The 144,179-nt window shown below is 45.2% G+C and overlaps 1 protein-coding gene and 1 long non-coding RNA gene across 5 annotated transcripts; one reads left to right on the top strand and one right to left on the bottom strand.

Moving 5' to 3' along the window:
* The first annotated feature begins 57,124 nt into the window (after positions 1–57,124).
* On the top strand, positions 57,125–132,958 carry ankrd29 (ankyrin repeat domain 29). 4 transcript variants are annotated; one of them, XM_068031087.1, is made up of 10 exons: positions 57,125–57,278; positions 85,162–85,272; positions 85,493–85,591; positions 86,507–86,605; positions 90,791–90,889; positions 116,499–116,597; positions 121,475–121,573; positions 128,213–128,308; positions 129,467–129,565; positions 132,734–132,958. In XM_068031087.1, the coding sequence occupies exons 1-10, from the start codon at positions 57,267–57,269 to the stop codon at positions 132,815–132,817; spliced, it is 897 nt and encodes a 298-aa protein (XP_067887188.1). In that variant the 5' UTR covers positions 57,125–57,266; the 3' UTR covers positions 132,818–132,958. The 4 variants fall into 4 exon arrangements, with proteins under 4 accessions (XP_067887188.1, XP_067887191.1, XP_067887190.1 ...); XM_068031090.1 differs by lacking the exon at positions 85,162–85,272; XM_068031089.1 differs by lacking the exon at positions 116,499–116,597.
* LOC137369724 (uncharacterized) lies at positions 121,018–133,711 on the bottom strand. The gene is made up of 3 exons (XR_010975000.1): positions 133,364–133,711; positions 129,581–129,775; positions 121,018–121,975 (listed from the first exon to the last, which is right to left on the bottom strand). It is a non-coding gene; the product is annotated as an uncharacterized lncRNA (long non-coding RNA).
* Positions 133,712–144,179: the final 10,468 nt, after the last annotated feature.

The following is a 144,179-nucleotide window of genomic DNA, read 5'->3' as shown; positions in this document are numbered from 1 at the left end:
GACGTATGAGGAGAGATTGAATCGGTTAGGATCATATTCGCTGGAGTTCAGAAGAGTGAGGGGGGATCTCATAGAAACCTATAAAATTCTAACAGGACTTGATAGGGTAGATGCAGGAAGGATGTTCCCGATGGTGGGGGAGTCCAGAACCAGGGGTCATAGTCTAAGGATACAGGGTAAACCTTTCAGGACTGAGATGAGGAGAAATTTCTTCAGCCGGAGAGTCGTGAGTCTGTGGAATTCACTACCACAGAAAGCAGTTGATGCCAAAACATTGTATGTTTTCAAGAAGGAGTTAGATATAGCTCTTGGGTCTAAAGGGATCAAAGGAGATGGGGGGAAAGTGGGAACAGGTTACTGAGTTGGATGATCAGCCATGATCATAATGAATGGCGGAGCAGGCTCGAAGGGCCGAATGGCCTACTCCTGCTCCGATTTTCTATATTTCTATGTTTTTAAAACCTCAGCTGCAGCTCAGTGGGTAGCACCCATACTGCTAAATGTAAATGGGGCGGCACAGTGGTGCAGTGGTTAGCACCGCAGCCTCACAGCTCCAGTGACCTGGGTTCAATTCTGGGTACTGCCTGTGTGGAGTTTGCAAGTTCTCCCTGTGTCTGCGTGGGTTTCCTCCAGGTGCTCCTGTTTCCTCCCATATCCAAAAGACTTGCAGGTTGATAGGTAAATTGGCCATTATAAATTGCCCCTAGTATAGGTAGGTGGTCGGGGAATATAGGGACAGGTGAGGATGTGGTAGGAATATGGGATTAGTGTAGGATTAGTATTAATTAGTGTAGGTGGTTAATGGTTGGCACAGACTCGGTGGGCTGAAGGGCCTGTCTCAGTGCTGTATCTCTAAATCTAAAATCTAAATCTGAAGGACATAAGTTCAAGTCCCTATTCCCGAAACCTGAGCATCTAATATAGACTAGCACTCCAGTGCAGTACTGAGCGAGCGCTGCACTGTAGAAGGTGCTGTCTTTAAGATGAGACATAAAACCAAGGCTCTGTCTGTCCTATCAGGAAGTTGTAAAGGTGAGAGTGACTGCCCTTGATATCAAGGCGGCATTTGACCAAGAATGGCATCAAGGAGACCTAGCAAAACTGGAGTCAATGGGAATCAGGGGGAAAACTCTCCGCTGGTTGGAGTCATACTCAGCACAAAGGAAGATGGTTGTGGTTGTTGGAGGTCAATCATCTCAGTCCCAGAACATCAATGCAGGAGTTCCTCAGAGTAGTGTCCTAGGCCCAACCATCTTCAGCTGCTTCATCAATGACCTTCCTTCAATCATAAGGTCAGAATTGGGGCTGTTTGCTGATGATTGCACAATGTTCCACACCATTCGTGACTCCTCAGATACTGAAGCAGACCGTGTAGAAATGCAGCAAGACCTGGACAACATCGAGACTTGGGCTGATAAGTGGCAAGTAACATTCGCGCCACACAAGTGCCAGGCAATGACCATCTCAAACAAGAGAGAATCTAACCATCTTCCCTTGACATTCAATGGCATCCAGACTTGGGCTGATAAGTGGCAACTAACATTCGCATCACACAAGTGCCAGGCAATGGCCATCTCACAAACAAGAGAGAATCTAACCATGTTCAGCATTATCATCGCTAAATCCTCCACTATCAACATCCTGGGGTTACCATTACCAGAAACTAAACTGGACCAGCCACATGAATACGAGAGCTGCCAAAGTAGGTCAGAGGCTGAGAATTCTGCAGCGAGTAACTGTCTCCCCAGTGCTTGTCCACCATCTACAAGGCACAAGTCAGGAGTGTGATGGACTACTCTCCACTTGCCTGGATGGGTGCATTTGCAACAACACGCAAGAAGCTCGACACCAACAGGACAAAGCAGCCCGCTTGATTGGCACCCCATCCACGACCTTCAGTATTCATTCCTTTCACCACCGACGCACAATGGCAGCACTGTGTACCATCTACAAGATGCACTGCTGCAACTCTCCAAACCTCCTTTGACAGCACCTTCCAAACTCACGACCTCTACCATCTAGAAGGACAAGGGTAGTAGATGCATAGGAGCACCACCACCTGCAAGCTGCCCTTCAAACCACACACCATCCTGACTTGGAACTATATCGCCGTTCCTTCACTGTCACTGGGCCAAAATCCTGGAACTCCCTTCCTAACAGCACTGTTGGTGTACCTGCACCCTCAGGACTGCAGCGGTTCAAGAAGGCAGCTCACCACCACCTTCTCAAGGGCAATTAGGGATGGGCAATAAATGCTGGCCTTGCCAGCAAAGGCCACATCCCATGAACAAATAAAAGAAAAAGATTTCATGATACTATTTAGAAGAAGAGCAGAGGAGTGCTCCCTGGTGTCCTGGCCAATGTTTATCCCTCAACCAACATCACAGATATATTAGCTGTTTTTTATCATATTGTTGTGTGTGGAAGTTTGCTGTGTGCAGATTAGTTGCTGTGTTTCCGACATGACAACAGTAAGTACAGTTCAAAAGCATGTCATTTGTTCCACAACACTTTGGGATGTTGTGAATGGTGCTATATAACTGCAAGTCTTTTTTTCTTTCATTAAGGTTGCTATATAAATGCAAGTTGTTGTTGCTAATAGTAGGATTGAAAGTGTGCTGGAGGAGAAGTTGGAGCAATTAGATAGCCTGCGAAATAGTATTGGAAAAATTGGTGGATCTCTAAGTGGAAAAGGCTCTGGGCCCTAGTGGCATGCAACTTAAAATGCTGAGAGGAATCAAGGATGAAATGGCAGAGACTCTAACCACAGTCTTTCAAATAAATGCATTTGGAGATGAGAGTTATCCCAGAGAATTGGAGGATTTCTATTGCAACATTTCTGTTCTAAAAGTGAGAGATGGAGGAACCAGGTTATGGTAGCTCAGTGAGCCAAACATTGGAAGCTTTTAGAGGCTAGAATATTGCTATAATAGGTGGACTAATTAAGGACTGTCATCATGGATTTGTAAAATGTAGATCATCTCTGCCAGATTTATTAGAGTTTCTACAGAAAATATTAGGGTATATTTCAGCTTGGAAAGGAGTTGGCTGAGAGATGATCTTGCAGAAGTATATAGAATTCTCGGGGGTTAAATTGCATACGCCCCAAAATAGGCGTGGAAATTGTGATGTGTGATTAACCCGTGCCCATTAAGAAGAATGGAGGTAGCATGCCAACTTTGTGCTGCCGGTTCATTATAATGATTGCTATGTGCAGTCAGCACTAACAATGCTGTTCATTGATTGCATGTATCAGCGGGGGCCCAATATCATGAATGGCTAAAGCCTACACTTCTGAAAGCTGACCTGCACCTCTTAAAGGAGAAGTGCAGTGTGGCAGAAATAGGTGCTGGGAGTTGTTCTACAAGTAAGCCTGACCATGGGAGTGAGTGGGAACCAAGTTTCATGGGCGCTGCACCGGAGGACTTGGTTGAAGTAGTGGAAAGAAGGAGAGACATCTTGTATCTACAGTGGGGGCGGCGGGCAGCAAGAGGCCCTCCAGACATTTGCTCAGAAGGCAGTGGCAAGAGACAGCTGAGGAGGTCAATGCCAGGAGTACAACTCCAAGAAGATGGATGCAGTGCAGGAAGAAGTTTAATCTTCGCACGTCGGTGCTCAGTGAATGCATCTCAAATGTCATATCCTATTAACTGCAGTAGCCTCAGTCACTGCTAAATTCACCACACATTCATAGAACATAGAACATAGAAGATTACAGTGCAGTACAGGCCCTTCGGCCCTCGATGTTGCGCCGACCTGTGAAACCATCTGACCTACACTATTCCATTTTCATCCATATGTCTATCCAATGACCACTTAAATGCCCTTAAAGTTGGCGAGTCTACTACTGTTGCAGGCAGGGCGTTCCACGCCCCTACTACTCTCTGAGTAAAGAAACTACCTCTGACATCTGTCCTATATCTATCACCCCTCAACTTAAAGCTATGTCCCCTCGTGTTTGCCATCACCATCCGAGGAAAAAGACTCTCACTATCCACCCTATCTAACCCTCTGATTATCTTATATGTCTCTATCAAGTCACCTCTCCTCCTCCTCCTCTCTAATGAAAACAACCTCAAGTCCCTCAGCCTTTCCTCGTAAGACCTTCCCTCCATACCAGGCAACATCCTAGTAAATCTCCTCTGCACCCTTTCCAAAGCTTCCACATCCTTCCTATAATGCGGTGACCAGAACTGCACGCAATACTCCAGGTGCGGCCGCACCAGAGTTTTGTACAGCTGCAGCATGACCTCGTGGCTCCGAAACTCGATCCCCCTACTAATAAAAGCTAACACACCATATGCCTTCTTAACAGCCCTATTAACCTGGGTGGCAACTTTCAGGGATTTATGTACCTGGACACCAAGATCTCTCTGCTCATCTACACTACCAAGAATCTTCCCATTAGCCCAGTACTCTGCATTCCTGTTACTCCTTCCAAAGTGAATCACCTCACACTTTTCCGCATTAAACTCCATTTGCCATCTCTCAGCCCAGCTCTGCAGCCTATCTATGTCCCTCTGTCACACAGAACATCCTTCGGCACTATCCACAACTCCACCGACCTTCGTGTCATCCGCAAATTTACTAACCCACCCTTCTACACCCTCATCCAGGTCATTTATAAAAATGACAAACAGCAGTGGCCCCAAAACAGATCCTTGCGGTACACCACTAGTAACTAAACTCCAGGATGAACATTTGCCATCAACCACCACCCTCTGTCTTCTTTCAGCTCGCCAATTTCTGATCCAAAGCACTAAATCACCTTCAATCCCATACTTCCGTATTTTCTGCAATAGCCTGCCGCATCTACCAACAATCTCCATAAATTAGAACTCAACCGCACTATTCAGATGCTTCACCTCACCCTCACACAGTTAGCACTGTTCCAAGCCTCAAACCCACATCTCACAGCTTGTACACACTGCCAGCTATTCACTACCATGACAACCACATCACCCAAACAGATTGCATGACACTCACAGACGCACTTCCATCTCTATTAAGAGATAGGGGCAGGAATCAGCCATACGGCCCCTCGAGCCTGCTCCACTATTTAACAATTTCATGGATGATCTGACCTTGGCCTCAACTCCACTTTCCTGTCCATTCCTCATAACAATTGACTCCCCTTTAGTTCAAGAATCTGTCCATCTCAACCTTAAATATATTCAATTACTGAGCCTCCACAGCTCTCAGGTAGAGAATTCCAAAGGTGCACAACCCTCTGAGAGAAGAAATTCCTCTTCATCTCTGTCTTAAATGGGCGACCCCTTACTCTGAAACTATGCTTCCGAGTTCTAGATTTCCCCCATGAGGGGAGACATCTTCAGCATCTACCTTGTCAAGCACCCTCAGAATCTTATGTGTTTCAACACGATCACCTCTCTTTCTTCTAAACTCCATGCACTAGTGGATATAGAGTCATAGTCATAGAGTCATGGAATCGTAAAGCATAGAAACAGGTCCTTCGGCCCACTGCATCCATGCCGGCCATAATGCCTATCTATACATACCCCACCTGCATTAATTCCATATCTCTCTATGCCTTTCTCATTCAAGTACCTGTCCAGATGCCTATTAAATGTCGCTACTGTTCCTGCCTCCACCACCTCCTCAGGCAGCACATTCCTGATACCCACTATTCTTTGTGTGAAAAATTTACCACTTTGATCCCCTTTAAACCTCCTCCCTTTCACCTTAAATCTATGCTCTCTAGTTTTAGTCACCCCTACCATGGGAAACAGACTCTGGCTATCTACCCTATCTATGCCTCTCATAATTTTATATACCTCTATCATGTCCCCGCTCAGCCTCCTTCGCTCCAGAGAAAACAGACCCAGCCGATCCAATCTCTCTTTATAACTCAAGCCCTCCAAACCAGGCAACATTCTTGTGAATCTTTTCTGCACCCTCCCTAGCTTAATCACATCTTTCCTGTCGTGTGGTGACCAGAACTGCACACAGTACTCCAAGCCTGGCCTAACCAATGTTATGTACAACTGTAACATGACGTCCCAACACTTGTACTCAATGCCTCGGCTGATGAAGGCAAGCATGCCATACGCCTTCTTCACCACCCTGTCTGCCTGTGTTGCCATTTTCAGGGAACTATGTACTTGCACCCCAAGGTCTCTCTGCTCAACAACACTCCCCATGGCCCTGCCGTTCACTGTATATGTCCTGCCCTGGTTTAACTTCTCAAAATGCATCATTTTACACTTGTCAGCGTTAAATTCCATTTGCCAATCCCTTGCCCACTTTCCCAGTTTATCTATATCCTGTTGTAACCTTAGACAACCTTCTTCACTGTCCACTATACCACCAATTTTGGTGTCATCTGCAAACTTACTAATCATGTCCCCTACATTCACATCCAAGTCATTGATATATATGACAAACAACAGAGGGCCCAGCACCGATCCCTGCAGCACACCACTGGTCACTGGACTCCAATCTGAAAAACAACCCTCCACTACCACCCTCTGCCTCCTATCACCAAGCCAATTTTGTATCCAATTGGCTAGCTCACCCTGGATCCCATGTGTTCGAACCTTCTGGACCGGCCTACCATGCGGGACCTTGTCAAAGGCCTTGCTAAAGTCCATGTAGACAACGTCCATCGCCCTGCCCTCGTCAATCCTCTTGGTCACCTCCTCGAAAAACTCAATCAAATTCGTGAGACATGATTTCCCATGCAAAAAGCCATGCTGACTATTCCTAATCAGACCATGCCTTTCCAAATGCATATAAATCCTGTCTCTCAGAATCCCTTCCAATAACTTTCCCACCACTGATGTAAGGCTCACCAGCCTGTAGTTCCCTGGCTTATCCCTACTGCCCTTCTTAAATAAAGGCACAACATTAGCTATCCTCCAGTCTTCCGGTACCTCACCCGTGGCTAACGATGATACAAAAATCTCTGCCAGGGCCCCAGCAATCTCCTCCCTTACTTCCCAAAGCATCCTAGGATACACCTGCTCAGGCCCTGGGGATTTATCCACCTTAATGCGCTTCAAAACCTCCAACACCTCCTCCTTTGTAATGTTGATATGCTCCAGGATATTGCAGTTCCGAAGAAGGGTCACTGACCCGAAACGTTAACTCTGCTTCTCTTTCCACAGATGCTGCCAGACCTGCTGAGTAATTCCAGCATTTCTTGTTTTTGCTCCAGGATATTGCTGTTCCCTCCCTTGAACTCAGTAGCTTCCATGACCTTCTCCAAGGTAAATACAGACGAGAAGTATTCATTTAAGACGTCGACCATTTCTCGTGGCTCCACACATAGATTACCACACTGATCCTTAAGGGGACCTACTCTCTCCCTCGCTACCCTTTTACTCTTAATATAGGGCGGCACAGTGGCGCAGTGGTTAGCACCGCAGCCTCACAGCTCCAGCGACCCGGGTTCAATTCTGGGTACTGTCTGTGTGGAGTTTGCAAGTTCTCCCTGTGTCTGCGTGGGTTTCCTCCGGCTGCTCCGGTTTCCTCCCACATGCCAAAGACTTGCAGGTTGATAGGTAAATTGGCCATTATAAATTACCCCTAGTATAGGTAGGTGGTAGGGAAATATATAGGGACAGGTGGGGATGTGGTAGGAATATGGAATTAGTGTAGGATTAGTATAAATGGGTGGTTGATGGTCGGCACAGACTCGTTGGGCCGAAGGGCCTGTTTCAGTGCTGTATCTCTAAACTAAAAAAACTAAACTAAAACATACTTATAAAATCTTTTAGGATTCTCCTTTATCTCATCTGCCAGGGAAATCTCATGGCCTCTTTTCACCCTCCTAATTTCCTTCTTAAGTGTAGACCTACATCCCCTACACTCCTCGAGGGATTCGCTTGATCCCAGCTGCCTATACCTGACATATGCCTCTTTCTTTGTCCTGACCAGACTCTCAATATCCCTCGTCAACCAAGGTTCCCTAAACTTGCCGGCCTTGCCCTTGCATCTAACAGAAACATGCCGGCCCTGAACTCTTCCTGTCTCACTTTTAAAAGCCTCCCACATGCCAGACGTCCCTTTACCTGTAAATAGCCTCTCCCATTCAACTTTTGAGAGTTCATGTCTGATACCATCGAAATTAGCCTTCCCCCAATTTAGGATCTCAATCTGAGGACCAGTCGTATCCTTTTCCACCACTATCTTGAAGCTAATAGAGTTATGGTCACTGGTCCCAAAGTGCTCCCCACTGACACATCAACCACCTACCCATCCTCATTTCCTAAGAGGAGGTCGAGTGTAGCCCCTTCTTTAGTCGGGCCATCCACATACTGCTTCAGAAAACTATCCTGGACACACTTAACAAATTCTTCCCCATCTGATCCCTTAGTACTAAGGCAGTCTCAGTCAATATTAGGGAAGTTAAAATCACTTACTATTACAACCCTATAATTCCTACACCTATCTGTGATTTCCCTACATATATCCTCCTCCAATTCCCTATGACTATTGGGGGGCCTATAGTATAATCCCATCAAAGTGATCACCCCTTTTTTATTTCTAAGTTCTGCCCATATGGCCTCGCTGGACGTTTCCCCCCAGGATATCCTCTCTAAGTACTGCCGCGATGTCCTCCCTAATCAATAATGCAACTCCCCCTCCACTTCTGTCACGCCAGAAGCATCGGTACCCCGGATCATTGAGCTGCCAGTCCTGCCCATCCCTCAACCACGTTTCCGTAATAGCTATAATATCACAATCCCATGTACCAATCCATGCTCTGAGTTCATCTGCCTTCCCTGTAAGGCTTCTTGCATTAAAGTAAATGCAGTTTAGCCTACCAGACCTTCCACGCTCCTTGTCCTGCCCCTGCCCGGCCTGCCTACTGGACTTGCTTGCTTTAACCTCCACATTTGCCTCAACTTCAATGATTCAAAGATAGTCATTTTCAATGACTTATGCACATATACACCCATGTCCTCTGTTCCTGCATCACCTTTAGAATTGTGCCCTTTATTCTATATTGTCTCTCCATGTTCTTCCGACCAAAATGAATCATTTCACATTTCTCTGCATTGACCTTCATTTGCCACTTGTCCACCCATTCAACCAGTTTGTCTATGTGCTTTTGATGTTCTGCACTATCTTCCTCACAGTTCACAATGCTTCCAAGTTTCGTATCATCTGCAAATTTGCCCTATACACCAAGACCTAGGTCATTAATATATATCAGAAAAAGCAAGGGTCCCAACACTGACCCCCTTAACTGGGCAATTGACCCCCAATTAAGAGTCTCTCCCTACCGGTGGATGGCCCTGTCGGTGCATAGGAAGCACAGTACAAAAAACCGTGCAGGCTGCTTCCCAGCTCCGGAGGTGGGGTGGGGTGGGGGGGGATCCCTCGTTACAAGGCACTTAATGGGCCACCGCCTGCCCTTGCTGCCAACCTCCCTCCCTCATGACCCCCACCCCGTGAGACCCCTCCCACCCAGCCCTACCTGAGGCCTGCTTCCAATGGTGCTCCTTGGCCTCCAGTATGTGCACCTGCAGTAGCAGCTACTGTCTCCATGGTGGCACTGCAGCTGCCGGTCTCCGGTGAGACAAACATCCCACTCAGTGTTGCACGAATTGGCCGCACTCCACTCCCGCCTTCCAGATTGCACCAAACCTGCCTTCGACTGCCCACCTGGAAGGGCAGTTGTGCTCATTATTTCACAGATGCCTGAAAAGTGTCTACGAATCGCCAGGGGTCTTTGGACACCAGTTTGAGAACCACTGTGGGCGGCACAGTGGTGCAGAGGTTAGCACTACAGCCTCACAGCTCCAGTGATTCGGTTCTGGGTACTGCTTGTACGGAGTTTGCAAGTTCTCCCTGTGACCGCATCAGTTTCCTCCCACATGCCAAAGACTGGCGGGTTGATAGGTAAATTGGCCATTGTAAAAAAAAAAATTTGCCCCTAGTGTAGGTAGGTGGTAGGAGAATTGAGGGAAGGTGGGGATGTGAGAGGGAAAATGGGATTAATGTAGGATTAGTATAAATGGGTGGTTGATGGTCGGCGCGGACTTGTTGGGCCGAAGGGCCTGTTTCAGTGCTGTATCTCTCTATGACACTGCCAAACAGTGTATCAAACAACCGATTAAATAGGTCAAAGGTCATTTGTTACCACAATAGCATTTTTCATTTAAAAAGTCATAATAAATCTTTATTAGACTGTTAAAAACATCAACTAACTATATCGAGCACATAGCTGTAAACTGGAGAAAACCAATATTCAGTATAAATACAGTATGTATCATGTATATATTGTACTTATATTTATCTCCAGGGGATTAGACACACAACATTCACAGGATATGCGTAGTCAAAATATTTCTAAATAATCAAGGTATTGCCAACACCAGGAAAAAGCAAGGGAGCTGATGCAAACAACTTTGTACAACACTTCCGCTGGCATTATCCCACTGAAAACATAGTTTCCACACTATCCATGTTTACTGTGCTCACACTCCCGCTGTTTACAGAAAACACAAAGGGGAATCTGTCAACAGGATTCCCATACAGCCATACCAAAGCAAAAATAGACATTTTCTCAATGTAAAAAAAACTGGGTGACACCTGACAATGACATAAGGAGTTCAATCAAACTCTAAATTTGCCACCGAAGAGAGCACTGAGTTGATAGCCAGTATTATAACAATGATCTTAAAGCAACAATTTGGTAAGATTGGGCTCGTCAACCTTGAACAGAGTTGCCTCAGAAGCTACCTTGCTGTATTTACGATACTGAAGATAGAGAATGTAAACCTTATTGTATTATTATTGGCTATCCCCGCAGGCGAAGATGATTGTCTTCCATGAGTCTGAAGACAGCTAATGAGGGCGATTCTGGATGTACAGACTTTATGGCACGTAGGGCATTAGTTATCATGTGGGATGTCTAGTCATGTGTTATTAGTTCAGCTCATGGCTTGTTCTTTTGCTGCTCTCGCTTTTTCTCTTCACTTTGTCATCGTTGGGTCTCAAATTGCTGGGATCCTACCCATAGACTCTGCCTCCATGTGGTTGGTCCAGGGCGATGGTCTTCTAGGAGTTGATGTCAATGTTGCATTTCTTCATCTTGGCTTTCAGCACATCCTTGAAGTGTTTATTCTGTCGTTCTCTGCCCTGACTGAGTTGGGAGAAGAAGACCAGCTTTCGTAGCCTGGTATTTGACATCCGAACTATAATACCAATCCAATGAAGCTGATGGCAGATAATCATAATCTCGATGCTTGAAGTGCCTGCTTGTGAGAGGACACTGATGTTAGTGCGCCTGTCCTACCACTTGATACATGGGATCTTACACAGGCAGCATTGATGAAATGACTCCAGTGCTTTGAGTGCTTCAAAGCAAAAGAAATATAAACCTACAGTAATACTCATGCCAGGGCAGTGCAAAAGAAGGATGTAGGTTCAGCACAGAATCATAAAATCATACATTACTGAAGGAGAAGTTTGGGCCCATCAGGCTTGTGAAACAGCTATCCAATTAGTGCCATTCCCCCTGCTCTTTCATCGTAGCCCTGTAAATTATTTTTTTAAGTATATAACAGCTCAGTTTGGGTTCTGCCAGGGCCACTCAGCTCCTGACCTCATTACAGCCTTGGTTCAAACATTGACAAAAGAACTGAACTCAAGAGGTGAGGTAAGAGTCACTGCCCTTGACATCAAGGCAGCATTTGACCGAGTATGGCATCAAGGAGACCCAGCAAAACTGGAGTCAATGGGAATCGGGAAAAACTCTCCGCTGGTTGGAATCATACTTAGTGCAAAGGAAGAGGTTGTGGTTGTTGGAGGTCAATCATCTCAGTCCCAGGACATTGCTGCAGGAGTTCGTCAGAGTAGTGTCCTCGGCCCAACCATCTTCAGCTGCTTCATCAATGGCCTTCCTTCAATCATAAGGTCAGAAGTGGGGATGTTCGCTGATGATTGCACAATGTTCAGCACCATTTGCGACTCCTCAGATACTGAAGCAGTCCGTGTCCATATGCAGCAAGACCTGGACAACATCCAGGCTTGGGCTGATAAGTGGCAAGTAACATTCAAGCCACACAAGTGCCAGGCAATGACCATCTCCAACAAGAGAGAATCTAACCATCTCCCCTTGACATTCAATGGCATTACGATTGCTGGATCCCCCACTATCAACATCCTGGGGGTTTCCATTAACCAGAAACTGAATTGTAGTAGCAATTGTTATGACCGAGGCAAGAGGAGTGCACTGTTAATTCAGTCCCATGTCTCCACAGGTCACAACATATCAATAAATTTTCCCACATACCAAAACAGCCAATTAGATACTCTATTGGTCCCCAGAATAAAGCACACCAATCAGGTTTCTTAAACAAAGAACAAAGACAGAACAAAGAAAATTACAGCACAGGAACAGGCCCTTCGGCCCTCCAAGCCTGCGCCGATCCAGATCCTAAATCTAAACATGTCACCTATTTTCTAAGGGTCTGTATCTCTTTACTTCATGCCCATTCATGTATCTGTCTAGATACATCTTAAAAGACGTTATCGTGCCCGCGTCTACCACCTCCGCTGGCAATGCGTTCCAGGCACCCACCACCCTCTGCGTAAAGAACTTTCCACGCATATCCCCCCTAAATTTTTCCCCTCTCACTTTGAACTCGTGACCCCTAGTAATTGAATGCCCCACTCTGGGAAAAAGCTTCTTGCTATCCACCCTGTCTATACCTCTCATGATTTTATACACCTCAATCAGGTCCGCCCTCAACCTCCGTCTTTCTAATGAAGATAATCCTAATCTACTCAACCTCTCTTCATAGCTAGCGCCCTCCATACCAGGCAACATCCAAACAACAGAATAAACAGAATTATCTGTTTATTATAAAACCAAGTCTTAACCAATAATGAAGTAAATATATATACGCGAATTGTAATATTAAAACCCCATATTATTATCCTAGCCCTCACACTCACTCACAAACATCCAAAAACTGGTTAACTGGGAAGAAAAGGGATTTTTGTTTACAGTTGTTTCAAAGGAATACAAAAAAAATTACTTTTAGTCAAAAGATATGGAAGTCCTTTTCTTTGGCGAGGTGTCCCAAAGTTGAATAGTTGGATGCCATTCGGCGTCTTTCCAGGTGAGGTTGATGAACAGTCTGTTTTGGGTAGGTGTTCCAGGAAATACAAATGCAGAAGCTTCACATAGGTCTTTGATAAGTGGTGCATCAACAGGTGTCAGTTTTCTGTTACACATTTGATGCAAAAGTCCTTTTAAAGATACAAGATTTCTGCAAACATTCAGGGTTTCTTCAAATAAATGCAGGAGGCAACAGCACAACTTCATACAAGCTTTTGCTTTTCAAGAGAAAGGATTCTTCAAAGAGAGGTAATAGTTATCTGGTTTTTCTTCTAATCTCCAGGAAAGTCCATATCAAATTCCAATTGCCTGCTTTAGTCCAAACCCACTGGCCTTTTAGCAGTTTAAAATGAAGCCAGCTTTTCCAAGCAAGTCTCATGCTAAGTCATGATTTCTCTCTTGTCACACAAAGTGTAGCTCTTCGGTCAAAATCCGCTGTGGTTTCCTTGAAATCACCTGGTTTCCAGTATTTGTTCACTGGTCAAAACCAGGAATCTCTTGTTGACCCTGCTTTTCTTTTAAAAGCATCCATAAAGTTCAGCTATCTCCAGATGTTTCAATGTCCTTGAAATCTTTTGTTTAATTAAAAAAAATATAGATTTCATATTTTAACAAAAAAAAAAGGACTCTTGTAACACCATATAAATACCATGGCTACAAGAGCAGGTCAGAGGCTAGGAATCTTACAGTAAGTAACTCACCTCTTGACTCCCCAAAGCCTGTCCACCATCTACAAGGCACAAGTCAGGAATGTTATGGAATACTCTCCACTTGCCTGGATGGGTGCAGCTCCAACAACACTCAAGAAGCTCGACACCATCCAGGATAAAGCAGCCTGCTTGATTGGCACCCCATCTACAAACATTCACTTCCTCCACCACCGACGCACAGTGGCAGCAGTGTGTACCATCTACAAGGTGCACTGCAACAACGCTCCAAGGCTCCTTCGACAGCACCTTCCAAACCTGCGACCTCTACCACCTAGAAGGACAAGGGCAGCAGATGCATGGGAACACCACCTGCAAATTCCCCTCCAAGCCACACACCATCTTGACTTGGAGCTATATCACCGTTCCTTCACTGTCGCTGGGTCAAAATCCTGGAACTCCCTTCCTATCAGCACTGTGGGTGTACCTACACCATATGGACTGCAGCGGTTCAAGAAGGCAGCTCACCACCACCTTCTCAAGGACACCCTCACAACATTTAAGAAGTATTTAGATGAGCACTTGAAACACCATAGCATACAAGGCTATGAGCCAAGGGCTGGAAAATGGGATTAAAATAGCTAGGTGCTTGATGGCCAGCACAAATACGATGGGCAGATGGGCCTGTTTCTGTGCTGTATAGCTCTATGACTCTAATTAGGGATGGGCAATAAATGCTGCGACATCCACATCCCATGAACAAATAAAAAAAAAATCCCTTTTGAAAGTTATTATTGAATCTGATTCCACCACAAAATTTTGGCCCTTGCCTCTGAAAGTTTCCCCAATGCCGACGGTAGGCTCTCCAACAGGATTTCTGTTTGTTTCTTTTACCTTGTTCACCTTCAGTGCTTTCTATTTTCCTTCTCATGTTTGATCTTTTTCCCACCCCCACCCCATTTCATCTGCTTAAAGCCTATTACATTTCTAACATTTCCCAGTTCTGATGAAAGGTCATCGACCTGATTCATTAACTCTGTTTCTCTCTCCATAGATGCTGCCAGGTCTGCTGAGTATTTCCAGCGTTTTCTGTCTTTATTTCAGATTTTCAGCATCTGCAGTATTTTGCGCTGTGTTAGTCTGATTAACATGTACTTTCAGGCAGTGCATTCCGAATCATAACTACTCGCTCAGTAAAAACATTTATCTTCATTCCCCATCACCCACCCACCTCCCCCCCCCCCCCCACCCCACCCCGGTTTATTGCCAATTATCTAAAATCTGTGCCCTTTGGTTATCGACCCTCCTGTCAGTGGAAGGTTTCTCCATCAAAATTCTTCATTTTGGGTGATTTTAAAGCATAAGGAAACATTTTTTCACACAGTGTTAAAAACAGCTGGAATAGGCACCCAGTAACAGAGGCAAGTTAATAGGAAAATAATAGCTTGCATTGTGGAAGAATGAGATCAAATCAATCTTCTTTATCCAAATCTATCTAGTAATTCCTGAGCGCCAAGATTTAATCAGGATTAAAGTCTCCTCTGTCTGGTTGAATGAATCAAATTTTGGCTGTTCAAACCCACTAGAAGTGAATCCACAACACAAAATTGTTCATAGTCTGGTAGAACTTTAGCACTGTGCTAAATTAGTAATCTTGCTTAGAGAGATTGTAAGCAGATGGAATGGTACTAGAGGACTTAAGCTTCTGTTTAAAAAAAAGGGAAGCAGGAGAAACACAGAAATTATGGGATGGATTTTGTAGAGGAGGCGGGGTTACCACCACTGGGCCGAAACACAACAAGGGTGGGGGGTGGGGGGGGGGCGGAAGTGGGAAGAAATCCTTGCCTTGGCTTTTTCTTGCCCACCCGGAGCAATCTTCCAGTGGTTTGAGGATTAACTGTCCTGCGCCGGGATTCCTGTTCCTTTAAAGATGGGGATCCCACCTCCAAGAGCTGCTGGCTAATCACAGGGTCGGCAGCTCAGCAGTATTGGCAGAATTGCAGAGGTCTTGGACCCAGGACCCAGCACTGGAACCCCAGACCTCAGGTAAATGAGGCAGGATCACTGGGATCAATCCGGAAGGCTCTGGTGAGAGGGAGGTAGGGCGGGGTGGTTGTAAAGCCTAAGGGGAGGGGCGGGGTCCTGGGAGTGCATTGTTTTCCAGCTCGGGCCCTCCATGGGCCACAGATTTCCCATGGAAGAGGGACCTCCCCCCCCACGTCCCCATCAAATCCACAAGGAGGTGCCTCGTTTTACAATGCGCCCTCCCTGCCTGGCAGAGGCACCCCTTGCCACTGGTTAGATCCCATTTAAGGGCCTCAATTGGCCTTTGGGTGGGAAGGCCGTCGTCGGCCTATCCTGCCCTCATCAAGATCACTTGGCGATGGGGCGGTGAGGGGCTTTCTGCCCCCTGCCACCCATTGCGAATCTATGGGCCTCCCCATCTCCAACATCACCTCAGGGGGGAGGCCCATAAAATCCAGCTCTACACGTCAGACAGCCTTACGTTAGTGGGGAAACCTTTAGAGACATTGGCCCAAATTTTGCAGTCAGCGTTGAATGATGAGCACTCACCGTTCATTATGCTTTTAGCTGCCCACAAACTCTTTGTGGGCTTTTGCACGGCAAATTACAGTAATTAGAAATCCATTTCAGCATGGTATCCTCTAGAGGGTATCTGGGACCTGTGTTAATAAGCCAGGCAACAGCGTGTCTCCTCAGACTGAAGAATCCTTACTGAGGCATGCAGGACTGAATTTTCCCCACAGAGGTGGAAGAGAGGAATTGGGAAGATTTTCAGGTCCCAAACCCATCTCCAGTGGGAAACTGATTAAATTCAAGATTTTGACATGGGTGAGCCCTTAATTGGCACAGAGACATAGGCTGGAGGGCCAATCAGAGGCATTCCAGCTTCAGAGGTGCACCCAGCTGCAACAAAAGGTAAGTAACTGGGAAGTCTCTTAAACATTAAAGTGCCCTCTCAACCACTTTTTAAAAACTTGGATAAAAGAAATACAAAAAACAGCCAGGCCACCACTGTTCTGATGAAAGGTCACAAACATTAACTCTGTTTTTCTCTCCACAGATACTGCCACCTGCTGAGTATTTCCAGCATTTTCCATCTTTGTTTCAGATTTCCAGCATTCACAGTATTTACTTTTGTGTTGCACTGTAGTTGGGGAATTGCTCTATAGGATGGCCTTTGGCTGTATCCCTGCCCAGGCAGGCAGGGAGGGCCTGTAGGCCTACCAGGAGTGCTAGCACCCCAGCCTGCTGTTGGGTGTCTGTCTCCAAGCAATTGATCTGCCCTACCGTCGCACTGGGAAACTGCAAGCCAACTGGAAAATTCCACTCGGCCTCCATGACCTACCTTTAACAAGGGTCTTAATGAGTCTAATTGCCTGCCCGCCTTGTGGGGATGGGCAGTCTTTCCAGGCCCCGAACCTGGTTTGGCCAAAATAGCTGACGTCAGGAACGGAGTTGGGAAGCAGGCACGCTGGTTGGCCTTGTTATTTTTATTTCAGGTTTACAGCATCTGCAGTATTTGGCTTTTATTTTAGAAAATGGCCGAAGAGGCTTGAAGAGCTGAATGGCCTACTCCCATTCCTATAACTTAAAAAAGGCTGCGTTTGCTGACAACGCAACCACTAAGTGGCGCAGTACTAAAACATGCACAAATGCAGCCTCTTCCATTGAAGTGTCACTGCCTGCAATGTCTCAGGCAGCTGCCAGGATTAAAGATGGTGCTGCTCAATTTATCACAAAATTATTTTCAGATCCTAACGGTCTCCGTTCCTTGGCAGGGTCCAAAAATTCAGCCCGCAGAGTCTAAACCAGGCAATGTAAATTAGAATATTTAATTCAATGTAAAACCATGTACTGAAAGCGAAATAAAAAGAGAAAGAAAGGTGAGATTAAGACAGATAGAAAAAGCACAATAAAACTTTTTTAAAATTTTAATTCTCTTAAATCTCCAACAATATTTAAAATCTCCAACAGTATTTAAAATATGACAGAATGAGACTCCACGCTTCTTAAAGTAAATTTTCAGTGACAGCTTTTTTGACAGTAATTAAGACTTAGCACACCGTTAAAAATTCACTTACACTTGAACAGACAAGCCCTATCTTTTCCTGGCATGTTTAATGGGTATCTAGTGGGAAAATACCACAATTTCATTGCCCTTCATGTATTTTAATGTGGAATTTCTCAGCGAGGGACTGGTGTAATGAAGCTTGTGGAGGAGCAGGGAAACCCGGACAGCAAATTCCTGATTTCTGTGTTTAACTGCACACATTCAGACTCCAGAGATTGCTGTTCGATTTACTCCTTAATAAGAGTGAGTGCTGGTAGCCTCACAATTATTCCTACCACAACTTGAATGATGAAGTAACCGAGAAGATGAGGGTAGTATGGTTGATGTTGTGCATATGAACTTTCAAAAAACATTTGACAAAGTGCCACATAATAGACTTGTAAACAAAATTAAACTCCAGGGATTAAAGAGACATTGATTGCATTGTCACAGACTTACATTACTTTTTCTCCTCGGATTAAAAAACAGTGCGGAAGAGAAGATTCTAGAAATCTGGAGACACAATGTACCACAGCTGCATTTTGGTTACCCTGAGCAACAGCAGGCCACATGATATGATGTGTCCATTTTGACTGTGTGTGGAAGTGGCAGAGACCGGTTTGAAGCAGTTGGTTCTGACAGACTTTTCCAGTGAGGAACTGAGGAAAGAAGCTGTTTTATTCTCTCTCAAGAAAAATTCCACAAAGCTACAAGCCAAGATAATTCCCTGACTACGGAAGAAAATCGTTTCTTTTTCAACAAATTATTTGTATCGCTGTGCTCATCGTTGAAGGAACTGTTTAATGCTATTGCAGCCAAACTGTTTGCCTATTAAGATGAGTTTTTCCATCAAATCCAGATAAAGACTTCAAGTGAACTTTGATTATCTTCACCTTAGAAGACTTCATTCACAAGGAACATAAAACGCGAAGACTTTCTCATTTTTATTTATTCTTAACAGACAATCTTAAAAACTACCTTTTGAAAAAACAATTAATTGTTATTTTCAAATGTATGTCATGAATGCGGGAGTTAGATTAAATTGAGAAGTCTTTAGACATAGGTTTATCTGAATAGTGTTTAAGATTTAGTTTTTTAATAAATAGTTAATTCGTTGTTGTCTAAAGATACCTGATTCAGTCTGTTTCATTCTGGGGATACTAGAATGTTTAATTTGGCTGTTTTTCTGATTTTGGTAAACATTTATAAATATGCTGCGCCCTGTGGAGTGACGGGACTGAATTAACAGTGTGTTGCTCCCGCCGTGGTTGTAACTGCATGGATATGATTACTGGTATGGCTGTAGCTATTAAAAACATCGTTGGGTGACGGATAGCGGGAACAACCTGTAGATGGAGGATTGCTGCGAAATAAGGAGGACCTTGCAGGATACTGTATGCTTTATTAACCACTCTCTCAACCTGTCCTGCCACTTTCAATGACTTATGCACATATACACCCAGGTCCCTCTGCTCCTGCACTCCCTTTGGAATTGTACCCTTTATTTTATATTGTCTCTCCATGTTCTTCTTACCAAAATGAATCACTTCACATTTCTCTGCAAAGAACTTTATCTGCCACCTGTCTGCCCATTCCACCAACTTGTCTATGTCCTTTTGAAGTTCTACACTATCCTCCTCACAGTTTACATACTTCCAGGTTTCATATCATCTGCAAACTGTGAAATTATGCTCTGTATACCAAGGTCTAGGTCATTAATATATATCAGGAAAAGCAAGGGTCCCAACACTGACCCCTGGGGAACTCCACTACAAACCTTCCTCCAGCCAATTTCATATCCATGTTGCTACCATCCCTTTTGAAAAACAACCAAGCTTCTGGTTCTGCGGAAGTGCTGAAACACGGAGGAGACAGACTGATCTCTCGGATATATTGCCTATTTTTGAAGCTCTGGTAGAATAAAGAAATTCCAACTGACCTTAGAGACACCAGTTGAACTGTAGCAAATACACAGTCATAGCATTGCTCTCAACTGTTGGAAAAATCCTTGCAGAATACTTCTTATTCGCCAATTGCAGAGCAGGTTCTTACAGTGCGGCTTCGGACCTGCGAGAGGAACAACCGACATGATCTTCACAGCATGCCAACTTCAGGAGAAGTGCAGAGAGCAGAACGTCTCTTTGTACGTGGCTTTCTTTGATCTCAACAAGCCTTCGACTCGGTGAATTGAACTACACTTTGGAAAGTGCTACAGCGATATGGATGCCCAGTTAAGTCCACAAACATCATCCATCTCCTACATGACAATATGCAAATAACAGTACTATGCAACAGCTCCACTACAGACACTTTCCTTGCCAAACCGGGGTGTGTCATTGCACTAACACTATTTCAATCTGTCTTGCAGCAACACTGCAGCTTACTACTCACAGGCTCCCCCTGCCCAGGTGTGGTAATAACTTATCGCACTGATGATAAACTCTTCAACCTCAAACGGCTGAAGGCCAAAACCATGACAACAACCACTTCTGTAACAGAACTACAGGAATCTGATGACGCACAAGTTAGTGACCACCCTAAAGAAGAATTACAACAGACAGTTGACGTATTCTCATCCTCTACCCGTGCTTCTCTACGGTGCTGAATCTTGGGCAACTAATAGATGCCATATCAAGGCCCGAGAACAACATGATCAAAGCTGTCTTAGAAGGATATTGTGAATCAAGTGGGAGAACAAAAGAACAAACATGGGCATCCTCCAAGACACAGATATGACAAGTTTAGAGGTCATGATAATCTCACATCAGCTGAAATGGATGGGACATACCATCAGAATGCCCAACTCAAGAGTGCCCAAACAGGTGCTTTACCCAGAGATACACCAGGGAGCCTGTTCACACGGGAAACAAAGGAAATGTTTCAAAGACAATCTCAAAGCCTCCTTGAAGGTCTGTTCTAACATCAAGACATGGGAAACAGATGCTCAAGCATGACCAAAATGGTGATCCATCATCAAAAATGGTGTCAAGACCTTTGACTCAACAAGAGCAGCCACTGAGAGAGAACAGCCACAGAGACGGAAAGAGAGGGCAGCTGCTCAAGCCAACAATCTGCCACTACCTCCACTTGCCGACAACTGATGTCCTCATTGTGGGACAACCTGCAAGGCTAAGATAGGGTTCATGAGCCATCTGCAAACCCACAGCCAACAGTGACAACTCACTACTACTCAGCCATCCGCAAGGAAGAATTATCCTCAACGTGAAGGATTGCCGAAATGTAGTAATCAATAAGGAGGACAGTAACAGGCTTCAGGAGGGCATAGACTGATGAAATGGGCAGACACATGGCGGATGAAATTTAACACAAGAAGTGTGAAGTAATATATTTGGTAGGAAGAATGAGAAGAGGCAACGTAAAGTGTACAATTTTAAAGTAGTTGGAGGAACAAAGAGGCCTGGGGGTGTATATACACAAATCTTTGAAGATGGCAAGACAAGTTGAGAAGGATGTTTAAAAAAAAATGAGATCTTCACATTATTAATAGCGGCATTGAGTACAAAAGCCAGGAAGTTATGCTAAACTGTTGTAAATCACTGATACGGCCTCCACTGAAGTATTGTGTCCAATTCCGGGCACCACACTTTAGGAAGGATGTTAAGGCCTTGGAGGCGGGGCAAAGGAGATTTACTAAAATAGTACCAGTGATGAGGGACTTCAATTATTTGCAGAGACTGGAGAAGCTGGGGTTATTCTCCTTTCAGCAGAGAAGGTTAAGAGGAGATTTAATAGAGGTGTTCAAAATCATAAAGGGTTTTGATAGAGTAAATAAGGAGAAACTGTTTCCACTGGCAGGAGGATTGGCAACCAGAGGACACAGATTAGAGCTGGTTGGAAAAAAAACAGAGGTGGCATGAGGATTTTTTTTTTACACAGAGAGTTGTGATCTGGAATGCATTGCCTGAAAGGGCAGTGGAAGCAAATTCAATAGTAATTTTCAAAAGGAAATTGGATAAATACTTGAAGGGAAAAAATTTACAGGGCAATAGATCAGCCATGGTCTAATTGAATGGCCAAAGAGGCTTGAGGAGCTGAATGACTATTCCCATTCTTATAACTTTAAAAAAATTGCAGGGTAATGGCGAAAATGTTGGGGAGTGGGACTGAATTGGATCTTTCAAAGAGCTGGTACAGGCACCATTGGCTAAATGGCCTCATTCTGTGCTGCCTCCTTCTCTAGTTCGAAAGCTCGAAATGATATTACCATCTCTGCCTCGGCCTCAGCCCATTTGCTGCTGAAACCTTCAGCCATGCCGTTGTTACCACTATACTCCTTCTTGAAGGCAATGAGAGATGGGCAACAAATGTCAGCCTAGCCAGTGACACGTACATCCCAGGAATGAATAAAAACAATTTTTAAAACTTGACTATTGGCTGGCCTTCTACGTTGCACCCTCTGTAAACTTCAGATCACCCAAATCTCTGCTGCCCGTATCCTAACTTGTACCATGTCATGTTCACCCATCAGCCACTGTGCACACGGACCTCCATCAGCCTCAGTTTTAAAATTCTCATCCTCTTGATCAAATCCCTCCATGGCCTCATCCCTCCCTATCTCTGTAATGTCCTCCAGCTCCATGACCTCCAATTCCTCTAATCGAAGCCTTTTGTGCATCCCCGATTTTAGTTGCTCCAACATTGGTGGCCGTGCCTTCAGCTGCCTATACCTGCCTCTCTACCTCTCTACCCTACTTTAAGACTCTCTTTAAAGCCTTCCTCTTTGACAATATTTTAATGTGTGGTTCAGTGGTAAACTTTGATAACGTTCCTGTTAAGCACCTTGAAATGTTAACTACATTAAAGATACTATATAAATGCAAGTTGTTGTTGTAAATAGTGAGGGGATAACACTAAAGCATAAAGGTGGCTGGAATTACTTCTTTTTCAGAGAGTCCACAACCTCTGTACTGCATTTTCAGTACAAGTGGTGAGGCCTTCTAAAGTGAGTAGAGGACATCTCAAATTATACAAGCTAAGTAGATCTGAGCAGTTTTCCAGAGATTCATCCTAACTTGGCCCACAGTTAATTTTGCCTCTCCCTGGTGTTTGTATCATTGGGGTGTGGTGGAGAGGGGAGGTGGGGTTTATGATTGGGGTGGGATAGATTGATGGTCCAGTCCTGACCACTTTTGTAAATTCATAATCCTTCAAACCCAAACTTCCAGCCTTCATTTTTTTAAAGTATAACATACGTTTACTGTAACTGTTGTTTCACTGACCTGCCATAAGCCAATCCAAATACGCGATAGATTTCTGTTGACTAAGGGTATCAGGGTGATGGAACAAAGACAGGTGAATGGGGTTTAGGAATAGATCAGCCATGATCTAATTGAATGACCAAAGAAATAATAACAGAAAGTGATGGAAATACACAGCAGGTCTGGCAGCATCTGTGGAGAGAGAAACAGAATTTAATGTTTCAGGTTGTGACCTTTTATCAGAACTGGCAAAGGTTAGAAATGTTGAGCAAGTGAAAGTGGGGGGAAGAAGAACAAAAGGGAAGGTCTGTGATAGGGAGGAGGGCAGAAGAGATTAAGTGACAGCATTCCAAAGTGATTGTTCCCTCCGCGACACCTTGGTCCACTCCTCCATTACCCCCGACACCTCATCCCCTTCCCACAGCAACTTCCCATGCAATCGCAGGAGGTGTAATATCTGCCCTTTTACCTCCTCTCTCCTCACTATCCAAGGCCCCAAGCACTCCTTCCAGGTAAAGCAGCGATTTACTTGTACTTCTTTCAATTAAGTATACTGTATTCGCTGCTCACAATGCGGTCTCCTCTACATTGAGGAGACCAAACGCAGATTGGGTGACTGCTTTGTGGAACACCTCCGCTCAGTCCGCAAGTAGGACCCTGAGCTTCTGGTTCTTTGCTATTTCAATTCACCACTCTGCTTTCATGCCAACTTTTCTATCATCGGCCTGCTGCAGTGTTCCAGTGAAGCTCAACACCGCATCTGATCTCTAGATTAGGCACTCTACAGACCTCTGGACTCAACATTGAGTTCAACAACATCAGACCATGATGGCCATTTTGATCTTTTTTTAAACATGTACCAGTCTCAAAATGGTTTTTCATGTGGTTTGCTTTCTGATAGAGCTGTTCATTATTTTGACATTAACATGCTCTCTGGACAAATGCTTTGTCTTTTACTACGGTTATTACCACTCCATTTGCCTTTTGTTCCATGACATCTTTGTCATTTAATCTCTCCTGCCCTCTGCCTTATCATACACTTTCCCTTTCATTCTTCTTCCCCCTCCCTTTACTTGTTTAAAGCCTTTCACTTTCTCAAAGCTGATTAAATTTCTGGCCTTTGCTAGTTCTGATGGAAGGTCACTGACCTGAAACATTAACTCTGTTTCTCTCTCCACAGATACTGCCAGACCTGCTGTGTATTTCCAGCACTTTCTGTTTTTATTTCAGATTTACAGCATCTGCAGTATTTGGCTTTTATTTTATTGAATGGCTGAAGAGGTTTGAGGAGCTGAATGACCAACTCCCATTCCTATAATTTAAAAAAAAGGCTGCGTTTGCTGACAACACAACCACTAGGTAGCACAATACTAACACATGCACAAATGCAGCCTCTTCCACTGAAACGTCACTGTCTGTGACGTCTCAGGCAGCTGCCAGTAATAAAGATGGTACTGCTCAATTTATCACAAAGAACAATTTCAACCCGAAAATTCCCTCAATGGCTGCAATTGCCGTCTCCATCCCACCCCCAACAGTCCCCTGCTCCCTCCTGCCATTGCGCTTCTCTTTGCCGCTCCCTCCTGCGCTCTTCTTCTCGCCACTCGCTCCCCGCTGCCTTCCCTTAGCCATTCGCTCTGCCACTCACTCCGGCCTCGCTGCTCCCCCCTGCCTCCAGCTTCACCCACCGCTCCCCCCCACAACCGCTCTCCGGCCGCTCGCTCCACACTTCCCCCCCGCACCCTGTGATCGCTTGCTCCCCGCTGCCTTCCCTTAGCCACTCACTCTAGCCTCGCCGCTATCCTCCTCTTGGCCACTCGCTCCCATGTCGCCCCGTCACCCCTCACAGCCCACCTTGCTTCTTCGCGTGGCGCGGCAGGGAACAATCGAACATGGGGAAGGCGGAGGAGAACAGTGGCGAGATCTCAAGCAAGCGGCTGAGTTGGGGGGATGCAGCGGCCGAGGGGGAAGCGGCCAGTGAGGTGTGAGGTGGGCGGAGAGAAAGCGTTGAGGGTGGGAGCGGGTGGCTGGGGGAAGGTGGCGGCGTGGTGGGGAGCGAGCAGTCGAGTGGGGGGAAGCAGCAATTGAAGTAGGGATGGTGGGAGGCAGCGAGGTACTGGTGAATGGAGACGGCTATTGAGAGGTGAGGACATCATTGCGTGGTGACGTCATGTGTGTGCAAATGTTCGCACACACTGATGACATCGCCATCGCTCTGTGCATGCTCCGTGTTGTCGGGAGTCACTGTAAAATAAATTGCAGGGCTATGGGAAAAGAGTCAGAGAGTGGGACGGATTGGATAGCTCCTTCAAAGATCCAGTATAATGAGCAGAACGGCCTCCTTCTGTGCTGTAAGATTCGTTACGATTCTCCGAGTCAATGTCAAGACCAAGGGATCTCTAGGTCGAGCAGAGTTCGAGGGTCATTGAATAATTGGATAATGGCAGAGAAAGAGAATGGGGTGAGGGAGGGAGATGGAGCCAAGGGGAGAAAGGGAAAGAGAGAGTAGAGAAAGGGAAGAAGAGAGGGAGGTGAGAATAAATTAGCTCGGTTAAAATAGGTACTGATTTATTAAAAACTAACAATCGTGAATTTTATTATCTTAAGAGATGCAAATTTTAAAGTAGTTAGTCGGCCATGTTAATCAAGGGTCCTGATATTTTATGGATTTATGTGGCCCTGATTTTTCCACATCCAGAGAGAGACATTCTCACCCAGACTTGTCAATTGCTTCCTTGGCAGACCTCAGTAGAGGAACTGGACTGTCATGGAACATTAGCTCATACTGCCCCCTACAGGGGAAATATTGTCTCAGATTAACAAACCTGACTGAGATATAGAGCCCAATAATAACCACGAGTTGGGAAAGGAACGCAGCCACAGTGGTATACAGTAGGAAGGGAGTTGCCCTGGGAGTCCTCAACATCGATTCTGGACCCCATGAAGTCTCATGGCAGCAGATCAAACATGGACAAGGAAACCTCCTGCTGATTACCACCTACCGGCCTCCCTCAGCTGATGAGTCAGTACTCCTCCATGTTGAACATCACTTGGAGGAAGCACTGAGGGTGGTGAGGGCACAAAATGTACTCTGGGTGGGGGACTTCAATGTCCATCACCAAGACTGGCTTGGTAGCACCAATACTGACCGAGCTGGCCGGGTCCTAAAGGACATAACTGCTAGACAGGGTCTGTGGCAGGTGGTGAGGGAACCAACAAGAGGGGAAAACATACTTGACCTCGTCCTCACCAAACTACCTGCCGCAGATGCATCTGTCCATGACAGGATTGGTAGGAGTGACCACTGCACAGTCCTTGTGGAGTCGAAGTCCCGCCATCACATTGAGGATACTGTCCATCGTGTTGTGTGGCACTACCAACGTGCTAAATGGGATAGATTTCGAACAGATCTAGCAATGCAAAACTGGGCATCCATGAGGCGCTGTGGGCCATCAGCAGCAGCAGAATAGTACTCAACCACAATCTGTAACCTCATGGCCCGGCATATCCCCCACTCTACCATTACCATCAAGCCAGGAGACCAACCCTGGTTCAATGAAGAGTGCAGGAGGGCATGCCAGGAGCAGCACCAGGCATACCTTAAAATGAGGTGTCAACCTGGTGAAGCTACAACACAGGACTATCTGCGTGCCAAACTGCGTAAGCAGCATGCGATAGACAAAGCGAAGCGATCCATAACCAACGGATCAGATCTAAGCTCTGCAGTCCTGCCACATCCAGCCGTGAATGGTGGTGGACAATTAAACAACTAACTGGAGGAGGTGGCTCCACAAATATCCCCATCCTCAATGATGGGGGAGCCCAGCACATTAGTGCGAAAGATAAGGCTGAAGCATTTGCAACAATCTTCAGCCAGAAGTGCCGAGTTGATGATCCATCTCGGCCTCCTCCTGAAGTCCCCAGCATCACAGATGCCAGACTGCAGCCAATTCGATTCACTCCACGTGATAACAAGAAACGACTGAAGGCACTGGATACTGCAAAAGCAATGGGCCCTGAAAATATTCCGGCAATAGTACTGAAGACCTGTGCTCCAGAACGTGCCGCGCCCCTAGCCAAGCTGTTCCAGTACAGCTACAACACTGGCATCTACCTGGCAATGTGGAAAATTGCCCAGGTATGTCCTGTACACAAAAAGCAGGACAAGTCCAACCCAGCCAATTACCGCCCCATCAGCCTACTCTCAATCATCAGTAAAGTTTAGTTTAGAGATACAGCACTGAAACAGGCCCTTCGGCCCACCGAGTCTGTGCCGACCATCAACCACCCGTTTACACTAATCCTACACTAATCCCATATTCCTATCACATCCCCACCTATCCCTATATATTTCCCTACCACCTACCTATACTCGGGGCAATTTATAATGGCCAATTTACCTATCAACCTGCAAGTCTTTGGCGTGTGGGAGGAAACCGGAGCACCCGGAGGAAACCCACGCAGACACAGGGAGAACTTGCAAACTCCACACAGGCAGTACCCGGAATTGAACCCGGGTCGCTGGAGCTGTGAGGCTGCGGTGCTAACCACTGCGCCACCCTGTGATGGAAGGTGTCATCAACAATGTCATCAAGCGGTACTTGCTTAGCAATAACCTGCTCTGTGACGCTCAGTTTGGGTTCCGCCAGGGCCACTCAGCTCCTGACCTCATTACAGCCTTGGTTCAAACATGGACAAAAGAGCTGAACTCAAGAGGTGAGGTGAGAGTGACTGCCCTTGACATCAAGGCAGCATTTGACTGAGTATGGCATCAAGGAGCCCCAGCAAACCTGAGGTCAATGGGAATCAGGGGGAAAACCCTCTGCTGGCTGGAGTCATACCTAGCGCAAAGGAAGATGGTTGTGGTTGTTGGAGGTCAATCATCTGAGCTCCAAGACATCACTGCAGGAGTTCCTCAGTGTAGTGTCCTAGGCCCAACCATTTTCAGCTGCTTCATCAATGACCTTCCCTCAATCATAAGGTCAGAAGTGGGGATGTTCGCTGATGATTGCACAATGTTCAGCACCATTCGTGACTCCTCAGATACTGAAGGATTCCGTGTAGAAATGCAGCAAGACTTGGACAATATCCAGGCTTGGGCTGATAAGTGGCAAGTAACATTCACGCCACACAAGTGCCAGGCAATGACCATCTCCAACAAGAGAGAATCTAACCATCTCCCCTTGACATTCAATGGCATTACCATCGCTGAATCCCCCACTATCAACATCCTAGGGGCTAAGATTGACCAGAAACTGAACTGGAGTAGCCATATAAATACCGTGGCTACAAGAGCAGGTCAGAGGCTAGGAATCCTGCGGCGAGTAACTCATCTCCTGACTCCCCAAAGTCTGTCCACCATCTACAAGGCACTAGTCAGGAGTGTGATGGGGTACTGTCCACTTGCCTCGATGGGTGCAGCTCCAACAACACTCAAGAAGCTCGACACCATCCAGGACAAAGCAGCCCGCTTGGTTGGCACCCCATCTACAAATATTCACTCCCTTCACCACCAACGCACAGAGGCAGCAGTGTGTACCATCTACAAGATGCACTGCAGCAATGCACCAAGACTCCTTAGACAGCACCTTCCAAACCCGCGACCTCTACCAACTAGAAGGACAAGGGCAGCAAATGCATGGGAACACCACCACCTGCAAGTTCCCCTCCAAGTCACACACCATCCAGACTTGGAAATATATCGCCATTCCTTCACTGTTGCTGGGTCAAAATTCTGGAACTCCCTTCCTAACAGCACTGTGAGTACACATACCCCAAATGGACTGCAGCAGTTCAAGAAGGCAGCTCACCACCACCTTCTCAAGGGCAATTAGGGATGGGCAATAAATGCTGGCCTGGCCAGCAATGCCCACATCCCATGAATGAATTTTAAAAAAACTGAGGGTGTTGAGGTGGACTTAATAGCCGGGAAACCTGAAACCATGGGTTTCCCAAAAGTACTGCCAAATTTAATGGCAGGCCACGATTTAAATTTTTTGAATCAGATCCTTGCCGCAGCAAGACTGATTGAGCCTGGTAGGCTGGTAGGCAGTAGGGGAGCGGACCTGAGTCAGACATGGGAGGAGGGAGCGGTTGGTGGAGAGGTGGAGTTGAACATGAGGGGACCAATCATGGGGGGTTGGGGAGGTGCGTTGGCCAATCAAGAAGGTTGGATTGTGGTTTATGAGGTTGCTTGAGGAAGCTGGGGAAAGCTACTGGTCCACATGAAGTCCTGAAAAAGGATATATCTGTTCCATCCAACCGTTCTCACCTCCCTTCAGCTGCTGGGTTTCCCTTGCCCAGGAATTTATCAAGTATTTATCCAATTCTCTTTTGAAAGTTATTATTGAATCTGCTTCTTTTTCAGGCAGTGCATTCCAGACCATAGCAACGCACAGCATAAAATAATTTCTGCTCATCTCCCCTCTGCTTTTTTTACAAGCCTCAACGAAAATCCTTAAAGGGACCATTAGAAGATGCTCAAAAAATGTTTTGTTGGGCTATGGGATTTTCCCATCCCCGTTTCAGTGAGCTGGCCACCAGCGCCCGGCAAGTGAATTCTAATGAGGCCTAAACCATTTTGAGACTCCAGCTGCACTGAGTCCATGCAGCAGGTTGCCCTGTCAATTTCTATGCCTGTTTTAGGCAAAAGTTCAAAACCATTCCTCTCCCCATCCCAGTCTCTGTTCTTCATCACACTGCGTTCAAAGTCAGAAGGGGCCAACACAATGAAAATGAGGCTATTATATATTGCTGAGACAGGCTAATTAATTAATTGCTGACTATTGGGAAACAATGTCAAAGTTTTAACATTTTAATCACCCATGGCTCAGTGCCTTTTGTTAAAATTGGGTGAATATACTTACTTTAACAACTTTAAAAAGCTTTCTTTCAGATCCTCATGTGCAAACTCTATTGCTCATTTGCGATGACCATTGCATTCTTCACTAAATGAGAAAGAAAGATTTGCATTTATATCACGCCTTTCACAACCTCAAAACATCCCAGAGTGCTTTACAGCCAATGAAGTACTATTGAAGTGCAGTTGCTGTTGCAATGCAGAGAAATGCAGCTGCCAATTTGCAGACAGCAAGCAACAATGAGATAATTAACCAGATAATAATTTCTTCAGTGATATTGGTTGAGGGATAAATATTGTCTGCGACACTACATCTACCTTCAGATTTCCAGCATTCACAGTATCTTGCTTCTGTATTAGACTTGTTATGGGCATAAGGGGAAAGATAGGGGTGGTTTCCCCTTTTAACTTCCCAACTGACCGCAGACAGTGTCTTTATTAGGATTATGTTTTAACCCCTTGAGTGTTTTAATAGTCATTAAACACAAATGACAGGTTTTCTTGCAGGTTTAAAGAAAGATAAATGTTTATTAAATAAAAAAACCGAAAAATTGCAACTTCACCTTCACACACACACACACACACACACAAGAAAAGATAGAGATTAAAAGATAGCATGCTTTTAGGTCTGGTGCTTTTTAAAAGAGTTCATTGTAAAACCTTGTTTGTTTTCCCGAGAGGATAATTTAAGCAGTTCAGGCCTGTTCTTCCTTTTCTCCTGGTTCACTGGAGTCAAGCTTTGGAGAGTTTCAGGGGGACAGTCACTTTGCTGCAGACCTCTTCTTCGCTTAAATCTCAGTTACAGGCCAATGACGAAGATCCTGGGCTGAATTTTTAAATCTCGGCACCGAGATCGGCGCCGAGCTTCCAAAACGGTACGCGCACGTGTGAGATGTGCACCGCAGAGACGCTGCAATATTTGGCACAGCGGCTGATTTACATGGAGGGGGTGGTCCGCCTGCCCCCCACATGACGTAGAGGCGGGGGTGATCCGTCTCCGGCCACAGCGTCCGGTGCCACCGCACAGGCGCTGGTGCCATTTTGAAAGGGCTTCAAGCCTTCAAAGGTCATTTAAAATTTTTTAATGACCTGCAAGTTGCACTTAAATTTAAACATTCAATAAAAGATCGAAGCCCCTCTCCCACCCACCCAATGACCAAACAATTTATTTATTTCGCTCTTCCCTCGGAAAAAACATTTTTGCCGATCCCGAACTTTTCCACCTACAGTTTAATATCTTTGACCTTCAACCTCTTCCCACCATCCCTCAACCAATAGTAACAGTATTTCCCACTCACTTCCCCCGTCACCCTGAAAACTTCACTCCTCCCCCTTACACAGTAACATAGAAAATAGGAGCAGGAGTAGGCCATTCGGCCCTTCGAGCCTGCTCCGCCATTCATTATGATCATGGCTGATCATCCAACTCAGTAACCTGTTCCCGCTTTCCCCCCATATCCTTTGATCCCTTTAAACCCAGGAGCTAAATGTAACTCCTTCTTGAAAGCATACAATTTTTTGGCCTCAACTGGTTTCTGTAGTAATGAATTCCACAGGTTCACCATTCTCTGGGTGAAGAAATTTCTCCTCATCTCAGTCCTGAAAGGTTTACCCCGTATCGTTAGACATGACCCCTCGTTCTGGACTCTCCACCATCGGGAACATCCTACCTGCATCTACCCTGTCAAGTCCGGTTAGAATTTTATAGGTTTCTATGAGATCCCCCCCTCACTCTTCTGAACTCCAGCGAATATAATCCTAACCGACTCAATCTCTCCTCATACATCAGTCCCGCCATCCCAGGAATCAGTCTGGTAAACCTTTGCTGCACTTCCTCTATAGCAAGAACATCCTTCCTCAGATAAGGAGACCAAAACTGCACACAATATTCCAGGTGTGGCCTCACCAAGGCCCTGTATAATTGCAGCAAGACATCCCTGCTCCTGTACTCGAATCCTCTCGCTATGAAGGCCAACATACTATTTGCCTTTTTTACCGCCTGTTGCACTTGCATGCTTACCTTCAGCGACTGGTGTACGAGAACACCCGGGTCTCGATGCATATTCCCCTCTCTCAGTTCATAGCCGTTCAGATAATAATCTGCCTTCCTGTTTTTGCTACCAAAGTGGATAACCTCACATTTATCCACATTATGCTGCATCTGCCATGCATTTGCCCACTCACTCAACTTGTCCAAATCATCCTGAAGCCTCTCTGCATCCTCCTCACAACTCACCCTCCCACCCAGTTTTGTGTCATCGGCAAATTTGGAGATATTATATTTCGTTCCCTCATCTAAATCATTAATATATATTGTGAATAGCTGAGATCCTCGCACCGATCCCTGCGATCCCCACGAGTCACTGCCTGCCATTCAGAAAAGACTCATTTATCCATATCCTTTGTTTCCTGTCTGCCAACCAATTTTCTATCCATCGCAATACACTACCACCAATTCCATGCGCTTTACTTTTACACGCTAATCTCTTATGTGGGACTTTGTCGAAAGCCTTCTGAAAGTCCAAATAAACCACAACCACTGGTTCCCCCTCATCAACTCTACTAGTTACATCCTCGAAGAATTCTAGTAGATTTGTCAAGCATGATTTCCCTTTTGTAAATTCATACTGACTCTGCCCGATTCTACCACTGTTCTCCAAGTACTCTGCTATAAAATCTTTGATAATGGACTCTAGAATTTCCCCCACTACTGACGTCAGGCTGACTGATCTATAATTCCCTGCTTTCTCACTATCTCCCTTTTTTAAATAGTGGGGTTACATTAGCTACCCTCCAATCTGTAGGAACTGTTCCAGGGTCTATAGAATCTTGGAAGATGACCACCAATGCATCCACTATTTCTAGGGCCACTTTCTTAAGTACTCTGGGATGCAGACCATCAGGTCCTGGGGATTTATCAGCTTTCAATCCCATCAATTTCCCCAACACCATTTCTCTACTAATACTGATTTCCTTCAGTTCCTCTCTCTCACTAAACCCTGTGTTCCCCAACATTTCTGGTATGATATTTGTGTCCTCCTTTGTGAAGACAGAACCAAAGTATGCGTTTAGTTGGTCAGCCATTTCTTTGTTCCCCATAATAAATTCCCCTGTTTCTGACTGTAAGGGACCTACATTTGTCTTCACTAATTTTTCTCTTGACATACCTATAGAAAATTTTACAGTCAGTTTTCACGTTCCCCGCAAGCTTACTCCCGTACTCTATTTCCCGCTTCTTAATCAATCCATTGGTCCTCCTTTGCTGAATTCTAAACTGCTCCCAATCCTTAGGTGTGTTTTTTTTTTCTGCCGAATTTATATCCTTGGATCTAATGCTATCTCTAATTTCCCTTGTCAGCCATGGTTTGGCTCCCTTTCCCGTTTTACTATTGCACCTTACAAGAATAAACAATTGTTGCAGTTCATCCATGCGCTCTTTAAATGTTTGACATTGCCTTTCCACCATCATCCCTTTAAGTAGCGTTTCCCAATCCATCATAGCCAACTCGCGCCTCATACCTTCGTAGTTTCCTTTACTAAGATTCAGGACCCTAGTCTCAAAATCAACTACGTCACTCTCCATCTTGATGAAGAATTCTGTCATATTATGGTCGCTCATTCCCAAGGGGTCTCGCACAACTAGATTGTCAATTATTCCTCTCTCATTACACAATACCCAGTCTAGGATGGCCTGTTCTCCAGTTAGTTCCTCAACGTATTGGTCCAGAAAACCATCCTGTATACATTCCAAGAATTCCTCCTCTATGGTATTGTGACTAATTTGATTTGCCCAATCTATATGCAGATTAAACTCATCCATAATTACAAATGTTCCGTTATCGCATGCGTCTCTAATTTCCTGTTTAATGCCATTCCCAACATCACCCCTACAGTTTTGGGTTCTATTTACAACCCCCACTAACATTTTTTGCCCCTTAGTGTTTAGCAAGCTCTACCCATACAGATTCCACATCGTCAGAGCCAATATCTTTCCTCACTATTGCGTTAATTTCCTCTTTAACCAACAATGCAACTCCACCGCCTTTTGCTTTTTGTCCGTCCTTCCTAAACACTGAATACCCCTGGATGTTCATTTTCCATCCCTGCTCACCTTGCAGCCATGTCTCCGGAATCCCGACGATATCATACCCATTTACATCTATTGGCGCGATTAATTCATCCACTTTATTGCGAATGCTCCGCGCATTAAGGCACAAAGACTTAAGGCTTGTCTTTTTAACATTACTTGGCCCCTTCCCACTACTTTTACACTGTGGTCCTGTTTGATTCTGGCCCTTGATTTCTCTGCCTATCACTTTTCTTATTTCCCTTACTGTCTTTTGTTCTTGTCTTTGATTCCCCTCTCCTCTGAGTCCTTGCAAAGGTTCCCATCCCCCTGCCATTTTAGTTTAAACTGTCCGCAATCACTCTCGCAAATACTCCCCCTAGGACATCAGTCCCTGTCCTGCCCAGGTGTAACCCATCCAGTTTGTACTGGTCCCAGCTCCCCAAGAACCAGTCCCAATGTTCCAGGAATCTAAAATCCTCCCCCTCATACCATCTCTTCAGCCACTTATTCATCCGATATATCCTGCTATTTCTACTCTGACTAGCACGTGGCACTGGTAGTAATCCTGAGATCACTACCCTTGAGATCCTACTTTTCAACTTACTTCCTAACTCCCTATATTCTGCTTTTAGGAACTCATCCCTTTTTTTACCTGCCTCGTTTGTACCAATGTGTACCATGACCACTGGCTGTTCGCCCTCCCCCTTCAGAATATCCTGTAACCTCTGAAACATTCTTGACCCTAACACCAGGGAGGCAACATACCATCCTGGAGTCTCTTTTGCAGCTACAGAAACACCTATCTATTCCCCTTACAATTGAATCCCCTATAACTATTACATTCCCACACTTTTTAATCCTCCCCTGTGCAGCAGATGCAATGAATTGGGCTGTTGCTGCTTTCCCCTGAGAGGCCATTCCCCCCAACAGTATCCAAAACAGAATATCTGTTTTGCGGGGGAATAGCCACAGGAGATTCCTGCACTGCCTGCCTAGTCCTCTTGGTCTGTCTGGTGGTCACCCATTCCCTTCCTGCCTGTGGGGTCTGAGCCTGCGGTGTGACCACCTCTCTATACACGCTATTCATGATAATATCCACCTCGTGGATGCTCCACAGTGTCCCCAGCTGCTGCTTCCGCTCCGAAACCCGGGCTTCCAGGAGCTACAGCTGGAGACAATTCCTGTACACATGCTGGTCCCGGGCACTGGAATTGTTCCCGGCTTCCCGCATAGAGCACAAGGAGCACACCACGGCTTTGAGCTCTCCTGCCATGACTTAACCCTTTAAATGAAACCTTTTGGAAGATCTTAATATCAAATAATATCAATTACTCGAGGGCCCTTCTTCCCTGGTCCTCGTTACTACAGAACTCCCTAAAAAACACTACTTACTATTTATGAAAATAAACTGTAAACTTTTCTTACCTGAGATACTTACCCAGCTATTTAGAGCTATTTATTAACAGCAGTGACTCACTTACCAATCACCAAATTTTTTTTCAAAACACCGGCGTGCTTGAAGAGGTCCAACTGCTCTCCGCTCCCGAAGGTAAATGAAGGCCCAGACCTCGCGCTGGATTTATCTGCTCCCGGTTCTGGTTGTTTCCACACAGGTCCGACTGCTCTCCGCTCCTGAAGGTAAGTGAAGGCCCCGAGCCTCGCACTGGATTTATCCGCTCCCGGTTCTGGTTGTTTCCACACAGGTCTGACTGCTCTCCACCAGTGTTCCGCCTCGAGATCCGAAGGTGTGGGAGTTCCTGCAGCCTGCTGGAATAGCGACGTGGGACGGCCGTTATGAACAGGTAAGTGTTTATTCATCTTAGAGTCATAGAGAGATACAGCACCGAAACAGGCCCTTCGGCCCACCGAGTCCGCGCCGACCATCACCATTTATACCAATCCTACATTAATCCCATTTTCCCTCTCACATTCCCTCAATTCTCCCACCACCTAACTACACGAGGGGCAATTTATTTTACAATGGCCAATTTACCTATCAACCCGCAAGTCTTTGGCATGTGGGAGGAAACCGGCATGTGGGAGGAAACCGGAGCACCTGGAGGAAACCCACGCAGTCACAGGGAGAACTTGCAAACTCCTCACAGGCAGTACCTAGAACCCAACCTGGGTTATTTGCATTCATTCAAATATTTCAATTAGGCCCCCGTCGCCGAGCGGCGGGGGGCTGCCATGAGGCCTCACCGCCACCGGTAATACGTAGCAGGGCCTTCCCCGCGTCGAAGCCCGTGGCAGGCCTCTCCCGGAGATATTTTCCAGGCCCCCTGCCACGACCCCCGACGTTGGGGGTCTGGTAAAACCCAGCCCCTGTTTTAATCTCTCAGATGAGGAGCTTTCAAAGGTCATCTTTTTGTCTCTGCCTCTTGGTAGTTTTTAAGATGGTATTCAGCAGGGTCTCCTTCTTGACTGGAATAAAATCTCTCTCAGCCTCCTAGCCAGCAGTGTTTCTGTCTTCTGCTCTGCTCTTGCTGCCTGCACAGAAAAGTCTCTTTTTTTAAGAAATACCTTATCAGGTTTGGTTCCTGTCAGGTGAGGAAACTTGCTCTCACCTGGTCTTTTCATACAATGGCCAGAATTTTACATTCCGGCCAAAAAGTCAGGGCAAGCCCGCCTCCAATGGGCCTGGGGAGCCACACAAGGATTTTACACTCCCTAGACCCTTAATTGGCCCTGGGCGGGACTTCCGCCCTTCTGAGACAGGAGGTCCCGCCTCCAAGAGCTGCCGGCCAATCAGCGGGCCCACAGGAGCTGGGTCTGGACCCAGCCACAGCAGGATAATGGACACCGGACCGGTAAAGAACTAAGTCTCTGGGGGCTTCGCCAGGGACAGTCTGCCGAGCCCTGGCGAGGCAAGGGGGGTGAGGAGGGGAGGGGTCAGTTGTGGTGGGGGCAGAATGCTGTGCAGTTGGGACAGTTGGGCCGTGGGGGGGGCCCATTGTGGGGCACAGCAGGCCTGATCAGGAGAACACCCCCCAGCCCGTAAGGAGACCACCAGGTTTTTAAAATACCAGTAGCGGCGGGAGGAGGCCCTCAAGTGGCAGTTAATTGGCCACTGAAGGGCCTTGATTTGCTTGGGGAGGGCGGGCCGTTTCTCGCTGCTGCCGCCCCTCATAAAATTGCAGCGGGGGCAGGAAGGCATCGGGAACAGACCCCCCCCCACCACATCCACTCAATTTTACGACCCCTTCCTGCCACCAGCCCGCTCCTGCAGGGAGGTGTAAAATTCCGGCCAATGTCTCTGAACGTGCGGCCATTATTAGACAATGGTGTTTGAATATTGCTCATTTTGTTTGGTCACACCTATCATCCAGAGTTTGGGATTTTGTTCCCAGCCCGACGCTGGGTTCCACGGAGGGTGTGGTGGGGGGGGGGGGGAGGGGGGGGGGGGTAGCGGTGTGCAGCAGCTGGGATTGCCGGGTCCGATCTTCCCGCAGGAGGGGAAGCTCCATGGCGGCCCATCTCCCGCTCTGTGACGGGACCCTGCTTTCCATATGCTAATTAGAAATGTGCATTAATTTGAACGTAACCTGCAGCAATCTTACCTTCAGTTCCCAATCTTTAGTGCGACTCACATGCCTTCACTTTCCTGTCTGGGAAAGCTGGCGCCACCAAGGTGGGGAAGGGGTCAACTCTGCATTTTGTTGAACTGGCTGCAGGGCTGGCAGCCTTTTAAAAATGACGCCAGCATCTGGTCCCGCATCAGGTGATGCCATGAACAGCGTGACCAATGCCGCTCCCGCCAGGTGATGTGGTGGGGGGGGGGGGGCGCCGCCATCGTGAATATGCTAAGTGGCCGCCTGCTCCACAATTGCGGTGGCACGACAGCAGGGGTTCCATGCGGGGCAGCCGCTCCCAACAACAAAATCCAGCCCGCTATGTCTGCAAAGGTCATTGTTAGTCCATCTGGTTGACAAGGTAGCCATTAACATGGAATGGGGCCATTAGCATTGCTAATGCTTTCTTCAAGGCTGGTCCAGACAAAATGATGGTTTAAATCTCCAGCAGTCACTATGTATATTCGCAGTACAGGAGAAGTCACCTGACCTCTTACGCCATTTTGTCTGGTAGCAAAAGTGTGTCCATTTTTTGGAAGGTTAATTCATCAGTTCATTTGTTAAATAGTTCATAATTGATACTTGCATGAGTGTGACACACTTTAAAAATATCTGTCTCTGTAAGAATGCCAAACAGTACCCAATCCCAGGGAGATTGGCTAAGATTTCATACCAAAAAGTGGTGTCTATCAACCTGTTCTATATTTCTATATTTATTGCTTGCTGGTGCCAAGCCCACATACAAACTTACAATTCTAACCTTGCATCTTATTAGTTGAAAAGGAATAAAACTGGACGGAACACCTGGCATCAACCTAGGCACTGGAAACAACAACAGCAAGCCCAGCCCTGTCAACCCTGCAAAGTCCTCCTTACTAACATTTGGGGGCTTGTTCCAAAATTGGGAGAGCTGTCCCACAGACTAGTCAAGCAACAGCCTGACATAGTCATACTCACGGAATCACACATTCAATGTCTCAGACACCACTAGCACCATCCCCGTGTATGTCCACTGGCAGGACAGACCCAGCGGAGGTGGTGGCACAGTGGTATACAGTCGGGAGGGAGTTGCCCTGGGAGTCCTCAACATTGACTCTGGACCCCAAAAAGTCTCATGGCATCAGGTCAAACATGGGCCCTCCCTCAGCAGATGAATCAGCACTCCTCCATGTTGCTCACCACTTGGATTAAGCACTGAACAAGGAGCACAAAATGTATTCTGGGTGGGGGACTTCAATGTCCACCACCAAGGGTGACTCAGTAGCACCACTACTGACCGAGTGGGCCGAGTCCTGAAGAACATAGCTGCTAGACTAGGCCAGGTGGTGAGGGAATCAACAAGAGGGAAAAAACTTTGTCCTCAGCAATCTACCTGATGCAGCTGCATCTATCCATGACAGTATTGGCAGGAGTGAGCACTGCACAATCCTTGTGAAAACGGAATCCCATCTTCACACTGAGGATACCCACCATCGTGTTGTGTTGGAGGGTAACTTGCAGGTGATGGTGTTCCCAAGCATCTGCTGCCTTTGTCCTTCCAGGTGGCAGAGGTCGCGGGTTTGGAAGGTACTGTCGAAGGAGCCTTGGTGAGTTGCTGCAGTGCATCTTGTTTATGGTACACACTGAACAAAGAACAAAGAACAAAGAACAGTACAGCACAGGAACAGGCCATTCGGCCCTCCAAGCCTGCGCTGATCTTGATGCCTGCCTAAAGTAAAACCTTCTGCACTTTCAAGGTCCGTATCCCTCTATTCCCATCCTATCATGTATTTGTCAAGATGCCTCTTAAACGTCTCTATGATACCTGCTTCCACCACCTCCCCCATCAGCAAGTTCCAGGCACTCACCACCCTCTGTGTAAAGAACTTGCCTCGCACATCCCTTCTAAACTTTTCCCCTCTCACCTTAAACCTATGTCCCCTAGTAACTGACTCTTCCACCCTGGGAAAAAGCTTCTGACTATCCACTCTGTCCATGCCACTTATAACTTTGTAAACCTCTATCATGTCACCCCTCCACCTCCGTCGTTCCAGTGAAAACAATCCGAGTTTATCCAACCTCTCCTCATAGCTAATGCCCTCCAGACCAGGCAACATCCTGGTAAACCTCTTCTGTACCCTCTCCAAAGCCTCCACGTCCTTCTGGTAGTGTGGCGACCAGAATTGCACGCAATATTCTAAGTGTGGCCTAACTAAAGTTCTGTACAGCTGCAGCATGACTTGCCAATTTTTATACTCTATGCCCCGACCGATGAAGGCAAGCATGCCGTATGCCTTCTTGACTGCCTTATCCACCTGCGTTGCCACTTTGTGACCTGTGGACCTGTACGCCCAGATCTCTCTGCCTGTCAATACTCCTAAGGGTTCTGCCATTTACTGTATACCTCCCACCTGAATTAGACCTTCCAAAATGCATTACCTCACATTAGTCCAGATTAAACTCCATCTGCCATTTCTCCGCCCAAGTCTCCAACCGATCTATATCCTGCTGTATCCTCTGGCAATCCTCATCATTATCCGCAACTCCACCAACCTTTGTGTCGTCCGCAAACTTACTAATCAGACCAGCTACATTTTCCTCCAAATCATTTATATATACTACAAACAGCAAAGGTCCCAGCGCTGATCCCTGCTGAACACCACTAGTCACATCCCTCCATTCAGAAAAGCACCCTTCCACTGCTACCCTCTGTCTTCTATGACTGAACCAGTTCTGTATCCATCTTGCCAGCTCACCTCTGATCCCGTGTGACTTCACCTTTTGTACCAGTCTGCCATGAGGGACCTTGTCAAAGGCTTTACTGAAGTCCATATAGATAACATCCACTGCCCTTCCTTCATCAATCATCTTTGTCACTTCCTCAAAAAACTCAATCAAATTAGTGAGACATGACCTCCCCTTCACAAAACCATGCTGCCTCTCGCTAATAAGTCCATTTGTTTCCAAATGGGAGTAAATCCTGTCCCGAAGAATCCTCCACTGCTGCCACTGTGTGTCGGTGGTGGAGGGAGTGAATGTTTGTAGATGGGATGCCAATCAAGCGGGCTGCTTTGTCCTTAGATGGTGTTGATCTTCTTGAGTGTTGTTAGAGCTGCACCCATCCAGGCAAGTGGAAAGTATTCCATCACACTCCTGACTTGTGCCTTATCGATGGTGGACAGGCTTTGGGGGGTCACGAGGTGAGTTACTCGCCTCAGATTCCCAACCTCTGACCTGCTCTTGCAGCCACTGTACGTATGTGGCTGGTCCAATTAAGCTTCTGGTCAATGGTAACCCTAGATTTTGGATCCCTGACTTGAAAATATATTGCCATTCCTTCACTGTCGCTGGATCAAAATTCTGGACCTCCCTTCCTAACAGTGTGGTGAGGGAACCAACAAAAGGGAAAAATATACTTGACTAAATTAAAAACAAAATACTGTAGATGCTGGAAATCTGAAATGAAAACAAAGTGCTGGAAATACTCAGCAGGTCTGGCAGCATCTGTGGAAAGAGAAGCAGAGTTAACGTTTCAGGTCAGTGACCCTTCATCAGAACTGGCAAAGGTTAGAAATATAATAGGTTTTAAGAAAATAAGGTCGGGCAAAAGAGAACAAATGGGAAGTTGTTGATAGGACAGAGGGTCACAGAGAATAACTGATCCCTTTTCTAAGTCAATGGATAATGTGGGTTATGCGCAACGGTTTTTCTCCCCAGAAAAGAACGCTAACCAATTTTGGTTTAACACTTTAGATGAGTAAATGCAATCATTTGAGTCCAATAGTTGAAGAAAAATGAACCTTACTCCCCACTATAGTAAATGATAATTTACTATACAATTTCCCAAACAATTTCCACGAAGGAACGGGTAATTTTGTAATAAAAACAAGAAATGCTGGAATCACTCAGCAGGTCTGGCAGCATCTGTGGAAAGAGAAGCTGAGTTAACGTTTCGGGTCGGTGACCCTTCTTCGGAACTGACAAATATTAGAAATGTCACAGGTTATAAGCAAGTGAGGTGGGGGTGGGGCAAGAGATAACAAAGGAGAAGGTGTAGATTGGTCAAGGCCACATAGCTGACCAAAAGCTCATGGAGCAAAGGCAAACAATATGTTAATGGTGTGTTGAAAGACAAAGCATTAGTACAGATAAGGTGGGGCCTGGGATAGTGAGGAGAGAGGACGTAAATGGGCAGGTATTACAGTGCTTCTGATATGACCTCCTTTTTCCTCAACCGAGGATTCCCCCCCACTGTTGTTGACAGGGCCCTCAACCGTGTCCGTCCCATTTCCCGCACCTCTGCCCTCAACCCTTCCCCTCCCTCCCAGAACTGTGACAGGGTTCCCCTTGTCCTCACTTTCCACCCCATCAGCCTCCATATCCAAAGGATCATCCTCCGCCATTTCCGCCACCTCCAGCATGATGCCACTACCAAACGCATCTTCCCTTCCCTTCCCCTGTCAGCATTCCGAAGGGATCGTTCCCTCCACGACACCCTGGTCCACTCCTTCATTACCCCCACCACCTCGTCCCCGCCCCATGGCACCTTCCCCTGCAATCGCAGGAGGTGTAATACCTGCCCATTTACCTCCTCCCTCCTCACTATCCCAGGCCCAAAACACTCCTTTCAGATGAAGCAGCGATTTACTTGTACTTTTTTCAATGTAGTATACTGTATTCGCTGCTCACAATGTGGTCTCCTCTACACTGGGGAGACCAAGCGTAGACTGGGTGACCGCTTTGCGGAACACCTCCGCTCAGTCCGCAAGCAGGACCCTGAGCTTCCGGTTGCTTGCCATTTCAACACTCCCCCTGCTCTCATGCTCACATCTCTGTCCTGGGATTGCTGAAGTGTTCCAGTGAACATCAACGCAAGCTCGAGGAACAGCGTCTCATCTACCGATTAGGCACACTACAGCCTGCTGGACTGAACATTCAGAGCATGACAGCCTCCCATTTTACTTTCATTTTTAGTTATTTTTTCTTTTTTTCTTTTTTACATTTTTTACAATCTTTTTTTTTGGCATTTATTTCATTTCATCTTAGTTTCTTCAGTTTGCTTACCCACTGTTTTTTTTCATGTTTGCACTTGCTGCTGTTCAATCTTCAGTCCATTAACACCTTATCTGTACTAATGCTTTGTCTTTCAACCCACCATTAACATATTGTTTGCCTTTGCTCCATGAGCTTTTGGTCAGCTATGTGGCCTTGACCAATTTACACCTTCTCCTTTGTGATCTCTTGCCCCACCCCCACCTCACTTCCTTATAACCTGTGACATTTCTAATATTTGTCAGTTCCGAAGAAGGGTCACTGACCCGAAACGTTAACTCAGCTTCTCTTTCCACAGATGCTGCCAGACCTGCTGAGTGGTTCCAGCATTTCTTGTTTTTATTACAAAATTACCCGTTCCTTCGTGGAAATTGTTTGGGACCGTCCATAAATTATCATTTACTATAGTGAGGAGCAAGGTTCATTTTTATTCACCTATTGGACTCAAATGATTGCATTTACTCATCTAAAGTGTTAAAACAAAATTGGTTAGCGTTCTTTTCTGGGGAGAAAAACCGTTGTGCATAACCCACATTATCCATTGACTTAGAAAAGGGATCAGTTATTCTCTGTGACCCTCTGTCCTATCAACAACTTCCCATTTGTTCTCTTTTGCCCTACCTTATTCTCTTAAAACCTATTATATTTATAACCTTTGCCAGTTCTGATGAAGGGTCACTGACCTGAAACATTAACTCTGCTTCTCTTTCCACAGATGCTGCCACACCTGCTGAGTGGTTCCAGCATTTCTTGTTTTTATATAAAATATACTTGACCTCGCCCTCACTACAGCTGCATCTGTCTATGACAGTATTGGTAGGAGTGACCACCGCACAGTTCCGTCTTCATACTGAGGGTACCCACCATTGTGTTGTGTGGCACTACCGCCATGCTAAATGGGATAGATTTCAAAAGATCTAGCAACTCAAAACTGGGTGTCCATGAGGCACTGTGGGCAGCAGTAGAATTGTACTCAACCACAATCTGTAACCTCATGGCCCAGCATATTCCCCACTCTACCAATACCATCAAGCTGGGGGACCAGCCCTAGTTCAATGAAGAGTGCAGGAGGGCATACCAGGAGCAGCACCAGGCATACCTCAAAATAAGGTGTCATCCTGGTGAAGCTACAACCCAGCACAACTTGCATGCCAAATGATGGGGGAGCCCAGCACATCGGTGCGAAAGATAAGGCTGAAGCATTTGCAACAATCTTCAGTCAGAAGTGCCGAATTGATGATCCATCTCGGCCTCCTCCTGAACTCCCCAGCATCACAGATGCCAGACTTCAGCCAATTCGATTCACTCCACGTGATATCAAGAAACGACTGAAGGCACTGAATACTGCAAAAGCAATGGGCCCTGAAAATATTCCGGCAATAGTACTGAAGACATGTGCTCCAGAACTTGCCGCGCCCCTCGCCAAGCTGTTCCAGTACAGTTACAACACTGGCATCTACCTGGCAATGTGGAAAATTGCCCAGGTAAGTCCTGTACACAAAAAGAAGGACAAGTCCAACCCGGCCAATTACCGCCCCATCAGCCTACTCTCAATCATCAGTAAAGTGATGGAAGGTGTCGTCAACATTGCTATCAAGCGGCACTTGCTTAGCAATAGCCTGGTCAGTGACGCTTAATTTGGGATCCGCCAAGGCCACTCAGCTCCTGACCTCATTACAGCCTTGTTTCAAACATGGATAAAAGAGCTGAACTCAAGAGGTGAGGTGAGAGTGACTGGCCTTGACATTAATGCAGCATTTGACCAAGTGTGGCATCAAGAAGCACGAGCAAAACTGGAGTCAATGGGAATCGGGGAAAAACTCTCTGCTGGTTGGAGTCATACCGAGCGCAAAGGAAGATGGTTGTGGTTGTTGGAGGTCAATCATCTCAGCCCCAGAACATCACTACAGGAGTTCCTCAGGGTATTGTCCTAGGCCCAACCATCTTCAGCTGCTTCATCAATGACCTTCCGTCAATCATAAGGTCAGAAGTGGGGATGTTCGCTGATGATTGCACAATATTCATTTGTGACTTCTCAGATACTAAAGCAGTCCGTGTAGCAATGCAGCAAGACCTGGACAATATCCAGGCTTAGGCTGATAAGTGGCAAGTAACATTCGTGCCACACAAATGCCAGGCAATGACCATCTCCAACAAGAGAGAATCTAACCATCTCTCCTGGGCGTTCAATGGCATTACCATCGCTGAATCCCTCACTATCAACATGCTGGGGGTTACTATTGACCAGAAACTGAACTGGAGTAGCCATATAAATCCTGTAGCTACAAAAGCAGGTCAGAGGCTAGGAATCCTGCGGTGAGTAACTCACCTCCTGACTCCTCAAAGCCTGTCAGGAGTGTCATGGAATACTCTCCACTTGACTGGATGGGTGCAGCTCCAACAACACTCAAGAGGCTCGACACCATCCAGGACAAAGCAGCCCACTTGATTGGAATCCCATCCACAAACAGTCATTTCTTCGACCACCAATGCACAATGGCAGCAGTGTGTACCATCTACAAGATGCACTGCAGCAACACACCAAGGCTCCTTCGACAGTACCTTCCAAACCCGCGACCTCTACCACCTCGAAGGACAAGGACAGCAGATGCATGGGAACACCACCACCTGCAAGTTCCCCTCCATGTCACACACCATCCTGACTTGGAACTATATTGCTGTTCCTTCACTGTCGCTGGGTCAAAATCCTGGAACTCCATTCCGAACAGCACTGTGTAGCTACCCCACATGGACTGCATCGTTTCAAGAAGGCAGCTCACCACCACCTTCTCAAGGGCAATTAGGAATGGGCAATAAATGCTGGCATAGTCAGTGACGTCCACATCCCATCCCATGAATGAATAATTAAAAGGAACTGTGTGTGTACCTACACCCCAGGGACTGCAGCAGTTCAGGAAGGCAGCTCATCACCACCTTCTCAAAGGTAATTCGGGATGGGCAACAAATGCTGGCCTTGCGATCGATACCCATTTCCCAAAAAACAATAAAAAAAAACATACTTCAGCTGGGTAGATATTTAAGATGCCACCTACAATTGAAAGCCTAGCTACACTCACATCTTCCCAGGATTTCACACTTCAAATCAGTTGCCTGATTTAGCTGCATAATTGCTTACTCACAGAGGTTGATTCTCTCAATGTACACAATCTCAAGATTATTCTGCTTCAATAAGATGGCAGAAGATTCAAGGAAATTGTCCCAAGGACTCAAAATTACAAAAGATGCAAGGACCACATGTTTTTTTTGTTGAAAACTTTAAACATTTTATCAGCTTTACATTGAAAGAATCGACCCTGGAAATCCTACATATCAAAGCATGGAAGCTGTAGAGAAAGGTGAAGGGGCAGGACTGTCCCAAATGTTGGCTATTATGCATTCTCATTCACTCTCACACCGACAACAACATGAAGTTGTATTTATATAACACCTGCGCAACATGCCCCCAAAAGGTGAGGTGAGGTGAGGTGAGAGTGACTGCCCTTGACATCAAGGCAGCATTTGACCGAGTATGGCATCAAGGAGCCTAACAAAACTGAGGTCAATGGGAATCAGGGGGAAAACCCTCCACTGGTTGGAGTCATACCTAGCACAAAGGAAGATGGCTGTGGTTGTTGGAGGTCAATCATCTGAGCTCCAGGACATCACTGCAGGAGTTCCTCAGTGTAGTGTCCTAGGCCCAACCATCTTCAGCTGCTTCATCAATGACCTTCCTTCAATCATAAGGTCAGAAGTGGGGATGTTCGCTGATGATTGCACAATGTTCAGCACCATTCGTGACTCCTCAGATACTGAAGCAGTCCGTGTAGAAATGCAGCAAGACTTGGACAATATCCAGGCTTGGGCTGATAAGTGGCAAGTAACATTCGCGCCACACAAGTGCCAAGCAATGACCATCTCCAACAAGAGAGAATCTAACCATCTCTCCTTGACATTCAATGGCATTACCATTGCTGAATCCCCCAATATCAACATCCTAGGGGCTACCATTGACCATCTCCCCACTCTTGTACCCTTATTTCTGGAGTCCCCCAAGGATTTATCTTTGGCCCCCTTCTATTTCTCTCCTAATTGCCCCTTGGCAATATCATCTGAAAACAAGATAGGTTCCAAAAAAATGCTGATGACATCCAGCTCTACCTCAACAGCACCACTCTTGAACCTCCATTGTTTCTAATTTGTCGCACTGCTTGTCCGACATCCAGTTCTGGGCGAGCAGAATTTTCTCCAATCAAATATTGGGAAGACTGAAGCCATTGGGTTCGGTCCCCACCACAAACTCCTTTCACTAGCCACCAATTTTAACCCTCTCCTTGACAACTGTCTGAGGCTGAACCAGACTGTTCACAACCTTGGTGTCGTTTATGAGGAACTACCGACCACATAACTGCGCTGTCACTAAGACCGCCTATTTCCACCTTCATAACATCATCCAGCTCCACCCCTGCCTCAGCTCTTCTGCTGCTGAAACCCTCATCCAGGCCTTTGTTACCTCCAGACTTGAGTATTCCAACTCTCTCCAGGTTGGCCTCCAGTGGTCCACCCTATATAAACTTGAGTTCCTCCAGAACTCTGCTGCCTGTTGTTATGAAAGTGCTTCTATTTTTAAAATATTTTTTGAGGATTTCTGTGTTAGAATTGTGGAGATGGATTTAAGACTGGGGAGATTCCGTAGATGTTGGACTTTGTGTTTGTTTGAAGGGTCACTGAGAGGTCTTGTTTGAAAACAAAACATTACTGGATGTAACATATCTTAAGCTCATTAAACAACAGAAACCTTGAGGGAGATGTTTACCGAGAAGTGACACATCAATAACAACAACTTGCACTTCTACAGTACCATTAATGTAACAGAACATCCCAAGTGCTTCACTAGAACATTATCAAATAATATTTGACACTGAGCCACATAAAGAGCTATGGTTGTGGTGTTGGAGGCCAATCTTCTCAGTCCGAAGACATCACTGCATGAGTTCCTAAGGGCAGTGTCCCAGGCCAAACCCTCTTCAGATGCTTCATCAATGACCTTCCCTCCATCATAAGAGGGAGAAAGAGGGTAATATATGCTTAGAGGCACAGGACAAGGCTAGAATACTTAATGAGTACTTTCTTTTGATGTTTACTAAGGAAGAGGAATCTGACAATAATATTGATAGATGAAAAGAGAGTACAGGCAATGGATCGGGTAAAATTGAGAGTGAGGAGGTACTGGAAAGGCTGGTTATGTTTAGGGCAGATAAGTCACCTGGTCCAGAGGGTTTGCACCTCATGTTGCTAAAGGAAGTGGGGGTGGAGACAGTGGAAGGGCTTTCCATAATCTTCCAATCTTCCCTGGATACGGGAGAGGTGCCAGAGAATTAGAGATTGGCAAGTGTGACACCCTTACTCAAGTAAGAGTGTAAGGACAGTCCAAGCAACCACAGGACAGTTAGTTTAACATCAGTGGTGGTTCAGGTTTTAGAAACAATAATCAGGGGAAAAAAATCAACAGGAGAGGTTTGATTTAATTAAAGATAGCCAGCGTGGATTTATGAAAGGTAGATCATGCTTGACTAATCTAACTGAATTTTTTGATGAAGTAACAGAAAAGGTTGATGAAGGGAATGCGGTGGATGTTGTCTATCTGGATTTTAAGAAAGCATTTGATAAAGTACACATAAAAGGCTGGTTAACAAAACTGAGGCTCATAAAATAGGGGGGTCAGTGTCCAATTGGATGAAAAGTTGGCTTAAGGACAGAAAATGGTTGTTTTCAGAGTGGAGAATGGTAGACAGTGGTGTTCCCCAAGGGTCAGTGCTGTTTTTTGCTGTTTTACAAAAGTAGAGAGGATATGCTTCTGTTATATAAGGCATTGGTGAGACCACATCTGGCGTACTATGTACAGTTTTGGCCTCCTTAGTTAAGGAAGGATGTAAATGCATTGGAAACAATTCAGAGAAGGTTTACCAGACTAATACCTGGAATGGGCAGGCTGTCTTACGAGGAAAGATTGGACAGGCTAGGCTTGTATCCACTGGAATTTAGAAGAGTAAGCACCAAATTGATTGAAACATATAAGATCCTGAGAGGTTTTGATAGGGTGGATGTGGAAATGATGTTTCCCCTTGTGGGAGAATCTAGAACTAGGGGTCACTATTTAAAAATAAGGGGTTGCTCATTTAAGACAGAGATGAGGGGAATTTTTTTTTATCTCAGAGGGTCGTGAGTCTTTGGAACTCTCTTCCTGGGAAAAGGTGATCAGTTTCCTGGAACAACACATTGTGGAACCAACTAGGGATAAAGCTATTTTCGGTCTAGTATTGTGCAATGAGGCAGGGTTAATTAGTAATATCATAGTAAAAGATCCACTGGGAAAAAGTGATCAGAATACAAATGAATTCTGTATTAAGTTTTAAAGTGACATACTGTAGTCCCAAACATGAATTTTAAACTTAACCAAAGCCAAATATTTAGGTATGAGGGGAGAACTGGCTAAAAGGCATAGCAGTAAACAAACAGTGGGAAATATTTTAAGAAACAATTCAAAATATTCAACGAAAGTAGATTCCATTAAAAAAAAACAAAAGCTCAGCAAGAAAGATCCATCCATAGCTTACTAAGGAAATTAAGGACGGTATTAGATTAAAATAAGAGGCTTATAATGTTGCAAAGAATGGTAGCAAGCCTGAGGATTGGGAGTGTTTTAGAAACCAGCAAAGGGCCACCAAAAAGTTGCTAAAAAGGGAAGAATTAGAATCTCAGAGTAAACTAGCCAGGAATATAAAAAACAGATTGTAAGAGCTTTTACAAGTATATAGAAAGGAGAGTAGCTAAAGTAAACATTGGTTCCTGACAGGCAGAGACATGAGAAATTCCGGGTACTGCCTGTGTGGAGTTTGCAAGTTCTCCCTGTGTCTGCGTGGGTTTCCTCCGGGTGCTCCGGTTTCCTCCCACATGCCAAAGACTTGCAGGTTGATAGGTAAATTGGCCATTAGAAATTGCCCCTAGTATAGGTAGGTGGTAGGGAAAATATAGGGACAGGTGGGGATGTGGTAGTAATATGGGATTAGTGTAGGATTAGTATAAATGGGTGGTTGATGGTCGGCACACACTCGGTGGGCCGAAGGGCCTGTTTCAGTGCTGTATCTCTAAACTAAACTAAATTATCATGGGAAATCAGGAATTGGCAGAGACATTGAACAAATATTTTGTGTCTGTCTTCACAGTAGAAGACACGAGTTATGTACCAGAAATAGAGGGTAACCTAGGGGCTAATAAGAGTGAGGAAATTAAGGTAATTGATATCAGCAGAGTAATGGTCCAGGAGAAACCTAAGAGACTAAAATCCGATAAATGCCTCTGAAGGTGGTGGAGGTGGAGTCATTGAATATTTTTAAGGCAGATAGATAGATTCTTGTTAGGCAAGGGAATCAAAGGTTATCGAGGTAAACATAGAAACATAGAAAATAGGAGCAGGAGTAGGCCATTCGGCCCTTCGAGTCTGCTCCGCCATTCATTATGATCATGGCTGATCATCCAACTCAGTAGCCTGTTCCGGCTTTTGCCCCTTACCCTCTAATTCCTTTAGACCCAAGAGCTAAATCTAACTCCTTCTTGAAAACATACAATGTTTTGGCCTCAACTGATTTCTGTGGTAGCGAATTCCACAGGAATTCCACCACTCTCTGGGTGAAGAAATGTCTCCTCATCTCAGTCCTGGCAGGTTTACCCCGTATCCTTAGACTATGACCCCTGGTTCTGGACTCCCCCACCATCGGGAACATCCTTCCTGCATCTACCCTGTCAAGTCCTGTTAGAATTTTATAGGTTTCTATGAGATCCCCCCTCACTCTTCTGAACTCCTGCGAATATAATCGTAACCGACTCAGTCTCTCCTCATACGTCAGTCCCGCCATCCCAGGAATCAGTCTGGTAAACCTTTGCTGCACTCCCTCTATAGCAAGAACATCCTTCCTCAGATAAGGAGACCAAAACTGGACACAATATTCCAGGTGTGGCCTCACCAAGACCCTATATAATTGCGGCAAGGCATCCCTGCTTCTGTACTCGAATCCTCGCGCTATGAAGGCCAACATACCATTTGCCTTTTTTACTGCCTGTTTTACCTGCATGCTTACGTTCAGCAATTGGTGTACGAGAACACCCAGGTCTCGTTGCATATTCCCTTCTCTCAGTTTATAACCGTTCAGATAATAACCTGCCTTACTGTTTTTGCTACCAAAGTGGATAACCTCACATTTATCCACATTATACTGCATCTGCCATGCATTAGCCCACTCACTCAATTTGTCCATATCACCCTGAAGTCTCTCTGCATCCTCCTCACAACTCACCCTCCCACCCAGTTTTGTGTCATCTGCAAATTTGGAGATATTACATTTATTTCCCTCATCTAAATCATTATGTATATTGTGAACAGCTGGGGTCCTAGCACCAATCCCTGCGGTAGCCCACTAGTCACTGCCTGCCACTCAGAAAAAGACCCATTAATCCCTACTCTTTGTTTCCTGTCCGCCAACCAATTTTCTATCCATCGAAATACACAACTCCCAATCCCATGCGCTTTACTTTTACACGCTAATCTCTTATGTGGGACTTTGTCGAAAGCCTTCTGAAAGTCCAAATAAACCAAATCCACTGGTTCCCCCTCATCAACTCTACTAGTTACATCCTCGAAGAATTCTAGTAGATCTGTCAAGCATGATTTCCCTTTTGTAAATCCATGCTGACTCTGCCCGATTCTACCACTGTTCTCCAAGTGCTCTGCTATAAAATCTTTGATAATGGACTGTAGAATTTCCCCCACTACTGACATCAGGCTGACTGGTCTATAATTCCCTGCTTTCTCTCTACCTCCCTTTTTCAATAGTGGGGTTACATTAGCTACCCTCCAATCTGTAGGAACTGTTCCAGAGTCTATAGAATCTTGGCAGATGACCACCAATGCATCCACTATTTCTAGGGCCATTTCCTTAAGTACTCTGGGATGCAGACCATCAGGCCCTGGGGATTTATCGGCCTTCAATCCCATCAATTTCCCCAACACCATTTCTCTACTAATACTGATTTCCTTCAGTTCGTCTCTCTCACTAAGCCTTGTGTTCCCCAACATTTCTGGTATGATATTTGTGTCCTCCTTTGTGAAGACAGAACCAAAGTATGCATTTAGTTGGTCAGCCATTTCTTTATTCCCCATAATATATTCCCCTGTTTCTGACTGTAAGGGACCTACATTTGTCTTCACCAATCTTTTTCTCTTCACATACCTATAGAAACTTTTAGCCAGTTTTTATTCTTCCTGCAAGCTTTCTCTCATACTCTATTTTCCTCTTCTTAATCAATTCCTTGGCCCTCTTTTGCTGAATTCTAAACTGCTCCCAATCCTCAGGTCTGTTGTTTTTCCTGGAAAATTTATATGCCTCTTCCTTGGATCTAATGCTATCTCTAATTTCCCTTGTAAGCCATGGTTTGGCTACCTTTCCCGTTTTACTTTTGTGCCAGACAGGGATAAACAATTGTTGCAGTTCATCCATGCGCTCGTTAAATGTTTGTCATTGCCTTTCCACCGTTGTCCCTTTAAGCAATGTTTCACAATCCGTCATGGCCAACTCACACCTCATACCTTCGTAGTTTCCTTTACTAAGATTCAGGACCCTAGTCTCAGAAACAACTACGTCACTCTCCATCTTGATGAAGAATTCTATCATATTATGGTCACTCGTCCCCAAGGGGTCTCACACAACTAGACTGTCAATTATTCCTCTCTCATTACACAATACCCAGTCTAGGATGGCCGGTTCTCTCGTTGGTTCCTCAATGTATTGGTCCAGAAAACCATCTCGTATACACTCCAAGAATTCCTCCTCTGCGGTATTGTGACTAATTTGATTTGCCCAATCTACATGCAGATTAAACTCACCCATAATTACAGATGTTCCTTTATCACATGCATCCCTAATTTCCTGTTTAATGCCATTCCCAACATCACCACTACATTTTGGGGGTCTATATACATCCCCCACTAACGTTTTTTGCCTCTTAGTGTTTCTCAGCTCGACCCATACAGATTCCACATCGTCAGAGCTAATATTTTTCCTCACTATTGTGTTAATTTCCTCTTTAACCAGCAATGCAGCTCCACCACCTTTTGCTTTTTGTCTGTCCTTCCTAAATACTGAGTATCCCTGGATGTTCATTTCCCATCCCTGGTCACCTTGCAGGTAGATGGAAGAGTGGACTTCGAGACACAAACAAATTAGCCATGATCTTATTGAATGGCGGAGCAGGCTTGAAGGGCCAAGTGGCCTACTTCTGCTCCTCATTCATATGTTCGTATGTAAGCAGCGATCACGAGAGGGAACTGTTGTGGGGGTGGAGGCAGTGATCATGGCCATTGAGGGGTGAGGGGATTCGGTTCAATTCTTTTTTTGTGTTAAATTGAGTAGCGCCATCTTTATTACTGGCAGCTGCCTGAGACATCGCAGGTAGTGATGTTTCTGTCCACGAGGCTGCATTTGCGCATGTACTGCGCCTCCTAATGGTTGCATTATCAGCAAACGCAGATATTCAAGAAAGGAGAGAGTAAACGGGGAACGACAAACCAGTTAGCTTGACATCAGATGTTGGGAAAATGCTGGAATCTATTATTAGAGAAGCCTTAACAATGCACTTAGAAAATCATAGTATAATCAGAGAGTCAACATGATTTTATGAAAGGGAAATCGTGTTATAGAAATTTATTGGAGTTTTTTGAGGAAGATAAAGGGGAGCCCGGAGATGTAACATACTTGGATTTCCAAAAGGCATTCGTTAAGGTGCCACACAAAAGTTAATACGCAAGACAAGGTCTCATCGAGTTGGGGGTGATATATCAGCATGGATGGAGGATTGATTAATGGACAAAAAGCAGATAGTAGGGATAAATGGGCATTTTCAAGTTGGCAGGCTGTAACTCGTGGAGTACTTCAAGGATCAGTGCTGACTCCTCAGCTATTAACAATCTATACTAATGACTTAGACGAAGAGACTGAGAGTAATATATTGAAGTTTGCTGATGATACAAAGATACAAAGCTAGATTTGTATCAAACTTGTATACAAAGCTAAGCTGTGAGAAGGGCACAAGGAGGCTGCAAAGAGATATAGACAGGTTAAGTAAGTGGGCAACAAGGTGGCAGATGGAGTATAATGTGGGAGGTCATTCACTTCAGTAGTAAGAATAGAAAAGCAGAATATTTTTTAAAAGGCGTGAAACTTTTAAAATAAAAACAGAAAATACTGCAAATACTCAGCAGGTCTGGCAGCATCTGTGAAGAGAGAAAGAGTTAACATTTCAGGTTGATGAAATTGGGGTTGGGTCCAGCATCTGCAGTATTTTGCTTTTGTATTAGTGAAACTTCTAAGTGTTGATATTCAGAGAGATGAGTTTACTTGTACAAGGAACGCAGAAAGTTAGCATACAGGTACAGCAAGCAATTAGGAAGGCAAATGGCATGTTGGCCTTTATTGCAAGGGGCCTGGAGTACAAGAATAAGGAAGTCTTGCTACAATTGTACAGGGCTTTGATGAGACTGCACATGGAGTGCTCTGCTTAGTTTTGGTCGCCATATCTAAGGACGGATATACTTGCCTTGGAGGTGGTACAGCAAAGGTTCATAGCAATATAGAATGATTTACAGCTCAGAAGGAGGCCATTTGGCCTATAATGTCTGTGCCAGCCGAAAGAGAGCTATTCCAGTCTAATCCCACCTTCCAGCTGTTGGTCTGTAACCCTGTAGGATATGGCACCTCAGGCGCATATTCAGGTACTTTTTAAATGTAATGAGGGTTTCTGCCTCTACCACCCTTTCAGGCAGTGACTTCCAGATACCCACCACCCTCTGGGTGACAAAGGGTCTCCTCAACTCTCCTGTAATCCTTCCACCAATTAATTTAAATCTATGACCACTGGTTATTGGCCTCTCTGCTAACAGAAATAGGTCCTTCCTATCCACTCTATCTAGGCCCCTCACTATTTTATACACTTCAGTTAAATTTCCCCTCAGCCTCCTCTGTTCTGAAGAAAACAAACCTATCCAATCTTTCCTCATAGTTAAAATTCTCCAGTTCTGGCCACATCCTTGTAAATCTCTTCTGTACCCTCTCTAGTGTGATCACATCCTTCATGTAAAGCAGCAATCAGAACTATAAACAATACTCTAGCTGCTTTCTAGCTAGTGTTTTATACAGTTCTTGCATAACCTCCCTGCTCTTATACTCCAGGCCACGGTTAGTACAGTAAGTTTTCCCATATGCCTTCCTGACCACCTCATCTAGCTATAATAAAAACAAGAAATGCTGGAAATACTCATCAGGTCTGGCAGCATCTGTGGAGAGAGAAGCAGAGTTAACGTTTCGGGTCAGTGACCCTTCTTCGGAACACCTCATCTACCTGTCCTACTACCTTCAGGTATCTGTAGACATACAATCCAAGACTCCTTTATTTCTCTAAACTTTTCAGAATCCTACCATTTATTGTGTATTCACCTGCCTTGTTTGTCCTCCCCAAATGCATTACCTTGCACTTCTCCGGATTGATTAACATCACTGAGACCCCCACCATCAACATCCTGGGGGTTATCATTGACCAGAAAATTAACTGGACCAACTGTATATATTCTGTGGCTAAAAAAGCAGGTTGGAAGCTGGGAATTCTGTGTCGAGTAACTCACCTCCTGTCTCCTTAAATCTTGTCCAAAATCTACAAGGCACAGGTCATCTTGACAAATATATGAATAGGAAGGGAATAGAGGGATATGGGCCCCGGATGTGCAGAAGGTGTTATTTTAGGCAGGCATCAAGATCGGCACAGGCTTGGAGGGCCGAATGGCCTGTTCCTGTGCTGTACTGTTCTTTGTTCTTTGTCAGGAGTATGATGGAATACTCTCCACTTTCCTGGATGAGTGTAGATCCAACTCAAGAAGCTCAATACCATGCAGGACAAAGCAGCCCACTTGATTGGCACCCCTCAACCACCTTAAACATTCACTCCCTCCACCACTGGCACACAGTGGCAGCAGGCATACCATCAACAAGATGCAGTTCAGCAACTCATCAAGCCTCCTTCGACAGCATCTTCCAAACCCTTGACCTTTACCATCTAAATTGCCATTCCTTCACTGTCACTGGATCTAAAACCTGGAACTCCCTTCCTAACGGCATTGTGGGTGTACCTACACCGCATGGACTGTAGCGGTTCAAGTAGGTGGTTCATCACCACTTTCTCAAGGGCAATTAGAGATGGGCACCAAATGCTGGCCTTGCCAGCAACACTCACATCCAATGAATGAATTAAAAAAATTAGGCTGGATAATGTAGGTTTTAAGAAATGTCTTAAAGGAGGAGAGAGTTGGATATTAGAGAGGTTTAGGTAGTGAATTCAGAGCTGAGGACCTAGGCAGACATGGCTGCCAATTGTGGAGAAATTCTTGGATTTTTCATTCTAAAGAATTTTCAGGTATATGCTTATAATTTGATTTTTAATAGCTCAATGTTTAATTCTTCATGATGGACGTGCAATGATTGACTTCACAAAGTAAAAATATTATTCCAAAAACTGAGGGGGAGAAGCCTTGAATCTTAATGATGTTCGTATTTTGACCGCCAGAATCCCCAGTGTGATTCCTTCACCTCTGTCTTTGGTGTTGACTGAATGCCCAGTGCTAACCTATGGTATAACAATTACCTGAGCAATATGGCTTATTCGTATGCCATTTTAATGATCTGTAAAGCACTGCCTGAGAGGGCATTGGAAGCAGATTCAATAGTAACTTTCAAAAGGAAAAGTAAATATATGTGTCAGAGTGGGTAGCATTCTGGCCTGTGTTAGAAGGTTGTTGGATTAAGTCTCACTCCAGTGCCCTAAATATATAGTTTAAATTGACAATTCAGTGGAGTACCAAGGGAATGCTACACTGTTGGAGCTGCCATCCTTTAGATGATTCATTAAACTGAGGTCCAGTCTACCCTCTCAGGGTAAGCCCTGGAGCCTGCTCCACCATTCAATAAGATCATGGCTGATCTCATTGTGGCCTTTTAATGAAGAGCACGGGGTTTTTGCTCCATGTCCTTCAACCAACATCACTAAAACAGATCATCTGGTCATTATCACATTGCTGTCTGTGGGAGCTTGCTGTGCACAAAGTGCCTTTCCTACAATACAACAGTGAGCACTCTTCAAAAGCACTTCATTGGCTGGAAAGCTCTGGGGTCCCCTGAAGCCGGTGAAACATACTAAATAACTGTATACTTGAAAACTATATACTCGAAAAGGAGAAAATTGCAGAATTATAAGGGACTGAGACAAGTTGATAGCTCTTTCACAGTCACAATGGTCGGTAGTCAGATTTTATGGTTCAATGAGCAATGAGCTCGAAGAGGGCCGCACAAACCGACAGAAACAAGTGTCAGATCGGATCGCGGGGCCGCGCAGTGCCAGATGCTGGCCGCGGGGACGCGCATTGCCATTCTGATCATTGAGCAGCCAGTTTATTATTAATGTCGGTGTCGGATATTCTGGCTGTCTGAACTGTTCCATTTCCCGAGATCCCGGTTTCCTAAATCCTGTGAAAGAAGGAAAGCAACCAGCAAGACTCAGGTCACCTCTAGCTTAATATCACCTCTCGGGACATTGCAGCAGGATGTCTTTTAAGGTAACGATGCTATTTAATTCAGATCATCATGGGGTTGTACGTGATTGCAGAGAAGCGAACTACCAACAAATGCATGAATGGCGATCTGATTTTTTAAAAAGACTGATGGGATCCTGTTTAAAGATTAAACACCGACATACTGTGAAACCTTTTCATTGCTTGCAACATTTTACTGTACATTTTCCGCGTGCAATTAAAAAGCAAAACGCAAAGATTTCTTTGGCTGAGGATTTGATATTTTTGCCCGAGTGTTACTGAACGGCTGTTGTATCCATGTACCCGAGGGACGCTTGCACACATTGCAGATACCAGGGGAAAATCTGTTTATGGTCTTGTAATTGTAATGATTATTTTGTGAAAAGAAGCAAGGTTGGAAGCAGTAGACATGTGTTTCAGTTTCCTCCATTTTTGCAGTGTGATCTCTTGCAGTTGTATGGTTAATCATAAATGCATTTAAGGGTAATCTCGATAAATACATGAGGCAGAAATAAGGAACAGAACGTTATCCTGACAGGGTGAGATGAAATTGGATGTGGTGAAACATAAACCCTGGGACGGACCAGTTGGGCTGAATGGCCTGTTTCTGTGCTGTAAATTCAATGTAATTTTATGCTGTGGACCGACTGGAAGTCATAGAGTCATACAGCACAGAAACAGGCCCTTCAGCCCAAAGCGCCTGTGCCGACCATCTCAAGCACCCATACAATCTCATCCCATTTTCCAGCACTTGCCGGTAGCCTTGTATGCTATGGCATTTGGGGCAGCACAGTGGCACAGTGGTTAGCACCGCATCCTCACAGCTCCAGGGACCTGGGTTCGATTCTGGGTACTGCCTGTGCGGAGTTTGCAAGTTCTCCCTGTGACCGTGTGGGTTTTCGCCGGGTGCTCCGGTTTCCTCCCACAGCCAAAAGACTTGCAAGTTGATAGGTAAATTGGCCATTATAAATTGCTCCTAGTATAGGTAGGGAATATGGGATTACTGCAGGGTTAGTCTTAATGGGTGGTTGTTGGTCGGCACAGACTTGGTGGGCCGAGGGGCCTGTTTCAGTGCTGTATCTCTAAATAAATAAAAAAATAAAATTTCAAGTGCTCATCTAAATACTTCTTAAATGTTGTGAGGGTTCCTGCCTCTACCACCCATTCAGGCAGTGTGTTCCAGATTCCAACCACCCTCTGGTGAAAAAAAAATTCCTCAACTCCCCTCTAAACCTCCTGCCCCTTACCTTAAATCTATGCCCCCTACTGACCCCTCCTCTAAAGGAAAAAGTTCTTTCCTACCTATCCTATCATTGCCCCTCATAATTTTGTATACCTCAATCATGTCCCCCCTCAGCCTTCTCTGCTCCAAGGAAAATAACCCCAGCCTATCCAGTCTCTCTTCATAGCTGAAATGCTCCAGCCCAGGCAACATCCTGCTGAATCTCCTCTGCACCCTCTCCAGTGCAATCACATCCTTCCTACAGTGCGGTGACCAGAAATGTACACAGTACTCCAGCTGTGGCCTAACCAGCATTTTATATAGCTCTAACATAACCTCCCTGCTCTTATATTCTATGCCTCAGCTAATAAAGACAAGTATCCCATATGCCTTCCTAACCACATTATCAACCTGTGCTGCTGCCTTCAGTGTTCTATGGACAAGCACCCCAAGGTCCCTCTGACCCTCTGTACTCCCTAGGGTCCTACCATCCATTGTATATTCCCTTGCCTTGTTAGTCCTACCAAAGTGCATCACCTCACACTTCTCAGGATTAAACTCAATCTACCACTGCTCCGCCCATCTTACCAGCCTATCTATATCGTCCTGTAATCTAAGGCTTTCCTCCTCACTATTTATGACACCAGCCATTTTTGTGTCGTCTGCGAACTTACTGATCATACCTGCTATATTCACGTCTAAATCATTAATGTACGCTACAAACAGTAAGGGTCCCAGCACCGATCCCTGTGGTACCCCACTGGTCACAGTCCTCGCAAAATCAATCCTCGACCATTACCCTCTGCCTCCTGCCACTAAGCCACTTTTGGATCCAACTTGCCAAATTACCCTGGATCCCATGGGCTCTTACCTTCTTAACCAATCTCCCATGCGGGACATTACTGAATTCCATGTAGACCACATCAACTGCTTTACCCTCATCGACACGTCTAGTCACCGCCTCAAAAAATGCAATCAAATTTGTTTGACATGATCTCCCCCTGACAAAGCCTTGCTGACTATCCCTGATTAATCCCTGCCTCTTCAAGTGGAGATTAATACTGTCTCAGAATTTTTTCCAATAATTTCCCTACCACTGACGTTAGACTCACAGGCCATAATTACCTGGTTTATCCCTGCTACCCTTTTTGAACAATGGTACCACATTCGCTGTCCTCCAGTCCTCTGCTACCTCTCCTGTGGCCAGAGAGGATTTGAACATTTGTGTCAGAGCCCCTGCTATCTCCTCCCTTGCTTCACATAGCAGCCTGGGATACATCTCATCTGGGCCTGGGGATTTATCCACCTTTAAGCCCGCTAAAACAACTCATACTTCCTACCTTTCAATGCTAATTTGTTCAAGTATATCACAGTCCCCCTCCCTGATCTCTACACCTACATTGTCCTTCTCCATAGCGAACACAGATGCAAAGTAATCATTTAAAACCTCACCTATGTCCGCCAGCTCCACACACAGATTGCCTCTTTGATCCCTAATGGGCCCCCGCTTTTTCCCTATTATCCTCTTTCCCTTAACTTACTTATAAAACGCCTTGGGATTTTCCTTTATCTTATCTGCCAGTGATTTTTCATGTCCCCTCTTCACTCTCCTAATTACTTAAGTACTCCCCTATATTTTCTATACTCCTCTAGGGCCTCCTTTGTTTTCAGCCCTCTGAATCTGCCATAAGCCTCCTTTTTCTTTATCCAGTCCTCTATATCCCTTGACATCCAGGGTTCCCTTGATTTGTTGGTCCTACCCTTCACTTTTACGGGAACATGTTGGACCTGAACCCTCACTATTTGCTTTCTAAATGACTCCCACTGGTCTAATGTAGACTTTCCTGTAAGAAGCTGCTCCCAGTCCACTTTGGCCAGAGCCTGTTTTATCATATTGAAATCTGCCTTCCCCCAATTCAGTACTTTCATTTCCAGTCCCTCTATGTCCTTTTCCATGACTACCTTAAATCTTAGAGTTATGGTCACTATCCCCGAAATGCTCCCCCCACTGCCACTTCTACCACTCGTCCAGCTTCATTCCCTAGGATTAAGTCCAGTACCGCTCCTCCTTTTGTAGGACTCTCTACATGCTGGCTCAGAAAGCACTCCTGAATACAGTTGAAGAATTCTGCCCCCTTTAAGCTTTTTGCACTAATACTATCCCCTCAATATAGTGGGGTGGGTGGGGGGGGGGGGGGGTTTGGGGGTGCGGGGAGATGAGGTACAGTTGGTTGTGTTGGTTTCAAGATGACATACTGAGCAATCGAAAATTGGAAATAATCTAATCTGATAGATTTTAGAGCACAATTGTACACTGACCTACCAGCAGGCTCTTAGTGAGGAAGGATTGAGCCCATCATTGGGAATTGAGATTCTTCCCCCTTTGATCCAGATAACCCTGCAACCATTGCCCAAATGGATACAGCGACTTAGAAGCTTACAAATATTCTATACTGGAAAGAAAATCTGTCCAATGAGTCTCATTACCCCCTCCCCCCCCCCCACCCTCCACTCACACATTCAATATATTCCTTTTTAAGTATTTATCCAATTCCCTTTTGAAAGCTCCCTGAATAACGAAAGAGATAGAGAGTAAGATGAAGCAGAAAAAGGGGATGTATGACAGATGTCAGGTGTTAATACAAATGAGAACCAGGCTAAATTTAGAAAGTTCAGAGGGGAAGCGAAAGAAACAATAGTGACATCATCGGAAATCTGTAAGCTAATTAACAAAGAACAAAGAACAAAGAAAATTACAGCACAGGAGCAGGCCCTTCGGCCCTCCAAGCCTGCGCCGATCCAGATCCTCTATCTAAACCTGTCGCCTATTTTCTAAGGGTCTGTATCTCTTTACTTCCTGCCCATTCATGTATCTGTCCAGATACATCTTAAAAGACGCTATCGTGCCCGCGTCTACCACCTCCGCTGGCAACGCGTTCCAGGCACCCACCACCCTCTGCGTAAAGAACTTTCCACGCATATCCCCCCTAAACTTTTCCCCTCTCACTTTGAACTCGTGACCCCTAGTAATTAAATCCCCCACTCTGGGAAAAAGCTTCTTGCTATCCACCCTGTCTATACCTCTCATGATTTTGTACACCTCAATCAGGTCCCCCCTCAACCTCCGTCTTTCTAATGAAAATAATCCTAATCTACTCAACCTCTCTTCATAGCTAGCGCCCTCCATACCAGGCAACATCCTGGTGAACCTCCTCTGCACCCTCTCCAAAGCATCCACATCCTTTTGGTAATGTGGCGACCAGAACTGCATGCAGTATTCCAAATGTGGCCGAACCAAAGTCTTATACAACTGTAACATGACCTGCCAACTCTTGTACTCAATACCCCGTCCGATGAAGGAAAGCATGCTGTATGCCTTCTTGACCACTCTATTGACCTGCGTTGCCACCTTTAGGGAACAATGGACCTGAACACCCAAATCTCTCTGTACATCAATTTTCCCCAGGACTTTTCCATTTACTGTATAGTTCACTCTTGAATTGGATCTTCCAAAATGCATCACCTCGCATTTGCCCTGATTGAACTCCATCTGCCATTTCTCTGCCCAACTCTCCAATCTATCTATATTCTGCTGTATTCTGACAGTCCCCTTCACTATCTGCTACTCCACCAATCTTAGTGTCATCTGCAAACTTGCTAATCAGACCACCTATACTTTCCTCCAAATCATTTATGTATATCACAGTGGTCCCAGCACGGATCCCTGTGGAACACCACTGGTCACACGTCTCCATTTTGAGAAACTCCCTTCCACTGCTACTCTCTGTCTCCTGTTGCCCAGCCAGTTCTTTATCCATCTAGCTAGTACACCCTGGACCCCATGCGACTTCACTTTCTCCATCAGCCTACCATGGGGAACCTTATCAAACGCCTTACTGAAGTCCATGTATTTGACATCTACAGCCCTTCCCTCATCAATCAACTTGGTCACTTCCTCAAAGAATTCTATTAATTTGGTAAGACATGACCTTCCCTGCACAAAACCATGTTGCCTATCACTGATAAGCCCATTTTCTTCCAAATGGGAATAGATCCTATCCCTCAGTATCTTCTCCAGCAGCTTCCCTACCACTGACGTCAGGCTCACCGGTCTATAATTACCTGGATTATCCCTGCTACCCTTCTTAAACAAGCAGACAACATTAGCAATTCTCCAGTCCTCCGGGACCTCACCCGTGTTTAAGGATGCTGCAAAGATATCTGTTAAGGCCCCAGCTATTTCCTCTCTCGCTTCCCTCAGTAACCTGGGATAGATCCCATCCGGACCTGGGGACTTGTCCACCTTAATGCCTTTTAGAATACCCAACACTTCCTCCCTCCTTATGCCGACTTGACCTAGAGTAATCAAACATCTGTCCCTAACCTCAACATCCATCATGTCCCTCTCCTCGGTGAATACCGATGCAAAGTACTCGTTTAGAATCTCACCTATTTTCTCTGACTCCACGCATAACTGTCCTCCTTTGTCCTTGAGTGGGCCAATCCTTTCTCTAGTTACCCTCTTGCTCCTTATATATGAATAAAAGGCTTTGGGATTTTCCTTAACCCTGTTTGCTAAAGATATTTCATGATCCCTTTTAGCCCTCTTAATTCCTCGTTTCAGATTGGTCCTACATTCCCGATATTCTTTCAAAGCTTCGTCTTTCTTCAGCCTCCTATACCTTATGTATGCTTCCTTTTTCCTCTGAGCTAGTCTCACAATTTCACCTGTCATCCATGGTTCCCTAATCTTGCCATTTCTATCCCTCATTTTCACAGGAACATGTCTCTCCTGCACGCTAATCAACCTCTCTTTAAAAGCCTCCCACATATCAAATGTGGATTTACCTTCAAACAGCTGCTCCCAATCTACATTCCCCAGCTCCTGCCGAATTTTGGTATAGTTGGCCTTCCCCCAATTTAGCACTCTTCGTTTAGGACCACTCTCGTCTTTGTCATGAGTATTCTAAAACTTACGGAATTGTGATCACTATTCCCAAAGTAGTCCCCTACTGAAACTTCAACCACCTGGCCGGCCTCATTTCCCAACACCAGGTCCAGTATGGCCCCTTCCCGTGTTGGACTATTTACATACTGCTCTAGAAAACCCTCCTGGATGCTGCTTACAAATTTGGTTGGTAAGTAACAGCTGTAAAGCTAAGTAATAGCAGGGCAGCTCGGCCAAGTGAAATCTGCCTCGTGGCATGTGGGAAGTCATGGACGCAGCATGTGTCCTCGGCAAACACATCTGCAGCAAGTGTCACCGGCTGCAGAAGCTTGAGCTCCGGGTTTCAGAACTCGAGCGGCGGCTGGAGTCAATTGGCACATCCGCGAGGCAGAGAACAACGTGGATAGCATGTTTCAGGATGTCCCCAGAGCTTAAGAAATTACAGGCAGAGGGGGACTGGGTGGCTGCCAGACAGACAAGACGGTCAAGGCTGCAGGGCATTCTGGAGGGTGAGGGTGCACAGCCAGAGGTCATGGTCCACATTGGTACCAATGACATAGGAAGAAAGAGGGACGAGTTCTGCAGGCTGAGTTTAGGGAGTTAGGAACGAGATTAGCAAGCAGGACCTCAAAGGTAGTAATCTCCAGTTTACTCCCAAGGCCACATGCCAGTGAGTATAGAAATAGGAAAATACACCAGATGAATGCATGGCTGGAGAGATGGTGCAGGAGGGAGGGCTTCAGATTTCTGGAGAATGTGGGACCTGTACAAGCCTGCAGGTCTACACCTGAACAGGACTGGGACAAATATCCTTGCGGGAAGGTTTGCTAGTGCTGTTGGGGATGGTTTAAACTAGCTTGGTAGGGGGATGGGAACCTGAGCGCAGTCTTCGATAGGACAATTTCAGGGCAGGGAACAGGAGGCAGAAAATTAGCGAGTGACTCTGAAAGAAGAAGCAAAAAGGTTAAAAAGTGTGCAGCACAGGAATAAAGGGTACTTATTTAAATGCAAGGATTATAATAAATAAAGCCGATGAGCTGAGGGCACAGATGGACACGTGGCAACATGATATCGTTGCTATAACAGAAACTTGGCTGAAGGAGAGGCAAGAATGGCAACTCAACATCCCTGGAGATAGAGTTTTCAGGCGGGATAGAGAGGGAGAGAAAAAAGGAGGGGGTGTAGCATTATTAGTTAAGAAATCAATAACAGCTTTGAAGAGGGATGATATGCGAAATGAGGCCATATGGGTGAAGCTAAGAAATAAAAAAGGGGCAGCCACACTACGAGGAGTGTGCTATAGACCCCCAAATAGAGAGAGGGAGATAGAAGAACAAATATGTAGGCAAATTTATGAGTGCAAAAATTATATGGCAATAATAGTTGGGGATTTCAACTACCCTAATATCAACTGGGATACAAAAGGGCACTGAGGGGACAAAATTCTTGAACTGTGTTCAACAGAACTTTTAGCCAGCACGTAACTTTTTTTCCCCAAAATATACTTTATTCATAAAGATCTGTGAAAAATACATTACAACAGTTCAAAACTGCACCAAGTTGACATTGCAAAAAGTGCAAAGGAAATCAGTTTTCTTGAATACAGGAGTGAGTTGCTTCACAACCCTTCCATTCCATTTTACATGCCATGTACAGTTTACAGCAAACCCATATTTGGTGCATACAGCCCGAGGGGTTTACCATGGGTCCAGCCCCTCAGTTCACTTTGGTGGGAGGACCTTACACAGTGGTCTTTCCCCATTGAGCCTTTGCAGCGGCTGCCCCAAGCTTTAGTGCGTCCCTCAGCACGTAACCCTGGACCTTGGAATGTGCCAGTCTGCAACACTCGGTCGTGGACAACTCTTTGCGCTGGAAGACCAGCGGGTTTCAGGCAGACCAAAGAGCGTCTTTCACCGAATTGATGGACCTCCAGTAGCAGTTGATGTTTATCTTGGTGTGCGTCCCTGGGAACAGCCCGTAGAGCACAGACTCCTGTGTTAGAGCTGCTTGGGATGAACCTCGACAAAAACCACTGCATCTCTTTCCACACCTGCTTTGCAAAGATATGTTCCAGGAGGTGGGCGACAGTCTCTTCCCCACCACAGCCACCTCGAGGGGAGCATGCGGAGGGGGGTGAGACTCCAGCATGCAGGATGGATCTGACAGAGAGAACCCTTCTCACCACTAGCCAAGCTATGTCTCGGTGCTTGTTTGAAAGTTCTGGTGATGAGGCATTCTGCCAAATTACTTTGGCAGTCTGCTCGGGGAACCATCCGACCGGATACACCATCTCCTTATCCCAAAGGGCCTTGAAGACATTCCGTGCAGACCACTGCCTGATGGATTGGTGGTTAAAGATGTTTTTCCGCAGAAATTTTTCCATGAAGGATAGGTGGTACGGCACAGTCCAACTGGATGGAGTGTTCTGCCGCAATGTGACCAGACCCATCCTTCTTAAAACCGGGGACAGATAAAACCTCAGCACGTAGTGACACTTGGTGTTTGCGTATTGGGACTCTATGCACAGCTTGATGCAGCTGCACACGAGAGTAGTCATCAGGATGAGGGCGACGTTGGGTACATTTTTCCCGCCCTTATCCAGAGGTTTGACCATAGTGTCCCTCCAGACTCGGTCCATTTTAGATCTCCAGATGAAGTGGAAAATGGCTCGGGTGACCGCCACAGTGCAGGAGTGGGGTATGGGCCAGACTTGCGCCACATACAGCAACAGCATGAGTGCCTCGCACCTGATGACCAGGTTCTTACCCACAATGGGGAGAGATCGCTTCTCCCAAATGCTCAGTTTTGTGTACCCTGGCTACCCGCTCCTTCCAGGTTTTGGCATATGCCCCGGCCCTTCCAAACCATATCCCCAGCACCTTCAGGTAGTCTGACCTGATGGTGAAGGGGAAAAAAGGATCGGTCAGCCCAGTTCCCAAAGAACATGGCCTCACTGTTGCCGTGGTTGACTTTGGCTCCCGAGACCAGTTCAAACTGGTCGCAGATGCTCATCAGTCTGGTAACGGATGGTGGGTCTGAGCAGAAGACGGCGACGTCGTCCATGTACTGGGAGGCTTTGACCTGAGTGCCTCCGCTGCCTGGGATTGTCACCCCTCTTATGCCCGCATCCTTCCTAATGGACTCAACAAAGGTTTGATACAGCAAACAAACAAGACAGGGGAGAGAGGACAGCCCTGTCTGACTCTAGATTGGATTGGGAAACATTCTGATTCCCACCCATTGTTGGAGACTGCACTACTGATGTTTGCGTAGAGCAGTTTGATCCAATTGCAGATTCCCTCCCCAAACCCCATTTTGGAGAGCACGTCCGTCATATAGGTGTGCGATATCCTGTCTCCTGGTCCAAGCTGATGAGGCAGGTGTCCACCCTCCTGTCCCGTACATAGTCTCGCGCTACTCAGGGTTACGATTGCCTATCAGAGATCTTCCTGCCAGGTACGGTGCCAGTCTGGTCAGGGTGAATCACCAACTCCAGAACAGACTTGACCCGACTGGCCATGGCTTTGGACAGAATCTTGTAGTCAACATTAAGCAGTGAGATGGGCCAATTTCTGATTTCTGCCTTCTCCCCCTTCTGCTTGTAGATGAGGGTGATGATGTCTTTCCTCATGGATTCTGACATGCTGCCGGCCAGAAGCATACTCTCGTATACTTCTTACAGGTCTGGGCCGACCCAGTCCCACAGAGCCGAATACAACTCAACCAGTAAGCCGTCGCTTCCGGGCGTTCTACTCGTCTCAAAGGACCTGACGGCATTTTTCAGCTCATCCAGAGTTAGCGGTTTGTCCAGTCTCTCCCTCATGCGGTCATGTAAGACCTCCATCATAGATGGCAGGAAGGACTGGGAAGCAATGCTGTCCGTGGGCTTCATGTTGTACAGCCCAGCATAAAAGGATTTGCTGATCCTTAGTATGTCGGACTGCGAAGACGATACCAAGCCATCTTCTTCCTTCAGGCTGCTGATAACAGAGCTCTCTCTGTGTACCTTTTGGAAGAAGTAACGCGAGCACGTCTCATCCTGCTCGATGGAGCGGACTCTGGACCGGAAGATGATCTTGGAGGCCTCCTTGGCAAAGAGCGAGGCCTGCTGGCTCTTCACCTCTTGGAGGTCCTCCTTGACCTCGACCCCCATTGACTGCAACCGGAGCAGATTTTGCATACTTTTCTGGAGTCGGGACATTTCCCTCTGTCTCTCTCTCGCCCTCTGAACACCTTTGTGGATGAAGAACCTCTTGATGTTCTCCTTAATCATTTCCCACCAGTGAACTGGAGACTCAAAGAGGGGTTTCACGGTCCTCCAACCTTTGTAATCCCTTTTGAGTTCCTCAACGTTCTCTGGGGTCAGCAGTGTAGCATTGAGCTTCCACGTCCCTCTGCCAACCCGCTGGTCGTCCTGTAAGTGACAGTCAGCCAGTAAGAGGCAGTGGTCGGAGAAGAACACCGGCTTGACGTCGGTGGATCCGACCGTGACAGCACGGGACACAAACAGGAAGTCAATCCTGGAACGGGCAGACCCGTCCGATCTTGACCATGTGTATCTGCGCTGCGCTCCGTCTGCAGGTTTGCTGAAGACGTTGTGCAGTTTGGCATCTTTAACTGTTTCTATTAGGAATCTGGACGTAGCGTCCAGTTTGCTGGCGTCACTGCTGGATCGTCCAGCCGCATCGATGATGCAGTTGAAATCACCGCCTAGGGTGACCGGCCGGGACATCGCCAGCAGCAGTGGGAGCTGCTGGAAGACGGTCAGCCGCACGCTGCGTTGTACCGGGGCGTACACGTTGATCAACCGGAGCGGAGCGTTGTTGTACATCACGTCTGCTACGAGGAGGCGACCGCCCACCATCTCCTTAACTTCGGAGATGGTGAACTTACCTCCCCGCAGCAGAATACCCAGGCCGGAGGAACGGCAATCATTACCCCCGACCAGATCGATGGCCCTTGGGGCCACCATCGCGACCACTGCCTGTAGGTGCTGAGGTGTGGTATTCCACACTCCTGCAGGAACAGTAGGTCAGCTTTGACCTTGGCAAGGTAATCCAAGGTTGAAACACATCGCGTAGTAGATTTAATGCTACGCACATTAATGGAAGCAATTCTTACACCCATTTTTTAAAGTTAGTAATGAAGCTGTGCAAGTGGAGGAAGTAACAGTGGGTGCCCATTTTGGATATAGTGACCATAATTCAGTAAGTTTTAGTATAATCACGGAAAGGGACAAAGTTAAAGCAGCAGTAAGAGTTCTAAATTGGGGGAAGGTGAATTTTAAGAAGCTGAGAGGTGACCTGGCAGAAGTGAACTGGAACAGCGACTTGAAGGAAAATCAGTGGCAAACCAGTGGGAGGCATTCAAAAGTGAGATTCTACAGGCATGTCCCCAAAAAGAGAAAGGGTGGTACTGCCAAATCTATAGCACCACCCCCCCCGCCCCACCCCACAACACCCAGTTATCTAGAAGCTTACAGGGTAAGTTAAAGCAGAAAAAGAAAGTGAATGATGATCAGAAAAATCTTAATACTCCAGAAAGCCTGGAGTATAGAAAGTGCAGGGGTGAAGTAAAAAGGAAATTAGAAAAGCAAAGAGGACATGAAAATTATTGGTAGGTAAATTCAAGGAAAACTCAAAGTTGTTTTAACAGTACATTCAGAGCAAGAGGATAACTAAGGAAAGGGTAGGACCTATCAGTGATGTACAAGGGAACTTATGCATGGATGCAGAAGATGTGGACAGGGCTCTTAATGAGTTTTTTGTCTCTGTCTTCACAAAGGAGAGGGTTGATGTAGACATTGTAGTTAAAGAAGAGGAGTGTGAAATATTCGATTCGATAAGCATAATGAGAGAAGTGTGAAGCGGAATGCAGACTGGTTTCAATCTCACATCGAAGGCTGGAACCTGTCATAGCTGCTAAGCGCATTGCACTGCTGAACTACAAGAAAGCCCCCAGCGAGTTAACATCCGTAGCACTTACAGCAGCCAGAAGCACTGCACAAAGTTCAGCCAGGCACTGCGCAAATGACTACTGGCAACACCTATGCAGTCATAGTCAGCTGGCCTCTGACACCGGAAATATCAGAGGAATGTATGATGGCATTAAGACGGCTTTTGGGCCAAACATCATGAAGATTGCCCCCCTCAAATCTAAATCAGGGGACACAATCACTGACCAACACAAGCAAATGGACCGCTGGGTGGAACACTACCTAGAACTGTACTCCAGGGAAAATGTTGTCATTGAGACCGCCCTCAATGCAGCCCAGTCACTGCCAGTCATGGATGAGCTGGACGTACAGCCAACAAAATCGGAACTCAGTGATGCCATTGATTCTCTAGCCAGCGGAAAAGCCCCTAGGAAGGACGGCATTACCCCTGAAATCATCAAGGGTGCCAAGCCTGCTATACTCTCAGCACTGTATGAACTGCTTTGCCTGTGCTGGGACGAGGGAGCAGTACCGCAGGACATGCACGATGCCAATATCATCACCCTCTATAAGAACAAGGGTGACCGCGGTGACTGCAACAACTACCGTGGAATCTCCCTGCTCAACATAGTGGGGAAAGTCTTTGCTCGAGTTGCTTTAAACAGGCTCCAGAAGCTGGCTGAGCGTGTCTACCCTGAGGCACAGTGTGGCTTTCGAGCAGAGAGATCCACCATTGACATGCTGTTCTCCCTTCGACAGCTACAGGAGAAATGCCATGAACAACAGATGCCCCTCTACGTTGCTTTCATTGATCTCACCAAAGCCTTTGACCTGGTCAGCAGATGTGGTCTCTTCAGACTACTAGAAAAGATCGGATGCCCACCAAAGCTACTAAGTATCATCACCTCATTCCATGACAATATGAAAGGCACAATTCAGCATAGCGGCGCCTCATCAGACCCCTTTCCTATCCTGAGTGGCGTGAAACAGGGCTGTGTTCTCGCACCTACACTGTTTGGGATCTTCTTCTCCCTGCTGCCCTCTCATGTGTTCAAGTCTTCAGAAGAAGGAATTTTCCTCCACACAAGATCAGGTGGCAGGTTGTTCAACCTTGCCCGTCTAAGAGCGAAGACCAAAGTACGGCAAGTCCTCATCAGGGAACTCCTCTTTGCTGATGATGCTGCATTAACATCTCACACTGAAGAGTGTCTGCAGAGTCTCATCGACAGGGTTGCGGCTGCCTGCAATATGGGCAGAACTCAGAAATAGGAAGGGTGCGGTAACAATGTTGGGGCTGTACTACAGGCCTCCCAACAGCGAGAGTGAGATAGAGGTACAAATATGTAAACAGATTATGGAAAGATGTAGGAGCAACAGGGTGGTGGTGATAGGAGATTTTAATTTTCCCAACATTGACTGGGATTCACTTAGTGTTAGAGGTCCAGATGGAGCAGAATTTGTAAGGAGCATCCAGGAGGGTTTTCTAGAGCAGTATGTAAATAGTCCAACTCGGGAAGGGGCCATACTGGACCTGGTGTTGGGGAATGAGGCCGGCCAGGTGGTTGAAGTTTCAGTAGGGGACTACTTTGGGAATAGTGATCATAATTCCGTAAGTTTTAGAATACTCATGGACAAAGACGAGAGTGGTCCTAAAGGAAGAGTGCTAAATTGGGGGAAGGCCAACTATACCAAAATTCGGCAGGAGCTGGGGAATGTAGATTGGGAGCAGCTGTTTGAAGGTAAATCCACATTTGATATGTGGGAGGCTTTTAAAGAGAGGTTGATTAGCGTGCAGGAGAGACATGTTCCTGTGAAAATGAGGGATAGAAATGGCAAGATTAGGGAACCATGGATGACAGGTGAAATTGTGAGACTAGCTAAGAGGAAAAAGGAAGCATACATAAAGTCTTGGAGGCTGAAGAAAGACGAAGCTTTGAAAGAATATCGGGAATCTAGGACCAATCTGAAACGAGGAATTAAGAGGGCTAAAAGGGGTCATGAAATATCTTGAGCAAACAGGGTTAAGGAAAATCCCAAAGCCTTTTATTCATATATAAGGAGCAAGAGGGTAACTAGAGAAAGGATTGGCCCACTCAAGGACAAAGGAGGAAAGTTATGCGTGGAGTCAGAGAAAATGGGTGAGATTCTAAACGAGTACTTTGCATCGGTATTCACCGAGGAGAGGGACATGACGGATGTTGAGGTTAGGGACAGATGTTTGATTACTCTAGGTCAAGTTGGCATAAGGAGGGAGGAAGTGTTGGGTATTCTAAAAGGCATTAAGGTGGACAAGTCCCCAGGTCCGGATGGGATCTATCCCAGGTTACTGAGGGAAGCGAGAGAGGAAATAGCTGGGGCCTTAACAGATATCTTTGCAGCATCCTTAAACACGGGTGAGGTCCCGGAGGACTGGAGAATTGCTCAGGTTGTCCCCTTGTTTAAGAAGAGTAGAAGGGAAAATCCAGGTAATTATAGACCGGTGAGCCTGACGTCAGTGGTAGGGAAGCTGCTGGAGAAGATACTGAGGGATAGGATCTATTCCCATTTGGAAGAAAATGGGCTTATCAGTGATAGGCAACATGGTTTTGTGCAGGGAAGGTCATGTCTTACCAACTTAATAGAATTCTTTGAGGAAGTGACCAAGTTGATTGATGAGGGAAGGGCTGTAGATGTCATATACATGGACTTCAGTAAGGCGTTTGATAAGGTTCCCCATGGTAGGCTGATGGAGAAAGTAAAGTCGCATGGGGTCCAGGGTGTACTAGCTAGATGGATAAAGAACTGGCTGGGCAACAGGAGACAGAGAGTAGCAGTGGAAGGGAGTTTCTCAAAATGGAGACGTGTGACCAGTGGTGTTCCACAGGGATCCGTGCTGGGACCACTGTTGTTTGTGATATACATAAATGATTTGGAGGAAAGTATAGGTGGTCTGATTAGCAAGTTTGCAGATGACACTAAGATTGGTGGAGTAGCAGATAGTGAAGGGGACTGTCAGAGAATACAGCAGAATATAGATAGATTGGAGAGTTGGGCAGAGAAATGGCAGATGGAGTTCAATCAGGGCAAATGCGAGGTGATGCATTTTGGAAGATCCAATTCAAGAGTGAATTATCCAGTGAATGGAAAAGTCCTGGGGAAAATTGATGTACAGAGAGATTTGGGTGTTCAGGTCCACTGTTCCCTGAAGGTGGCAACGCAGGTCAATAGAGTGGTCAAGAAGGCATTACGGCATGCTTTCCTTCATCGGACGGGGTATTGAGTACAAGGGTTGGAAGGTCATGTTACAGTTGTATAAGACTTTGGTTCGGCCACATTTGGAATACTGCGTGCAGTTCTGGTCGCCACATTACCAAAAGGATGTGGATGCTTTGGAGAGGGTGCAGAGGAGGTTCACCAGGATGTTGTCTGGTATGGAGGGCGCTAGCTATGAAGAGAGGTTGAGTAGATTAGGATTATTTTCATTAGAAAGACGGAGGTTGAGGGGGGACCTGATTGAGGTGTACAAAATCATGAGAGGTAAAGACAGGGTGGATAGCAAGAAGCCTTTTCCCAGAGTGGGGGATTCAATTACTAGGGGTCATGAGTTCAAAGTGAGAGGGGAAAAGTTTAGGGGGGATATGCGTGGAAAGTTCTTTACGCAGAGGGTGGTGGCTGACTGGAACGCGTTGCCAACAGAGGTGGTAGACGCGGGCACGATAGCGTCTTTTAAGATGTATCTAGACAGATACATGAATGGGCAGGAAGCAAAGAGAGTAGTTGTTATGGGGGACTTTAACTTTCCAAATATCGACTGGAAATACTATAGTTCGAGTACTTTAGATGGGTCAGTTTTTGTCCAGTGTGTGCAGGAGGGTTTTCTGACACAGTATGAAGACAGGCCAACCAGGGGCGATGCCACATTGGATTTGGTACTGGGAAATGAACCTGGCCAGGTGTTAGATTTAGATGTAGGTGAGCACTTTGGTGATAGTGATCACAATTCGGTTAGGTTTACCTTAGCGATGGGCAGGGACAGGTATATACCGCAGGGCAAGAATTATAGCTGGGGGAAAGGAAATTATGATGCGATTAGGCAAGATTTAGGATGCGTAGGATGGGGAAGGAAACTGCAGGGGATGGGAACAATCGAAATGTGGAGCTTATTCAAGGAGCAGCTACTGTGTGTCCTTGATAAGTATGTACCTGTGAGGCAGGGAGGAAGTTGTCGAGCGAGGGAGCCGTGGTTTACTAAAGAAGTTGAAGCGTTTGTCAAGAGGAAGAAGGCGGCTTATGTTAGGATGAGACGTGAAGGCTCAGTTAGGGCGCTTGAGAGCTACAAGCTAGCCAGGAAGGATCTAAAGGGAGAGCTAAAAAGAGCAAGGAGAGGACACGAGAAGTCATTGGTGGATAGGATCAGGGAAAACCCTAAGGCTTTCTATAGGTATATCAGGAATAAAAGAATGACTAGAGTTAGATTCGGGCCAATCAAGGATAGTAGTGGGAAGTTGTGTGTGGAATCAGAGGAGATAGGGGAAGTGTTAAATGAATATTTTGCGTCAGTATTTACAGTAGAGAAAGAAAATGTTGTTGAGAATACTGAGATTCAGGCTACTAGGCTAGATGGGATTGAGGTTCACAAGGAGGAGGTGTTATCAATTTTGGAAAGTGTGAAAATAGATAAGTCCCCTGGGCCAGATGGGATTTATCCTAGGATTCTCTGGGAAGCTAGGGAGGAGATTGCAGAGCCTTTGTCCTTGATCTTTATGTCGTCATTGTCGACAGGAATAGTGCCGGAAGACTGGAGGATAGCAAATGTTGTCCCCTTGTTCAAGAAGGGGAGTAGAGACAGCCCTGGTAATTATAGACCTGTGAGCTTTACTTCGGTTGTGGGTAAAATGTTGGAAAAGGTTATAAGAGACAGGATTTATAATCATCTTGAAAAGAATAAGTTCATTAGAGATAGTCAGCACGGTTTTGTGACGGGTAGGTCGTGCCTCACAAACCTTATTGAGTTTTTCGAGAAGGTGACCAAACAGGTGGATGAGGGTAAAGCAGTGGATGTGGTGTATATGGATTTCAGTAAGGCGTTTGATAAGGTTCCCCACGGTAGGCTATTGCAGAAAATACGGAAGTATGGGGTTGAAGGTGATTTAGAGCTTTGGATCAGAAATTGGCTAGCTGAAAGAAGACAGAAGGTGGTGGTTGATGGCAAATGTTCATCCTGGAGTTTAGTTACTAGTGGTGTACCGCAAGGATCTGTTTTGGGGCCACTGCTGTTTGTCATTTTTATAAATGACCTGGATGAGGGTGTAGAAGGGTGGGTTAGTAAATTTGCGGATGACACGAAGGTCGGTGGAGTTGTGGATAGTGCCGAAGGATGTTGTAGGGTACAGAGGGACATAGATAGGCTGCAGAGCTGGGCTGAGAGATGGCAAATGGAGTTTAATGCGGAAAAGTGTGAGATGATTCACTTTGGAAGGAGTAACAGGAATGCAGAGTACTGGGCTAATGGGAAGATTCTTGGTAGTGTAGATGAACAGAGAGATCTTGGTGTCCAGGTGCATAAATCCCTGAAGGTTGCTAACCAGGTTAATAGGGCTGTTAAGAAGGCATATGGTGTGTTAGCTTTTATTAGTAGGGGGATCGAGTTTCGGAGCCATGAGGTCATGCTGCAGCTGTACAAAACTCTGGTGAGACCGCACCTGGAGTATTGCGTGCAGTTCTGGTCACCGCATTATAGGAAGGATGTGGAAGCTATGGAAAGGGTGCAGAGGAGATTTACTAGGATGTTGCCTGGTATGGAGGGAAGGTCTTACGAGGAAAGGCTGAGGGACTTGAGGTTGTTTTCGTTGGAGAGAAGGAGGAGGAGAGGTGACTTAATAGAGACATATAAGATAATCAGCGGGTTAGATAGGGTGGATAGTGAGCGTCTTTTTCCTCGGATGGTGATGGCAAACACAAGGGGACATAGCTTCAAGTTGAGGGGTGATAGATATAGGACAGATGTGAGAGGTAGTTTCTTTACTCAGAGAGTAGTAAGGGCGTGGAACGCCCTGCCTGCAGCAGTAGTAGATTCGCCAACTTTAAGGGCATTTAAGTGGTCATTGGATAGACATATGGATGAAAATGGAATAGTGTAGGTCAGATGGTTTCACAGGTCGGCGCAACATCGAGGGCCGAAGGGCCTGTACTGCGCTGTAATGTTCTATATTCTATATTATACAGTTCCAATTGGCTCAGTGACAGGAAACAAAGAGTAGTGGTCGACAGATGTTTTTGTGAATGGAAAGCTGTTTCCAGTGGTGTTCCACAGGGCTCAGTGTTGGGTCCCTTGTTGTTTGTGGTATATATTAATGATTTAGACTTAAATGTGGGAGGCATGATTGGGATTTGCTGATGATACAAAAATTGGCCATGTAGTTGATAGTGAAGAGGATAGCTGTAGACTCCAGAATGATATCAATGGTTTGGTTGAGTGGGCAGAAAAGTGGCAAATGGAATTCAATCCAGATAAGTGTGAGGTAATGCATTTGGGAAGAGCAAATAAAGCGAGGGAATACACAATAAACCGGAGGATATTGAGAGGGGTAGAAGGACTGAGAGACCTTGGAGTACATGTCTATAGGTCCCTGAAAGTGGCAGGACAGGTAGAGAGTAGTGAAGAAGGCATATGGCATGCTTTCCTTTATTAGCCGAGGTACAGAATACAAAAGCAGGAATGTAATGCTGGAACTGTATAAAACACTGGTTAGGCCACAGTTGGAGTATTGTGTACAGTTCTAGTCACCACATTACAGAAAAGGACATAATTGCTCTGGAGAGCGTACAGAGGAGATTTACAAAAATGTTCGCAGGGCTCAAAAATTGCAGCTATGAGGACAGATTGAATAGGCTCAGGTTGTTTTCCTTAGAACAGGGCAGGCTGAGGGGTGACTTAATAGAGGTATACAAAATTGTGAGGGGCCTAGATAGAGTAGTCAGGAGGACCTGCTTCCCCTCGCGGAGAGGTCAATTATCAGGGGGCACAGATTTAAGGTGATTGGTGGAAGGATTAGAGGGGACATGAGGAAAAACGTTTTCACCCAGAGGATGGTGGGTGTCTCAAATTCATTGCCAGGAACAGTGGTGGAGGCAGAAACCCTCAATTCTTTTAAAAAGGTACCTGGACATGCATCTGAAGTACTGTAGCTGGTAAGGCTATGGACCAGGTGCTGGAAAGTGGGATTAGATTGGGTGGCTATGGTATTGGAGGGCAGTGTATGCTTGTACCTGTGCAACTGGAGTGCAACCTAGCTTCGGGACCCGCGACTGTAGGGATTGTCCCTAGTCATAGTCATAGAGAGATATCGCATTGAAACAGGTCCTTCGGCCCACCGAGTCTGTGCTAACCATCAACCACCCATTTATGCTAATCCTACATTAATCCCATATTCCCTACCACATCCCCACCTTCCCTCAATCCTCCTACCTACACTTGGGGCAATTTACAATGGCCAATTTACCTATCAACCTGCAAGTCTTTGGCTGAAGGAGGAAATTGGAGCACCCAGTGGAAACCCACACAGTCACAGGGAGAACTTACAAACTCCACACAGGCAGTACCCAGAACCGAACCCAGGTCACTAGAGCTGTGAGTCTGCGGTGCTACCCACTGTGCCACCCTTAGTTTGCCTGTGGATGTGGTTGACCTGCTCCTCGGTAATGATCTGGCACAGGTGAAGGTGGTAGTCCCCCCCCAGTCGTGAAAGAATGACCTCAGGAGGTCAGAGAGACAGGGCAGTGGCAGCAGATGGTCCCCTGCCAAGTCCCTGAATGTGTAGTGGGTCAGGCCCTGATCAAACCAGCTCCCCCAGAGGAGACTCCATTGGCATGGCAGGCAAATAACCATGAGGTCTGCATGTCCAAGACTTACTTTGGAAAGTTAGGAGACCCAGGGAATGAATTAAATTGATTTTCCCTAGCTGAGGCTCAGCGAGCCGACCCAGTATTGCAAGAGTTAGCACAGGCTGCCCAGTTTGAAAGTGAAGCAGAGGGAGTCCCTGATTGCTATTGTTTAAAGAATGAGGTACTGATGAGGAAATGGAGTTCTCCTCACAGACCTGAGAGCAAGGAGTGGACAGTAGTTCAGCGGTGCCACAGAGGTACCGGGGAGAAATATTCAGAAGGGCCCACGAGACTACAGTGGCTGTACATGCTGGTATATGAAAGACCAAAGCCCGCATAAGACAGCAGTTTGACTGGCCAAAACCCCACAAAGATGTGGTGGAGTGCTGCAGGAGTTGCCACATGTGTCAGGTTGACGGGTAACCCCAACCTAAAGTGAGACCTGCACCCCAAAGTCCTGTACTGATGTTAGGAACACCCTCCAGCAGAGGGCTGGTGAACTGTAAGGGACCCCTGCAGAGAACAAAAGGTACAGGCTGGCACATGGCTGGCTAAAGTTTAGAAAGAAAAGGGGAAAAAGTGACCAAGAGGGTTGGTTAAAGGAAGTCCGGGAAGAATCCTGGATGAAAACCCTTATGGTCTGGTCAACAATCCCTAAAAAAATGTGAAAAGTCAGACTCCACATCCTCCTATGTAAATGCAGACTCTAGAAGCACCCCACCAGAGTTGCTAACAGCATTTACAGGAATCTGCAGAGACAAAGAGAGACCTCTAGGGGGCAGAGAAATCATGAGGGTGATGCCCCACCTAGTCGAAGTGTCACAGGAGAATGCAGTTTAGTCTGTACAAATACCTGCAGGTAGGAGTTTCCCAGAGAACAAAGGGGAGAGTAACAGAGACTCCTCCCCCACAGAGGAAAAGGGAACCACCCAAAAGTGAAGCTGAAAGTTTTTGCATGAATCAGGGAGTTCAGGATAGACCCGCACCACCCCCCCCCAACTCTCCTGAGGAAAAAAGAGCAAATTAAAGCAGCCCTGGCACCCAGAAAAAGACCATTTTTAATAAGCTTTTAAGATTGGTGAATGAATGGAAATGAATGAGAGAAATGCATGGTTTTTCTTTCTGTATCTTACATTTCTCTCAAACTCTGTAATGAAATGTGCCGTTTTTCCTCAAATCGCATTTCATTCCCCTGGGTGTGGAGGTGTCAGGCAAACCCCTGACCTGCCAAGACTGAGGCACCCATTATTTCGCCACATGAACATTAAAACTTAAAATTGCAAGCCCCTGACTGGAAAGACATTTTTGTATAGTAACTAGCAGTTTTGGAACAAAAGGGACCCAGTTGTTGGTTCCCCAATACACAGAAGAATTGGTCAAACCAGTTCTAGTCACGTGACTAGCTGGCTGGATTTTTTTTGAATTTGAACTTCCAACAAAGAATTTGAATGGAGACAATGCCGTGTGCTCATGGAGTAAAGATATCTTTTAGAACTGAAGCAAGAATTACCGCCTCCTCTCTGCCTGCTTCCATCTCCTTCCCAAGGAACTGAATCTTGTGAAAACACATGAAAATCAAAGAGATAAAAGTTTCCTCCGTGAACAAGGTTTTAAGACAACCACTGGACCCCAACTAAAAGCAAGACTACTTACAAAAGGACTACAGTGAGCTCGAAGCACCGTAACAAGATATTGCCCCGAACCCTCTCTACTATATTTTCCTCTTATCTTTTCTGTTCCTATCTGCATGTGTATACTGCGTGTGTATGCTAGCATGGGTGTGTCATATATCCATAGACATGAACCGGATTAGAGCTTAAGGTTTAATAAATTTCATCTTCTTTAAGCCAAAGAAAGCCTGTTTGTGCTCATTTCTTTGCCTTATAATTGGAAAGTTGTGAACAAGAATTCACAAGAGGGGAGCTCAAACCACAGTGCATTTAAAATTAAACCCTATTACACTAAGACCAGGTTAAGATAGTAAAAGACCCCTAGACACATTTCTCACCTGGTCGTAACACCTGTCTATCCCTTTAAATATTTTGTAGGTTTCAATGAGATCACCTCTCATTCTTCAAAACTCTCGAGAATACAGGCCCAGTTTCCCCAATCTCTCTTCATAGGACAGTTCCGCCATCCCGGGAACAAGTCAAGTTAACCTTCATTGCACTCCCTCTATGGCAATAATATCCTTCCTATGGTAAGGGGACCAAAACTGCACACTACTCCAGGTGCGGTCTAACCAAGGTTCTATACAATTGAAGCAAGACTTCGCTACTCCTGTACTCAAATCCTCTTGTGATAAAGGCTAACATACCAGTAGCTTTCTTAATTGCTTGCTGCATCTGCATGTTAGCTTTCAGTGACTTATTGACAAGGACACCCAGGTCCCTTTGTACATCTACACTTTCTAATCTCTTAGCATTTAAGAAATATTCTGCACATCTATTCGTCCTACCAAAATGGGTAACCTCACATTTTTCCACATTATATTCCATCTGCCACATTCTTGCCCAGTCACTACATCTGTCCAAATCCACTTGAAGCTGCTTTGCATCTTCCTCACGACACACATTCCCACCTAGTTTTGTGTCATCCACGAACTTGGAAATATTACATTTGGTCCCCACATCCAGATCATTGATATATACTGTGAACAGCTGGGGCCCAAGTACCGATCCTTGCAGTATTCCATTCGTCACAGCCTGCCAATGCAAGAATGACCCATTTATTCCCACTTTCTGTTTTCTGCCTGTTAACCAATCCTTAATCCATGCAATGTGCTTTAATTTTGCTAACCAACCACCTGTGGGGGACTTCATCAAAAGCCTTCTGAAAATCCAAGTATACTACATCCAATGACTCCCTTTATCAATTCTGTTAGTAACATCCTCAAAAAACTCCAACAGGTTTGTCAAACATGATTTCCCTTTCATAAGTCCATGTTGACTATGCCCAATCAGATCATTATTATCAAAGTGTCCATTTATCACATCCTTTACAATAGATTCTAACATTTTCCCTCCTACTGATGTAAGGCTAACAGGTCTGTAGTTCCCTGTTTTCTCTCTCCCTCCCTTCTTAAATAGTGGGGTGACATTTGTTATCTTCCAATCTGCAGGAACTGTTCCAGAATCTATGGAATTTTGGAAGATGATCATCAATTCATCCATTATCTCTATAGTTACCTCTTTCAACACTCTGGGATGTAGAATATCAGGTCCTGGGGACTTATCAACCTTCAGCCCCATTAATTTCTCCAATACAACCTTCTTACTGATACTAATTTCGTTCAATTACTAGTCCCTTGGATCTCTAATTCTGGAAGATTTCTTGTATCTTCCTCAGTGAAGACAGACACAAAGTAATCATTTAGCTTCTCAAAGTAGAAAGTGGAGGGGTGAAATCCAAAAGGAAATTAGGAAAGCAAAGAAAGGGCATGAAAGAATATTGGCAAGAAAAATCAAGGTCAACGCAAAGATGTTTTATCAATACATTAAGAGTAAGAGGATAATTAAGGAGAGAGTAGGGCCCACAAAAGACCAAAAAGGTAACCTATGTTTAGGGGCTGAAGATGTTGGTATGGTTCTGAATGAATACTTTGCACCCATCTTCACAAAAAAGGGGGCAGATATTGTAGTTAAGGAGGAGCAGTGTGACGTACTGGATATGATAAACATAGGGAGAGAGGAAGTATTAATGGGATTAGCATCCTTGAAAATTGAAAGATCACCAGGGCCGGATGAAATGTAGCCCAGGCTGTTAAAAGCAGCAAGAGAATAAATAGCAGAAGGTCTGACCCTCATTTTTCCAGTCCTCACTGGATACAGGTGCAGTGCTGGAAGATTGGAGAACTGCTAACGTACCTCTGTTTAAAAAGGGAGCAAGGGATAGACCGAATAATTACAAGCCAGTCAGTCTAACCTCAGTAGTGGGAAAATTATTGGAGTCTATTATGAGACACCTGATAAACTGTCACTTAGAAAGGCACAGGTTAATCAAGGATAGTCAGCATGGATTTATTCAGGGAAGATCTTCTTTGACTAACGATTGAATTTTTTGAAGAAGTAACAAAGAAGATAGATGAGGGTAGCGCAGTTGAAGTGGTCTAAATGGATTTTAGCAAGGCTTTTGACAACGTCCCACATGGCAGATTGGTTAAAAAAATAAAATCTCATAATATCAGGGAAATGCAGCAAGGTGGATACAAAATTGGCTCAGTGGCAGGAAACAAAGGGTAATTGTTGACGGTGTTTTTGTGACTTGAGGGCTGTTTCCAGTGGCATTCCGCAGGGCTCAGTACCGAGTCCTCTGCTTTTTGTGGTATATATTAACGATTTGGATGTAAATGTAGGGAGTATGATCAAGAAGTCTGCAGATGACAAAGATTGGCTGTGTGGTAGATAGCGAGGAGGATGGCTGTGGACTGCAAGAAAATATTGATGGTCTGGTCAGATGGGCAGAAAAGTGGCAAATGGAATTCAACTTGGAGAAGTGTGAGGTGATGCATTTGGGGAGGTCAAACAAGGCAAAGGAATACACAATGGGAAAATACTGAGAAGTGTAGAGGAAGTAAGGGCCCTTGGAGTGAATGTCCACAGATCCTTGAAGGTAGCAGGACAGATCGGTAAGGTGGTTAAGAAGGCATATGGAATCCTTTCCTTTATTAGCCGAGGTATAGAATATAAGAGCAGGGAGGTTATGCTGGAACTGCATAACTCATTGGGGGTAGGCTACAACTTGAGTACTGTGCGCAGTTCTGGTCACCTCATTACAGAAAGGATGTAATTGCACTAGAGAGGATACAGAGGAGATTTACGAGGATGTTGCCAGGACTGGAAAAATGCAGCTATGAGGAAAGATTGGAGAGACTGGGGTTGTTCTCCTTGGAACAGAGAAGGCTGAGGGGAGATGATTGAAATGTACAAAATTTTGAGGGGCCTGGATAGAGTGGAGGTCTTAGCAGAGAGGTCAGTGACAAGGGGGGGCATAGATTTAAAGCGATTGGCAGAAAAATTAGAGGGGAGGAAAGAAAAAACTTTTTCACCCAGAGGGTGGTGGGGGTCTGTAAATCACTGACTGAAAGGGTAGTTGAGGCAGAAACACTCAGCTCAGGGAATGCACCTCAAGTGCCATAATCTGCAGGGCTATGGACCAAATGCTGGAAGGTGGGATTAGAATGGGTGAATTGTTTTTTCGGCCGGCACAGACACAATAGGCCATGTGACCTCTTTCTGTCCCTTAAATTTTCTATGATTCTCTGCCATTTCTTTATTCCCCATTATAAATTCTCCTGACTCTGCCTGTAATGGACCCGCATTTGTCTCAGCCAAATGTTTCCTTTTTGCATACCTATAGAAGCTCTTACAGTCTGTTTTTATGTTTTTTTGCTAGTTTACCTTCATATTCTATTCTCCCTTTCTTTATCAGTTTCTTGGTCCTCCTTTGCTGTATTCTAAAATCTTCCCAATCCTCAGGTTTACTACTATTTCTGGCATCTTTATAGGCCTTTTCTTTTAATCTTATACAATCTTTAACTTCTTTTGTTAGCTTACATTGACTGCATATACTTTTGGGGCTTTTTGTGCCTTGAAGGAATGTATAGTTTCTGTAAACTATGTAATAATTCTTTGGAGACAGTGCATAGACAATGGATAGTCACGCCTTTTAATGTATTTTCCCAATCCATCTCAGCAAATTTGCCCCTCATACCTTCATAATTTCCTTTGTTTAAATTTAACCCCCTGGCTTCAGATTGAACTATCTCACTTTCAAACTTCATGTAAAATTCTATCATATTATGGTCACTCATCCCTAAAAGTTCTTTTATAACAAGATTAATTAGCCCTTTCTCATTACATAATACTAGTTCTCTAGTCGGTTCCTTAACCTACTGCTCTAGAAAACCATCCCTAACACTCCAGAAACTCGTCCTCCACAGCATTAGTGCTCATTAGGTTTACCCAGTCTATGTGCAGATTGAAGTCACCCATAATTACTGTATTACCCATGCTACATGCTTCTCTAATCTCCTGATTAATACTGTGCCCCACACTACCACTACTGTTTGGTGGCCGATAAACAATTCCTACCAATCTTTGTTGTCCCTTGCTGTTTCTTCACTCCACTCAAACAGATTCCACATTTTGTTCTTCCGATCTGAGATCCTCCCTGACTAATGTACAGATCCCATCCCTTATTACCAGCGCATAACCACCTCCTTTTCCTTTTTTTCTTGTCCTTCCTAAATGTCGAATATCCGTGAATATTTAGTTCCCAGTCTTGGTCACTCTGTAGCCACATTTCCATAATGGCAATTAAATCATACCCATTTACCTCTATTTGTGCCTTTAAATCATCTACCTTGTTGCGAATGCTACGTGCATTCAGGTAGAGTGCCTTTAATCTTGTCTTCTGAGGGCAGTAACAGCTTTTCAGGGTGTGAGTACAAGAAGAAAGGAGATGCAGTGAAGTCTTTCCTGATTTATGGACAGTCCTGCCAAGAGGCAAAAGGAAGGCTTGATGCTGCTGAGGCAAAGGTAGAATCCTACAGAAAGTACAAGATATGTGATGGAGAGTTTCATCTTGGCATTCCTAATGAAATCATTAAATTTATACTAGCACTGCAGTGACGTCCAGGAGAAAATGCTGATCACAATCGCATGTAGTGCCAAATCTTGCCATTTTCCTCGGTACCTGCTGACCATGTATGGAAAAGGGGAGCTTTCTATTGTGAACTCGCTCCGACAGTATCTCCACAACTGTATCTGAAACCCCGTTTCTCGCTCCACAGATGCTGCTAGACTTGTTGAGTATTTCCAGTACTTTGTTTTTATTTCAGATTTCCAGCATCCACAGTATTCTGCTTTTATTGTATCTGAAACCGCTGGGCAGTGCTCCATCTCTTCTTGCCCGGACACATCTTCATCAGCTCCACAATGCTGCATCCCTGTTTTGGTTGCTTCAGACTCTTTAAAACCTACAGCAGCAACCAATTTCCTGCCTCCCATAGAGAGCAAGCTTTGTGGTGGCAGTTTGCTTCAATGATGCATAGGAGAGGGATGACCTGAAAACTGGATAGCGCCCTAGCTAAGTCTTCCAGACTCCCTTCTGGGAGATGAAAATTACCTCTAGTAATTTTTTAAAAAATTTCCTTATTGCTGCTTCCTCCTCCTTCAAGACACTCCTTAAAACCTACCTCTGTGACCAAGCTTTTGGTCATCTGTCCTAATAATGCCTTAACGGCTTTGTGTCAAATTTTGTTTGCTAGCACTCATGAAGCACCTTGGGACATTTACTACATTAAAGGCACTATAGCAATGCAAGTGTTTATGTTGCATTGTGTAATCTTCTTGGAGTGAGGGAGTATTTCATTGTTGAAGGTATCTTTTACTGGATGAGATGTTTGCTCCATCTGCCCTCTCAGATGGAGATGAAAGATTTCATAGCACTATTTTGAAGAAGAGCAAGGGAGTTATTCCTGGTGTCCTGGCCAACATTTATCCCTCAATCTACATCACCAAAAAAAATAGATTAACTGGTCATTATTACAAGGCTGTTTGTGGGAGCTTGCTGTGTGCAAACTGCTGTTGCGTTTCCTACATTACAACAGTGACTACACTTCAAAAGAACTTAATTGGCTGTGAAGAGCTTTCGGAGGCGCTGAAGTTGTGCAAGGCACTACATAAATGCAAGTTTTTCTTTTAGGGGACGGCCCTAGCCCTTAGTTGTACCATGCATGTTTCTAACCACAAACACTTGGAATACAGAATTTGTGTAACAAATGATCTGATATTACAAAAATTATAACGTAAATTGGCTTGCGATTTCTTCAGTTCCACCTTAAAACTACAAAATGTTTAAGGACTATTCAAACTTGCTTACATATTTTGATGATATATATTTTAATACTGAAACTGAACTTGTATTTTTCTGACAGAGGGAAATGCCACTTGCAAATGCTGTATTCTGGACTGCACGAAAAGGAAACGTGACTCTCTTGAGGCTGCTTTTAAACAGCGGTCGAATGGATGCAGACTGCAGAGACAGTGTATGGTCAATGAATGCATGCCAACAGCACTTGAAGTGTATCCCCTTTCCCATAAACCATTGTGGTAGGGGTTACAGCAAAGCTTTCAAAATAGAATACTTTTTCCATGTGTTTTTTTTAACTGCATGCATTGTCTGCTAACTCCATTCGATTCATGGGTGATTTCAGTAAATATCCCAACCTTCCATCCAGTTTTTGATTAATATTTTCTTATTGGCAGCTTGGGACCACTGCTCTAATGGTAGCTTCATACTGTAATCATAAGGATTGTGTTCGGGAACTGATTCTGCAAGGAGCAGACATCAATATCCAAAGAGAGGTAATGCGTAGCAAGCGTTACTATAATGGCTGAATGTGAACTAAGAACTATTCATCCAGGAACATTTATCGTACAAGATGGAGATAATCTCAGCCAAATGAATGTTTTGTTGTGCAGGAAAGGAAAAGACTGTAAGGTGACCTAAATAGAAGTCTCCAAATTATGAAGGGGTTTTGATATGGTAGGCGGAGAGTAGGCATTTCCAATTTTTGAGGGATGAGAGAACCAAAACTAAGGACTGTAAGTTTAAGATAGGTCACTAATTAATCCAATAGAGAATTCAGGAGAAATTTCTTTACCCAGAGAGTGGTGAGAATGTGGAACACGGAGTGGTTGCAGCGAATGGTATAGATGCATTTTAAAGAAGCTAGCCAAGCACGAGGGCAAAAGGAATAGAAGGATATGCGGGTAGGGCAAGATGAAGTAAGGTGGAAGGAGGCTCGTGTGGAGCATAAATACTGACATAGACCTATTGGGCTGAGTGGCCTCTTTGTGTGCTGTAAATTCTATGTAATTTAATGAGTTCACAACTCACTTTTTCTTCCTGCCTTGATTTTCTGAAATGTGGAATTTCCTCTGGAGTTCTTACGATTGGCCAGTTAACTGCAGCAAAAGGATCGGCACAAACTCTTGTTTACTGCATCTCTACAGGCTTCTGCTAAAGCCAAGGAAGCTGATCAGGATAACCCCCACCCCCACCCCCAGCAAAAGGAAATTCCCAGCAATATGGCTTGAATGAAGCTAGAGGAAAACATCTGTCAATGTGGGAATAAATTAACATTTGCAATTAGGAACAGCAACAGCAATTCAAACTTAATTAAATCAGTAAAAAAACAACCTAGTTAGAGCTGATAAAAGATTGAGAGCAGTAGCTGTTTTATGCTGAGTGTATTAATGTCCTTTTTCTCCCCCCAGTCAGGTTCTACAGCTTTATACTTTGCTGCCCAACAAGGAAATGATACAATTGTGAAATTTCTTTTGGAGTATGGAGCCTCGACTGAACTATCAACTAAAGTAAGAGAACTAACCATCTGTAATCAGATGGAAACTAGTGATATATCTCCCATAACTGGAAGTCAGTAATGATTGATGCTTATATTGTTCAAGGCTGAATTTTGTGTAATTTATCTAAAGCTCAGAAAAAAAAACACTAACTTTATGTTGCAGATTAAAGCTGCTAATATGGCCCACTGTGGTTTGTATATGTGCACAAATAGGTAAAGGTGGCAGGGTAGGTTGAGAAAGCAGTTAAGAACATAAGAACTAGGAGCAGTAGGCAATTCAGCCCCTCAATACAATCATGGCTGATCTAATCTCAGCCTCAACCCCACTTTCCTGTTTATTTATTTAGAGATACAGCACTGAAACAGGCCCTTCGGCCCACCGAGTCTGTACCGACCAACAACCACCCATTTATACTAACCCTACTAACTCTCTAGATGCAGAAATCAACAAGCGCATGGAAAAGGCTTCCACTGCTATGTTCAGACTGGCCAAGAGAGTGTGGGAAAATGGCGCACTGACACGGAACACAAAAGTCCGAGTGTATCAGGCCTGTGTCCTCAGTACCTTGCTCTATGGCAGCGAGGCCTGGACAACGTATGTCAGCCAAGAGCGACGTCTCAATTCATTCCATCTTCGCTGCCTCCGGAGAATACTTGGCATCAGGTGGCAGGACCGTATCTCCAACACAGAAGTCCTCGAGGCGGCCAACATCCCCAGCTTGTACACACTACTGAGTGAGCGGCGCTTGAGATGGCTTGGCCATGTGAGCCGAATAGAAGATGGCAGGATCCCCAAAGACACATTGTACAGCGAGCTTGCCACTGGTATCAGACCCACCGGCCGTCCATGTCTCCGCTTTAAAGACGTCTGCAAACGCGACATGAAATCCTGTGACATTGATCACAAGTCGTGGGAGTCAGTTGCCAGCGTTCGCCAGAGCTGGCGGGCAGCCATAAAGACGGGGCTAAAATGTGGCGAGTCGAAGAGACTTAGCAGTTGGCAGGAAAAAAGACAGAGGCGCAAGGGGAGAACCAACTGTGTAACAGCCCCGACAAACAAATTTCTCTGCAGCACCTGTGGAAGAGCCTGTCACTCTAGAATTGGCCTTTATAGCCACTCCAGGCGCTGCTTCACAAACCACTGACCACCTCCAGGCGCGTATCCATTGTCTCTTGAGATAAGGAGGCCAAAGAAGAAGACAATAATCCCATATTCCCTACCACCACTAGGGGCAATTTACAACAGCCAATTTACCTATCACCTGCAAGTCTTTGGCAGTGGGAGGAAACCGGAGCACCCGGCGAAAATCCACACGGTCACAGGGAGAACTTGCAAACTCCCCACAGGCGGTACCCAGAATCGAACCCGGGTCGCTGGAGCCGTGAGGCTGCGGTGCTAGCCACTGCACCGCTGTGCCGCACTGTTAAGGCATATGGGATCCTGGGTTCTATAAATAGAGGCATAGGGTACAAAAGCAAGGAAGTTATGGTGAAATAAAAACAAGAAATGCTGGAAATACTCAGCAGGTCTGGCAGCATCTGTGGAGAGAGAAGCAGAGTTAACGTTTTGGGTCAGTGACCCTTCTTCGGAAGTTATGGTGAACTTTATAAAACACTGGCTCAGCCTCAACTGAAGTATTGAGAATAATTCTGGACACCACAGTTTAGGAATTATGTGAAGGCATTAGAGAGGGTGCAGAAAAGTTTTGTAATGGTTCCAGGGATGAGGGATTTCAGTTACATGGATAGATATGTGAAGCTGGGACTGTTCCCCTTACAGAGACAGTTGAGGAGATTTGATAGACGTGTTCAAAATCATGAGAGGTCTGGACAGAGTAGATAGGGAAAAACTATTTCCATTGGTGGAAGGGTCGCAGCCCAGAAGACACTGATTTAAAGTAATTGGCAAAAGAACCAGAAGTGACACGAGGAAAATATTTTTTATGCAGCGAGTGGTTAGGACCTGGAATGCACTGCCTGACAGTGTGGTGGAGGCAAATTCAATCATGGTTTTCAAAAGGGAACTGGATAAGCACCTGAAGAGAAAAGATTTGTAGAGCTACAAGGAGGGGGAGTAGGACTAGCTGAGTTGCTCTTGCAGAAAGCCAGCATGGCCACAACAGACCAAATGGCCTCCTTCTAAGCTGTAACTATTTGATGATTCTAAAATCATTGGTATACCATGCACTTTTATATGAATATGGAAATGACAGGCAGTTAAAGATCAGCTGATCCATCAAGCCTGCTCCATACCAGGGCGGCACAGTGGCGCAGTGGTTAGCACTGCAGCCTCACAGCTCCAGGGACCCGGGTTCGATTCTGGGTACTGCCTGTGCGGAGTTTGCAAGTTCTCCCTGTGTCTGCGTGGGTTTCCTCCGGGTGCTCCGGTTTCCTCCCACATGCCAAAGACTTGCAGGTTGATAGGTTAATTGGCCATTATAAATTGCCCCTAGTATAGGTAGGTGGTAGGGAAATATATAGGGACCGGGGGGGATGTTATTGGAATATGGGATTCGTGTAGGATTAGTATAAATGGGTGGTTGATGGTCGGCACAGACTCGGTGGGCCGAAGGGCCTGTTTCAGTGCTGTATCTCTAAACTAAACTAAACATGATGGCTGGACCATTGCAACAAACAAAACATTTCTAACTTTTGGCAGTTCTGATGAAAGATCACAGACCTAAAATGTCCTATCTCCACAGATGCTGAATATTTCCAGCATTTTGTTTTTATACCTGATCACTGATGCTCAGTTTGGGTTCTGTCAGGACTGCACAGCTCCAGACCTCATTATAACCTTGGTCCAAAGAGATGAATTCCAGAGGAGAAGTGACAGTGACTGCCCTTAAGGCAGCATTTGACTAAACATGACACAAAAGGAGCCTTTTGATTGGATTCATACCTAGCACAATAGCTAGATAGTTATGGTTCTTGGAGGCCCATCATCTCAGCCCCAGGACATTGCTGCAGGAGTTCCTCAGGTTAGTGTCCCAGGCCCAACCATCTTCAGCTGCTTCAGCAATGGCCTTCGCTCCATCATAAAGGACATAACCTCCCACTGACATTCAATTACATTACCATTGCTGAGTCCCCCACCATCACCATCCTGGGATTTGCCATTGACCAGAAACTCCCCTTGACCAGCCACATAAAAGCCTTGGCTAAAACAAAAAATCTATAAATATGGGGAGCACTTTCAGCAAAAAAATCCTCCCCTACATATTCATTCCCCCAAAAATTGAGAATTTTGGACCTGGATAAAGATCTCAATTTTAAATATTGGTAGTTTTGAATTGCAGCCTCTTCAGACCTGTGTGACGTATGAAGCTCATTTGTGTGATTAAAATTAAAGGAACATTAAACCAGACAGCATTATTTCACATGGATAAATACAAATACAGAACAGGCTCAATATTTTATGAATATGTACTTCCTTATTTCAATGGACAGAAGATCTGGTGACATCACAGAATCATAAAATGGTACAGTACAGAAGGAAGCCATTCAGCCCATCATGCCAGTGGTGGCTATTTGAAGGAGCTACTGAATTAGTCCCATGCCTCTGGTCTTTCCTCACCAGTCCACTGGCCTCTGTGCTAGAGTACAAATTGTTAAATTACCCTTCACATCTGGAAGTTGCATTTGGATATAATTGGAATACATGAAATTGAAATGAAATGAATTTATTCCCTCTCTCCTTCCCTAAAGGATGGACTCCTGTGCTCTCCTGCTGTTAGACAAAAAGGTCCTGGCTACCCTTCCAAATGTTATGTATGCTGAATGTTACAAGTGTGAATGTGGTGCAAGAATCTGGTCAACTGCAGAGCCATTTAGAGCAGGTGAGGTCAATAATCCACAATGAATTAGCTGATCAAAACTCAGGCAATGCTAGATACTTCAATTGACCTTTGTGGTCCTGTGTTGGAAAGGGGAAAATTAGTTTTGTTTCCAATCATGGTCATCATCTTGTGATCCACTGTTAGAAGGAGATGGCAGGTCAGGACAGGATTGTGTTGACAATGATGCCTTTAGTAATTATGCATACTGTCAAAGCTTACACAAGAATGAACTAGGTTCCAGAGCATGGCCAGTGACTGTGGAAACGGAGCTAAAGAACATGTGAATTCAGGAGATAAAGGCAGGTGAGAAAATTGAAGATAAAAGAAAATAAATGTTCTGTGTTTTTCCTGCACAGGATGGTGCTACTCCCCTTTCAATTGCCAGTCAGTATGGGCATATCAGTGTGGTGGAGACATTACTCAACAGAAGATGCAATGTTAACATCCAGCTGAAGGTAAGAACTTGGTGTGACTGAGGGACACTTTTCTTATTTGAAATTGGTACCTGAATCCTGTACAAATAAAGTTATATAGAACCTTGGTTAGATCTGGAGTATGGTACACAGTACTGGTCTCCATATTACAAAAAGAATATAAAGGCACTGGAGAAGGTGCAAAAAAGGATTTACAAGGAGGATACCAGACTGAGAGGTATCGTTATCACAAAAGACTGAAAAGGCTGGAGGTTCTTTTCTCTAGAAAAGAGAAGGCTAAAGGGTGGCCTGATAGAAATCTTTAGAATTACAAAAAAGTTTGATAGGATAGATGTAGAGAAGATGTTTCCACTTATGAAGGAGACCAGAACAAGGGGCCTTAAAAACAAGATAATCACTAATAAATCCGTAAGGAATTCAGGAGAAACTTTACCCAGAGAGTGGTGAGAATGTCTAACTCGCTACCACATGGAGTGCTTGAGGCGAATAGTATAGATGCCTTTAAGGGGAAAGCTAGATAAGTGCAAGGAGAAAGGGTTAGAAGGAGGACACAGGTTTCAGGTAATTGGCAAACACACTAGAGATGAGATGAGAATGTTTTTCACGCAGCAGATCTAGAATGCACTGGCTGAAAGAGCAGTAGAAGCAGATTCTACATCAACTTTCAAAAGGAAATTGGATTAATACTTGAAAAGAAAAACATTGCAAAGCTATTGGGGTGGGGTGGAGAGGAAGGAGAAGAGTGGGACTAATTGGATAGCTTTTTCCAAGAGCTGACGCAGGCACAACGGGCTGAATGGCCTCTGTGCTGTACCATTCTATGATCCTGATAGGTTTAGATGAAATGCAAGACAACAAGCTTGCCATTCCTTCGTCCTCTATTTTTCTAGGGCTTCCTCTGTATGTAATCAGTCCTATCTTTTCCTTAACCATTGCTTTACTTTTTATGGGTTTATAAAATGATTTACTATTTTCCATGATGTTACTTTAGTCTTTATTTATCTCACATCCTAGCTTTTCCAGTCTTTTTTGCTTCCTAGAATCTACCAGAAAAAAAGACATATCGTTCTGTGCCGGCTCTTTGAAAGCTATCCAATTAATCCCACTCCCATGCTGTTTCCCTATAGCCCTGCAAACTTTTCCCTTTCAAATATTTATCCAATTCATCTCCCTCTTTTCTAACCTCTGCTTAGTTTCTTTGTATTATTTGACCTAGATCATATGGTTGTTTAAGACTTCTTTTAGTTTTGTTTTTTTCACTTATCCAAAGAAGTCCAGCTTCAGCTGAACCCATAGGTTCAAGAGTTTTCCAGTTGATTAGTACTCCCCATTAGCACAGGAAACTGAAAAAAGGCTCAATATAAAGAAAATGCTCTTGGGTGGCCCTGATCTTTCAGTAAAACCATCCTTCATACCTATTCTTTTACCCTGCCCTGTATTCTTAGTGCTCATTCAACACATCACACAAACTTGCTGAGAACTTGTAAATATTATGAGCTGACTCTGCATTATGGTGCAGCTGTGATTGCATTATCAGACCCCAAGCTGTACTGTGTACACAGGTACATGTTTAAATCCTGCTAAAGATTCTACTTATCTAGGTATCAGCAATATCTTATGTTCAGGGCACAGTAATGTACTGGTTATTGTATTAGACTGGCCACCTAGAGGTCATGGGTGTGAAATTGGTCATGGGCAGGAGATGCAAAATGGGTGCTCTCATCGGTTGTCTGTCATACTCTCGCTCAATATTCAGTTCAGTTGACTTCAATAGAGGATGGTAGCACAGTGGTAATGTTACTGGACTAGTAATGCAGAAGCCCAGACTAATCCTCCAGAGACACGAGTTCAAATTCCACCACGGCAGCTGGGGGTGGGGGGTGGGATTTAAATTCAATTAATAAATAAATTTGGAAGAAACTAGTCTCATTAATAATCATGAAACTACCAGATTGTTATAAAATGCCATCTGGATCACTAATGTGCTTCGGGGAAGAGATTGGTCGTCCTTACCTGGTCTGACCTACATGTGATTCCAGACCCACAGCAGTGTGGTTGACTCTAAACTACCATCTGAAATGGCCTAGTAAAACACTACGTTCTATTGAACAGCTGCAGAAGAGTCAAATATGACTAAAATTGACAGACCACCACCCGCACCCCCCCCCCACCCCCCGCCGCCACCCCCAATCGACCTAGGCAGCAGAAAATGACAAAGGCTCACCCTACAAAATCTTAACATCTGGAGACTTGTGCAAAAATTGGGAGAGCTGTCCCACAGACTAGTCAAGCAACAGCCCGACAGTCATACTCACTGAATCATACCTTACAGCCAATGTCACAGACACCACTGTCACCAATACCTTACAGCCAATGTCACAGACACCACTGTCACCATACCTGGGTATGTCCAGTCCAACTGGCAAGACAGACCCACCAGAGGTGGTGGCACAATGATATACAGTCGGGGGAGGGGGGGGGGGGTGGAGGGAGAAGGGGGGGTGGCTCTGGGAGTCCACGACATTCATTCTGGACCCCATGAAATCTCACAGCATCAGGTCAAACATGGGCGAGGAAACCTCCTCATGATTACAACACACCACTCTCCCTCAGCTGATGAATCAGTACTCCATGTTGAACACCACTTGGATGAAGCACTGAGGGTAGCAAGGCCACAGAATGTCTTGTGTGGGGAACTTCCATGTCCATTGCCAAGAATGGCTTGGTAGCACCATTACTGATTGAGCTCACCGAGTCCTGAAGCTCATATCTTCGAGACTGGGGCTGCAGCAAGTGATGAGAGAACCAATAAGAGGGCGAAAAACCTACTTGACCAGTTCCTCACAAATCTACTTGTCACAAATGCATCTGTCCATCTTAATATTGGTAGGAGTGACCACCACACAGGCCTTATGGTGACAAAGTCCTGTCTTCACACTGAGGATATCCTTCAGTGTTTTGTGGCACCACCACTGTGCTAAATGGGATAGATTCAGAACAGATCCAGCAGGGCAAACATGAGGTATTGTGGGCCGTTAGCAGCAGCAGCATTGTATTCAACCACAATCTGTAACCTCATGGCCTGGCATATCCCTCACCCTGGGACCAACCCTGGTTTAATAAGGACTGCAGGAGAGTATCACATCTCAGGCTTAAAGAATCATCCTTAAATCTTTAAGTTATAACTGTGACTTAAACAAGTGTTTAGTAAAGGATTCTGTTCACTGCTGCTACGTATACCATCTGACCTTATAACAACCCCAGGTCAGGTGTTTTCCCCAAAGCAGAGTACTTTCAATTTCTCTTCCAAGTACCATATAGTCTCTAATACTCAAGCCCACACATACAATCATGACATTCCTCCCTTATCAGATTAAAACATGTCCATGATTTTCCTGCTAGGCATCTGTAGCTTAAACTCCACTGTTTACCAAACATACTGTAATAAGTTTGTTTACCAAACATACTTAAGAAATTACAAAACAAAAAGTGCTGGAAATACTCAGCAGTCCTGGCAGCATTTGTGGAGACAGAAGTAGAGTTGACGTTTCAGGTCACTGAGCTTTCATCAGAACTGGCAAAGGTTAGAAATGTAATAGGTTTTAAACAAATAAAGCAGGGGTGGGGCAAAAAAAAAGGTAAGGGAAGGTGTTGATAGGACAGAAGGTCACAAAGAATAACTGACCAGAAGGTCATGGAGCAATGTCATTATTTTCCTAACTCAGTTAATGAATTTCTTCCATTACATTTGCTTTCAAGGGCAGGGTATACCTTTTTGTTTTGAATATGATCACAGCACAAAATCTTCACTTAGTTTTGGTGGTCTTGTGCCGTATTCTGCCTGTTGTCTCGAACTCTGGGCACCTTGTCAGGATTAGAAAATGCTGTCAACCCCTCTGGAACTGATGTTTCTCTCTCTTGATAGCAAGCTGTCTGCCTGCCATCAGGATAACTGGCTTGGACATCGGGATTACTGATGTCAGCTTCACCTCAGCTCCTACATCTGGTAGATCTGCTGCTGTGTCTTTGTCACCATGATACTTTTTGACACATGAAGAATTTCTGTCATACTGTTCTTCTTCTGGCGACTGCACAGTCACACTATTTCCCTTCTTGTCAATGACAGTGGCTTGGAGTAATATGGAGTGGATACAGCACCAGGGCCGGATGAGATGCATCCAAGGATACTGAGGGAAGAGAGGGTGGAAATTGCAGGGGCACTGGCCATAATTTCAGTCTTAGACTCAGAGGTGGTGCCAGAGGACTGGAGAATTGCAAACTTTACACGCTTGTTTAAAAAAGGGTGTAAAGATAAGCCCAGCAACTACAGGCCAGTCAGTTTAACTTTGGTGGTGAGAAAACTTCTCGAAAAGATAATTTGGGACAGAATCAATAGTCACATGGACAAATGCAGGTTAATTAAGGAAGGCCAGCATGGATTTAAGCTAAAATCATGTTTAACTAACTTGCTGGAGTTTGAGGAGGTAACAGAGGGTTGATGAGGGCAATGCTTTTGATGTGGTGTACGTGGACTTTCAAAAGGCATTTGATATATATCCAGACACCTCTTAAATGAGTTGAGGGTTTCTGCCTTACTACCCTTTCAGGCAGTGAGTTCCAGACCCCCACCACCCACTGGGTGAAAAAATTATCCTCATCTCCCCTCTAATTTTTCTACCAATCACTTTAAATCTATGGCCCCTAGTCACTGACCTCTCTGCGATTGCAAATAGGCCCTTCACATCCAGTAAAAGAAATATCAACTAAGACTAAACAATTGATCACTTGCAGGAGAGTGCAGACTAAAAATAGGCACAGCTTAAAAGAGCACACCAAAAGCATCCAATTTAATTAATAATTAATTGCAGGCAAAAGAAATCCATAGAAAGATAATAATTAAAATCTAAGCACATAAGAAGTTGAAGCAAAAGCTCAATATACTCAACAAGCCCACTCTTTTTTGAAGCAGAACCAGTACATCAACATGTAAGGATTCACAAGCAATTCACATCAGAAATGCAGCCTGTTATGCCAGCAAGTTCCCACAAACAACAATAAAATAATTGCCAAATAATCTGTTTTTAGTGATGTTGATTGAGGGACAAATATTGGCCAAGACACTGGGGATTACTCCCCTGCTGTTCTTCAAAACAGTGCCATAAGATCTTTTAAGTCTACCTGAGAGGGCAGACCAAGACCTCGGTTTAATGTCTCATTGGAAAGACAGCACCTCCAACAGTGGCACAGTGGCGCAGTGGTTAGCACTGCAGCCTCACAGCTCCAGGGACACGGGTTCAATTCTGGGTACTGCCTGTGCAGAGTTTGCAAGTTCTCCCTGTGACTGCGTGGGTTTTCGCTGGGTGCTCCGGTTTCCTCCCACCGCCAAAGACTTGCAGGTGATAAGTAAATTGGCCATTGTAAATTGCCCCTAGTGTAGGTAGGTGGTAGGGAATATGGGATTACTGTAGGGTTAGTATAAATGGGTGGTTCTTGGTCGGCACAGACTCGGTGGGCCGAAGGCTCTGTTTCAGCGCTGTATCTCTAAATAAAATAAAATAAACAGTGAAACAATCCCTCAGTACAGAACTGGAGTGTCAACCTAGATTATTTTCTCAGATCTCTGGAGTGGAACTTGAGTCCACAACCTTCTGACTCAGGGCAAGAGTGCTACCATACTATCGGTAGTTAATAAATACAGCCTTGTCCCATGTTCCAAGAACAAAACATTCAAATTTGATTTCTAAGAAATACACACCACATGATTTTCTCAGTGATCAATAACAACAGGATTCTTCATTTACTTAATTACAACAACATAGACTAACTGTTCAAGACAAGCGTTGATAAATGCATGGAAATATTTATTGTTACATATAAATAGGAAGTTAGATCTATATTATTGATTGCTTAAAATGGGAAGAGAATTGGCAGCTATGTCTGAATGAATAACATTTTATGTTACATATTAATAGTCTGTCACATTTAGGTAACTATTTTATATTGATCAAGAAGAAAATGATTAGATGTGATTGTGGGTTCAATCCCCACTCCAAACTACACACAAAGTCTAGGCTGACATTCCAGTGCACTACTGAGGGAGTGCTGCACTATTGAAGTACCTGTCTTTCGAATGAGATGTTAAACTGAATCCCCATCTGCCGCCTCAGGTGGAGTTAGGTCACAGATCAGCCATAATCTCAATGAATGGCGGAACAGGTTCAAAGGGCTAAATAACCCACTCATGTCCTACGTTCCTATGACATAATTCGATGACACTATTTGAAGTCAGCTTTGACCACGTATGGCAAACGTGCGAAGAGGAATGCAGACTGGTTTCAATCTCATTTTGAAGAGCTGGAACCTGTCATAGCCACTAAGCACATTGCACTGTTAAACTACAAGAAAGCCCCCAGCAAGTTAACATCCGTAGCACTTAAAGCAGCCAGAAGCACTGCACAAAGAACAGCCAGGCGCTGCGCAAATGACTACTGGCAACACCTATGCAGTCATATTCAGCTGGCCTCAGACACCGGAAACATCAGAGGTATGTATGATGGCATTAAGAGAGCTTTTGGGCCAACCATCAATAAGATCGCCCCCCTCAAATCTAAATCAGGGGACACAATCACTGACCAACGCCAGCAAATGGACCGCTGGGTTGAGCACTACCTAGAACTGTACTCCAGGGAGAATGTTGTCACTGAGACTGCCCTCAATGCAGCCCAGCCTCTACCAGTCATGGATGAGCTGGACGTACAGCCAACAAAATCGGAACTCAGTGATGTCATTGATTCTCTAGCCAGCGGAAAAGCCCCTGGGAAGGACGGCATTACCCCTGAAATAATCAAGAGTGCCAAGCCTGCTATACTCTCAGCACTACATGAACTGCTTTGCCTGTGCTGGGACGAGGGAGCAGTACCTCAGGACATGCGTGATGCCAATATCATCACCCTCTATAAAAACAAAGCTGACCGCGGTGACTGCAAAAACTACCGTGGAATCTCCCTGCTCAGCATAGTGGGGAAAGTCTTTGCTCGAGTCGCTTTAAACAGGCTTCAGAAGCTGGCCGAGTGCGTCTACCCTGAGGCACAGTATGGCTTTCGTGCAGAGAGATCGACCGTTGACATGCTGTTCTCCCTTCGTCAGATACAGGAGAAATGCCGCGAACAACAGATGCCCCTCTACATTGCTTTCATTGATCTCACCAAAGCCTTTGACCTCGTCAGCAGACGTGGTCTCTTCAGACTACTAGAAAAGATCGGATGTCCACCAAAGCTACTAAGTATCATCACCTCATTCCATGACAATATGAAAGGCACAATTCAGCATAGCGGCACCTCATCAGACCCCTTTCCTATCCTGAGTGGCGTGAAACAGGGCTGTGTTCTCGCACCCACACTGTTTGGGATTTTCTTCTCCCTGCTGCTCTCACATGCGTTCAAGTCTTCAGAAGAAGGAATTTTTCTCCACACAAGATCAGGGGGCAGGTTGTTCAAATTTGCCCGTCTAAGAGCGAAGACCAAAGTACGGAAAGTCCTCATCAGGGAACACCTCTTTGCTGACGATGTTGCTTTAACATCTCACACTGAAGAGTGTCTGCAGAGTCTCATCGACAGGTTTGCGGCTGCCTGCAACAAATATGGCCTAACCATCAGCCTCAAGAAAACAAACATCATGGGACAGGACGTCAGAAATGCTCCATCCATCAATATCGGCGACCACGCTCTTGAAGTGGTTCAAGGGTTCACCTACCTAGGCTCAACTATCACCAGTAACCTGTCTCTCGATGCAGAAATCAACAAGCGCATGGGAAAGGCTTCCACTGCTATGTCCAGACTGGCCAACAGAGTGTGGGAAAATGGCGCACTGACACGGAACACAAAAGTCCGAGTGTATCAAGCCTGTGTCCTCAGTACCTTGCTCTATGGCAGCAAGGCCTGGACAACGTATGTCAGCCAAGAGCGACGTCTCAATTCATTCCATCTTCGCTGCCTCCGGACAATACTTGCCATCAGGTGGCAGGACCGTATCTCCAACACAGAAGTCCTCGAGGCGGCCAACATCCCCAATTTATACACACTACTGAGTCAGCGGCGCTTGAGATATATTGGCCATGTGAACCGCATGGAAGATGGCAGGATCCCCAAAGACACATTGTACAGCGAGCTCGCCACTGGTATCAGACCCACTGGCCGTCCATGTCTCCGCTTTAAAGACGTCTGCAAACACGACATGAAGTCCTGTGACATTGATCATAAGTAGTGGGAGTCAGTTGCCAGTGATCGCCAGAGCTGACGGGCAGCCATAAAGGCGGGGCTAAAGTGTGGCACGTCGAAGAGATTTAGCTGTTGGCAGGAAAAAAGACAGAAGCGCAAGGGGAGAGCCAACTGTGTAACAGCTCCGACAAACAAATTTTCCTGCAGCACCTGTGGAAGAGTCTGTCACTCTAGAATTGACTTTTATAGCCACTCCAGGCCCTGCTCCACAAACCACCTCCAGGTGCTTACCCATTGTCTCTTGGGACAAGGAGGCCAAAGACCATTTGAAGAAGAGCAGGGGAGTTCTCCCTGACCAACATTTATCTCTCAACCAATGTGACTAAAATAATTATCTGGTCATTATCACATTGATGTTTGTGGGAGCTTGCTGTGTGCAAATTGGCTTTCATGTTACCTGCTTTGCAATAGTTAAGTGTTTCGTTGGTTGTAAAGAGTTTAAGGACATCCTGAGGATGTGAAAGGCGCTATAGAAATGCAAGTCAATCTTATAAATGTTACAAGGAATCAAAGGGGAATCAAACTTAAAACAGGAACTTAAATATTATTTGTTCAATGTCTATAGAATAGATTTTCATGCAATATTTCTGGTTTCTTATAAACCCTACAGGGTACGTTTTACAAACTCATGTTCCCAGCTATTACGGCCAGGTGAGAAAAGTGTCAAGGGGTCTGTTACCATCTTCACCTGGTCTTATTGTAACAGGGTTTAATTTTCAACACACTGTGTTTTGAGGTCCCCCTTTGTGAATTCTTGTTCACAACTTTCCAAATATAAGGCAAAGAAATTAGCACAAACAGGCTTTCTTTGGTTTAAAGAAGAAAAATGAAATTTATTAAACCTTAAACTTAAACTCTAACACTGTTAACGCCTCCAGATTTATGACGCACCCAAGCTTGCATGCACACGCGATATAAACATGCAAATCGGGACAGAAAAGAGTGGAAGAAAAGATCAGTAGAACAGTTTGAAGCAATATCTTGTTACTGTTTCTCGGGCTTGCTGTAGTTCTTGATTGAAGATATGGTCTTGCGTTTCGTTGGGGCCCAGTATTCTTTGTAAACCTTGTTTACATAGGAGATTTTTCTCTCACTGAGTTTACTTGTCTTCAATGGTTTCAGTTCCCTGAGAGATGAGCAGACAGGAGGGGAGAGATCTTCTCAAACCAGGAGCTAGGAGCTTTCTCATCAAATCCTTTGTTGGAAGTTCAAATCTCAACAGTCAGCTAGTCATGTGACTAAAACTGGTCTGACCACTTCTTCTGTGTATTGGATAAGCAACGACTGGGTCCCTTTTGTTCCAACACTGCTAATACTATGCAAATGTCCTTCCAGTCAGGGTCTTGCAGTTTTAACTTCTAATGATCATGTGGCGAAATCATGTGTACCTCAGTCTTGGCAGATGGGGGCTTTGCCTGACAGCTCCACACCCAGGGGAATGAAATGCAACTTGAAGAAAAATGCATTTCTTTCATTCATTCACCAATCTTAAAGCCTATTAAAAAAGGTCTTTTCTGGGTGCCAGGGCTGCTTTAATTTTCTCTCTTTTTTCTCAGGAGATTTAATAGGGGGGAGGGCGGGTCTATCCTGAACTCGCTGATTCATGCAAAGATCTTTGGCTTCGGGGGATGGGTGGTTCCCTTTTCTCTGGGGGAGGAGTCTTTGTTACTCTCCCCTTTGTTCTCTGGGACACTCGTACCTGCAGGTATTTGTACAGACTTAACTGCATCCTGTGACATTTCGACTAGGTGAGGCATCACTCTCATGGTTTCTCTGCCCCTTAGAGGTCTCTCTTTGTCTCTGCAGCTTCTTGTAAATGCTGTTAGCAACTCTGGTGGAATGCTTCCAGAGTCTGCATTCGCATAGGAGTTTGTGGGGTCTAACATTTCACATTTTCTGGGGTTGGTTGACCAGGCAGTAGGGATTTTCATCTGGGATTCTTCCCGGACTTCCTTCAACCTGCCCTCTTGGTCATTTTTTCTCCTTCTGTTTCTAAACTTTAACCAGCATGTGTCTGCTTGATCCCTTTTGTTTTCGGTGGGGGTCCCTTCCAGTTCACCAGCCCTCTGCTGGAGGGTCCTCCTAACACTGGTACAGGACTTAGGGGTGCAGGTCTCATTGTAGGTTGGGGTTACCCCTCAACCTGGCACATGTGGCAACTCCTGCAGTACTCCACCACATCTTTGTGGAGTTTTGGCCAGTCAAACTGCTGTCTTATGCGGGCTTTGGTCTTTCGTATACCGGCATGTACAACCACTGTAGTCTCATTGGCCCTTCTTAATATTTCTCCCTGGTACCACTGTGGCACCACTAACTGGTGAACTACTGTCCACTGCTTGCCCCCAGGTCTGTGAGGAGAACTCCTTTTCCTCATCAGTACCTCATTCTTTAAATAGTAGCAATCAGGGATGCTCCCTGCTTCACTTTCAGACTGGGCAGTTTGTGCTAATTTGCACAGTACTGAGATGGCTCGCTGAGCCTCAGCTAGGGAAAATCCATTTAATTCATTCCCTGGGTCCCCTAACTTTCCAAAGAAAGTCTCAGACAGGCAGACCTCATGGTCATTTGCCTGCAGTGCCAATGGAGTCTCCTCTGGGGGAGCTGGTTTGATCAGGGCCTAACCCACTATACATTCAGGGAAACTGCAGGAGACCGTCTCCTGCCAGCGCCCTGTCTCTCTGACCTCTTGCAGCCTTTCTTTCACTACTCGGGGGGGCTACCACCTTCAACCCTGCCAGATCATTACGTAGGAGTAGGTCAACCCCGTCCACAAGCAAACTAGGGACAATCCCTACAGTCACCGGTCCCGAAACTAGGTCGCACTCCAGGTGCACCCAGTGTATAGGTTTAGGCATGCACTGCCCTCCAATACCATTCACCACTATTTTGATGTTCACAGTCATAGAGTTAGACAGCACAGAAACAGGCCCTTCGGCCCATCGTGTCTGTGCCGGCCATCGAGCACCGATCTATTCTAATCCCATTTTCCTGCACTTGCCTGTAGCCTTGTATGCTATGGCGTTTCAAGTGCTCATCTAAATACTTCTTAAATGCTGTGAGGGTTCCTGCCTCTACCACCCCTTCAGGTAGTGTGTTCCAGATTCCAACCATCCTCTGGGTGAAAATATTTTTCCTCAAATCCCCTCTAAACCTCCTGCCCCTTAACTTAAATCTATGCCCTCTGGTTATTGATCCCTCCGCTAAGGGTAAAAGTTTCTTCCTATCTATCCTATCAGTGCCCCTCATAATTTTGTATACCTCAATCAGGTACCCCCTCAGCCTTCTCTGCTCTAAGGAAAACAACCCTCACTATCCAGTTTCTTCATAGCTGAAATGCTCCAGCCCAGGCAACATCCTGGTGAATCTCCTCTGCACCTTCTCCAGTGCAATCACTACACTCTCTGGGGGAAAGGTCAGGCCTTTTCCCAGTAGAAGAGAGCTGGTGGCCGCTGTGTCCTTGAGAATCACTATGGGCTTACTTGCCCCACTCGAGGGATATGGGGTTACTTTCCCTTCAAACATAAAACCCTGAAAACCTTCAGAAATCCGATTAACTTTTCCTGCACTGGCCATAGTAAGCTTCCAGGGTTGCACTCTTACTGCAGTTAAAGCCACAGCTTGTTCTGTGTTTTCCATCAGGGTCCCATCTTCTCTGAGCGGCTGTGCCCTGATTAACCCTGCCGGTTTCCACTTTAGTTTCCAGCAGCTAGCTTTTAAATGCCCTGCCTTATTACAATGGAGGCACACAGGTCTCCAGGTCTCACTCTTGCTCACAGCACCTTCCTTTTTGGTTGGAGGAGGGCCCCCTGTGTCTCCTGCTTTCCTCTCTCTATGCCTGGGTGGATATCACCTTCCCACCCTTTGTCCTTTTCGGATTTGAGGGGGTGATCAGGAAAGGTTTGCCCCGGGAAACCGACTTATAAATTAAAGCAAATTCATCGGCCAGAACGGCTGCTTGCCGGGCTCCCTGAACCTGCTGCTCCTCTACATGGGTTTTTATTGAGAATAGGAGAGAGTTTTTAAGTTCCTCAAACAGGATTACTTCTCTGAGAGTCCCATAGCTGAGCTGTATTGTTAAAGCCCTCGGCCAATGCTCAAAAGCCAGCTACTTGCTTCTTTCAAACTCCAGGATGTTTGATTGGCTTACTTTTTGAAGGTTCTAAACTTTTGGCAGTAGGCTTCGGGTACTAATTCGTATGCCCCAAGGATAGCATTTTTGGTCAGTTCATAATCTGGTGAACTCTCATCTGGCAACAAGGAATAAACCTCATGGGCTTTTCTGATTATTTTGCTTTACAGTAAAAGAGACCAGGTCTCAGCTGGCCATTATAGCTAAAATAAAAGCAAAATACTGCGGATGCTGGAAATCTGAAATAAAAACAAGAAATGCTGGAACCACTCAGTAGGTCTGGCAGCATCTGTGGAAAGAGAAGCAGAGTTAACGTTTCGGGTCACTGACCCTTCTTTGACCATTATAGCTGCCTTGCCAGTTTCTCGAAGGACACGAAAAATGCTTCCACATCTTCCTCATTGAATTTTGGAATTAGTTGGGCGAGTTTTAGTAATCTTGTACCCAGTTCTGAATTGTACTCCTCCATATTGGCCATGCTTTCACTAGGGTTACTTTGTCACCCCCTAGCTAACTCAAGCTGCCTTAACTGTCTTTCTTTGCATTCCTTCTGGAATATCCTTTCCCTGTCTCTCTCCTGCCTTTCATTTTCTTCACATTCCTTTTAGAAGGCCCTCTCTTTCTCCCTCTCCTGCCTCTCTCTCTCTCTCATATCTCTCCCTTTCTCTTTCCCTGTCTTCTACTTCGAGTTTCTTTTGTTCCAATTGTATATTTACTAACAATACCCTGTCAGATTCTGTTTCGAACACTGCTTCTGCATCTTCAGATTCAAGGAGAAAATGGTTGGCCACTAGCCTTAGGAGTTCAGACTTCCTAGCCTTGCCACATACAGTGATCACACACTGCTCAGCCATTTTTCTCAACTCCTCCATAGACAGTGCTTTTAACTTATCCCAAGTTACTTCACCCCGGCTTGGAGTCTGCAGTTGCAGACATGTTTGTGTTCAATCACACACAACCACAAGAAAACCTGCTTTGTTATTTTGCTCTTTTTGATTGGGAACAATTTGGCTTCCCACTTCCAATTTCACTCGTTTGTCTGTGGGTAACATTCCGGATGCTAGTACCCAATTTCTGTCATGACCAGGTGAGAAATGTGTCTAGGGGGTCTGTTACCATCTTCACCTGGTCTTATTGTAACAGGGTTTAATTTTAAACACTGTGTTTTGAGCTCCCCGTTTGTGAATTTATTCACAACTTTCCAATTATAAGGCAAAGAAATGAGCACAAACAGGCTTTCTTCGATTTAATTTGATTTAAGGAAGAAAGATAAAATTTATTAAACCTTAAACTTAAACTCTAATACGGTTAACACCTATGGATATAAGATGCGCCCACGCTGGCATGCACAAGCGATACACACATGCAAATAGGGACAGAAAAGATAAGTAGAACAGTTTGAGGCAATATCTTGTTACTGGTTCTCGAGCTCGCTGTAGTCCTTTATTGAAGATGTGGTCTTGCGTTTCGTTGGGGCCCAGTATTCTTCGTTCACGTCGGAGATTTTTCTCTCTCTGAGTTTATGTGTCTTCAATGGTCTCGGTTCCCTGAGGGATGAGCAGGCAGGAGAGGAGAGGTCTTCTCAAACCAGGAACCAGGAGCTTTCTCATCAAATCCTTTGTTGGAAGTTCAAATCTCAACAGTCATGTGTCTAAAACTGGTCTGACCACTTCTTCTATGTATTGGATAAGCAACGGCTGGGTCCCTTTTGTTCCAACACTGCTAATACTTTGCAAATGTCCTTCCAGTCAGGATCTTGCAATTTTAAGTTTCAATGTTCATGTGGCAAAATAATGTGTACCTCAATCCTGGCAGATGGGGGGTTTGCCAGGCACCTGTACACATGAGTTTTGTGTATTCAAAAAATTTCATCTTGTACACTGCCTTTAATGTAGAAAACTGCTCCAGAGTATCTCACTGAGGCATAAGGAAGAAATGGCGAGTGAGCCATTTTATTAGCAGGCAAGACTAAAACTTTGGCCAGAGTTGAATTTTAAGGATGTCTTAAAGGAGAAGAGGTAAATGCAGAGCTAGAAGTACTTAGGCTGTTGATGGTGGGTGAGGGTAGGGGGTGCGGTGATTGGTGTTTGAGGAATGGAGAATTTAAGTGGTGGGGTTCTGGAGCACTGGGATGAGGTTACAAATAAAGGGAGAGGAAAATGTAATTGATAAATTCTTCTTCTTTGGCCTCCTTGTCTCGAGAGACAATGGGTAAGCGCCTGGAGGTGGTCAGTGGTTTGTGGAGCAGCGCATGGAGTGGCTATAAAGGCCAATTCTAGAGTGACAGAGTCTTCCACAGGTGCTGCAGAAAAATTTGTTTGTCGGAGCTGTTACACAGTTGGCTCTCCCCTTGCGCTTCTGTCTTTTTTCCTGCCAACAGCTAAATCTCTTCGACGTGCCACACTTTAGCCCCGCCTTTATGGCTGCCCGTCAGCTCTGGCGATCACTGGCAACTGACTCCCACTACTTATGATCAATGTCACAGGACTTCATGTCGTGTTTGCAGACGTCTTTAAAGCGGAGACATGGACGGCCAGTGGGTCTGATACCAGTGGCGAGCTCCCTGTGCAGTGTGTCTTTGGGGATCCTGCCATCTTCCATGCGGCTCACATGGCCAAGCCATCTCAAGCGCCGCTGACTCAGTAGTGTGTATAAGCTGGGGATGTTGGCCGCCTCGAGGACTTCTGTGTTGGAGATACGGTCCTGCCACCTGAAGGCAAATATTCTCCGGAGGCAGCGAAGATGGAATGAATTGAGACGTCGCTCTTGGCTGACATTATTTGGCCAGGCCTCGCTGCCATAGAGCAAGGTACTGAGGACACAGGCTTGATACACTCGGACTTTTGTGGACATAGCAGTGGAAGCCTTTCCCATGCGCTTGTTGATTTCTGCATTTCGAGACAGGTTACTGGTGATAGTTGAACCATTTCCAGAGCGTGGTCGCTGATATTGATGGATGGAACATTTCTGACGTCCTGTCCCATGATGTTCGTTTTCTTGAGGCTGATGGTTAGGCCAAATTCGTTGCAGGCAGCCGCAAACCTGTCGATGAGACTCTGCAGACACACTTCAGTGTGAGATGTTAAAGCAACATCATCAGCAAAGAGGAGTTCCCTGATGAGGACTTTCCGTACTTTGGTCTTCGCTCTTAGATGGGCAAGGTTGAACAACCTGCCCCCTGATCTTGTGTGGAGGAAAATTCCTTCTTCTGAAGACTCGAACGCATGTGAGAGCAGCAGGGAGAAGAAAATCCCAAACAGTGTGGGTGCGAGAACACAGCCCTGTTTCACGCCACTCAGGATAGGAAAGGGGTCTGATGAGGTGTCGCTATGCTGAATTGTGCCTTTCATATTGTCATGGAATGAGGTGATGATACTTAGTAGCTTTGGTGGACATCCGATCTTTTCTAGTAGTCTGAAGAGACCACGTCTGCTGACGAGGTCAAAGGCTTTGGTGAGATCAATGAAAGCAATGTAGAGGGGCATCTGTTGTTCGCGGCATTTCTCCTGTATCTGATGAAGGGAGAACAGCATGTCAATGGTCGATCTCTCTGCACGAAAGCCACACTGTGCCTCAGGGTAGACGCGCTCAGCCAGCTTCTGGAGCCTGTTTAAAGCGACTCGAACAAAGACTTTCCCCACTATGCTGAGCAGGGAGATTCCACGGTAGTTTTTGCAGTCACCGTGGTCACCTTTGTTTTTGTAGAGGGTGATGATATTGGCATCACGCATGTCCTGAGGTACTGCTCCCTCGTCCCAGCACAGCCAAAGCAGTTCATGTAGTGCTGAGAGTATAACAGTCTTGGCACTCTTGATTATTTCAGGGGTAATGCCGTCCTTCCCAGGGGCTTTTCCGCTGGCTAGAGAATCAATGGCATCACTGAGTTCCGATTTTGTTGGCTGTACGTCCAGCTCATCCATGACTGGTTGAGGCTGGGCTGCATTGAGGGCAGTCTCAGTGACAATATTCTCCCTGGAGTACAGTTCTAGGTAGTGCTCAACCCAGCAGTCCATTTGCTTGCGTTGGTCAGTGATTATGTCCCCTGATTTAGATTTGAGGGGGGCGATCTTCTTGATGGTTGACCCAAAAGCTCTCTTAATGCCATCATACATTCCTCTGATGTTTCCGGTGTCTGAGGCCAGCTGAATATGACTGCATAGGTGTTGCCAGTAGTCATTTGCGCAGCGCCTAGCTGTTCTTTGTGCAGTGCTTCTGGCTGCTTTAAGTGCTACGGATGTTAACTTGCTGGGGGCTTTCTTGTAGTTCAATGCGCTTAGCGGCTATGACAGGTTCCAGCTCTTCAAAATGAGATTGAAACCAGTCTGCATTCCTCTTCGCACGTTTGCCATAGGTGGTCAAAGCTGACTCATAGATGGCGTCTCTGATGTGGGCCCCCTTGGTCTCAGCATCCCCTGTGGGAGTGTTTTGAAGGGCTGTTACAAGTGAATTTAGAAATTTTTGTAACAGCTGTGGATGAGAAATTCTGCTCGTGTTGATGCGCGGGTGGCCCTTCTGCTTGGAGTGATGCAGCTTCTTCGGTTTGAGTCTAACCTTGCTGCACACCAGGGAGTGGTCGGTGTCGCAGTCCGTACTGTGGAAGCTGTGTGTGATTTGAACACTGTTTAAGGAGGCTCGCCTTGTGACGATGAGGTCCAGCTGGTGCCAACGACGCGATCTTGGGTGCCTCTATGAAACCTGGTGACAGGGTTTAGCGTGAAAGAACAAGTTGGTGATGCAGAGGTTATGATACGTACACAACTCAAGCAGTTTCTGTCCATTCTCATTCATCCTTCCAACGCCATAGTGCCCAAGGCAGGAGGGCCATGAGTCATGGTCAGCTCCAACCCTGGCATTAAAGTCCCCCAGCAGGAACAGGTGTTCAGTGTTGGGGATGCTACTAATGATATTATGGAGTTCCTCGTAGATCTGGTCTTCAGCTTCAGGTGGGGAGCAGAGTGTTGGAGCATAGATGCTGAGTAGGTGTACTGGACCAGAGGCGGTGAGCAGTCGGATGGACAGTATGCGTTCCGAGCCATTTGAGGGAGGCTCTATCGTGCTGAGCAAGGAGTTTCTGATGGTGGTCTTCCGCAGCACTCCATGCTGTCTTGGTTCTTCAAGATCCCTACCCTGCCAGAAGAAGGTGTAGTCTTGCTCTGTTAGAGATCCACTAGCAGGGAGGCGGGTCTCCTGAAGTGCTGCAATGTCTACATTGAGTCTACTGAGCACGTTGTTAATGATGGTGGTCTTCCGAGAGTCGTTGATTTGTGTAAGGTCTTCCGACAGGCCAGGACACAGAGTTCTGACGTTCCAGCTTGCAAAACGAAGGGCTGGTACCTTCTTTCCTTTTTTCGTGCTGTTTGGTGCGGTGTTGCAGTCCACTTTTCGGGCAATGACCCTGAGCTCCGAGCACCCATCAAAGCAGGTGGACTGTGGCGGGACAGAACCTTATTGACTGGGGGCTGCCCGGTTTGAGGCGGGCGGTAGCTGTCCAGTGAGGTGCGATGACCTCTCCCACTGACAAAGGCGACCACGGCGTGCGGTAAGTCCATTGTCGAGAAGAAGGAGCAGCGGGACTCTAGGGAAATAAGACTATCACAGAGAGGAAGCCTTGAGAAAAAGGTGCCCCGAACACGTAAAAAGCCACAAACGGCTCCTCGGCCACAACTTCAAAACGCCCGTGGGAGATGGCTCGGAGAGCATCTGCAGCGCAATGTTGGCGAATTCCTGCTGGTACCAGTGCCCGAGGCTGTCGCTCACCTCCCGGAGGACGCGGATGAGCTTTCCCGGCGTCGATGGTGGGAACTGATGAAATGGTTTATTATCTGCACCCCCTTTCCCCCCCTTCCCCTTCCCAGCTCACCCCCCACCACCCCCTCCTCCCTCGCAACCCCTTCCCAGCAACCCCCTTGCACCATCCACCCCCTTCCCCTGCACCCCCCCCCACCCCCTTACAGCCCCTTTCCCAGCTCCCCCTCGCACCCCCTTCCCTCCACCCCTCCCCCTCGCAACCCCTCCTCCCACCGGCATCCTCCTACCCCTGTGTAGAAGCCCTAACAACCCCACTGCCTTGTGGGCGTCTCGGGAGAGACCAAGGCTAAGGGAGTAAACCCTAACATAAAATCCAGAGTGGAACCCCGTAGGCTGTCATGTGTCTCCTTTGGCATGTTTCCGGCAGTTCCTGCAGCCATACCGGTGCCAAACGTCATGCTCTGCACTCCTTTGGACCCTACCAGAAAGGCCGAGAGGGGGGTTTTGATGCTTGGGCAACTCTCAACCTCCATACATTCGCCGAGGCATGCGCCATGAAGAGGTCACACCATAGTCGCCTCACAGCAACCGAAACAATTGACAAATTAGATGCAGCTTTAATTGGAGGCAATATAGAATTAATGGTACAGTTCCAAAGAGTTGTTTTTATTCTTTCATGTGATATGGGCATCGCTGGCAAGGCCAGCATTTATTGCCCATCCCTAATTGCCCCTGAGAAGGTGGTGGTGAGCTGCCTTCTTGAACCATTGCAGACCATGTGGGGTAGGGACACCTACAGTGCTGTTAGGAAGGGAGTTCTAGGATTTTGACCCAGCGACAGTGAAGGAACAGCAATATAGTTCCAAGTCAGGATGATGTGTGGCTTTGAGGGGAGCTTGCAGGTGGTGGTGCTCCCAAGCATTTGCTGCCCTTGTCCTTCTAGGTGGTAGAGGTTGCTGGCTTGGAAGGTGCTGTCTAAGGAGCCTTGGTGTGTTGCAAATGTGCATCTTGTAGATGGTACACACTGCTGCCACTGTGCGTCGGTGGTGGAGGGAGTGAATGTTCGTAGATGGGGTGCCAATCAAGCGGGCTTCTTTCTCCTGGATGGTGTCAAGCTTCTTGAGTGTTGTTGGAGCCGCACCCATCTAGGCAAGTGGAGTGTAAACCATCATACTCCTGACTTGTGCCTTGTAGTTGGTGGAATGGCTTTGGGGAGTCAAGAGGTGAGTCACTTGCCACAGGACTCCGAGCCTCTGACCTGCTCTTGTAGCCACGGTATTTATATGGCTACTCCAGTTCAGTTTCTGGTCAATGGTAACCCCCAGGAGGTTGATATTGGGGGATTCAGCGATGGTAATGCCATTGAATGCCATGATTGGAGAGGGTCATTGCCTGGCACTTGTGTGAACAAAGAAAAGTCCAGCACAGGAACAGGCCATTCAGCCCTCCAAGCCTGCGCCGATCTTGATGCCTGCCTAAACTAACACCTTCTGCACTTCCAGGGCCCATATCCCTCTATTCCCATCCTATTGATGTATTTGTCAAGATGTCTCTTAAACGTCGCTATCGTATCTGCTTCCACCACCTCCCCTGGCAGCAAGTTCCAGGCACTCACCACCCTCTGTGTAAAAAACTTGCCTCGCACATCCCCTCTAAACTTTGCCCCTCGCACCTTAAACCTATGTCCCCTAGTAACTGACTCTTCCACCCTGGGAAAAAGCTTCTGACTATCCACTCTGTCCATGCCGCTCAACTTTGTAAACCTCTTTCATGTCGCCCCTCCACCTCCGTCGTTCCAGTGAAAACAATCCGTGTTTTTCCAACCTCTCAGCTAATGCCCTCCAGACCAGGCAACATCCTGGTAAACCTCCTCTGTACCCTCTCCAAAGCCTCCACGTCCTTCTGGTAGTGTGGCGACCAGAATTGCACGCAATATTCTAAGGGTGGCCGAACTAAGGTTCTGTACAGCTGCAACATGACTTGCCAATTTTTATACTCGATGCCCCAACCGATGAAGGCAAGCATGCCGTATGCCTTCTTGACTACCTTATCCACCTGCGTTGCCACTTTCAGTGACCTATGGACCTGTACGCCCAGATCTCTCTGCCTGTCAATACTCCTAAGGGTTCTGCCATTTACTGTATACCTCCCACCTGCATTAGACCTTCCAAAATGCATTACCTCACATTTGTCCGGATTAAACTCCATCTGCCATTTCTCCGCCCAAGTCTCCAACCGATCTATATCCTGCTGTATCCTCTGACAATCCTCATCACTATCCGCAACTCCACCAACCTTTGTGTCGTCCGCAAACTTACTAATCAGACCAGCTACATTTTCCTCCAAATCATTTATATATACTACAAACAGCAAAGGTCCCAGCACTGATCCCTGCGGAACACCACTAGTCACATCCCTCCATTCAGAAAAACACCCATCCACTGACACCCTCCGTCTTCTATGACCGAGCCAGTTCTGTATCCATCTTGCCAGCTCACCTCTGATCCCATGTGACTTCACCTTTTGTACCAGTCTGCCATGCGGGACCTTGTCAAAGGCTTTACTAAAGTCCATATAGATAACATCCAGTGCCCTTCCTTCATCAATCATCTTCGTCACTTCCTCAAAAAACTCAATCAAATTAGTAAGACACGACCTCCCCTTCACAAAACCATGCTGTCTCTCGCTAATAAGTTCGTTTGTTTCCAAATGGGAGTAAATCCTATCCCGAAGAATCCTCTCTTATAGTTTCCCTACCACTGACGTAAGGCTCACCGGCCTATAATTTCCTGGATTATCCTTGCCACCCTTCTTAAACAAAGGCACAACATTGGTTATTCTCCAGTCCTCTTGACTAGGCTCACAATATCCCGTGTTATCCAAGCTTCCCGAAACTTGCCAAACTTGTCTTTCTTCCTCACAGGAACATGCTGGTCCTGGATTCTAATCAGCTGACGTTTGAAAGACTCCCACATGTCAGATGTTGATTTACCCTCAAACAGCCGCCCCCAATCTAAATTCTTCAGTTCCTGCCTAATATTGTTATAATTAGCCTTCCCCCAATTTAGCACCTTCACCTGAGGACTACTCTTATCCTTATCCACAAGTACCTTAAAACTTATGGAATTATGGTCACTGCTCCCGAAATGCTACCCCACTGAAACTTCGACCACCTGGCCGGGCTCATTTCCCAATACCAGGTCCAGAATGGCCCCATCCCTAGTTGGACTATCTACATACTGTTTCAAGAAGCCCTCCTGGATGCTCCTCACAAATTCTGCCCCATCCAAGCCCCTAGCACTAAGTGAGTCCCAGTCAATATAGGGGAAGTTAAAATCACCCACCACCACAACCCTGTTACCTTTACATCTTTCCAAAATCTGTCTACATATCTGCTCCTCTACCTCCCGCTGGCTGTTGGGAGGCCTGTAGTAAACCCCGAACATCGTGACTACACCTTTCCTATTCCTGAGCTCCACCCATATTGCCTCGCTGCTTGACCCCTCTGAGGTGTCCTCCCGCAGTACAGCTGTGATATTCTCCTTAACCAGTAATGCAACTCCCCCACCCCTTTTACATCCCCCTCTATCCCGCCTGAAGCTTCTAAAGCCTGGAACATTTAGCTGCCAATCCTGCCCTTCCCTCAACCAAATCTCTGTAATAGCAACAACATCATATTTCCAAGTACTAATCCAAGCTCTAAGTTCATCTGCCTTACCTGTTATACTTCTCGCATTGAAACAAATGCACTTCAGACCACCAGTCACGCTGTGCTCAGCAACATCTCCCTGCCTGCTCTTCCTCTTAGTCCCACTGGCCTTATTTACTACGTCCTCCTCATTTATTTCACTAGCTGTCCTACTGCTCTGGTTCCCACCCCCTTGCCACACTAGTTTAAACCCTCCCGAGTGACGCTAGCATGCCTTGCAGCCAGAACCTTGCCCCTCCAGCGACTGTTACTTTCCACTTATCAGCCCAAGCCTGGATACTGTCCAGGTCTTGCTGCATTTCTACATGGACTGCTTCAGTGTCTGAGGAATCGCGAATGGTGCTGAACATTGTGCAATCATCAGCAAACATCCCCACTTCTGACCTAATGATGGAAGGAAGGTCATTGATGAAGCAGCTGAAGATGGTCAGGCCTTGGACACTACCCTGAGAAACTCCTGCAGTGATGTCCCAGAGCTGAGATGATTGACCTTGAACAACCACAACCATCTTCCTTTGCGCTAGATATGACTCCAATCAGCGGAGCGTTTCCCCCGATTCCCATTGATGTCAGTTTTGCTCGGGCTCCTTGATGCCATACTCAGTCAAATGCTGCCTTGATGTCAAAGGTAGTCACCCTCACCTCACCTCTTGAGTTCAGCTCTTTTGTCCATGTTTGAACCAAGGCTGTAATGAGGTCAGGAGCTGAGAGGCCCTGGCAGCGAGCAGGTTATTGCTAAGCAAGTGCCGCTTGATAGCACTGTCGACGACACCTTCCATCATTTTACTGATGATTGAGCGTAGACAGAAGGGGCGGTAATTGGCCGGGTTGGACTTGTCTTGCTTTTTGTGTACAGGAAATACCCGGGCAATTTTCCACGTTGCTGGGTAGATGCCACTGTTGTAGCTGTACTGGAACAGCTTGGCAAGGGGTGCGGTGCGGCAAGTTCAGGAGCACAGGTCTTCAGTACTATTGCTGGAATGTTGTCAGGGCCCATAGCCTTTGCAGTATCCAGTGCCTTCAGTCTTTTCTTGATGTTATGCAGAGTGAATCGAATTGGCTGGGGACTTCAGGAGGAGGCCGAGATGGATCATCAACCCGGCACTTCTGGCTGAATGTTTCAGCCTTATCTTTTGCACTGATGTGCTGGGCTCCCCCATCATTGAGGATGGGGATATTTGTGGAGCCACCTCCTTCAGTTAGTTGCTTAATTGTCCAGCACCATTCACGACTGGGTGTGGCAGGACTGCAGAGCTCAGATCTGATCTGTTGGTTATGGGATTGCTTAGCTCTATCTATCGCATGCTGCTTACTCAGTTTGGCACACAAGTAGTCCTGGCTTGTAGCTTTACCAGGTTAACACCTCATTTTGAGGTATGCCTGGTGCTACTCCTGGCATGGTATGCCATCCTGCACTCTTCATTGAACCACGGTTGGTCTTCCAGCTTGATGGTAATGGTAGAGTGGGAGCTATGCCAAGCCATGAGGTTACAGATTGTGCTTGAGTACAATTCTGCTGCTGCTGATGGCTCACAGTGCCTCACGGATGCCCAGTTTTGCATTGCTAGATCTGTTCGAAATCTATCCCATTTAGCATGGTGGTAGTGCCACACACCATTGAGGGTATCCTCAATGTGAAGGTGGGACTTCATCTCCACAAGGACTGTCCGGTGGTCACGCCTACCTATACTGTCATGGACATATGCATCTGCGGCAGGCAGATTAGTGAGGATGAAGTCAAGTATGTTTTTCCCTCACCCCCTGCCGCAGTCCCAGTCTCGCAGCTATGTCCTTTAGGACTCGGCCAGTAGTGGTGCTACTGAACTACTCTTGGTGATTGACATTGAAGTCCCCCACCAGAGTACATTCTGCACCATTGCCACCCTCAGTGCTTCCTCCAAGTACTGATTCATCAACTGAGGGAGGGCAGTAGGTGATAATCAGCAGGAGGTTTCCTTGCCCATGTTTGACCTGATGCCATGAGACTTAATGGGACCTGGAGTTGTTGTTGAGGACTCCCTCCCAACTGTATTCCACTATAGGACAGGACATACCCAGGGATTGTGATGGCGGTGTCCGGGACATGATATGTAAGGTATGATTCTGTGACTATGACTCTGTGAGGCTGTTGCTTGAATCTGTGGGACAGCTCTCCCAACTTTGGCACAAGCCGCCAGATGTCAGTAAGGAGGTCTTTGCAGGGTTGACAGGGCTGGGTTTGCCGTTGTCATTTCTGGTGCCGCAGTCAACGCCGGGTGGTCCGTCCAGTTTCATTCTTTTTTATTGACTTCATAGCGGTTAGATACAACTGAGTGGCTTTCTAGTCTATTTCAGAGGGCATTTAAGAATCAACCACATTGCTGTGGGTCTGGAATCACATGTAGCCCTACAGACCAGGTAACGACAGCAGATTCGTGAACCAGATGGATCTTTAACAACAATGGTTCCATGCCATCATTAGACTAACTTTTTAATTACAGATTTATTCATTTAATTCAAATTTCACCTTCTGCTGTGGTGGGATTCGAACCCATGTCCCCAGAGAAATACCCTGGGTCTCTAAGGTACTTGCCAAATGACAATACCACTACGCCACCACCCCCCTATAAGAGTGTACAGGGACAGAGGAACCTGGGGATTCATGTGCATAGATCTTTTGACAGTGGCAGGTCATATTTAGAGAGTAATTAGCAAAGCAAATGGGATCTTGGTCTTCACAAATAGAGGTGATGAGTACAAAAGCAGGGAAGTTATGCTGAACCTTTATAAAGTACTGGTTAGGTCAGAACTTGAGTATTGCATCCAGTTCTGGTCACCACACTTTAGGAAAGATGTGAGGGTCCTTGAGAGGTGCAGAGGAGCTTTACCAGAATGGTTCCAGGGATGGGGATTTTAGCTACAAGATTAGGTTGAAGAAGCTGGAGTTGTTCTCCTTGGAGCAAAGGAGATTGAAGGGAGATTTGATGGAGGTGTGCAAGATTATGACAGGTTTAGATAAGGTAGACAAAGAAAAGCTGTTCCCATTAGCTGATGGTACAAGATCTAGGTGACACAGATTTAAGGTTTTGGGGAAATGTAGGAGAGATGTGAGGAAGAACTTTTTTTTACGCAGTGAGTGCTAATGACCTGGAACTTGCTGCCTACGATGGTGATGGAAGTGGAGATTTTGAATGATTTCAAAAGGAAATTGGATGGACACATGAAAGAAAGAAATTTGCAGGGCTACATGGATAGAGTGGAGGGAATGGGACTGATTGGAATACTATACAGAGAGCTGGCATGGAATCATTGGGCCAAATGGCCCCCTTCTGTGCCATAATGACTATGATTTTTTTGGTGATGTTGATGGTGGTACAATTATTGGCTAGGACACCAGTAAGAACTCCCCTGCTGTTCTTCAAAATAGCACCTTGGCATCTTTTACACACACCTGAGAGAGCAGATGGAGCCTCAATTTAACATCTCAGCTGAAAGGCAGCACAGCACTCCCTCAATATTGCACTGGAGTGTCAGACTAAATCTTTGTGCTTAAATCTCTAGTGGGACTTGAATCAACAACCTTCTGATTCAGATCGAAGTGTGCTACCCACTGAGCCAGAGCTCACACTCCAAATATAAACTAATGAAATTCTGTTTTATTTTAACACGTTGTAACTTTTTGTTAAAATTTGTGGACAGGAATTTCACTCTCTTCCTTTCCAAACGAGCTAGTCTTAAATTATTTTTTGAAAAGCATTGCGATAGATCAGATTCCTGTCTTTGTTTCAGGATGGTGCTACATCACTTTTTCTGGCAGCACAAGGAGGCCATCTTAATGTGGTTCATATGCTACTGTCAGCAGAGGCAAAGATTGACCAGCCAAGACAGGTATATATTGTGCTTTATAATTTAAAAAAATGTGAATTAATTAATTCTAACTCTAATAACCTGACTGGCTTATTTTAACATTAACTTCAATGTAACTATGTATTGAAAGTCAATGGAGACAAAAGTGCAACTTTGATCAACTGAAACACCACACTTCTGGGTGATGAGGCCTGTTCAGCACTCAATGTACTCCACAATGCTAGTTCATGTACAGAGTGTGCGCAAAGCTCAGGAGAGTCCACAGAACATTCCAAGAATTAGATTTAAGAGAAGAAAATCCGGCAGCGTCATCTGACATTCATTCCAGAATTCCCAGTGTGCACTCCTGATGAATGAAGCTTGACACCAAAAACACATATCGATATAAATTACTCTTCAATCTAGTTTATAAAACAATCTTAAATAAAAAGACTAGGGAGGATAAGGCCATAAAAGTAATTATGATCATACAGCAGAGAAGGACATTTGGCACATTATACCTATGCCAGTTCTTTGAAAGAGCTATCCAATTATTCCCACAATCCCCTGCTCTTTCCCCTGAAATTATTTCCCCTTCAAGTATTTATCCAATTTCCTTTTGAAAATTACTTTTGAATCTTCTTTCACTGCCCTTTCAGGCAGTGCATTCCAAATCATTACAACTCACTACGTAAAAAAGTTGTTCTTATCTCCCCTCTGGTTTTTGCCAATTACAATAAATCTGTCTCTCCTGGCAACTGACCCTCCAGCCAGTGGAAACAGTTTCTCCTTATTTCGTCTATCAAAACCCCTTGAATCAGTTCCCCTCTGAGCGGTGATCCAAGAGCAGTTCCCTTGGATGGGGAGCAGTAAGATGCTTAAAAACATGTGAGGACAACTTAATACACAAGGATATAAAGTGTTCAGAAAAGAGAGAAAGATAAAAGGGATAAAAACAAGAAATGCTGGAAATACTCAGCAGATCTGGCAGCATCTATGGAGAGAGAAGCAGAGTTAATGTTTCAGGTCAGTGACCTTTCATCAGAACTGGCAAAGGTTAGAAATGTAATAGGTTTTAAGCAAATAAGGCGGGGTGGGGCAAGAGATAACAAAAGAGAAGGTGTTGATAGGACAGGATCACAGACTTGCGATACATGGTTAAATTGAAGTTAATGTTTCTCTGTGACCCTGCCCTATGAGAGAGATAGAGGAGCAAATCTGCAGTGAAATAACAGAGATGTGCAAGAACTATAGAGTGGTGATATTGGGGACTTTAATTACTCAAATATTGATTGGAATAATATTGGAGTAAAGGGTAAGGAGGGGGAGGAATTTCTGAAATGTGTTCAGGAGAGCTTCCTTGAGCAGTCTGTTCTTGGTCTAACCAGGAAGGAGGCATTGCTGGATTTGGTGCTGGGGAATGAGGTGGGCCAAGTCAAATTTCTGTAGGAGAAAACTTGGGTAAGAGTGATCAATGTATCTTAAGGTTTAGATTAGTGATGGAGAAGAACAAGGAACAATCTAAAGTAGAACTTCTAAATTGGAAGAGGGCTAACTTCAATGGGATGAAAGGGGATCTAGCTGGGGTAAAATAGAACCAAAGACTGACAGGAAAACCTATAATAGAACAAATGCATGCTCTTTAAGGAGGAGATGTTTAAGGCACAGGCTAGGTACATTCCAACAAGGGCGAAGGCTAGGGGAACCAAAGCTAGGGCTCCTTGGATGACGAGAGAGATAAGAGAATATGATAAAACAAAAAAAGGTGTACGATGCATGTCAGGTGAATTTTGCAAGTGAGAACGAGGCCAAATACAATAAGTTGAGAGGGGAAATGAAGTGAAAAATGAGACTGGCAAGGAGAGAATATGAGAATAGGATGGCAGTTAACATAAAAGGGAATCCAATGATCTTCTACCACAGGGTTGTCCAACCTTTTCGCATGGGGGGGTGCGGCCACATTACAATTTTTGTCTTACCTAGGGGGCCAGTTAAACAATTTCAGAAAGAGAAAGGCATTAAAAATTAATCTTACTATTAGTCAAAACAACAAATGTACATTTTTGTGAAGAAGCTTTAAATTAAATGGCGGGCTTTAAAAACAGAAGTCGGAACCTGCCGGAAAACCCCAAATCTTTCCGAAGTTCAGAAACCGCTGTTCCCGATCCAAGTACCCATCAGCTATGAAACTGACTTGCAATTTTTTTAAAAAGCCGGTCTGCAAGAAGAAGCCAGTGGAAAATTTCTCGCCTCCAGTCACGGGCCCCTGGTGAGGATGAGGAATGGCATCCACGGGCCAGATGGAAATCTTTGGTGGGCTGGATCCTGGCCCACGGGTTGTATGTTGGACAACCCTATTCTACTGGCATGTAAACAGTAAGTGGGTAGTAAGAGGCGGGGTTGGTCCTATTAGGAATAAAGAGGGTGATAAATGTTTAGAGGTATAGGGCAAGGCTAAAATACTTAATGAGTACTTTGTATCGGTGATTACGAAGAAAAAGGATGCTGACCAAATATCGTCAGAAGCGGAGATGGTAAAGGTAATGAATGGGGTAAAAATTGATCGGTTAAATGTACTAGTACGGCTGGCTATGCTTAGACTGGATAAGTCGTCTGGTACTGATTATTTGCATTCAGGTTGCTAAAGGAAGTGGGGGTGAAGAGATAGCGGAAAGGCTTGCCATAATCTTCTAATCTTCCCTAATATGGGGGAGGTGCCAGAGGATTGCAGATTGGCTAATGTGACACCCTTATTTTTGTAAAGGGTGTAAGAACATTCCTGGTAACTAAAAGCCAATCAGTTTAACATCAGTGGTGAGTAAGATTTTAGAAACAATAATCAGGAAAAATATCAATTGGCACTTGGAGAAGTTTGAGTTAATTAAGGAGATCCAGCACTACTTTGTGAAAGGCAGACTACAGGTCAGAAAACAGCAAGTCATGATAGATGGTTGTTTTTCAGACTGGAGAATGTTAGAAAGTGGTGTTCTCCAAGGGTCAATTTTTTTTTATTCATTCTTGGAATGTGAGCATTGCTGGCAAGGCCAGCATTTATTTCCCATTCCTAATTGTCCTGAACTACCTACAACTGAGTGGGTTGCTAGGCCATTTCTAGAGGGCAGTTAAGAGTCAACCACATTGCTGTGGACCTGGATTCACATATAGGCCAAATCAGGTAAGGAGGGCAGATTTCCAGCCCGTAGGTCATTAGTGAAACAGATGGATTTTTTTTAACAATCCAATGGTTTCGTGATCATTATTAGTGAGACTACCATTTTATTTCAGATTTATTAATTAATTGAATTTAAATTTCTGCACCTGCCGTGGTGGGATTTAAACTCATATCTCCGGAGCATTAGCCCGGGCATCTGGATTACTTATCCAGTAACTTTATCACTATGCTACCATACTGCAATCACTGCTTTTTTTTGCGATATATAAATTACTTGGATTTGGAATGCAGAGTAGAATCTCAAAATTTGCCAAAGATACCAAACTTGGAAATATGGCAAACAATGAGGATGATACAAATCGACTGCAACAGGACACAGATAGGCTTGCAGAATGGGCGGACCAGTGGCAGATGGAATTTAATACAGAGAAGTGTGAAATGATGCATTTTGGCAGAAGGGATCGGGAAAGGCAATATAGACTCAATGGCACAGTTCTAAAGAGTGTGGAGGGACAGAGGCAACTGAGCGTTCATGTGATTAGATCTTTGAAGGTGGCAGGACATATTGAGAAAGTAATTAGCAAAGCATATGGGATCTTCAATCTATGGCTACACAAATAGAGGTATTGAGTACAAAAGCAGGGAAGTTATGTTGAACCTTTATAAAGCTTTGGTTAGGCCACAACTAGAGTATTGTGCCCAGTTCTAGTCACCACACTTTAGGAAGGACGTGAGGTCTTTGAGAGGGTGCTGAGGAGATTTACCAGAATGGTTTCAGGGATGAGGGATTTTAGGTTCGGTTGGAGAAGTTGGGGTTGTTCTCCTTGGAGCAAAGGAGATTGAGGGGAGATTTGATGATGGCAGGTTTAGATCAGGTAGACAAAGGAATGGGACAGATTTAAGGTTTTGGGTAAAAGATTTTGGGTGATATGAGGAAGAATTTTTTTACATGGTGAGTGCTAATGATCTGGAATTCACTGCCAACGAAGGTGGTGGAAGCAGAGGTGATCAATGATTTCAAAAAGAAATTGAATGGGCACTTGAGACCATCAAAATTTTAGAGCTATAGGAATAGAACAGGGAAATGGGACTGTCTGGATTGCTCCGCTGAGAGCAGCATGGACTCAATGGGCCAAATGGCCTCCTTCTGTGCCATAATGACGCTGTGACTCAAATCTAAGCCTACCAGTGCATTTTGCAGTTATCACATTATCATCCCAGCCACAACCCACTGGTGTTAAAATCTAGCTCATAATCTCTCCCAATAAAACACTAAACAAATGCCATTGTTACATAAAAATGCCTTTATTACCTCCAGACTCAGCAATTCCACTGCACTCCTGGCTGGTCTCCCATCTTCCATAGTTCATAAACTTGAGATTATCCAATTTCCATTCACTCATTACCCCTATACTCACTGATCTACATTGACACCTGGTCCAGCAATGGCTCAAATTTAAAATCTCATCCTTAAGTTCAAAAACCCTCCATAGCCTCACCCTTCCTATCTGTGTTATCTCCCCCAGCCCTGCAGTCCTCCTAGAACTCTGCATTCCTCCAATTCTGGCCTCTTGTGCATCCTTGATTTCCTTAGCTTCACCATTGGTGGCTTTGCTTTCTGCCATCTTGGCCCTAGGCTCTGCAATTCCATCCCTAAACTTCTCCGCCTCTCCCTGTTCTCTTAATACGCTGCTTAAAAGACACCTTTTTGATGAAGCCTACCCTAAAATCTCTTTATTTTGTTTAGGATCTAACTACTCCATTGTGGATAGCTACACAGATGGGACACAGTGATATTGTTAAGCTACTGCTCCAACGGGGAGCTAATTCAGATACTCCTCGGAAGGTCAGATCTCTCTTTGCGAAAGAAAAGACTGTAGATTTGCACTTTGAATCAATTCAGTGGAAAACATGTTGTTAATTATGCAAAATGGGTCTCCAATGCAGGAGCAGTGAACAATGTTATTTCATTGCAAACTTTACTTTTTTGTAATTTTACATTTCCAATTTCCCCTCCTCAGTTAATTTTCTCACATTTATGTATATCTTGTTGGTTAGCCAGCTCTTGGATTGGATAGAGGCGCCCAAATCTTCTAGGCTTGTCACATACTGCAACTTGTTATCCTTGCAAAGCAAAGTTTAACCTTTTCTTCAAAATCCAAATCAGGTAGAGTTGCCACCATCCAGAATTGCCCTGGAATTTCCAGGAATTATAGATTAATTTCCAGGACATAGCTGTACGCAACACCTGAGAGAGAAATACAGGTGGAAATAAAAAATAATTCATTTTCTTTGAACACTTTTGCATATTAGTTATAACACTTTTCGAGAAGGGAGAAAAAGGCAGTTTGAATGGGTGGGGTGATTGGAAGTAGGAGGTCTTGTGATGCCTTTATCCCATTGATCTGCCATTTCCAAGATGTCCAGAGTCATAGAAGATGGTGAAGTTTCCAACTCGTTCCATGTCTCCAATGCAGTCAAACAGAACTGTGTTCTAAAATAAAAGCAAAATACTGTAGATGCTGGAAATCTGAAATGAAACAAGAAATGCTGGAAATACTCAGCAGCTCTGGCAGCATCCGTGGAGCGAGAAGCAGAGTTAACATTTCAGGTCAGTGAACCTTCATCAGAACTGGGAAATATTAGAAATGTTAAAGGTTTTAAGCAAGTAAAGCGGGATGGGGCAAGAGATAACAAAAGAGGTGTTCATAGGATAAGGTCACAGAATAACTGACCAGAAGATCATGGAGCAAAGGCAAATGGTATGTTAATGGTATGATGAAAGACAAAGCGTTAGTACAGAGAGGGTGTTAATTGACAGAAAAATGAATCGGCCTCAAGCACAAACATGAAAAAACCAGTGGGTAGGCACAGTAGAAACAGACTAAACAAACTAAAATAAAATAAACAAATAAAAAACAGAAAAAATAACTAAAAATAAAAATAAAAAGGGGGGCCCGTCATGCTCTGAAATTATTGAACTCAATGTTCAGTCCGGCAGGCTGTTGTGTGCCTAATTGGTTAATGAGGTGCTGTTGCTCGAGCTTGCGTCGATGTTCCCTGGAATACTGCAGCAATCCCAGGACAGATATGTGGGCATGAGAGCAGGGGTGTGTGTTGAAATGGCTACCAACCGGAAGCTCGGGGTCATGCTTTCGGACTGAGCAGAGGTGTTCTGCAAAGCGGTCACCCAATCTGCGTTTGGTCTCCCCAGTGTAGAGGAGACCACATTGTGAGCAGTGAATACAGTATACTAAATTGAAAGAAGTACAAGTAAATCGCTGCTTCACCTGGAAGGAGTGTTTGGGGCCTTGGATAGTGAGAAGAGAGGAGGTAAATGGGCAGGCATTACACCTCCTGCGATTGCAGGGGAAGGTGCCGTGGAAGGGGACGAGATGATGGGGGCAATGGAGGAGTGGACCAGGGTGTCGCGGAGGGAATGATTCCTTTGGAATGTGACAGAAGAAAGGAGGGGAATATGCTTTTGGTAGTGGCATCACGCTGGACGTGGCGGAAATGGCAGAGGATGATCCTTTGGATGTGGAGGCTGGTGGGGTGGAAAGTGAGGACAAGGGTAACCCTGTCGCGGTTCTGGGAAGGAGGGGAAGGGGTGAGGGTAGAAGTGTGGGAAATGGGCGGACACGGTTAAAGGCCCTGTCAACCACAGTGGGGGCGATCCTCAGTTGAGGAAATAGGAAGACATATCAGAAGCGCTGTCATGGAAGGTTACAATATCAGAGCAGGTGCGTCGGTGATGGAGAAACTGGGAGAATGGAATGAAGACCTTACAGGAAGCAGGATGTGAAGAAATGTAGTTGAGGTAGCTGTGGGAGTCAGTGGGCTTATAATGAATATTAGTAGAAAACCTATCCCCAGAGATAGAGACAGAGAAGTCGATAAAGGGAAGGGAAATGAAGCAAAGTTGATAAAGTTTTCTAGTTCCAGGTGGGGAGTAGGAAACGGCACCGAACTGTGTTCTAGTTCTTGTTGTGAAAGAACCTTTAGGGATGAGTGACCATTATATGATGGAACTTTACATGAAGTTTGAAAGTGAGGTAGTTCAATTTGAAGCCAAGGTGTTAAATTTGAACAAAGGAAATTATGAAGGTATGAGGGGAAAATTGGCTGAGGTGGATTGGAAAAATACATTAAAAGGTATCACAGTGCATAGACAATGGATAGTGTTCAAAGAATTATTAAAGAAGGTCTCTTACCTTCCGGGAGCGGAGCGGAGAGGAGTGGACCTGTGGGGAGAACGCCGAGAGCGGAGCCTATAAATCGAACCTAAGGATTGAGGCCCAGTCTCTTACCTTGCGGGAGCGGAGAGCAGTCGGACCTCTTCCAGTGCGCTGGAGTTTTGAAAAAAAAAAGCGAACAGTGACGTCACAGGAGAGCTGCAAGGTGATTGGTTGGTGTCACTGCTGTTAGGGAATAGCTCGAAATAGCTGGGTCAGTATCTCAGGTAAGAAAAGTTTAAAGTTTCTTTCAAATATAGTAAGTAGCTTTTTTTTTAGGGAGTTCTGTAGTAATGAGGACCAGGAAAGAAGGGCCCTAGAGTAACTGATATTATTGGACATTAAGATCCTCCAGAAGGTTTAATTTAATTTAAAGGATTAAGTCATGGCAGGAGAGCTCAAAGCCGTGGTGTGCTCCTCGTACTCCATGTCGGAAGCCGGGAAAATTTCCAGTGCCCGGGACCAGCATGTGTGCAGGAAGTGTGACCAGCTGCAGCTCCTGGAAGCCCGGGTTTCGGAGCTGGAGCAGCAGCTGGGGAATAAGAAAAGTGATAGGCAGAGAAATCAAGGGCCATAATCAAGGGAAGGGAGAATAGAATGTGAAACTAGAATGACGGAGGTGGAGGGGCGACATGATAGAGGTTTACAAAGTTATGAGCGGCATGGACAGAGTGGATAGTCAGAAGCTTTTTCCCAGGGTGGAGGAGTCAGTTACTAGGGGACATAGGTTTAAGGTGCGAGGGGCAAAGTTTAGAGAGGATGTGCGAGGCAAGTTCTTTACACAGAGGGTGGTGAGTGCCTGGAACTTGCTGCCGAGGGAGGTGGTGGAAGCAGGTACGATAGCGACGTTTAAGAGGCATCTTGACAAATATATGAATAGGATGGGAATAGAGGGATACGGTCCCCGGAAGTGCAGAAGGTTTTAGTTTAGGCAGGCATCAAGATCGTCAGCAGGCTTGGAGGGCCGAATGGCCTGTTCCTGTGCTATACTGTTCTTTGTTCTTTATTAGCAAAAAACATAAAAACAGACCGTAAAAGCATTTGTAGGTATGTAAAAAGGAAATGTTTGGCTAAGACAAATGTGGGTCCATTACAGGCAGAATCAGGAGAATTTATAATGTGGAATAGAGAAATAACAGAGAAGCTAAATGATTGTTTTGTGTCTGTCTTCACTGAGGAAGGTACAAGAAATCTTCCAGAATTAGAGATCCAAGGGACTAGTGAGAATGAGTAATTGAAGGAAATTAGTATCAGTAAGAAGGTTGTATTGGAGAAATTAATGGGGCTGAAGGTTGATAAGTCCCCAGGAAGGATATTGTTGGCATAGAGGGAGTGCATTGAAGGTTCACCAGACTTGTTTCCAGGATGGCGGGACTGTTTTATGAAGAGACATTGGGGAAACTGGGCTTGTATTCTCTAGAGTTTCGAAGAATAAGAGGTGATCTCATTGAAACTTACAAAATACTTAAAGGGATAGATGTTTCCCCTGTTTGGAGAGTCTAGAACTATAGGAGAAAACTTCAAAATAAGGGGGAAGCCACTTAGGACAGAGGTGAGGAGAAATTTCTTTACTCAGAGGGTTGTGAATCTTTGAAATTCTCCTGCTCCTATGTTCTCATCTTGTTTAGTAGCTTGTATGTATCCATGCTTACTTATGCCTGCCGCAACTTGGATAAAGGAGTGTATATTTCCTTCAGGATGGATGCAAAACAGTGCAATCTCTGTCATCTGGAATCCAAAACCAGAACCTTTGAAGACCTTACTCAGGAGTTCTTGAATCCTGATGATCGTGCCCTTGTTGCCAATACATGGCCCACTTCTCAGAGGCTTGTAAGAAATTTGGCCACACTATCAGTCTGAAGAAGATAAAAGTTATATGACTGTCTGCTCTTGGAAAATCTTATTTGCCACCTAATATCATCAAAGGGCACAGACAGTCTGCAATGGATAGGTTCAGTATCTAGGAGTGTAGGAAAGAACGCCAGGAGCAGCACCAGGTATACCTAAAAATGAGGTGCCAACCTGGTGAAGCTAAAACAGAGGAAACAGACAGAGCTAAGCGATCCCACAACCAGATCAAGGCACTGCAGTCCTGCCAAATCCAGTCGAGAATGGTGGGTGACAATTAAAGAACTAACCAAAGGAGAAGGCTCAATAAACATCCCCATCTTCAATGATGGCAGAGCCCAGCACATCAGTGCATAAGAGAAGGCTAAAGCATTTGCAACCAGGTCTGGAATGCACTGCCTGGGCTGGATTTAATGGGCTCCCTGGAGATGGGCTAGGAGGCGGGGTGGAGAGCCCATAGATTTGCGATGGAAGACTGTGGGCAGATGGTCTATCACCTTCCCATCGCACCGCAATTAAGTCAGGGGCGGGATTGCCCAATGACAGTCTTCTTGCCCAGAGGCCAATTGAGCGCCCTTAAGAGGCCTATTATCAGCCACTTAAGGGCCTCTGCCCACCACCACTGAAATAAGTCAGTGCAGAGTGGGGTGGGGGGCGGGGGGAGGGTAGGAGCCTCTGCCATTCAGTGTGGTCGTCCAGTAAAATGAGGCATGCCCTCCTCCGTGGGCAATCTGTGGCCCACAGGGCTCCCAGCAGAAAACAATCCACCTCCCTGAACACCCGCCCCCTGCACTCAACACCCACCTTCCCTCCCTCCCATCGTTGGGGCCTGACAGTCGTGCCCCGGCGATCCTGCCTCACTTATCTTGGTCCGGGTCTCCGGTGCTGGGCCTGGTTCCAAGGCCTCCTGCAATACATCTGATTGGTTGGCAGCTCTTGGAGGCAGGATCCTTGTCTTTAAAGGGACGGGGCTCCTGGCGCTGGGCTGTTAATTGATGAAGGTAGTCTACATGAGCTGAAATTTGGTAAACTTTCAAAGGTATAAGGATTGCCTAATGACCAATCTGAAATAAATGTGCTACTTCAACTGACACATGGGAGCATGATGCTTGTGACAGGAAAAAGCGGCTAAAGATGGCTCAGAATGGAACATTACAGTCTGAAGCAAGTCTTATCCAGCTCGTAGAAGAAAAGAGAGCCCAAAGGAAAGCAAAGAAAGATCTGCCCTAAGGTCAGTTTTTCATGAATATCCTGTGTGTGGGAGAACGAGGACCCACAGTCTGTATTAAGTTGGGAATCATAGACTGTCATCATTGACAACAATGGTGAATCCATTTTCATCATATCATTACAGGATTGCAGCTATGTTGAATATAACTGTTAATTATATTTTTTTACAACCAAGGTAGGAGGAATGCACTGTCTTTTCTAGTTCCACTTCTCCACAGGTCACAACATATATTTAAGTGTTTACCCAGTTACCTTAGCCCCTCACACACACAGACTCACAGGTTAACCGAAAAATAAAGAGATTTTCTCTTTCAAGCATTATTACAAAAAAAAAGACAAAAAAGAATACTTTGGCCAAGTAGTAGCTAATTCTTGAAGAAAAAAAGAGAAGATATGTAAAGATGTCAATTGTCCTTTTTAGGTTTGGCGTCCCAAATACACGTAGACAGCTGTCACTGGGATCTTCCTAGAACAGTTCTTTTCTGGTGGCATTGTGCATCAGTTTGGCAGGCTTTCCAGGAAAAATGGAGCAATAGTTTCAGTCTGTTTCTTACACTTGCTTCTCAGAGCTTCTCAAAGAGATGGAAAAATTGGTAGGCTTTTCAAAGAGCTGGAACAGACTGAGTTGGGGGTTGCTCCCTTGGCAATTTGATTCTTTAACTCCTTTTCAAACCATTGTCTATATCCCAACTGTATGTCCAAAGCAAAGCCAAAAACAACTCAGGAGTCAAGCCTCCTGACCCCTATAAATCTTGACCTGTCACTTCTTTGTGAACATCTTTCCCCAAGTCAAAACAACCCTGCTGGATAATTACCTGAAGACAGGTGACTACCAGTAAGGGCTTGTTTTTACCACTCCTTGATTCTTCCAGTAACTTGTTTACAAACTCAGTCCAAAAGACCTTCTGGTGACCTCTAAAAAAAACAAAGTTCCAGCGTCTATGAAATCTTTTTCCAGTTTTAACACACAAATCCCCATAATTTAACAAAAGAATGGAAGCACTCATAACATTTGTAAGACATAATTTGAAGAATTAAAACATAATTTTGTTATCCTGCATATATAAAAGAATTACAACTACTTCTAAATGAACATTTCTGATTATAAAAAGTTTTCTTGAGTTAACAACTAGACGTCCTATGTTAATTCACAATTATTATTCTTTCCAAAGGATGGCTCAACACCTTTATTCAAAGCTGCATACAAAGGGTTTGCTGAAGTTGTTCGGGAATTACTGACATTTTGTCCTTCACTGGGAATTCTTAAGGTAAAAACTTCATTATTACTATGCCAATTTTCATGTGAGAAACAGTTCCACCTCATAAATAGATAAAAATTTAGGAATTAGAAATTAGGCCATTTAGCCTATTCAGTTTTGCTTTTTTTAAATCCAGGTGCTGTTTCTTCACCCAAACTAGGTATATTGTTTTCCCAAATCCTTTATTTCCCCAATGAATTGTGAAATATTCTGATTCTTTTCGGTGCTCTTTTCCAGAGTACCGGGGGCCCTACTTTATGGCCACTCCATGGCCCACTGAGGGGCCCTCTGGCGGTGATGGCCATCCCCACGCCTACCATGCCGCCGGTGGAAAGTGCCCCCACCCCCTCCCTGGCTCTGAGAGGTAGGCCACAGTCCTCAATTGGATGGCGGTCCTGGTGGCAGCCTCTTAATTGGCCGCTGCCAGTAAATAGTGTCCTGCTGCCCGCGGCGCGCTGGCGTGGGGTCAGGTCCCACTTTCAGTCCCGACAGCTGGACTTCTTACCTGCTGGAAAAATTCAGCCCCTAGTTTCCAAGGAATGTTTTTTGTGCCTATTCCTCTGATGCTTGGTTCTTTAATTCTACAACTAACAACAGCACCAAAAGCAGCCATGCAACAAAAAAGAGGATTAGTGAACTAATCTCAGAACCATCTCTAGCTGCTTTAGGCCCTGAAGGGGCAATTGTAAAACTATTAATGGTTGGAAAATTATGGGCAGAATGTGGCTGACTATTTCATTTGAACTGGCAGTAGTATGAGGTTCCAGGCTGGCAACCTGGGTTTGTGAAAGTACTCCTTATAGATAAGATCAGCATACGAAAACCTCATTCAAAGTGTTTAAAATAAGCAGATCCACTGAATGATTTACTCTATTTTCAATCATTTGTTTTATTTTTATCCCATTTAAAATGTATTTCAAATGAATTTTCCGCTGTCTTTGAATTCCTTCCCATGTGCCATCTCCTATTTCCCCAGTCAAGAAGACAGTCAGTTAACCAGCTGCTGCTTTGTAGCATTGGTGGTGATTTTAAATCTACCTAAAGCAGGTTGGCAGTTAAAATGTACATAGCTACGGTGCATTAGATCATATTATGATTTAATTGGTGCAGCATGAGTTGTCTTGAACACAGGACAGACTATTAACCACTTTTTGTGTGCATGAACAGAATGGAACAACAGCTCTACATGCTGCGGTTTTAGGAGGCAATGTCAGAACAGTGGCCCTTCTCATCGACTCTGGAGCAGATCCAAGTCTAAGGAATATGGTAATAGGCACTTACCTCTTCCTTCTATTTCCTGATGTTTATAAAGCCCAGGGGCTAGAAATTCAACTTCACAGAACTTGTTTTTTCAGGCGCTCACTAGCCTACCAAGGCTCGAGTAGGGTGCACATTTCAGGTTGAAAGTGAGCCAACTGCCATATTGGTGAAATAAAAACAGAAAATGCTGGAAATACTCAGCTGGTCAGGCAGCATCTGTGGAGAGAGAAAAACATTTAATGTTTTAAGTTCTGAGACCTTTCCTCAGAAATGTCATCATTGGTGAAGGTGGTCTCACTGGTGTCAGGAGCGCATGCCAGGAACATTTAAAAGAGGGGATCATTTATTCAAATTAGGGCCTGCGCCTCTTACTACATGCTAACCAGCAGGAGGGCCCTCTTGCCAGGGCTATTTAAAGGGAACATGCAGTTCTTACAGATTAGCTGCTGGTTAACTTCTGGGTGTTTTTTTTTCCATATGTTTTAATCACTCTGGAAAGTTAATTTTGTGTAAACAGAGAAAGATTTTGGTGTTGCACTATTATTGGTTTCCTCAGAAATAGTTTGGTTGCAGTCATAGGTGGTCTCATAGGGCTGCCTTAGGGGCTGGAGGATAAAGGAGGAGCAGCAAGGAGGACACCAGAAAGCAGGAGGAGGAGGACACTGCATAGGAGGCCATACTGACCATACCATCAAGCTGGTATTCAGGGAGCACTTTTACATCAAATTTACTCCGGAGCAATGGCTCAAATGCAGTTGCTCCACCAAGCAGCCTGTTGCCAAGCTATATCACCTGATACAGTCACAACTCCAACCTCAAACCATAGAATGGACAGCACTGCCCGTATCTGTCAAGGTCACTGTGGCTCGCAACTTTTACACTACAGTCTCTTTTCATGCTGTAACAGGTGATATCTCCCAGTTTTCAGTACACTGATATATCAGGGAGACCACAGAGGTTGTCTATGCCAGGAGGAACACTTACATCTCTTCCTTTATGACTAAAGTGAATCAGGATGAAAGAGCACAAGGTTTCACACATGATGGACTTTCCCTGGGAGCAAGGAGCCATGAACTACAGACACATTGCCTTGCATGCTCCCTGTCACCAGCTTGGCAAAAGGAATTCCATTTCCTCAGTGTACAGCTGATTTGCAACCACAGGCAGTGAATCGTGCAACTCTGGACTGGCTATAGAAACACATAAAGATTTACTGCATAAAAGGAGGCCATTCAGCCCATTGTGTTCATGCTGGCTGAGAAAGAGCTATCCAGTCTAATCATCTAGCTCTTGGTCTATATTCCTGTAGGTTATGGCACCTCAAGTGCATATCCAATTGTTTCTTTAAATACGATAAGGGTTTCTGCTTCTATGACTCTTTCATGCAGTGAGTTCCAGACCCCCTGCATCCTCTGGGTGAAGAAATCCTGGCAGCAGTTTAGACTCTTTCATTCTGCACCAGTCCTCTGTGCCACCTTTATTCCAAATAGGTTGCCAGGTTGCAGGCTGGCTATTGGATGACAAGGGCTATCCCTTTCAGACATGGCTCATAACTCCTGTAATGAACCTACACATAGCAGGTGTACATGAGCCATGCTGTCATGAGAAACATCATCAAGCTACCAATTAGCATGCTCAAATCAATCTTCGCTCTCTGGTCCAATCTGGGAAGCTTTGCAGTACACCCTTGAGCATTTACCATCACCTGCAGGGGGAGCAGTTGGAAGAAGAGAAACATCAACCAACAGTGCCATTACCTACCAGAGCTCAGAGACAAGGTCATCCAGAAGATTAATTTAATTCCTTATTAATGCAACAAACTGTCAATATTTTTATATTTGCTGGTTACTTTAATGTAGATAGAGAGAAATAGTTCAGTAGAAATGCTTCACATTGTGAAATAAGCACTTGGTTAATTCTGTTTTCAAAAGGGAATTGGATATATACTTGAAGGGGAAAAATGAGTGGGCAAAAATCTGGCAGATGGAGTATAATGTGGGAAAATTGAAGTTGTTCACTTTGGCAGGAAGATTAAAAAAGCAGAGTATTACTTAATTGGAGAACAACTGCAGAATTCCAAGGTGCAGAGGGATCTAGGTGTTCTAATGCATGAGTCTCAAAAAGTTAGTTTGCAGCTACAGCAAGTAATAAAGAAGGCTTATGGAATGTTATCCTTTATTACGAGAGGGATTGAAAATAAAAGTAAGGATGTTATGCTTCAGTTATACAGGGCATTGGTTAGACCACATCTCGAATACTGTGTGCAGTTTTGGTCTCCTTATTTAAGGAAGGATGTAAGTGCATTGGAGGTGGTTCAGAGGAGGTTTACTAGATTGATACCTGGAATGAGCGGGTTGTCTGATGTGGAAAGGTTGGACAGAGTGGGCTTGTTTCACTGGAGTTTAGAAGAGTGAGGGGAGTCTTGATTGAAGTTTATAAGATCCTGAACAGTCTTGACAAGGTGGATGTGGAGAAGATGTTTCCTCTTGTGGGTGAGTCGAGAACTAGGGGGCACTGTTTTAAAATTAGGGGTTGCCCTTTTAAGACAGAGATGAGGAGACATTACTTTCTCTCAGAGGGTTGTGCGACTTTGGAACTCTCTGTCTCAGAAGCTGGTGGAGGCGGGGTCATTGAATATTTTTAAGGCGGGGGTAGATAGATTCTTGTTAGGCAAGGGAATCAAAGGTTTTTGGGGGTAGATGGGAGTATGGAATTTGAGGCACTTATTGAATGGTGGAGCAGGCTAGAGGGACCGAATGGCCTACTTTGCTCCTAATTCATATTTGCAGGGCCATGGGAAGTGGGAGTAATTGAGTAGGTCTTTCAAAGAGCCAGCACTAGCACAATGGGCCAAATGGCCTCCTTCTATGCTTTATGATTCTACGTACCATGTGGTAGACAACTGCTTGTAGTATTACATGTTCTGAGAACCTGGTTGCCAGGTGGATGAAGGAAATAGTGCTGAAAGGATATGAGGTGGGGTAAATGTGACCGGAACTATTTGGTCATATGGAGAGTAAACACTGACATGAACTGGCCTGTTTCCATGCTATAGCTGCTAAATATTACCAGTGCTGGCTTCTGCATGTAATCTTCCACAATATCTGGCCCTATCCTGGGAAATCAGCTACAGTAAAATCTAATGGAAGACTCAATTTACACTTGATATTTCAGGCAGATGAATTACCAGCAGATCTTACAAGGAACGATCGTCTGATCAAACAGCTTCAATCAAAACAAAGATGTGGAGAAAGCTGAAGATGTGGAACCACACTAGGCACAAGGCCAACTTCTGACAAACACGAAGTACAGTGAGAACTGTAAAGGCACCTGCTTCTGAGTGGGGACATAATTCAGTTGAGTGGTCTTAAGGATGTAACATAAAAATTATTGAGCCATATAAAGGGTTTGTTGTGCATACCTTTTTTTTAAAACTTTATTTTAATTAAAAGATGCAAGTTTGTGTAATTTTAACTTGTTATTAGTTGAAGCTTTTGATTCTTTAAGAGCTGATGCGTACAATTTCCTACTTGCTGTTGGAGGCGAAATTAGAAACATGAAAATAAAGAATGTATTTACACTTTTGCTATAAACAGCAAACAAAGGAAAGATTCCCTCAGTCTCTTGCTAATGGTTAATTTTTCTTCCATAAACCTCATCAATAAGTTAATACTAGAAAACATGCTATGCAACTTTTTAAGCACCGTCACTCATAAATAAATGTGGGAGTTAGGTAAAACATACTAAACCAAATAATAATCCATAAATTATTATTGATTGATTAAAATATAACTGAAATTTTACCTGTATTTATTTGACTCTGTTGGAAAGCCCTCAAGGATTGGGGGAAAATATTTTTTATCATAAAAGAAGGGATAAAGAAATGAACAAAGGCATTATACACGATTCACACAGACACAATCAATGAATCTATAAGGTAGGTTCTGGGATTGAAGATACTCTTTCACAGCAGTAATGGGAAGGTTCTAACTTCATGGTTGCATTGCTGGCTGCTTGCAGTGACTGATTGCAGTGAGTCACACAGGCCTATGCATCATATCCTGTCTGGGTGCTGACAGCTGTTTAGGATATGCCCCTTAAAGCAACAGTGTAGCATTTAAAGCAATTACACAACAAAAGGAAGTACCTTGGCAGTAGTATAGGGTGTTGTTTCAGCTGCACAAATCTCTCCAATGTCAGTATCTTAGGACATTACAGTTTCATAAGAACATAGTAGTAGTCGACGGATGTTTTTGTGAATGGAAAGCTGTTTCCAGTGCCGTTCCACGGGGCTCAGTGTTGGGTCCCTTGCTGTTTGTGGTATATATTAATGATTTGGACTTAAAATGTGGGAGGCATGATTGGGAAGTTTGCTGATGACACAGAAATTGGCCGTACAGTTGATAGTGAAGAGGATAGCCGTAGACTCCAGAAAGATATCAATGGTTTGGTTGAGTGGGCGGAAAAGTGACAAATGGAATTCAATCCAGATAAGTGTAAAGTAATGCATTTGGGAAGGGCAAATAAAGCGAGGGACTACACAATAAACGGGAGGATATTGAGAGGGGTAGAAGAAGTACAAAACCTTGGAGTACATGTCCACAGGTCCCTGAAGGTGGCAGGACAGGTAGACAGAATGGTGAAGAAGGCATATGGAATGCTTTCCTTTATTGGCCGAGGTATAGAATTCAAAAGCAGAGATGTAATGTTGGAACTGTATAAAACTCTGGTTAGGCCACAGCTGGATTATTGCGTACAGTTCTGGTCACCACATTACAGAAAGGACATAATTGCTCTGGAGAGAGTACAGAAGAGATTTACAAGAATGTTGCCAGGGCTCGAAAGTTGCAGCTATGAGGAAAGATTGGATATGCTAGGGTTGTTTTCCTTAGAACAGAGCAGGCTGAGGGGTGAATCAATAGAGGTGTACAAAATTATGAGGGGCCTGAATAGAGTGGACAGGAAGGACCCGGTTTCCCCTAGCGGAGAGGTCAGTTACCAGGGGCCACAGATTTAAGCTGATTGGTAGAAGGATTAGAAGGGACATGACGAAAAACTTTTTCACCCACAGGGTGGTGGGCGCTGGAATTCACTGCCAGAATCGGTGGTAAAAGGTACCTGGACATGCACCTGAAGTGCTGTAGCTGGCAAGGCTAAGGACCAGGTTCTGGAAAGTGGAATTAGATTGGGTGGCTAGTTTTTTTGGCCAACGCGGACACGACGGGCTGAATGGCCTCCTTCTGTGCTGTAAGTTTTCTATGGTTCTAAAAAATAGGAGCAGGATGTTATAACCCAGGAAGTCCACTGGTGAAGGATGATACTGGAGCCAATCTTTGCTTAGTCTTATATTTATTTACAGAGTGAAACATTAGAAGCAGTATATCTCCTAACTCAACTGCCACACAGTTTCAGTAAGTGTCTCCTTATATGTGCTCAAGACTCCGCTTAATGCCCTCCACCTGCATATAATTAAACACAATTGATATACAATCAACACAGGAACTAAGTAGGCCATTCGGCCCCTTGAGCCTGCTCAGCCATTTAATAAGATCATGGCTGATCTTCGACATCAACTTCACTTTCGTGCACTATCCCCATATCCCTTAGGGTTCAAAAATTTAGCAATCTCAGCCTTGAATATATGCAACGACTGAGCATCCACAGCCCTCTGGGTTAGAGAATTCCAAAGATTCACAACCTTCTGAATGAAGAAATCTTTTCTCATCTCAGTCCTCTCAAAGTCTTTCTCTCAAAGCTGCGGTAGAAATTTGTTTGTGCTGCTAAGCCAGCACAAAATGGGCTTGGGTAACAGTGTCTGTACCAAAACAACCAGAACCCAAGGCTCAATTGATATTGAATCTCAAGCCTCATTTTGATAAAACTGGCATGCTGTGGATGACTACCATGCATCCCTAGATAGCTCGCCAGGGATCCTCAGGTAGATCCTGGTAGGAGGGGGAGGGTTATGGGGAGGGGGCTGAATACGAACCGGCAAGCATTCTTGCTGATTAGCTTCAGCTATCTTTAAACACTTCTTGAAACAAAAACTTACCTGCTCTTTAGCAGCCTCCGTGTGGTTCTACAGTGGAGTTTGGGGTCATTCTTGCTTTCCTGGGTGACTACAAATAGGAGCATTTGACTCAGGCAATATTACCCAATGCAGTTGAGCCAGTTGATTGGTACATGGACTCTAGTTGTCAAAACTTGACGGGGCTGGATTTTAAGAGCCCCGCCGCTGACCTTGCCGGCAAGCTCAAAAAGTGGGCCGCACACCAAAGAGCCACCACAATCTCCCACACAGTGGCTCATTTAAATAGCCGGGGCGGCCTGCCCTCCACCCCACCCCCCCCCACCCCATCACGTGGTGGTGGGGGGGGGGGGGTGGCGGGCTGTCTGGCCCCAGCAATGGCTTCAGCTGCCTGTGTGCAGGTGCTGGCGCCATTTTTAAAGTGTAGCCATGCCCTGCTGGCACATTTAAATTTTTAAAGAGGAACCCCCCCACCCCCAAAGTGAAATAAATAAATTCACAACACCCCTTTCCCACCCCACCAATAACAATTACATTATCTATTTGCCTTCCCCACCCCACAAAACACTTAACTTTTACATCTGGGCTGAACACTACTGTGAGCTATACTCATGTGAGTCGGATATCTCCCAGTCTGCGCTCGATGCTCTCCCACAACTTCCTGTCATGGATGAGTTAGATGAAGAACCCTCACCACTGGAGCCCGAGAAGGCCTAGTGAACAGAAGGGCACTGGGCAAGGACAAAATCCCAGGCAAACTACTCAAGCACGGAAAGTCCCATCTATTACCACAACTTTCTGACCTCCTTCTCTGCTGGAAAGTAGGCTCTGTTCCACAGGAGATGTGTAATGCCAAAATCATCACACTATACAGAACAAAGGTAACAGAGGAAACTGCAATAACTTCAGGGGCATCTCACTTTTTAGCGTCACAGGGAAGGCCAGTGCTAGGGTCATACTTAGAAGACTCCATTTTCTTGCAGACCAAGTGCACCTGGAGGCGCAGTGCAGTTTCCTTGCCGGCAGATCTACTGTGGATATGATCTTCCTCATATGCCATGTAGGGAACAGAGAATACCCCTTTACCTTACTTTTGTAGCTCTTACTATTATCATCAGCAAAGCAACAAGATTTGGAAAAGATTGGCTGTCCACTGCAGCTCCTCAGTCTCATCCGCTCCTTCCATGACAACATGCACTGCACTGTACAGTTTGATGTCTCCACTTCAACAGTTTCAGAATGAAGAATAGAGTGAAACAGGGTTGTGTCCCAGCCGCCACTTGTTTGGCATCTTCTTCTCCATGCTCCTGACTTTCACCTTCCCTGCAGGTATGAAAGAAGTCTACTTGCACACTAGGTCAGACGGCAAGGTGTACAATCTATCAAGGCTGAAAGCAAAGCCAAAAACACATCACGTCCTGAGCAGAGAACTCCTCTACGCTGATGATGCTGCGCTAGTCGCCCACATGGAAACTCAGCTAGAATCATAGACTGTCTCTCCTGTGCCTGTAACTTGTTCTCCTTGACTGTAAGTGCAAAGAAAACTGTGGTCATGAGACAAGATGTTGAATTACTGCCCCTGATGACATTAAATAACACCCCACTGGAAGTGGTTAGTAAATTCTGCCACCTTGTGTCCATGGTGACAGACAATCTGTCCCTTGATGCAGAGCTCAATACACATATAGGGAAAGCAGCTAACACCTTTGCCCCCTTGGCAAAATGCGTATGGAATAACACCAAGCTGACCCTTAGGACCAATCTCATGGTTTATAAGGTGTTCTCAGCAACTTGCTTTATGGCTGTGAAACATGGGCAACTTACAGCTACCAGGAAAAGAAGCTCAATAATTTCCATCTTCACTGTCTGCTGCACATTATGGGTATATTCTGGCAGGACAAAATCACAAATGCAGCAGTCCTCTCAAAGGCAGAGTTCCCAATAATGTTGGCACTAATCAAACAGAGACGGCTTCGGTGGATTGGACATGTCCGCAGGATGGAAGACGGTCGCATACCCAAGGAACTTCTGTATGGTGAGGTACCCAAAGGTCCGCTTCAAGGATGCTTGGAAGCGTGACATGAAGGTCTTAAAGTCAACTATCGCACTTGGGAGTTACTAGCTGGCAAAAGAGGGAAATGGCGACATATCCTGTGGACTGGTGTGCACTACCACGATAACAAGTTGCTACAGCAACTTGGCAACAGGCACCAACTCACAGCGTCACTTGGCAGCTTCAAGTGCAGTACTTGCGTCAAAACCTGCCTCTCAAGGGTTGGCCTTCACAGCCATCAACAAAGGTGCACCAAGAGAAGACACCCCACTTAAAGGGATTGCTTGCTGCGTGATGTCATGGTCCTGTAGTCTTTTTTCAGAATACACGGTTTGCCTTTAAGGCTTGCAAGGGATCAGTATTGCTTTAAGAACCAGCAAGCCTCAGGAGTTATAGAAAGGTGCATTTTTGTTGCCTTAGAAACAGCCATTTAGAGACTACAATTTAAAGGGTGCATTCTCGTTACCATAGATATAGCCACTGGGAGTGAGTCTCATGCAATACATTTATTACAATTCAGTTTTGAACTAGCTTTTAGTTGAAGACAGTTTGTTCTAACAGAACACAGACACAGAGACATACAGTCACAGCTGGTGTTGGCACCTGAAGAAAGAGCTCTCAATTATTTAAACTGAAGGAATAGGATTTTAGTCTGTTTAATTATCTCTCAAAATTCTAAAAAAAAAAGTCTAGCCAAAACAGAGATCTCTGGTAATTTAAATTGAAGAAAGGGAAGTTAGACTGTGACAATCTTTTATCCCTCAAAAACTCTAAAGTCAGCTTGATTCCATTGAAAGTGTTTGCAAGTCGTTAATTGTTGAAATTCGCTGGAGAAGGAAAGCAACATTCTGTGAGGACTTCAACCAACATTGGACTGTAAATTTGCAAGGACTCTAATTTTTTCTATTTTAAATGTTGTTTATATCTCCATAGTGTTTAAGAATTTAGTTCTTCTAATTAAAGAGTTAATTTGTTGATTTAAAGATACCTGGTTTGGTTAGCCTCATTCGGGGGGTTAATAGACAGTACAATTTGGCTGGGTCTTTTTTTAATTTGGAAAGTTTTAAATGATATGTTAGGCGATCTGTGGAGTGACGGGATTGAATTGTCAGTGCGTCTCTCCCACCGCAAACAGAATCGTATATTTTGATTGGGGGCTTTGACAGGAGCAAATGGTCGTAACATTATTATCTTTTGTAGATGGAAGCATGCCAACCATATAGGTTGAGTCTGTGTTTTTGCCCAGCAGATGATGCTGCTGCTTCAAATATTCTGAATGATACATTCAGTGTAGTGAATAGTTTGAAATGCAGCAAGTACAGTATATGATTATGAATATAATTATCTAGATCAGGAGAACCCTAATAATTTCTCCCTTGGAGCTTTCTAATGTAAATCCATGTACCAAAAAAGATAAATAGCAAACCTTTGGTCCAGCTTAATAATTTCTGGTGGTATTAATGTTTGCTTACAGCACTTTCTGAAAGCTATGTTTTCTTTGTATATAGACAAAGCTTTATATAAGGACAGGTGGATCAACTACTTACAGGCCTCTCAAAGCTACTTTTAACCAGCTATGAGCTCAATAGTCCTGTTTTAAGCCACAGCAAGGATTGGGCAGGTGAGGTTGAGGCATGTCACAAACTGTCCATCCACTTAATGTCACCAGTATGACTACCTGGCCTTATTCATAGAGTTACATGCAAGAAACAGGCCATTCGGCCCAAATGGTCTATGCCGGTGTTTATGCTCCACACAAGCCTCCTTCCATCTACTTCATCTAACCCTATCACCATATCCTTTATGAGGATTTACAATTTATGAGGATGTTGCCAGGAATGGAGAATTTTAGCTATGAGAAACGATTGGTTAGGCTGAGGTTTTTTTATTTGGAATAAAGGAGGCTGCGGAGAGATCTAATTGAGGTGTATAAAATTATGAGGAGCCGAGATAGAATGGCTACAAAGGATCTATTTCCCTTAGCAGAGAGATCAATAACCAGGGGGTATAGATTTAAAGTAAGGGCTACGGACCAAGAGCTGGAAAGTAGGATTGGCCTGATTGCTCTTTTTTGGCTGGCACACACACAATTGGATAGACTAATTGTACTTACAGTTGACAAGGCACCAGGACTGGATGAGATGCATCCAAGGTTACTGAGGAAAGTGAGAGTGAAAATTGCGAAGGCACTGGCCATAATTTTCCAGTCTTCCATAGATTCAGGGGTTGTGCCAGAGGACTGGAGAATTGCAAATGTTACACCCTTGGTCAAAGGGTGTAAACATAAGCCCAGCAACTACAAGCCAGTCAGTTTAACCACAGTGGTGGGGAAGCTTCTAGAAATGATAATTCAGGACAAAATTAACAGTTATTTGGGAAAATGCAGGTTAATTAGGGAAAGCCAGCATGGATTTGTGAAGGGCAAATCATGTTAAACAACTTTTTTGATGAGGTAACAGAGAAGGTTGATCAGGGCAATGCTGTTGATGTGGTGTACATAGACTTCCAAAAAGCATTTGATAAAGTGCCGCACAACAGACTTATGAGCAAAGTTCTAGCTCATGGAATAAAAGGGACAACAGCAACGTGGATATGAAATTGGCTGAGTGACAGGAAACAAAGAGTAGTTAATGGATGTTTTTCAGACTGGGAGGAAGGTTTGTAGTGGAGTTCCCAAAGGGTCGCTGTTAGGACCCTTGCTGTTCCTGATATATATTAATGACTTGTACCTTGGTGTACAGGGCACAATTTCAAATGATCATACAAAACTTGAAAACATTGTAAACTGTGAGGAGGATAGTCTTCTTCTTCTTTGGCCTCCTTGTCTCGAGAGACAATGGTTAAGCGCCTGGAGGTGGTCAGTGGTTTGTGAAGCAGCGCCTGGAGTGGCTATAAAGGCCAATTCTAGAGTGACAGACTCTTCCACAGGTGCTGCAGATAAAATTGGTTGTCGGGACTGTTACACAGTTGGCTCTCCCCTTGCGCTTCTGTCTTTTTTCCTGCCAACAGCTAAGTCTCTTCGACTCACCACTCTTTAGCCTCGCCTTTATGGCTGTCCGCCAGCTCTGGCAATCACTGGCAACTGACTCCCACAACTTGTGATCAATGTCACAGGACTTCATGTCGCGTTTGCAGACGTCTTTAAAGTGGAGACATGGACGCTCGGTGGGTCTGATACCAGTGGCGAGCTTGCTGTACAATGTGTCCTTGGGGATCCTGCCATCTTCCATGCGGCTCACATGGCCAAGCCATCTCAAGCGCTGCTGGCTCAGTAGGGTGTATATGCTGGGGATGTTGACCACCTCGAGGACTTCTGCGTTGGAGATACGGTCCTGCCACCTGATGCCAAGGATTCTCTGGAGGCAACGAAGATGGAATGAATTCAGACATCGCTCTTGGCTGACATACGTTGTCCAGGCCTCGCTGCCGTAGAGCAAGGTACTGAGGATACAGGCTTGATACACTCGGACTTTTGTGTTCCGTATCAGTGTGCCATTTTCTCACATTCTCTTAGCCAGTCTGAACATAGCAGCAGACGCCTTTCCCATGCGCTTTGAGAGACAGGTTACTGGTGATAGTTGAGCCTAGGTAGGTGAACTCTTGAACCACTTCCAGAGCGTGGTTGCCGATACTGATGGATGGAGCATTTCTGACGTCCTGTCCCATGATGTTCGTTTTCTTGAGGCTGATGGTTAGGCCAAATTCGGTGCATGCAACCGCAATCCTGTTGATGAGTCTCTGCAGACACTCTTTTGTGTGGGATGTTTCTGTAACATTGTCAGCAAAGAGGAGTTCCCTGATGAGGACCTTCCGTACTTTGGTCTTCGCTCTCAGATGGGCAAGGTTGAACAACTTGCCATCTGATCTTGTGTGGAGGAAAATTCCTTCTTCTGAAGACTTGAACGCATGTGACAGCAGCAGGGAGAAGAAGATCCCAAACAGTGTAGGTGCGAGAACACAGCCCTGTTTCACGCCACTCAGGATAGGAAAGGGGTCTGATGAGGCGCCTCTATGCTGAATCGTGCCTTTCATACTGTCATGGAACGAGGTGATGATACTTAGTAGCTTTGGTGGACATCCGATCTTTGCTAGTAGTTTGAAGAGACCACGTCTGCTGACGAGGTCAAAGGCTTTGGTGAGATCAATGAAAGCAATGTAGAGGGGCATCTGTTGTTCGCGGCATTTCTCCTGTATCTGACGAAGGGAGAACAGCATGTCAATGGTCGATCTCTCTGCTCGAAAGCCACACTGTGCCTCAGGGGAGACACGCTCAGCCAGCTTCTGGAGCCTGTTTAAAATGGTATAGAACTTCAAAATGACTTGGACAAGTGGCAGATGAAATTTAATGCAGAGAAGCGTGAAGTGACTCATTTTGGTAGTAAGAATGTAGGGAGACAATATAAAATAAAGGGTACAATTCTAAAGGGGGTGCAGGAACAGAAGGATCCGGGTGTATATGTGCATAAATCATTGAAGGTGGCAGGACAGTGCAGTTAAGAGAGCATACAGCATCCTAGACTTCATTAACAGGGGCATAGAGTACAAATGCAAAGAAGTTATACTAACCTGTACAGAATACTGCTTCAGCCTCAACTGGAGTATAGTGTCCAGTTCTGGGCACCACACTTTTGGAAAGATGTGATGGCATTAGAGACAGAGTGCAGTAAAGATTCATGAGAATGGTTCTAGGGATGAGGAACTTCAGTTACGTGGATGGATTAGAGAGGTTGGGGCTGTTTTCCTTGGAGAAGTTTGAGAGGAAATTTGTTAGAGGTGTTGAAAATCATGAGGGGTCTGGACAGAGTAGATCGGGAGAAACTGTTCGCATTGGTGGAAGAATCGAGAACAAGAGGGCACAAATTTAAGGTAATTGGCAAAAGAAACAATGGTGACAAGGAAAAACTTTTTCATGCCACAAGCGGTTAGGATCAGGAATGCACTACCTGAGAGTGTGGTGGAGGCAGGTTCAATCAAGGCATTCAAGAGGGAATTGAATTGTTATCTGAAAAGGAAGAATGTGCAGGGCTACCGGGAGAAGGCAGGGGAATGGCACTAGGTAAATTGCTCTTTCATAGAGGCAGCGCAGACACGACAGATTGAGTGACCTCCTTCTGTGCTGTAATAATTCTGAGATTCTGTGACAATGGGCTGAATGACCCTCTTCTGTACTGCAATTGGCAGAAGGATTAAAGAGGAGTTGAGGAGAAACTTTTTCACCCAGAGGGTGGTGAGGGTCTGGAACTCACTGCCTGAAAAGTGGTAGAAGCGGAAACCCTCATTGCATTTAAAAAATACTTGGATTTGCACTTGGAAACCTACAGGGTATGGATCAAGGATTGGAAAGTGGAATTAGGTTGGATTGCTCTTTTTCGACTGATACAAACACGATGGGATGAATGGTCTCTTTCTGTACTGTAAATTTTCTATGTTTCTGTGGCTGAAGGATTACAGTTATGTGGAGAAACTGAAGAAGGTGGGATTGTTCTTCTTCTGGCAGAGAAGGCTAGGATCTAATTTGGTAGAGGTGTTTCTTTAGAGCTGGGGAAATGGTGGTGTAGTGATAATGTCACTGGACTAGAAATACAGAGGCCCAGGCTAACGCCCTGGGGACATGGGTTCAAATCCCACCACGGCAGCTGGTCTGGTGGAATTTAAATCCAATTAATTAATAAAAAATTTGGAATTGAAAGCCAGTCTCAGTAATGGCGCTATGAAACTATCATCGATTGTTGTAAAAACCCATCTGGTTCACTAATGCTCTTTAGGGAAGGAAATCTGCTGTCCTTACCTGGTCTGGCCTACATGTGACTCCAGACCCACAGCAATGTGGTTGACTCTTAACTGCCCTCTGAAATGGCCTAACAAGCCACTCAGTTGTCAAGGGCAATTAAGGATGGGCAATAAATGCTGGCCTTGCCGGTGACGCCCACATCCCATGATAGAATAAATTTTAAAAATCATGAGGGTTCAGATAGAATAAATAAAGAAAAACTGTTTCCTATGGCTGAGGGGTTGATAATTAGAGAGCACAGATTAAGATGACTGACAAAAGAACCAGAGGCGAGATGAAAAAAAAACATTTTTATGCAATGACTGGTTAGGATTTGAATCCACTGAGAGAATGGTGATTCAATAGTAGCTTTCAAAAGGGAATTGGATAAATACTTGGAGAAATAATTGTAGGGACATGGGGAAAGAGGAGAGGAGTGGGACTAACTGGACTGCTCTTCGAAAGAGCTGATGTAGCCTCGGAGTGCCAAGTAGCCTCCTTCTGTGCTGTGCTGTTCTCTGATTCTAGCCAGCTTCCCTTTAAATGCATCTATGCTATTTGCCTCAACTACTTGTGATAACAAGCTTCATATTCTCACCACTCTCTGGTTAGGCAAGTTCTTCCTGAATTCCCTATTAGTGACTATTTTACACTTATGAACTCATGTTGGTTTCTCCCAAAAGAGTCTGGTCAATCAAACCCCTGCATAATTTTAAAGTCCTCTATCTGTCTTAGAATCACAGTCACACACCATTCAGTGGGTTTGGAG

This window comes from Heterodontus francisci, chromosome 5 (assembly GCF_036365525.1).
Source record: "Heterodontus francisci isolate sHetFra1 chromosome 5, sHetFra1.hap1, whole genome shotgun sequence".
In the NCBI taxonomy this organism is placed as follows: domain Eukaryota; kingdom Metazoa; phylum Chordata; class Chondrichthyes; order Heterodontiformes; family Heterodontidae; genus Heterodontus; species Heterodontus francisci.
The sequence above is the reverse complement of the archived record's forward strand: the minus strand, read 5'-3'. Positions and strand labels throughout refer to the sequence as shown.

Bases quoted from the DNA above. Each gene is read 5' to 3' on its own strand.
- ankrd29 (XM_068031087.1), top strand. The intron at 85,273-85,492 runs GTATGGTCAATG...TCTTATTGGCAG, and splicing joins ATGCAGACTGCAGAGACAGT to CTTGGGACCACTGCTCTAAT. The intron at 128,309-129,466 runs GTAAAAACTTCA...GTGCATGAACAG, and splicing joins CTTCACTGGGAATTCTTAAG to AATGGAACAACAGCTCTACA.